Source organism: Triplophysa rosa, linkage group LG23, assembly GCF_024868665.1.
Source record: "Triplophysa rosa linkage group LG23, Trosa_1v2, whole genome shotgun sequence".
Classification (NCBI taxonomy): Eukaryota; Metazoa; Chordata; class Actinopteri; order Cypriniformes; family Nemacheilidae; genus Triplophysa; species Triplophysa rosa.
This window is the reverse complement of record NC_079912.1, coordinates 1,420,161-1,545,258: the sequence shown is the minus strand read 5'-3', so window position 1 is coordinate 1,545,258 and position 125,098 is coordinate 1,420,161. Positions and strand designations below refer to the sequence as shown.

At 41.0% G+C, this 125,098-nt stretch overlaps 2 protein-coding genes and 6 gene segments (V, D, J or C); 2 read left to right on the top strand and 6 right to left on the bottom strand.

Moving 5' to 3' along the window:
• The first annotated feature begins 5,258 nt into the window (after nucleotides 1–5,258).
• LOC130547442 (Ig lambda chain C region-like) lies at nucleotides 5,259–10,519 on the top strand. The segment is given in 3 exon segments: nucleotides 5,259–5,366; nucleotides 9,213–9,264; nucleotides 10,091–10,519. Coding segments are annotated over 3 exon segments (474 nt in total).
• Nucleotides 10,520–11,382: 863 nt separating this feature from the next.
• LOC130547441 (Ig kappa chain V-III region VH-like) lies at nucleotides 11,383–11,849 on the bottom strand. The segment is given in 2 exon segments: nucleotides 11,383–11,705; nucleotides 11,798–11,849. Coding segments are annotated over 2 exon segments (375 nt in total).
• Nucleotides 11,850–14,273: 2,424 nt separating this feature from the next.
• Nucleotides 14,274–37,728, bottom strand: LOC130546731 (Ig kappa chain V-I region S107A-like). The segment is given in 2 exon segments: nucleotides 14,274–14,773; nucleotides 37,673–37,728. Coding segments are annotated over 2 exon segments (393 nt in total).
• LOC130546733 (Ig kappa chain V region K29-213-like) lies at nucleotides 36,114–36,642 on the bottom strand. The segment is given in 2 exon segments: nucleotides 36,114–36,461; nucleotides 36,575–36,642. Coding segments are annotated over 2 exon segments (387 nt in total).
• Nucleotides 37,729–38,121: 393 nt separating the features above from the next.
• Nucleotides 38,122–40,067, top strand: LOC130547440 (Ig lambda chain C region-like). The segment is given in 3 exon segments: nucleotides 38,122–38,145; nucleotides 38,218–38,269; nucleotides 39,628–40,067. Coding segments are annotated over 3 exon segments (390 nt in total).
• Nucleotides 40,068–40,802: 735 nt separating this feature from the next.
• Nucleotides 40,803–41,790, bottom strand: LOC130546739 (Ig kappa chain V region 4135-like). The segment is given in 2 exon segments: nucleotides 40,803–41,615; nucleotides 41,712–41,790. Coding segments are annotated over 2 exon segments (375 nt in total).
• Nucleotides 41,791–42,102: 312 nt separating this feature from the next.
• gfod1 (glucose-fructose oxidoreductase domain containing 1) lies at nucleotides 42,103–66,678 on the bottom strand. Its single transcript, XM_057322125.1, has 2 exons — nucleotides 65,796–66,678; nucleotides 42,103–48,743 (listed from the first exon to the last, which is right to left on the bottom strand). The coding sequence occupies exons 1-2, from the start codon at nucleotides 66,046–66,048 to the stop codon at nucleotides 47,821–47,823; spliced, it is 1,176 nt and encodes a 391-aa protein (XP_057178108.1). The 5' UTR covers nucleotides 66,049–66,678; the 3' UTR covers nucleotides 42,103–47,820.
• Nucleotides 66,679–71,102: 4,424 nt separating this feature from the next.
• On the bottom strand, nucleotides 71,103–117,331 carry slc12a7b (solute carrier family 12 member 7b). Of its 8 annotated transcripts, XR_008961805.1 has the most exons (27): nucleotides 117,038–117,330; nucleotides 93,736–93,830; nucleotides 92,864–92,995; nucleotides 91,746–91,892; nucleotides 90,025–90,079; nucleotides 89,816–89,946; nucleotides 89,493–89,734; nucleotides 88,907–89,118; nucleotides 88,645–88,809; nucleotides 82,691–82,789; nucleotides 82,473–82,530; nucleotides 82,025–82,199; nucleotides 81,820–81,938; nucleotides 81,644–81,742; nucleotides 80,696–80,815; nucleotides 80,520–80,624; nucleotides 79,081–79,249; nucleotides 77,671–77,866; nucleotides 77,432–77,598; nucleotides 77,214–77,345; nucleotides 77,021–77,128; nucleotides 76,373–76,489; nucleotides 75,754–75,929; nucleotides 74,442–74,456; nucleotides 73,550–73,683; nucleotides 71,246–73,408; nucleotides 71,125–71,197 (listed from the first exon to the last, which is right to left on the bottom strand). XR_008961805.1 is itself a non-coding variant. In XM_057322080.1 (26 exons), the coding sequence occupies exons 1-26, from the start codon at nucleotides 117,207–117,209 to the stop codon at nucleotides 73,317–73,319; spliced, it is 3,432 nt and encodes a 1,143-aa protein (XP_057178063.1). In that variant the 5' UTR covers nucleotides 117,210–117,330; the 3' UTR covers nucleotides 71,103–73,316. The 8 variants fall into 8 exon arrangements, 7 of the variants coding, with proteins under 7 accessions (XP_057178063.1, XP_057178066.1, XP_057178069.1 ...); XM_057322080.1 differs by having other exon boundaries at nucleotides 71,103–73,408; XM_057322083.1 differs by lacking the exon at nucleotides 117,038–117,330 and adding an exon at nucleotides 107,993–108,246 and having other exon boundaries at nucleotides 71,103–73,408.
• Between the last annotated feature and the right edge of the window lie 7,767 nt (nucleotides 117,332–125,098).

Genomic DNA, 125,098 nt, shown 5'->3' with positions numbered 1-125,098 from the left:
ATAATCTGCTATAAATCTCATCACCACGATAAGCATTGAGGGGGCCAGAGAATATTACAGTGTCTGACATCATGCTTGCGAGCTCACACACCTCTTTAATGTTATCTTTTGTGATCTCCGATTGACGGAGTCGAACATCATTTGTGCCGACGTGAATAACAATCTTACTGAATTTACGATTAGCCTTAGCCAGCACATTTAAATTTGACTTTATGTCAGGCGCTCTGGCTCCCGGTAAACATTGGACTATGGTGGCTGGTGCCTCTATGTTAACATTCCGAACAATAGAATCACCGATAACTAGGGCACTTTCAGCAGGTTTCTCAGTCGGTGCGTCACTGAGCGGGGCAAACCTGTTCGAGACTGTAATCGGAACGGTTGAGTTATGTTTTGTCCTGCGACAACGCCGACTCACAGTCACGAAGTTTCCCAGCTGCTTCTCTGTCAGCCTAACTATTTCCCTGCATTTATCGCATATAAAACCCTCGCAGCTGACAGAGAAGGCTAAGCTAAACATATGACATGAGGTGCAAGTAACAATAATAGAAATAGAAGCCATAACTCCCCGGATTTCAAGTGCAATTCCAATTTACCAAGATTGCTCGATGAATCGTAGTATACTCGCTTAAAAAGAGAAACAGTTAGCACACAAGACAAACTAGAGGCAATATGATATTCCACAGTGTAAACAGAAAGCAAGCTAACACGCTATTACTATGCTAACGGCGTTAAGTTAACTATCACTTTTGGTTAACTTCCCGGAAGTTACTAGTAACACATGGAGCTGCGACTAAACAGACCAACTGAGGTAAACTTCTAACCCATTTAAAGACGAAAGTTATTTAATAAAAAAATGAAAGAAATAAAGCATTTAAAGAGAAAACATAACTTCCTGGATCTATCTGAAGGCTCCATGAATCACGTGACGCTCCAGCATTTTGGACTTCTGTTGGCAGAACTCTCTCTCTCAATGGCTCTGGCACTGCGCCGCTGACATCATGTGGAAGGCGTCCAGCGAAGTGGCCGTCCGGTGTCATGAGGTATCGAGTCCCCCCTCGAATTCGGTCCCCTTTAGGGCCCCGAGTGATACTATTGGCTGAAAGAACATCTATTTGGGTACTCTTTTAGCGCCTGGTTGCAATTCTTACAAAATTACATTACGATACATGTCACTAGAACTTTGCTAAAATTACCATTGACGTCTTTTACATTAAGTGCATGCTATGCTAGTATGTATTTGAGGCTATAGGTACTGAAATCAAACAAATCTCGTTCTTACTGTTTTAGTTAGCTTACGTATCAACTAGCATAGCATAGAACTAAGTGGTTAGTGTTGTGGCGAATCGGCCTTCCATCGCAGAAAGAAATCTCAGAGACAAGGGTTCCAGATGCCAAGAGTTTAAACTTTATTTGCCCAGGCAAGCAAAGTGAGACACTCAGAGTTCATCTGAAGATGTCCCATGAATACATATCTGACTGCATCTTTTATACATTATTCCCAAGTTGTTATCACAGTTTAAACCAATCATGTTTCACCTGACATCATCTTCTACCAATCACAGTTCTCATGATATCACCTTTTTCTTTGTCCATCTCCTTTCTGCATTGCTACCATTATATCCTAACCAAGCCCCCGCCCGCATGTCAGGCTCTCTATATTAGTATTTAACCATGGCAAAACCCTTTTAAGGTTCTTAAAAATAAGTTGTATACATCTTCTCTTACGTAAGTCCATGTATACCACCATATTTGTCTTTTATTACCAATGAGCTCATGGTTAGGTACAGATCATGCAACCCAAAAAGGTAATATTGTCCTTAGCAACAATACTAAACACACCAGTGTCTGTGACAATGTTCTCAACATGTGTGTGCTGTACGTGCTGTTATGCCTATGCTCAATGGTATTGCTGGTTAAGCAACCCATGAGGTTCACAGCCTTTTGTTATATTAAAAGTTATATCAAAAGAAGCACATGGATATCAAAAATGTATTAAATGTATTATTTTATATAGGAACCTTAATACTGTAATAGAAAAATAAATAATGTAATAGAAAACCATAGAAAGTGAATAGTGTAATAGAAAAACCACCATATTAGCTAGCGCTTGCGAAAAAAAGTTAGCCGTAGCACTTACCGAACATTCACAAAAATGTGAATTTTTGTACCAGTCGGGGTCCTAAAGGGGACCGAATTCGAGGGGGGACTCGATACCTCATGACACCTCTCACATATGACGTTTTTTCCAATACCTAGAAGGAAAATGAAAATTGAGTTAGATGTGGCGTTCATATATCAGCTTCACAGCAGGAGAAGAAGGGGTGTTTTCTCTCGCATTGCACTTCTTCTACAGCCATGCAGATGGCAAACTTTTACAGAATATGAATGACTAGTTTCATAAGTGATGGTACACTAAAAAATAGTAAAACTAAATATTAAGAATGTGACAGATGAGCTCTCATGATAAATAAATATCTCTCATATTGTTGGTTATAATCAAACTGCATGAGATGCATATATTTATAACGGTGGAGAGTGGAGACACTGCCAGTTCGATGAAACTTGTTTAACTGGTTGATAAATGACCAGTAGTGGGTCTGGAATGTCTCTTATTCCACGTAACCTGTTCCTGAAGGGCCTGATCGATGAAGAATCCAGAGATGACATCTCACACTAAACTCTCAAAGACAGCACCAGAGTCTGAAAATAAATCTATCTGACCCATTTGGAGTAATCCATCCATCCATCCATCCATCATCCATCCATCCATCCATCCATCCATCCATCCATCTATCGACAGGACAGGGGAAGCAGTCAAGAATATGAATAAAGGAAAGGAGGTCTGAGGTTTCACTGAGTTCGTTGGGTGGGCATCCTCTGTGTTTGGGGGATAAATTATTATAGAAATACATACAGTAGCATACTTACCTTCCCTTGACATTATCAGAGAGACATCTCATGAGTTGTGTGTCCCACTCACATCACATCCATTATCCTTGGTGAAAGATGCCCTTTGTATGGTTCCCAATGCGACACATCGTCAATTGTGCACCCCTCATTATCATTTCTCTTTGAAATCTGAAGTGTGTATGAAATCATTCAACAGAAACATCTTAATGCTATACACATTATCTGACCAGAATGAACTAACATACAGTTCCCTTTCTGTCGGTCTCTCGACGTTGTGTCGAACCGACAGATGGGGTTCGTCCTTGAGAACCTATCAGCTTCTGACTAGTTTAGAAAACTCAACTCAGCTTTATTTATATAGAGCTTTTTACAATTTGCATTGTTACAAAGCAGCTGTACATGAGACATATTGACTATAAGCAAAACAATTAAAGTTGTATCTGTAAAAACAAGAAAAAAGGTGAAAACACAGAAGACAGACATACCCACATACAAAACACTCCACACACACAATATGCACATGTACTAACACACATAGACACACACACGGACAAGCACGCACACACACACACACACGTACACACACCCGTTGGGTTTCCATGTTTTATGGGGACATTCCATAGACACAATGGTTTGTATACTGTACAAACTGTATATCATATTCCCTATCCCTAATCCACCCCCTAAACCTAACAATCACACAAAACTTTCTGCTCTTTTAGATTTTCAAAAAAGTTAATTCTGTATGATTTATAAGCTTGTTTCCTCATGGGGACAAAAAAATGTCCCCACAAGGACAAGGATTTTGGATATTGCCATCTTTGTGGGGACATTTTGTCCCCGTACCGTAGGGTTTACCCTACCCACAGACAAGTACGCACACACACAGACACGCGCACACACACACAGACATGCACACACACACACAGACATGCACACACACAGACATGCACGCACACACACAGACACGCACGCACACACACGCACGCACGCACAGTGAGAGCACACATTTAAGATAAAGGAGAGAGAAGCACAGGTCAAATATAACAGACTATAAATTCCTATATGCAATATTAGTATATTAGTATTAATATAAGTAAAACTTTAAAATTCTAAATTCTGGCCAATGGAATTGGCGAATAAAATCTGCTGCATTCATTCACCTTTTGTTCTTTGGAGCTTTCGCTCATGACTAACAATCTTCGAGACTACAAGATCTCTACTACACTGCCGGATTCTTACGACGTGGTGCAGTGGACTGTCCCTTCCTGCAGCGACTTCCCCTGGGCGTCTCGGCGGTTCCAGAGGTGTTCGAGATTCTAAAAGAGCTAATTTTCTCCAGCGTGGCATGTCCCGCTGTTCTCGTGGGTGCGATACCCTCATCGAGGAGTGGGGCGGACACGATGTCTGCCTCAAGTGTTTGGGTCTCCAGCACGCTGAGGCTGCCTTCGTGGACACATCTTGCCCGCACTGCGGGCGGATGGCGATCCAGACATTGCGGTCACGGGTGGCTGTCTTCTTTCGAGAAGCAGCCACCACCTCGCTTGCTTCCCAGGCCGTGACGAAAGTGGCTAAGACCCTACCGTCCACCAAGGCGAGCAGCGAGGGTGATATGGGGGCTATTGCGAGCGTAAATCCATCAGCCAAGCGCTCACGGACCGCTCGCACCCCGTCTCGCTCATCTGACCGTTCCCTAGAAGGCGGATACACACCGTCTGAATCCTCAGTCACGCATTCGGAAATGGTGCGTGATGATGATGAGATGTCGATCGCAGCATCGGAGGGCGATTTGCTGGCATCCGATCCCGACTATTCCTTGCAGCTCCCTCCCACGGGGGGGTCGAGCTCAGGAAGAAGCAGATATAGAGATGTCAACTATGCTGTCCCGGGCCGCCGTGAGCATTGGGCTGCAGTGCACCGCACCGCCTCTTCCTCAATGCTCGCGGCTGAACACATGGTACCTGGGCTCTGGGCGCGGCTTGGAGTCGCGCTCAGAATCCCGGTTCCATTCTTCCCGGAAGTGCATGAGGAACTGAGTAAGACCTGGAAAGCCCTTTTTTGCTCGTTCACGTCAAACCAGTTCCATCGCCCTTTCTTCCCTCGATGGTGGGGCAGCTAGAGGCTATGTTGACGTGCCCCAGGTGGAACGTGCAGTCGCGGTGCACCTGTGCCCGCAGACGGCGGCCACCTGGAGAGGTCGACCTAGACTCCCGTCCAAGGCGTGTAGGGCTTCGGCATCTCTGGTGTCGAAAGCCTACACTGCTGTGGGCCAAGCTGCCTCCTCTCTCCACGCCATGGCCATCCTGCAGGTCCACCAGGCCAAGGCGTTGAAAGAGCTCCACGAGGGTATGGCCGACGGAGTGTTGATGCAGGAACTCCGCACCGCCACCGACCTCGCCCTACGTGCGACCAATGTGACCGCGCGGGCCTTGGGTCAGGCGATGTCCACACTCGTGGTCCAGGAGAGGCATCTCTGGCTCAACCTGGGGCAGATGAGTGATGCCGAGAAAGTTCGCTTTCTCGACGCACCCATCGCGCAAGGTGGGGCTGTTCGGCAACACTGTCGAGGACTTTTCACAACAGTTCTCGACAGTGAAGAAGCAGACAGAGGCGATCAGCCATATTCTACCCCGCCACGCATCGGCCGCCTACAGGCCATCGAGATCCCGTGCGGCGTCTGCTCCCCAACAGCCCTGGCCCTCTCCGGCGCTCCCTAACCAGGCGGCCCCCCGGAAGAGGACATCGAAGAGGAGACCGCCACCCCGTCAGCAACCGTCGCAGATGAAGCGACCCTGACGGGAAGACCCCACGGAGATTAACATCATCGGGCCCGACCCCAGCCATTACATCGCTTATCAGTCGATCCGGGATGGTTCCTGCCCCGTCTCAACATCAGCTAGGTCCCAACGGGGAAACAATCCATCTCGGCTACGCGATCCAGTTAGCCAGACAACCGCCCAAGTTTCGGGGCATCCTCTCAACCTCAGTCAGAGGCGAGGATGCTCCCGTGCTTCGGGCCGAGGTCGCCACCCTTCTAGCGAAGGAAGCGATCAAGCTCGTCCCTCTAGCCGAGATGTTCAACGGGTTTTACAGCCTGTACTTCATCATCCCCAAAAAGGACGGGGGTTGCGCCCTATTCTAGATCTGCGTACCCTGAACAGGCACCTGCACAAGCTGCCGTTCAGGATGCTCACGCAGAAGCACATCCTGGCGTCTATCAGGTGTCAAGATTAGTTCATGGCAATCGACCTGAAGGACGCTTACTTTCATGTCTCGATTCTCCCTCGTCATCGCCCGTTCCTACGGTTCGCTTTCGAGGGTCAGGCATATCAGTACAGAGTCCTCCCTTTCGGTCTGTCCCTGTCCCCACGAGTCTTCACGAAGATCGTGGAAGCCGCCCTCACTCCCCTCAGGGAGAGAGGTGTGCAGGTACTAAACTATCTCGGTGACTGGCTCATCTTGGCACACATCTTGGAGATCTGTTATGTACACACAGGGACCTAGTGCTTCAGCATCTAGATTGATTGGGACTACAGGTCAACCGAGAAAAGAGCAATTTCATGAAATTATTATTTTATATATGATTTGATTTTACTGGTGATCCAAAACACAGAAAGAAACTTAGTGTTAGAAAGGAACCTGAAATGTTACACTACGTATTACGTGAAGTCATGAACGCGCATCGCAGAACAGAGCAAGGCAAGCATTTGTGTTTATAAAGCATATACATTTTTATGTTTTTTAGAAAATGACGTTTCACTAGATAAGACCTTTATTCATCGTCTGGTATCGTTTAAAGCCCTTTGAAGCTGCACTGAAACTGTAATTTTGACCTCCAACCGTTTGGAGTCCATTGAAGTCCACTATATGGAGAAAAATCCTGGAATGCTTTCATCAAAAACCTTAATTTCTTTTCGAAGATTGTGTTTTATTAACTTGATTTATTTAAGTAAATTGAACGAGCATCTAATGTTATTTTGATCTACTTGATTGAAACATGTTATTTTAAAATGTAAACATTTAGCTAAGCCAAAGCATAACTGTTTTAAATCCGTTTAACACAGTGCGGTTGTGTTTGAACTAGGGCTGTCAACGTTAACGCGTTAACGCATGCGATTAATTTTTTCAAATTAACGCGTGAAAAATATTTAACGCAATTAACGCAGCATCCGTTTGTTTTGACATCCTTTGTCTAGCGTTACATTATGTAATCACGCTCTTATTTGTGTACAGGCTTTTAAACTACTTAAGCGCGATTTGAAACAGTTGCTTTGACATGTTCAATGAAGATAGACAGCTTCTAAGTGGGACGCGGCAAAACGCAACGCGAGGTCCAGTCTGGTGTAAACAGTCACGGGCTGAAGGCTGCGTCGGTGAATCTCTGTCAAACAGCGCATCCGTGTTAATTTCTCTTTCGTGCTTGAATGGATAAAACCACACAAGATTATGTCAGAAAGCCCGTTTTGTCTAGCATTTTCTTAAGCACAGACGTCAAAGTGTAAAATAAAATCTTAAATGAATGCAAAGAGTTGTGAAAATGGGAGTGCAGTGACGGTCAGATCTGCGTACTGAGACAGCTCTTAAAGGGGCCACGTTCTTAAACGTGCTGCTGTGACTCCTGTCACTAATGTTAATCAAAGAACAAAATAAAAGAAGAAATCAATGTGATTTTGTAGCTTTAACGAGAATTCTTCTGCATTTAATTTATAATTTAGCATTAAAGACTGTAAAGTGTTTGAGACCTTCCGTCTGTATATTTCCTACATGATAGCTCTCAATTATACTGTTGAATGGCTATAATTAATGTTAAAATAATCAATTTAATAGAGACATCAGTTACAGTACTAATATCAAAATGTTTTCTTTCATTCATATAATGACGCCGTTAAAGAAATATGTTGTTTCTACATCAATTTGAAGATTAAATGTGAAATTATGAAAATGTAAAAGTATATTTTAAAATATAATTGTTATGTGCGATTAATCGTGATTAATCACAGAAAAAATGTGTGATTAATCTGATTATTTTTTAAATTGATTGACAGCACTTTGAACATAATTTTCACTTTATTTAACAATTCATTTTGTTTTAACACCATTGTATTAGGCTACGTTTTGAGGGTATACATCTTGACCAATATGTGTTGAAATTGATATATTACTATCAGAGCTGGGTAGTAACCGATTACTTGTAATCTGGATTATGTAATTAGATAATCTTGTAGTTGAATTACATTACATTTTAAAATACTCGTAATTAGAGTACAGTTACTATTTTATTGTTACAGATTACATTACATAGATACATACTACTTTTTTATTTTTTGGTAAGCCTACCACTTTAACTGTTAAAACAACCAACCAGCCCACGATCTAAATTATGTAGACAAAAGTTTATGTCTTAGAATATAATCTTATTGTCAGATTGCTGTCTGAATCCTTTTTGTTTTGACCATCACTGCATGAATATTACACCCATGTGCATTGATTTGGTATCTACACTTGACATCTACACTGTAAAGCCTTTTTCTAATCTTTAACCATTTTTATTGTAACTACATGTGCTGTTGTATTGCAGTCATTCAGTATAAAGGCCTTTGACCAACTTCTAGTACTTCATGTATTTTTATAATTTAATTTAATATAATTTTAATGTTTTAAAATTTAACAAGAAAATTGTTTATCTTAAGAAAAGGTTAAGATAAAACAGACACTTGTAAACAAATGTAATCCAAATCTAATCAAAAAGTAGTCAGATTACGTTGCAAGAAATGTGTAATCTAAGGGATCATGTCACTGATTTACAAATTTTGCCATGTAGTTTGTGATCAGTAACTGATTAAAAATCCCAAGTAATCTACCCAGCTCTGATTACTATACGTGTTCCATGTTTTTTCTCTATCCATTCTCTCGTCTTATTTTAAATGTAATTAATTTCTTGGCCCTTCCTGAACAGTACACAGATATCAGATTTGCTAATAAAAATATTTGTTGTGCATTCATCAGTGATTTGATATTGTGTTTCTTACTAAATGTTGATTTTGAACTTTTTGTGAAAAGAGGCAGAATTTCAATACTGCTTTATTTATGTTTGTTTGCTGCTCTACTCTCTCAGTCTTCATGATTACAAGACAAACATAAACTGGGTAAAACATTTTTTTGTTATTTTTCAAAAATGTGTTTGTGTAAATAAAACAAAGCTGTATTAGGCCTATGCATGAATGTCTGTTGTGTATAAATGTGTGTTGTTCTAGAGACAGTTAGTGAAGCGCTCAGAGGTTTTTGTCCAGCTGCTCTATTAGTTTCTATCACTGTGGTACACGTTCGGCGGCGGCACCAGACTGGATGTTGGCAGTAAGTACAAAATTATATCAAAATGTTCTTGCTGTTGCTTTTTCATACACATTCATACTTAGTATCATTTGTAATTGTAATTTTTTCATTTATTTATTTTTTATTTCGCAGTTGCAGCGCATTGAATATTTGAATGTAGAGATTATTTTGTTTACTGCTTGCTGTTGTGCTCTAAATGCGACGTTTGATGTGCTCAAAAATGTCAAGGTATATTGGGCACACGTTTTAATATAATGTAAAGTCTTAAACCTCCACGTCTCGATATTAAAATAATTATCATGCAGAGTTTTAGAAAAAAAGTTTGAACTACAGGAATCACATATTCATGCCAAAAGTGTTTTATCGCTAGTAGGTTTGGATTATGTTGAATGCTGATGGGGAAATATATTTTTCATTTTAACTTTGGTAGTTTCTAAATCTTTATTTTTGTGTTTATGAATTTGTTTTGAGTATGTTTTTATAACAATTACAAAAAACAACAATTAGCGATTTGTAATGATTATGAAGACTCGTGCATGATTTCACCAGTGGTGCCATTATTTTATCCGACATGCCACAGTTAAACAAAAATATTATGTAGAAACTATGGTGAATGTAAACATTATATAGAAAGTGTAAAGTAGAATTAAAAGCCTTAAAGTCTGCACCAACACAGTCTTGATCCTAAGTGAATTTTTGCATGTATTCAGTTTTTTTTCTTGTAATTTACTGATTTTTAAAAATACTAGATTAAACCGGCAAAACAATATTTATTAAACGTGGTTGTTTATATTTCATTTGGCAATACAACTCTTCTTTTTTTTGCCCTGTGTTCTCTGTATATCAGGTGTAACTCGTCCTACAGTTACGGTCCTGCCGGCGTCCAGTGAAGAGATTTCCAGTAAGCAGACAGCAACACTGATGTGTGTGGTCAGCAAGGGCTTCCCTTCAGACTGGAGCTTGAGCTGGAAGGTGGATGGGAACAGCAGGTCTCAGGAGAACAGCGCTGGACTCCTGCAGAAGGACGGTCTGTACAGCTGGAGCAGCAGTCTGACTCTCTCTGAACACGACTGGATCAAGAGCGTCTCAGTGAGCTGTGAGGCCACACGAGGAGACCAGACAGTCACTGGACAAGTGAAGAGAGATCAGTGTTCTCCATAGATCCTCTGTCTTCTGCTCTTCTTCTCATTCATGTCTCACAACAGTGAGTTTCTATTCATATGTGCTTCATTCATTCACTGATGAGTATCTTTTGCTAAAATTCAATAAAAGAAAAATAAGATTTGATTGTGTCAATTCATTCTGTCTCTTTTCATTTTGATCGTGTCTTGGGTCATTTGTCACTTCAGGGTTTCAATTCACATTTATAAAAAGAAACGTCAGTCAATGAAGCATGAACACACCTGCAGATAAACTGACACGAGACCAAACCAGCAGTAACCTCCTACATACAGTATGATAGTCTGTAATGAATGAAAATAATTTAAAAATAGAAATAAGAACAGATATACAGTGAAAGAGAACAAATCAAATGTATAGAATATGTTGTGAGTGTGTTGTGTAGTTGTTGTGTGTTATTGTGTTGATTGTATTAGAGGAACATCAAACATCTGCTGTGTTATGAGAGGAACAGAATCTCTCACCCTGATGATGCAAATCTGAGTTTCAGTTTCACTGTTTCTCACTTTATTCTCTCATCTGAGACGCTTCAGTTTGACTGATGGATGAGACGTGAGCTTTCTTCATATTCATCACTTCACAATCACTCTTATCTCAGCACTCAGATTCATTTATTGAATGTTTATGAAAGTTTTTTATTCTACTCTTATCGTATCAACTAAAGCTTATTTAGCATTGAGAAAGATGCCTAAAAATGCACATATTGTCATTTAGTAACTGGTTTACATCCAACAAAAATGTGGATGTTCTTTACAATCTTCTGAAGTCATGAGCAGCTGTGAGTGATTCTGTCTGTTTGTTTCTCAAACACATTTATCATCAAGTTTAGAATGAGTGAAATAATGACAGAATTTATATTTTTAAGTGAATGAATGCTTTAAAATGAAAAGCGTGCGTGCGTGTGTGTGTGCGTGCGTGTCTCAGGTGTCTGACTGATGGAGGTTTTTGTACGACTCTTTATCACTGTGTCAACACATAGCTACCACTGATGCTGTGTCTACTCATACAGTAATAATGTCCTGCATCTTCACTCTTGACTCCACTGATGCTCAGAGTGAAATCTGTACCATATTCTTCTCCATCTCCACTGAATCGATCTGGAGTGTCACCATAACGATCATTTACTCCAGTAATGAGGAGTTTAGGAGCTTCTCCAGGTTTCTGCTGATACCAAGATAAACCCCAGCTATCTATTCCAGGATTAGTTGTACACTTTATATTTACATTTTGACCCTCAGAAACAGGTTCAGCTTTACTCTGAGTTACAGTAACTCCTCTGGATTCTGTTGAGAAGAAAACAGATTGACTTAAAAATAACATTAAAAGTAACAAATAATGACTCAACAAATAAACATTAAAGATTAAATTCTGTTACCTTGAATAAAAACAGCAAGAATGCACATGAAGGTGATGATGAAGAGATTCATTTTGTGTGTTTGTTGTGTGTTTTGTGTTGTAAAGTGAGAAACTTAGAGACAGTTAAACACACTGAAGCACTGAAGCATGAGCTGATCATGCAAAACACTCCACGTCATTTACAAAACCTCCTACTAAACTTATAAAGTCCACACTGTGATGAAGAGTCTTTTCAATACAAACATAAACAAACAAGCGTTAATTTTCTTCAGGGGTGGAGTGAAGAAAATTATCATTACAAATATAAACATCAGATTGATTATTTTACTCTTACTGAATAAACTGAAATTCATCATTGAGAATCTGTTATAAGTTGAATGAATAAAACAGCACAGATGAGAGACTGAGATCATAAAGGTTTACAGTAATGATGAGATTCATGAGATGAACTCAAACACTGGGTTTCAAGCACACAAAGAGTCTGTATTCTCTCTCTCTCTCTCTCTCTCTCTCTCTCTCTCTCTCTCTCTCTCTCTCTCTCTCTCTCTCTCTCTCTCTCTCTCTCTCTCTCTCTCTCTCTCTCTCTCTCTCTCTCTCTCTCTCTCTCTCTCTCTCTCTCTCTCTCTCTCTCTCTCTCTCTCTCTCTCTCTCTCTCTCTCTCTCTCTCTCTCTCTCTCTCTCTCTCTCTCTCTCTCTCTCTCTCTCTCTCTCTCTCTCTCTGTGTGTGATCTTCACCTCTCATCAGTCTACAACCACATCAGCTCATGTTGCTGTAAGATTCAATAACTGATTTATTGACAGTACATTGTGTTGAATTGCTCATTTTCAGCTTCATCATCTAAATTCTTTGATAAAGTTTGCACAATAAAATGATAATGAGGTGGTTTAATCATTGGAAAGCTGCATTTACTGATGAATCTTAAATAAATCTCTTGTGATTAACATCATCAAAACACCAAAGCAGTGCGTGTGTGAGGTTTTTGTTTGACTCTTTATCACGATGTCAACACTCCACCACTGTGAAAACTCTGACATAATAATGTCCTGAACTCCACTGAGAGCTGAACCAGATCTGTCACTGCTGGTTCTTGTGTAACAACAAAACACATCTCTGCTGGTTTTACACTTCAGAGTGACCGTCTCTCCTACTGTAACAGGTTTCACTGATGGAGTCTGAATCACTGTGATCTCAGCTTGACAATCTGTAACTGATACAAACATCCATCACACTTACAACATCTACATTCAACTTATGACTGAATGACAATCATCACATGAAGTGATATGATGGAGTTTAGTGAGTAGAATGAAAATGATGTACCTTGAATAAAGATGATTAGTGTCCAGATGAAGATGTATGAGCTCATGGTGATTTCTGCTTGTGTGTTGAACAGATGTTCACATCACAGAGCCGTCCACACTTTAACAGCACAAACCTGTCAACATTTCCTCTCTTTATTCAAAATCACTTCCTCTAGAGACACATCACACCACATCTCAATCATCAATCACTTCAATATGTTATCAATATAAACATCAAGCGTAGTGTCAGTTCTGGCAGGTCATGTGAGTCTAGCTTGCATCAGCCAATCACATCAGGTGCAGCTAATCAAAGTTGTCCAATAGTCATACAACACACACTAGACTGCGTCCTATTTAAGTTGCCTTTCTTTGCTCTTCATCAGCTGCTTAATTGTGCCGCACAAAAAACCCACCTCCATTCCCAACTTCTCCATATCTGCCTGTCTCTGTCAGATCATTTTCATTTTATTCTGTTACTCATCATGAACTGTTCTGGTTCCCCAGGTGGGGTACATGTATTGCTGCGCTCCCGCCCAGTTTGCCCAGAACAGTTTCATTCAGCAAACCTTAAATATTGCTTTTGTTGAAATATTTGATGACAGTGGTCCTGACAGAAATACAGTTTAAACAGGATATCCTTGTATTTGGTTATTTAATTTGACTTTTACTTGTTTTATATGTTTTTATGTGAAGAGAAACTACAGATATGATGAACAGCTCACTTCACTGATCTATATTAATAAATTGTCAGGTATATGAATTTAAGCTCAGATTCCACCAATAAGCATCTCAGCAAAGAACTGCATTGAACTTCTAAAGAAACAAAATGTACTCCACAGACTTCTGTGTACACAACAACAACAACAACAACAATAACAATAACAACCAGAGATTTAATAGAAAAGGGATATTTCACCCAAAAATGAAAATTCTGTCATCATTTACTCACCTTCGAGTTGTTCCAAATGTAGAACAGCAAACAGTTCTGGGTCAGTTTTGTCTACCGTTGTCATTTGTCCTACTATGGGAGTCAATGGGGTCCAACAACTGTTTGGTTAAAAGCCTTCGTCCAAATATATTTCTCTGTGTTCAACCAAACAAATAAAGTTATACAGGTTTGGAACAACTCAAGAGTGAGTCATTAATGACAGAATCTTTCATTTTGGGTGAAGTATCCCTATAAGAGGAACATTTTTTTCGCCTAAATTTAAAATCTAAATTGCAAAATTCTAAAAAGTGTAAAATAATAATTCAAATAATAAGATTTATATTTCCCAATACGGTGTGTGTGTGTGTGTCAGGTGTATCTTTGTCAGTCTGACTGATGGAGGTTTTTGTACGAGACTTTATCACTGTGTGAACACATAGTCACCCACACAATCATTGTCTTCATCTACTGAGCAGTGAAAACTCACACAGTAATAATGTCCTGCATCTTCAGCCTGAACTCCACTGATGCTCAGAGTGAAATCTGTACCACCAGATGTTCCATCTCCACTGAATCGATCTGGAGTGTCACCATAACGACTATCTACTGCAGTAATGAGGAGTTTAGGAGCTTCTCCAGGTTTCTGCTGATACCAAGATAAACCCAAGCTATATATTCCAGGATTAGTTGTACACTTTATATTTACATTTTGACCCTCAGAAACAGGTTCAGCTTTACTCTGAGTTACAGTAACTCCTCTGGATTCTGTTGAGAAGAAAACAGATTGACTTAAAAATTACATTAAAAGTAACAAATAATGACTCAACAAATAAACATTAAAGATTAAATTCTGTTACCTTGAATAAAAACAGCAAGAATTCACATGAAGGTGATGATGAAGAGATTCATTTTGTGTGTTTGTTGTGTGTTTTGTGTTGTAAAGTGAGAAACTCAGAGACAGTTAAACACACTGAAGCACTGAAGCATGAGCTGATCATGCAAAACACTCCACGTCATTTACAGAAAACTCCTACTAACATGAAATAAACATCTCAGACATGATGATCGAGACTCTTAGATGGTTTAGGAGGTGATCAGGAGTCTTTTAACATATTGAAACTGCTGTAAACTTGTTTAAAGGGATACTTCACCCAAAAATGAAAATTCTGTCATCATTTACTCACCTTCGAGTTGTTCCAAATCTGTAGAAATTATTTATTTGTTCAGATTCTGATGAATAAAGAGAAAGATATTTGGAAGAATGCTTATAACCAAACAGACCTTGTCCCCCATTGACTCCCATGTAGGAAAAATTACTTTTATTTTTTTTGTTCCGTTGAAAACGTCTTGGTTACGGATGTAACGTCTTGGTTACGGATGTAACCTCAGTTCCCTGATGGAGGGAACGAGACGTTGTGTCGAACCGACAGATTGGGTTTGACTTGAGAACCTATCATCTTCTGACTAGATTAGAAAAGGCCAATGAAATTGGCAAATTAAATTTGCATGCTGGACTCCGCCCCCAGATATCCGGGTATAAAAGGGAGACGGCATGCTGCATTCATTCACCTTTTGGGCTGAGGGGCCTGAGAGCCTCTCTCGACTGCTGCAGCGGGCGGCACGCATTGTGGCATGAAGGACACAATGTCTCGTTCCCTCCATCAGGGAACAGAGGTTACATCCGTAACCAAGAGGTTCCCTTTCTGTCGGTCTCTCGACATTGTGTCGAACCGACAGATGGGGTTCCTATGGAAAATGCCACGGCGCTGTGCCGCGTCACAATCTCTAGCGAAGCGACGGTGACTGGCCTGAGCGTGTCAGACATGAGCGCTAGGGCAAAATTGTAACCTTCCAGTGGATAGGTAGGGGGTCCCAGAGCTTTTGGAAGGTGGGGAGCCCCTGCCACCGGCCGTCACAGGAAGCCTTGTTTCTTTAACAGCGAGTAGCCGCCCAGTACCGTAAGGGCCACTGGGGAAGCGCTATTTCCTCACTGAGCCAACGCGCTACAGAGACCACTTCCTACCATGGGGAGGAGTTTAGTGAAGACACCAACACGGTCTCGCCGGTAGGGGAGAACTCATGGGAGGAATGTGTGGACTAAAGGAAGTGCTGCAAGGTGGAGGTCCACCTAGGGAAGGTCATGGGTTACCAAGGTGGGAACCAGTCATGAGGATACATCAGACGGAACCACCCTGCTGGGGGGGGGTTGCTACCTCTGGAGCACTAGGTTCGGTTAGAGCTATACGCTAGACAACTCAGCTGAGCCCGGCCTAAGGGGGCAGGGCTGCTCTGCCCAGCCCACCCGCAGGAGGTGCTTAGTGATGGATGGAATGCCTATTCTACCCTAGTGGGGGAATAACGTGAGTCTCTGGGCCCGAATTCTAGGCAATCCGTGGACACGGAAATGCTTGTAGGTCTCCTACCCTCTTGATGGGGGCAAGCGCCACCAGGAGAGCCGTCTTCGTTGTAAGGTGAGAAAGAGCGGCATCCCAAGGGCTCGAAGGGGGGCCTCTGGAGGCCCGCCAGGACCACATCAAGGTCCCAAGAGGGTACGAAGCGCGGATAAGGCGGATTGCAATCAGCCTTCTCACGCCCCTTAGGAATCTACTGACCAGGTTGTGCTGTCCCAGAGACTTACCTGTAGGAAGGACAGCACGTTCCCGATCAAGCAACTCCGCGGGTCTTCTCCTTGAGAAGAGCACCAGGACGAGAAAAGGCGCCACTTAAGACATACAGCCGCCTAGTGGCAGGGGCCCTGGTCTGAGTGATGGTTCAAGCACTGCCGGGGGTAGGACACACAGGATCTCCTCGTCCCATCCAGGAGCCAGACATGGAGGTCCCAGAGGTCTGGTCTCAGATGCCACAACGTGCCCTTCCACTGAGAAAAGCAGGCCCGGCCAGTGTGGCGCAACTAGTAGCACTTGATGCTCCTCTTCCCTGACCTTGCACAAAACCTGTGCAATGTGTCTCACTGGGGGGAAGGCGTACTTCCGCTTATCCCGCGGCCAGCTGTGCGCTAGGGCATCCGTGTCGAGGGGGACCTCGGACAGGGAGTACCATAGCAGGCAATGGGTGGTGTCCAGGGAGGCGAACAGATCTACCTGTGCCTGCCCGAACTGCACCCAAATGAGCTGGACTGCACAGTGGTGGAGTCGCCACTCTCCGCGAGGCGTCGACTGACGAGAGAGCGCGTCGGCTGTTTGGTTCAGGTCGCCCAGATGTGTGTGGCTTGCAGGGACTTCGTCTCCTGATGACTCCACCGGTGGAGGCGTCGGGCGAGTTGTGTTGACTGCCGTGAGCGAATGCCACCCTGGTGATTGATATACGCCACGGCAGTTGTGCTGTCCGACCAGACTAGTACGTGCTTGTCCTGCACGACAGGTTGCCTCTTCAGTGCAAAGTAGCACACTCAACAACTCTAGGCAGTTGATATGCCATCGCAGGTGGGGGCCCGTCCATCGCCCCGACACTGCGTGCCAGTTGCACACGGCACGACACTGCATGCCAGTTGCACACAGTTGCGCATGGCACCCCAACCCTGCACGGAGGCGTCTGTCGTCACCACGACGCGCCTTGCACCTGCCAAGGGGGACCTCCGTCCGCAGAAAGGTCATTGAAGACCAAGGGGTTAGGGTGCGTTGGGAGAGAGGCGTGATGCCATACGCCTGCTGCCGGTGTGCCACGCTCTCCATGGAACGCGACTCTGTAGCCAGTGCTGGAGCGATCTCATGTGCATCAACCCGAGGGGAATGACCCCCGCAGAGGACGCCATGTCCCAGGAGCCTCTGAAATAGTTTCAGGGGGACCGCTGACTGCCGCTTTAAAAGGTTCAAGCAGTTCAGCACTGACTGTGCACGCTCGGTAGTCCGTCGCGTTGTCTTAGAGACAGAGTCGAGTTCCATACCGAGAAAAAATATGCTCTGCACAGGGGAGATCTTGCAGCTTGGCCCGCGGCAGTGTAAGCCTTCGACACCAGGGATGCCGAAAACTTACACGCCTTGGATGGGAGTCTAGGTCGACATCTCCAGATGGCCGCTGTCTGCAGACACAGGTGCACCTCGACTGCACCCTCGACCTGGGGCACATCAACGTAGCCTCTAGCTGCCCCACCATCGAGGGAAGTAAGAGCGACGGAACTAGTTTGATGTGTACGCACCGAGAAGGGGCGTTCCAGGTCTTACTGAGTTCCTCATGCACTTCCGGGAAATACGGCACCGGGGGCGGGCGCGGCTTGGAGCCGCGCACAGACCCGAGGTACCAGGTATCCAGACGCGAGTGCTGGGGGAGAGGCAGTGCGGTGCACTGCAGCTCAATGCTCATGGCGGCCCGGGAAAACATGGCTGACATTTCGACGTCCGCTTCTTCCTGGGCTCGACCTCCCGAGGGAGGGAGTTCCGAGGAATCTACGGGGTCGGATGCCAGTAAGTCACCCTCTGATGCTGCAAGGGACATCTCATCATCATCACGCACTGTTTCCGAATACGTGGCTAAGGAACGAGACAGGGTGGAACCATCTCTTGGGGAACGGTCAGACGAGCGAGATGGGGTGCGAACGTGCGGGCAGGACGCAGTGCGGGCAGGACGTATCCACGAAGGCTGCCTCAGCGTGCTGGAGACCCAAGCACTTGAGGCAGACATCTATGGGATCAGAATTGTTGCAATATCCTGAATAAATAAACTATGATCCGCAAATAAATATAGAGTTTCACAAACATTTTTTAAATCCACATATGCACAAAAAGCGAACCATAAATATATGTTAGACGTTCCACAAAAAGAAATGGAATTCACAAATAAATACAATGAGATTTGCAAATAAAATATATTTACAAATTTATTTCAATGGCATTTATTTGTAGATCACTTTCTGCACATTTGTGGATCGCTTTCTGCACATTCGTGGATAACTTTCTGTGCATTTGTGAATCGCTGCACGCATTTGTGGATCAGTGCACGCATTTGTGGATGGCTCTCTGTGCATTTGTGGATTTTGAAACATTTCTAACGTCAAAACGCGCACACAATCCACAAATAGGTGGACTCCGCCCACTATCTACGCAAGCCAATCGGGTAACTTCCGCTTTCGTTGTCCAATAGGGCACGTTCTAACTTCAGCCAATCACGTTTTGTTCTGCACTAAGATTCAGGGAGCTAACATGGCGGCTAGTGGCGGTCTAAAATGCGTGATATACTAAGAAATGTGAATGGCCTCTTCTTTATACTACTCAGTAATGATTGTTTGTGTTTATATGCATTGTCCGTATGTTAGTAACAAACGACTGAAATGTTTATGACTTGATAACAGCGTGCACGGACTGGGGTGGACAATCCCGGTGACTGGGGACTGATTTGGTCTGCTGCAAGCCAGCCGTTTTATTGTCTTTATGTACCAAAGTGATAAATTCCGATTTTGGCATTCGATAAAATATAATCTGTTTCCCCGTTATACTGCATGTTAGCTGCAGCTAGTTCACGCCGCACACTCAGCGTGGTGTGGAGTTTCAAGGTGCGCAGCGTTTGCATTGCATACTACCAGTATAACGATGGCAGAATTAACGTGGGGGAGATCATCAGCACTGTGAATTTCTATGTCATTCATAATTCAAAATAAAACGTAATTTAATCAGTCATCTCTGCTTATCCCAATCCTGAATCATCTCTGCTGCTGTGGTTAAACAGTTCTGTATACTGTCTTAACTCTTGCCACAACAAAGGATGCCGATCCTTTGACTATGATCTTGTGCACACAATATATTCTCAAATTCACACAGCAACCCCAAAAGTAAACGATGTAGGCCTAGTAAAATTTGTGTTTTCGAACCTTACCATAGTAAATATTGGTATACAACTGCAGCTAATCAATTTACTGTAGTTAATAAAAAGGGTTGTGGCAGTGCTCTTATATAGCGTGTTATACGATATACGTCTCCATTTTTCCTGGTGCTAAATAAATCAATATTGTTGGGTTATAATTATGTATATATTGCTGCCTTTTAAATGACACATAGGACATCTTTAAAATACTGTTTATCTCATTTATTTATTGGCAAATAAAAAACAACGGGGGCAATAAGAACGCAAGGGAGGCAACACAACTTTTCTCTTCGATGAAAAAAGTATGAAGCAAAATATGAAATTGCCAAATAAAAATGAATTGAAGCTAATTGTACAAATTAATGGGTTCTCCATACAAATGCACAAAAGGCACTGGATATTACATGGCATTTCAGTAAAGCCCTTTTCATACAGAGATCCCGGAAAATATGCGGAAGATGTGTCCCGGGATGACGGGATCGGTTGATTTTGGTTCACATTGCCAGTGATTTTCTGGAACCTGTGCGTGCGTTCACACACATCCTAAAGACATGTGACGTGTAATGTACTGTAATGTAGTTGGGAACGTAGCGCTGCCACAGTGAAGGAATTTTCCTTGCAGTGATATTGGCTTTTTTATAGTTCAATAGCGCGGTTATATTATAACCGCATTCCTTCTATATTTAGTGCCAAATAGGCCTAAAAAAGCTCCTAAATGGGGTTAGCATATATTGTTGGTTTTTAAATGATAAAGATATAAATTTAAAACAAAATAAGTACTTTTTATGTAGTCTATTTATTGGTAAATGCAGAACACTGAAGAATGAGACGCAAGAACGAAGGTATAGCCCAAACAGCTGAAGTTAAATATAAGAAAATATGAACATATGAAAACAAAAGCAAATTGTTTGGGCTTGTTGGTGCAAATTTACAGAACCTCAATAAAAATGATAACAGAACAATGCGCAGTTTTAATAAAAAATGTGTCAGTAGCCTGTTTTTACTAGGCTACTTTAACTGCAATACAAAAGGCAATTATTTTGTTTTACATGTTTTTGTTTAGAAAAAACAAGCATGCTCAGGTAGGGTCAAATCAGTCTGTTAATAAAAAATCGCTCCTCCACGTCGTGTACATCAAGAGACGTACAAGACTTGTTTTGAAGGTTGCTAAGCGATCTAGTTTATTAAAGTTCTCTACCATTGTAACTTTGTGTTGATCGATGAAGTCATTTAAAACTTGCTGCATTTAGAGGCGACATATTCTCTCTCAATTTCAGTTTACATGCTCGGGACACATACAAACACTCGAGACCTCCGAAGACTACAGTGGATATTTCGGACTGTTGAGCGAATCACTGGTACTACCCTTCCACTGCAAGAACTGTACTCATCCAGAGTGAGCGAGTAAAGGGGCTTGCAAAATCTCTCTGGACCCCTCACACCCAGCACACTTTCTCTTTGAACTGCTGCCGTCTGGTCGGTGCTACAGAGCACTGAGCCCCAAAACAGCCAAATAAAGTTTCTTCCCTCAGGTCATCTACCCCATGAACAGCTGAACAGTTATGTTCTCCACACTGTTCAATAAATATGTCCAATACTAAAGTACTCACTTATACTCATATTTATTTATTATACATATGTTACTGATTTAATATATCATACAGCTATCCCATTCCCTTACACAACTTGTATAAAGCACCTTATAACTTGTATATATGTAGCACATGCATACAATATAGCATCCGCTGCTCTTTTGACATATCTTGTTTTTTTTCATATGTGTGTTGTCTATTACATATTTATTTTTTTATATTTTGTTACCTGTGTCTCGTCACTTGTCACTTTCAACTGTATGTGCACTGGCAGCTTCTGTCACTATAAGACAAATTCCGGTAACGCTTTAGATTACGGCCCGCAATGTACCGCATAATTAAACAGGATTTACAGCGTAAGTAATTGTAACAATAATGTACCTCTACAGTACATATCTGTAGATAAAGCGGAACAATATGTAAAATTTGGGGAATAAAGGGGTAAGAGTTGGGAAAATTAAAAAAATATTTATGAGGGAACTGCATGCCATATTAACTCAAAATATCAACATTGATTTTGTACGTTACACATTAAAACTCATTAAAATAACTCATAATAACTCATAATTAAAAGAAATGATTTGTGACCAACAATCCTAAAATCAATCAAATAAAAATTAATCCTAAAGTCAAAACTCAAAAGTCACATTTACAGTTGACAGACTGCGTGCTTCATTCTTGCTGTCACATAATTTCCCCTTATTTCGTGTTTGCTATAATAATGAAATAAGAACCTCGTACTTAATTAATATCCAAAGTAGCTTATTTATGGGTACATTGCGATTACAAAAATGTAGTGTGTGTTCACGCTAAGACTGATGTATAGCAAACTGCAGGTCATGCATACCATGTAATATTAAAATAGTTACCCCTTAGTTTTAAAATACTTAAAGTATAAAGGGTTTTTTTTAATTTTCTGACTTCTTCCCCAAACTTTGCATATTGTTCCCCTTTACCTACAGATATGTACTGTAGACGTACATTATTGTTACAATTAGTTACACTGTAAATTCTGTTTAACTATGCAGTACGTTGCGGGCCGTAATCTAAAGCGTTACCCAAATTCCTCGTGCGTAGCGCACATTTGGGCAATAAAGCTCCTTCTAATTCTGATGTATGTTCTTTGCGTTATTATGGGAAACTTTATATGAGCTGTTCATATGATAGTAAATGTATTATACTACTACAGTATTTCTGTGTGGGGAATTGTGGACAGAATTGTCCCACATGGTCATCTTGCAATATAGCCTACTTACGCTGCTACCACTATAAAGACAACGCTTACTATTGTTAATGTTATGGGTAGTGTTTCTTACAGTGATCATTTTTGTAATGGCAAAGAGTTAGACAGTAGCCTACACAGAACAGTTTAGCCACAGCAGCAGAGATCATTCAGGAATGGGATAAGCAGAGATGACTGATTAAATTACGTTTTATTTTGAATTATGAATGACATAGAAATTCACAGTGCTGATGATTTCCCCCACGTTAATTCTGCCATCGTTATACTGGTAGTAGCCTACACCTACAGCTGCTGTGCGCATTGCAATGCAAATGCTGCGCACCTTGAAACTCCACGCCACGCTGAGTGTGCGGCGCGAACTAGCTGCTTACCCATGCAGTATCGGGGAAACAGATTATATTTTATCGAATGCCATAATCGGAATTTATCACTTTGGTACATAAAGACAATAAAACGGCTGGCTTGCAGCAGACCAAATCAGTCCCCAGTCACCGGGATTGTCCACCCCAGTCCGTGCACGCTGTTATCAAGTCATAAACATTTCAGTCGTTTGTTATTAACATACGGACAATGCATAGAAACACAAGCAATCATTACTGAGTAGTATAAAGAAGAGGCCATTCACATTTCTTAGTATATCACGCATTTTAGACCGCCACTAGCCGCCATGTTATCTCCCTGAATCTTAGTGCAGAACAAAACGTGATTGGCTGAAGTTAGAACGTGCCCTATTGGACAACGAAAGCGGAAGTTACCCGATTGGCTTGCGTAGATAGTGGGCGGAGTCCACCTATTTGTGGATTGTGTGCGCGTTTTGACGTTAGAAATGTTTCAAAATCCACAAATGCACAGAGAGCCATCCACAAATGCGTGCACTGATCCACAAATGCGTGCAGCGATTCACAAATGCACAGAAAGCGATCCACGAATGTGCAGAAAGCGATCCACAAATGTGCAGAAAGTGATCTACAAATAAATGCCATTGAAATAAATTTGTAAATATATTTTATTTGCAAATCTCATTGTATTTATTTGTGAATTCCATTTCTTTTTGTGGAACGTCTAACATATATTTATGGTTCGCTTTTTGTGCATATGTGGATTTAAAAAATGTTTGTGAAACTCTCTATATTTATTTGCGGATCATAGTTTATTTATTCAGAATATTGCAACAATTCTGATCCCATAGACATCGTGTCTGTCCCCCTCCTCGATGAGTGTGTTGCACCCACGAGAACAGCGGGACATGGTTACCTTGCAACCTTGCACTGGTTACCTATAAAGCATCGCGTTAACTTTAAAATCTTGCTTATTACCTATAAAGCCCTACATGGTTTAGCTCCTCAGTACTTGAGTGAACTCCTCTTGTATTACAGTCCTTCACTTACATTACGCTCTCAGGCGTCCTGTCAGTTGGTAATACCTAGAATTTCAAAATCAAGTGCAGGTGGTAGACCTTTTCCTATCTAGCGCCTAAACTTTGGAATAGTCTTCCCTGCACTGTCCGGGAGGCAGACACACTCTGTCAGTTTAAATCTAGACTAAAGATGCATCTTTTTAATCTTGTATACACTAGACTTCCATAATATAAATCTTCTGAGGGTTTAGGCTGCATTAGTTAGATCAACCGGAACCAAAAACACAACTGATGTTCTTGTTGCATCAAAGAGTGCAGAACAGTACTCTACTCTCAGCCAGTCTTGTCTCATTGTTCCAAGGTTACCACAGCGAGCAGGATGCAGTTCATGGCCTGACCTGATGGTAGAGTGGAGACCTGACAAGAGCTGAGATGATATTGCATACTGTTTTGCATCTGCCTGGCCGGGGGGGCTGCTTTAGAATTAGAATTTTAAAGTTTTACTTAATTAATATTGCATATAGGAATTCATAGTCTGTTATATTTGACCTGTGCTTCTCTCTCCTTTATCTTAAATGTGTGCTCTCACTGTGCGTGTGTGTGTGTGTGTGCGTGTGCGTGTGCGTGCGTGCATGCGTGCGTGCGTGTCTTTGTGTGTGCGCGTACTTGTCTGTGTACGTGTGTGTGTGTGTGCGTGCGCATCCGTGTGTGTGTTTCTGTGTGTATGTGTGTTTGTACGTGTACATATTGTGTGTGTGGAGTGTTTTGTATGTGGGTATGTCTGTCTTCTTTGTTTTCACCTTTTTCTTGTTTTTGCAGGTACAACTTTAATTGTTTTGCTTATAGTCAATATGTCTTATGTACAGCGGCTTTGTAACGATGAAAATTGTAAAAAGCGCTATATAAATAAAGTTGAGTTGAGAGTTGAGTTGAGACATGCCGCGCTGGAGAAATTAGCTCTTTTAGAGAAAATCTCGAACACTTCTGGAACTGCCGACACGCCCAGGGGAAGTCGCTGCAGGAAGGGACAGCCCGCTGCACCACGTCGTAAGATTCCAGCAGATTCAGAAGATCAGCATAGATCACTGTAGAGATCATAAGATCGAAGGCACCGCAGAACAAAAGGTGAATGAATGCAGCACGCAGTCCCTTTTATACCCGGATATCCGGGGCGGAGTCCGGCATGCAAATTTAATTCGCCAATTTCATTGGCCTTTTCAAAATAGTCAGAAGATGATTGGTTCTCAAGTCAAACCCCATCTGTCGGTTCGACACAACGTCGAGAGACCGACAGAAAGGGAACAAAAGAAGATATTTTGAAGAATGTAGGACTGCAAACAGTTCTGGGGCAATTTTGACTACCGTTGTCATTTTTCCTACTATGGGAGTCAATGAGGGGCAAAATCTGTCTGGTTATAAGCATTCTTCCAAATATCTTTCTCTGTGTTCATCAGAACAAAGACATTTATACAGATTTGGAACAACTCGAAGCTGAGTAAATGATGACAGAATGTTTGGGTTAAGTATCCCTTTAATTAGACAAACAGTCTACAACAACTGTCACACAAACATTGAGCTTCATCATGTAACTTCACACCAGGGGCGTAGCACAGAATCTCAGGCGCTGTGCAAAGGCAATGTGTGGGGCCCCTCCACGTTATCTAGCAAATATATATAAGTAAATTGTTATTTCCCTTTCTGTCGGTCTCTCGACGTTGTGTCGAGCCGACAGATGGGGTTCGTCCCTGAGAACCAATCGCTTCCGACTTCTTAGAAAAGGCCAATGAAATTGGCGAATGAAATTTGCATGCCGGACTCCGCCCCCGGATATCCGGGTATAAAAGGGAGACGGCGTGCATCATTCATTCACCTTTTGTTCTTCGGAGCCTTCGCTCGTGATCAACAGACTTCGCTACAAGATAGCAACTACAAGACTGCCGGCTCTACAACGTGATGCAGCGGACTGTCCCTTCTTGCGGCGACTTCCCCTGGGCGTCTCAGTGGTTCCAGAAGTGTTCGAGTTTTTTCTCTAAAAGAGCAAATTTCTCCAGCGTGGCTTGTCCGGCTGTTCTCGTGGGTGCAACACACTCATCGAGGAGGGGGACGGACATGAATTCTGCTTCCAGTACGCTGGGGCAGACCTTGTGGATACGTCCTGCCCGCACTGCGGGCGGTTGACAATTCAGACGTTGCGTCACGGGTGGCTGTGTTCCCACGGGGCTCAGCCACCACCTCGTCTGCTTCCCGTTCCGTGACGGCAGGACTACGGCCCTGCCGCCCGCTACGGCGAGCAGCGAGGGTGATATGAGGATTACTGTGAGTGCTAATCCGTCAGCCACCGGCTCGCGGACCGTTCGCACCTCGCCTTGCTCATCTGACCGTTCCCCATGAGACGGTCCCACTGTCTCGTTCCTCAACCACGTATTCGGAAACGGTGTGTGATGATGAGAGGTCTGTTGCGGCATCGGAAGGTGACTTACTGGCATCTGACGCCGACGATTCCTCGGAGCTCCCTCCCTCGGGGGGTCGAGCCCAGGATGAAGCGGACGTCGAAATGTCAGCCATGCTTTCCCGGGCCGCCGGAATTGGGTTGCAGTGCACCGCACTGCCTCTCCCAATGCTCGCGGCTGGATACATGGTACCTCGGGTTTGAGAGCGGCTCCAAGCCGTACTCGCCCCCAGTGCCGTGTTTCCCCGGAAGTGCATGAGGAACTTAGTACGACTTGGAACGCCCCCTTCGGCGCGTGCACGTCAACTAGTTCCATCACCCTTTCTTCCCTCGATGGTGGGTCAGTTAGAGGATACGTCGATGTCCCCCTGGGGCTCGACCTAGACTCCCATCCAAAGCACGTAGGCATTTCGGCATCCAAGATGTCGAGAGCTTACTCTGCTGCGGGCCAAGCTGTCCCCTCTCTCCACGCTATGGCCATCCTGCAGGTCCATCAGGCCAAGGCGTTGAGAGAGCTCCACGAGGGTAAGACCGACCCAGCGCTTATGCAGGAACTCGGCGCCGTCACCGACCTCGCTCTACGGGCGACTAACGTGACCGTGCGGGCCCTGGGTCGGGCGATGTCCACACATGTGGTCCAGGAGAGACACCTCTGGCTGAACCTTGCACAGATGGGTAATGCGAGAAAGTCCGCTTTCTCGACGCACCCATCTCGCAAGGGGGGGCTGTTTGGTGATACTGCCGAGCCACAGTTCTCGACAGTAAAGGGGCAGACAAAGGATATCAAGCATATCCTCCCCCGCCGCGACTCGGCCGCCCTCTGGCCATCGAGATCCCGTGCACCCTCTGCTTCCCAGCAGCCCTGGTCCTCTTCGACACTCCGGCTCCGGTGCCCCCACTCAGGCGGCCCCCCGGAAGACGTTGAAGAGGAGACCACCACCCCATCAGCAGCTGCGGCGGAAGCCATAGCGGCCCTCATTGGAAGACCCCAGGGAGATCGAGAACACCTTTTGGGCCCGACCCCAGCCATTCCATTGGTCGATCCGGGACGGTTCCTGCCCCGTCCCAACAACCCACTTCTAAAGGTTCTTCTCTCTCTCTGGGTGTTTATCACAGCCGCTCTCACCCTCTACACGACGGTGTTAGGAAACTCGACGTTGCGTCATGGCGAGACCCAGTGTCGAGTATATTCAGCAGCCTAAGCACTCTCAATCGACGGTGCGTTCTGCTACATCATCGTCTGGATATTATCACAGCTGCTCTCACCCTCTACACGACGGTGTTCGGCAACTCGACGTTGCGGCGAGACCCAATGTCGAGGATAATCATTAGCCTAAGCACTCTCAATCGACGGTGCGTTGTGCAACATCATCGCCAGGCAGGTCAAAACTGCAGAGCCGATCTCCTCTCCGGGGGCCCCCCACGGTGAGGGATCTGCACTGCCAGCCATCGAACCACCCCCCAGGAGGTCGATGAAGCAGAACGTACCCCTAGCCTACCTGTCTCGGTCCCTGGGAGCCTGACAAGAGCTTCCCAAACCGTCACGGTGACTACGGGATACGATCCGTCTCGGCTACGCAGTCACTCCCCAGATGCCCGCCCAAATTTCGTGGCATCCTCTCAACGTCAGTCAGAGGCAAGGATGCTCCCGTGCTTCGGGACGAGGTCGCCACCCCTCTGGAGAGGAAGCGATCGTGCTCGTCCCTCTAGCCGAGATGTTCAACGGGTTTTACAGCCCGTACTTCATCGTCCCCAAAAAGGGGGTTGCTAGATCTGCGTACCTTGAACAGGCATCTACTCAAGCTTCCGTTCAGGATGCTCACGCAGAAGCGCATCCTGGCATCTATCAGATGTCAAGATTGGTTCATGGCAATCGACCTGAAGGACGCTTACTTTCATGTCTCGATTCTCCCTCGTCATCGCCCGTTCCTAAGGTTCGCTTTCGAGGGCCGGGCATATTAGTACAGAGTCCTCCCTTTCGGTCTGTCCCTGTCCCCACGAGTCTTCACGAAAATCGTGGAAGCCGCCCTCACTCCCCCCAGGGAGAGAGGTGTGCGGGTACTAAACTATCTCGACGACTGGCTCATTTGACACACTCGCGAGATCTGTTATGTACACACAGGGACCTAGTGCTTCGGCACCTAGATCGATTGGGACTACAGGTCAACTGAGAAAAGAGCAAGCTCTCTCCTGTGCAGAGCAACCTCTTTCTTGGTATGGAACTCAACTCTGTCACCATGACAGCGCAGCTGACCACAGAACGCGCCCAGTCGGTGTTGAACTGCCTGGAACATTTCAAGCAGTCAGCGGTTCCCCTGAAACAATTTCAGAGGCTCCTGGGACACAAGGCATCCTCGGCAGCGGTGATACCCCTCGTGTTGATGCACATGAGATCACCTCCAACTCTGGCTACAGAGTCGAGTTCCCTGGAGAGCGTGGCACACCGGCAGCAGGTGGATGGTGATTACGCCTCTCTGCCGACACACCCTAACCCCTTGGTCTTCCATGACCTTCCTTCGAACAGGGGTCCCCCTGGGGCAGGTTACGAGGCATGTCGTGGTGACGACGGATGCCTCCCTGCAGGGTTGGGGTGCAGTGTGCAACGGGCACGCAGTGTCTGGGCTTTGGACGGGCCCCCGCCTGCGCTGGCATATCAATTGCCTAGAGTTGTGGACCGTGCTACTCGCACTGAAGAGGCTACATCCTCTCGTGCAGGGCAAGCACGTGCTGGTCCGGGTGGACAGCACTACTGCAGTAGCGTATATCAATCACCAGGGTGGCGTTCGCTCACTGCAGTTAACACGACTCGCCCGACGCCTCCTCCTGTGGAGTCAGCAGGTGACCCGCTCCCTGCGTGCCACGTATATCCCAGGCGACCTGAACCAGACAGCCTATGCGCTCTCTCTTCAGTCGACACCTCGCGGAGAGTGGCGACTCCACCCCCGCGCAGTCCAGCTCATTTGGGTGCAGTTCGGGCAGGCCCAGGTAGACCTGCTCGCCTCCCTCGAAACCACCCATTGCCCGCTTTGGTACTCGCTGACCGAGGGACCCCTCGGCACGGATGCCCTAGGGCACAGCTGGCCGTGGAACAAGCGGAAGTACGCCTTCCCCCCAGTGAGCCTCATTGCACAGACCCTGTGCAAGGTCAGGGAAGAGGAGCATCAAGTGTACTAGTTGCGCCATACTGGCTCAACCAGACTTGGTTCTCGGAGCTAATGCTCTTGACGACAGCTCCCCACTGGCCGATTCCCCTGACGAAGGACCTGCTTTCCCAGGGGAAGGGCACGTTATGGCATCCCAGGCCAGACCTCTGGAACCCCCATGTCTGGCCCCTGGACGGGACGAGGAGATCCTGAGTGGCCTACCCCCTGCGGCGGTTAAGACCACTACTCAGGCTAGTGCCCTGGCCACTAGGCGACTATACGCCTATAAGTGGTGCCTCTTCTCATCCTGGTGCTCTTCTCGAAGAGAAGACCCGCGGACTTGCTCGATCGGGAACGTGCTTTCCTTCCAGAGACTCGAGAGTAATCTCTGCCCTTCCACACTGAACGTGTATGTAGCCGCTATTGCCGCTCATCACGACCCAGTTGCTGGTAGTCTCTAGGACAGCACAACCTGATCATTTGGTTCCTAAGGGGCGCGGGAAGGCTACCACCTCACCCACACTCCGTACCCTCTTACGACCTTGATGCAGTCCTGGAGCCCCTCGGAGATGCCGCTCTTTCTCACCTCACGATGAAGACGGCTCTCGGGAGGGCGCTCAAGAGGGTAGCGGACCTACAAGCATTCTCCGCGTCCACAGATTGCCTAGAACTCGGGCCCGGTCATTCTCACGCTATCTTGAGACCCCGGCTCGGCTACGTGCCCAAAGTTCCCACCACTCCCCCGAGACATCAGGTGGTGAACTTACAAGCGCTCCCCACCGGGGAGGAAGACCCAACCCCATCCGTGTTGTGTCCAGTACGCACATTGCGCATCTGCTTGGACCGCACGCAGAGCCGCAGGAGCTCTGAGCAGCTCTTTGTCTGTTTTGGAGATCAGCAGGGAGGGCTGTCTCAAACAGAGATTGGCGCACTGGATCATGGATGCCGTCACTACGGCGTACCTGTCCTAAGATCGCCTGCGCCCACTGGGTGAGAGCTCTCTCCACACGGAGTATAGCCTACTCGTGGGCTCTGGCTCGAGGGCCTCTCTGGCAGACATCTGCAGAGCTGCGGGTTGGGCTACACCATCACCTTCGCGAGGTCCTACAACCTCCGCGTAAGACCGGTATCAGCTCGAGTCTTGCAGGGCATCAGGCAAGACCGGCAGCCGGTAGGGTGTACACCTATGACAGTACCTCCCCCCCCTTTCTTCTAGGGGGGTCGGCGTACTAAACTAGCCTCCCTTCTTCCCCCACTGGGTGAAGAACAGGCACTCCATCCATCACTAAGCAAGCACCTCCTGCGGGCGGGCTGGGCAGAGCAGCCCTGCCCCTTAGGCCGGGTACCAACTGAGTTATCCACAACATAGCTCTAACCGGACCTAGTGCTACCAGACGTTGCAACCCCCCAGCAGGGCGGTTCCGTCTGATGTATCCTCATGCTGGTTCCCATCTTGGTAACCCATGACCTTCCCTAGGTGGACCTCCACCTCGCGGTTAACTCCTTCAGTCCGCACATTCTTCCCATGAGCTCTCCCCTAACGGTGAGACCATGTTGGTATCTCCACTAAACTCCTCCCTGCGGTAGGAAGTGGTCTCTGTAGCGCATCCCCCACTTGAGGAAGTAGCGCTTACCCAGTGGCCTTACGGTACCGGGCGGCTTCTCGCTGTTAGAGAAACAAGGCCGCCGCCTGTGAGGCCGAAGGCAGGGGCCTTCCCACCTTTCAAGAAAGCTCTGGGACCCCCTACCTACCCACTGGTAGGTTACAATTTCGCGGTAGCTTCACTAGAGATTGTGACAGGGCACAGTGTTGTGGCGTTTTCCATAGGAACCCCATCTGTCGGCTCGACACAACGTCGAGAGACCGACAGAAAGGGAACGTCTTGGTTACGGATGTAACCTCAGTTCCCTGATGGAGGGAACGAGACGTTGTGTCCTTCTTGCCACAACACGTGCTGTCCACTGCAGCAGTCGTGAGAGGTCTCAGGCTCCTCAGAACTAAGGTGAATGAAGAGGCACGCCGTCTCCCTTTTATACCCGGATATCCGGGGGCGGAGTCCGGCATGCAAATTTCATTCGCCAATTTCATTGGCCTTTTCTAAGAAGTCGGAAGCGATTGGTTCTCAGGGACGAACCCCATCTGTCGGCTCGACGTCTCGTTCCCTCCATCAGGGAACTGAGGTTACATCCGTAACCAAGACGATTTATTTATAATACAGCACAGAATCTCATTTCTGTATGAATTGTGATATACTTAAATATTAATAGATCACCTCAGTCCCCCCTTAAACATGAATTGACAGTTGAACTATATCTAATTTGAATTGTGTTTCATTAATAACACATTTAACTATTGAACAGTAAAATAAATAATGTATTTAATGTTACCCACAGTCATGTGTGTAGTGTAAGAATAGGCTAGTACTGCATAAATGGTGTAATAATGCCACTTCATGACTGTAACTGAGACTGACAATTAATATTTCTTAAAAAGTTTAATGCCAAGTCGAGAATGTCAAGAAAAAATGGCTCCCCCTTATCAATTTTTATTAAAAATAAACATATTTTTATTACTTACATATTTATTGACATTTTTAACTTTCAATTAAAGTAATAACATGCCAATGTTTATATATTATTAGAATATGTCAAGAGAACTGCCTTAACGTCATACATATCCAAAGTTGACCTCAATATGCAGATAAAAACAAAAAGCGTGAGATATTTGTCTCTTCATGCGCTCCGTAGTCCGGTGTACATTGTTTTCAAGTGATTGTTTTAAAGGGCCGCTAATCCAGGTGTTTTCTGCAATGTAAAAATAGTCAGTGATATCCCCAGAATGTGTCTGTAAAGTTTCATCTTAAAATACACCACATATCTTTCATTACAATATGTTGAACATGGTCATTTGTGGCTGCAATGGAAACACTCGGTTTTTGTGTGTGTCTCTTTAAATGCAAATTAGCTTCCGCTCCCCTCCCCGTATGCAAAATAGGAGGTAGAGCGCTTATACATGTGCTTTGGATGACATCAAGACAAGCAATATGGCGGAAAGCACAATTACGTCTGTAAAGCCCTGTCCAACCAAAACCATACACTAACTGCAATAAAAATCACCTTAATGCCTTGTTCATGAATACGAATTAAATGGAAAAGACAAAAACATAGATAGAACAACATATTCTGACCACTTGCTGTATGAAATGAAGGCCATTGATGATTAATCATGTGCATGCATATTACTAACAGACTTAACACGGATATAGGCATAAACATGCATTCAGAGTACTTGTATCCCAGATAGCACAATCCATCTGGTTTACGTCTATTTGACGTCTGCATTTACATCTGCAAGACATCTTAAATACATAGTTTGCTCATCTGCAATACGTCTCGGAGACGTTTGAACGTCTGTAATACGTCTGCTAAAGATCTGGAGATCTGCTGTTTAAAAACATCTGCTAAACATCTTAGAAAGAGCTGTTTTACATCCATTCTATATCATAAACATCTTACAGACATCTTCTAGATGTCTATATGACATCTGACAGCAGACATCTCCGAGACGTATTGCAGATGAGCAAACGATGTATTGTAGATGTCTTGCAGATGTAAATGCAGACGTCAAATAGACGTAAACCAGATGTATGTGTGCTATCAGGGATATGACAGTCACGTATGTAAAGATCAGCAACCAGGTGTTATTACATTGTGAGTAGCAATTTCTGCGTAACCTCATTGTCTTACAAATGCGAACTCTGTTTCTATCCGCTCTTAGTATTGTTGCACTTAGGACATACGAGAAAACACTGAACTCACGAGAAAGACACTGCTATAACTTTCTTTCGTTGTAATGAATAAGCTTTACAGAAATTATGTCAGTCACAAGTCTTCTGAACCGATGGGTGCGATGCGTTTTACAACTAATGTTACGACATAACACCTGTCTTTGGACCAATGCAAAGTCTCAGGTTTAGCCGCGAACATGTAAACAACAGCCGCTAACACGCTAAACACATTATTTAAGAAAGGCGATTTAAAAACGATGTGTAAAACTTACTTCTTCCAGAGATGAAGCTTGATCGCGAACAGCCGGTACTGATCCATTTTTGGATCAAAATACACGCGGATCCATTTTTGGCTGTTGCATGTGTGCTGTGCTCTGTGAGGCATTAACCGAGACGTCTGCAGAAGCTTCTCAAAATTAGCGTAGAACAGAGAAGTTGCACAGACTGCATAGGCGCACAATTGTAAAATAAAAATAATCATAATTTCAGGAACTTCAAGGCCCCGCACATGCCAAGGCCCTATGTACTCATGCACCCTTTTCCCCCCACTAGTGACACCCCTGCTTCACACCAGCAGCTAAAGCTTTCGCGATTTCTTAATGATTTTTGGATCTTTTTCTCTTATATTATTAACATAAATGAAATGCCACATTCAGGAATAATAATGAACTGTTAGTGTGTTTGCATTACATGTGAAAAGAAATCATCGCTGTGAATAAAACAGCACAGATAAGCAGTGTTGGGTAAGTTACTCTGAAAAAGCAATTAATTGCTATTTACTAATTACACATTCGATAATGTAGTTAGATTACTGTACAAGTTACTCTCTTCAAAAAGTATTTAATTACTTATTACTAATTACTTTCTATATCCTACATCAACCTTGATGAGTTAAGTGATTCAAGGCTAGACATGAAACGGCTCTTTTAATTCATTCAAATAAATAATATAAAACTACATAAAGTATTATTATTAATTACAAATGTGAGAATTATACATTAAAGCACGGATTTTGAAGTTAGACTTTGAATTTTGATGTCAATTCCTCTTCTGCACACACACATATTACACAAAGTATTTACTTTAATTACATGAGAAGTAATTGTAATTAAATTACAGAAAAAATAAGAGTAATCCCTTACTTTACTTTTTCAAGGGAATAATTTTAAATTACAGTAACTAATTACTTAGTAACTAGTTACACCCAACACTGCAGATAAGAGACTGAGTTCTTAAATGTTAACAGTATAATGATGAGATTCATGAGATGAACTCAAACATAACATCTGCACCTGTGGAGGCACATGTGACAGCAGTTTGTGATGAGAAGCATCAGGTCAGATGTGAAGATCATCAGGTTTCACTCTGAGAGTGTCTGTCTGACTGACTGATGGAGGTTTTTGTACGACTCTTTATCACTGTGTGAACACAAGGCTACCACTGATGTCATGAAAACTCATACAGTAATAATGTCCTGCATCTTCAGCCTGAACTCCACTGATGCTCAGAATGAAATCTGTGTTTGATCCACTGGATCCCAAACTGTCCATTCGGTTCAGGTGAAATATTACAGAATCCTAACATGTTTAGGTTGGATGCATGTTAAATAAATGTTTGTTTTTGTAAAAAGATTGAATTGAGTTTAATTCAAGTGTTAGTGATCAGTTTAGACACTTGTTTAGATTTCAATAGTCTTTAAATATTGTATTTTGATATGCGAAGTATACATAAATATTGATCTGTAAATGATTCTGTAACGAGCAAGGCGGGACGAGAGCCGTGAGGGAACGATCCTGGTCCCGCATCTCTCACGGAGGAGATCGGAAGCATAAAAGGACGAGCGACAGGAGGTTACGATGAGAGAGGACCAGGCCTGGACATTGTGTTTTATTTATGTTTGTGTGGCCGGCAGTCGACCGTGAGGTAGCTGCCGGCCCTTTATTTTCGTTTTGTATTGTTTGTTTATTTTATTAAAAGTTGTTGAATGTTCGCCGGTTCCCGCCTCCTTCCTTCCCTACTTTGAACTGTGTTACAGATTCATAACTCATTATGTAAGATTTAAGTGATGGAAGCTGACAGAAGTGAATTTTCCACACTTTTTAAAATTATTCTTTTTTTAATAAGCTTTTGTTGAAGTATGAATTGTCAGCGTGTCACTTGGGGTCAGTATAAACTCATCAATGCTAGATAAAACAGTGGAGACAGAGCTGAGAGGATCAGGGTCACACCCATCCAGATGCAAATGTGATTTTCACATGTACTGCTTGTTTGGTTTAATGCTGTGAACCAGAACAGTTTCACTTCTACTCGATGAAAATGGTATGAAGTTTCAAAAGATTTCCAGAGATTTTTCTCTGAACTGACAGCAGCAGGATTGGTTTTATCTTCTTTCTTTATGAGGAATTATAATCACACAAAGAGTCAGATATACAAATATAAACCCCTCATTGTTTCTCTTTGAAATCTGAAGTGTGTATGAAATCATTCAACAGAAACATCTCAAAGCGATACACAATATCTGACCAGAATGAACCTACGTGTAGATTTCTTGAATTATTGAGATGAACAGTTTCTTTTCAAAAGTCATCAGATAACCACAAAGTGTCTAATAAAAATACTGATGTGCGTTTAGGATCACTCTTATGTAGCATATTTGTTGTGTGTATGTATTATGAATGTATGTGTGTGAGTTGTGTCAGTCTGACTGATGGAGGTTTTTGTACGACTCTTTATCACTGTGTCAACACATTGCTACCACTGATGCTGTGAAAACTCTGACAGTAATAATGTCCTGCATCTTCACTCTTGACTCCACTGATGCTCAGAGTGAAATCTGTGTTTGATCCACTGCCACTGAATCTAGATGGAGTATTTGTGTGTAACTCATTTGCTTTTATAATCAGGAGTTTAGGAGCTTCTCCAGGTTTCTGCTGATACCAGGACAGAGGCTGATAACCCCAACCCTGATAGACTTCAGGACTGGTTTTACAGGTGATGGTAACTGTGTCTCCTGGATGAACAGATTTCACTGCAGGTGTTTGAATGACTGTCACGTCACCTCTGGATTCTACATAAAGACGAAGAATATTAGTGAGGTGATTTCATTTTATTCTAGAGTCAATGATATTTAACACAGAGGATCAGTAAAGCAGAATAAGTGTAAGGTTCATTTGTTCTCACCTCTGAAACAGAAGACAGATAACATCCAGATGAAGACGCTGATGAAGGTCATGTTGAGTTTAGATGAATAATGAAGTTCTTAATCATTCCAGTTAAAACTCCCAAGAGTTATAAAAACTCCCCGATTACTGAAGCGTGTGCTTCTAATGCAAAGTTTCTTCATGTAAATGATCAGATCTGCTCGGCTAAATTAAGCAGTCTGTAGTCTTCAAATTATTCACTATAATGTTTCAGCCTTGATTGAAATGTTTTAATGTGAAAACGATTTATTTGTCTGAAGTTTTTCTGGTCATGTAATGATAGTTAGGAGAGAAATGATAGTGGGAATGAAAACATGTGCAATCTTTATTTCATTTGGATGAGAACATAAAATATTTGAATGAAATACATTTCTGTGACTTTCGATTTGAATATTATTGTGTGTTAAATATTGTCGCTGTCTGACTAAAATCTTGTGTTCTTCATGATTATTTTTTCATCATTAATATTGCTCACCCTATATGTTTGTCTGTGGGTTTTGCAAATGTTTAATCAATAAAAGCAGATGTCAACTTTTCAACACAGTGTTAAAGTCTTTAAAATTAAAGATTTTTGTGAATACAATGTTTTAGTCTGACAGCGATGATGTTGATCACTGATGTGATGTGTGTGTGTCAGTGTCAGTCTGACTGATGGAGGTTTTTGTACGACTCTTTATCACTGTGTGAACACATAGCTATCACTGATGTCATGAACACTCATACAGTAATAATGTCCTGCATCTTCACTCTTGACTCCACTGATGCTCAGAGTGAAATCTGTACCACCCTGTGCTCCATTTCCACTGAATCGATCTGGAGTGTTATCATAATGATCATTTACTCCAGTAATGAGGAGTTTAGGAGCTTCTCCAGGTTTCTGCTGATACCAAGATAAACCCCAGCTATATATTCCAGGATTAGTTGTACACTTTATATTTACATTTTGACCCTCAGAAACAGGTTCATCTTTACTCTGAGTTACAGTAACTCCTCTGGATTCTGTTGAGAAGAAAATTATGTTTACTCAAGTTTAAAAGAGTCAAAGACTTTCAACAGAACAAACTTTCACTTCTGTTACCTGGAATAAAAACTCCCAGAATCCAAATGAAGATGGTGAAGGAATTCATTTGTTTGTTTGTGTGTTTTGTAGGATGAAAACACAACTCTGTTACAGTAAAGTGTTTGAGACAGACAGTTATAAACACTCTGAGCACTGAAGCGCGTGCTGATCATGCAAAGTGTCTCTCTGTGGAAACACAACACACACCAGACATCACAACAAAGAGATTTTGAATTACTTTAATAACTTTTATAAGAACATTATACAGTCTGGATTAGTGTGAGAGAATATTTAAGATATTTGGATATCAGGAGTTTTTATGATGTCTGGATTTTGTGTTCAACATGTAGAAGTTCAGAATGTTTCAACACTCAACATTCAGTAAATGGGTTTTAAGTTTTTGTGTCTTTAAATGAACTTTTATTGTGCTACACATGTTTACAGTTCTTTAGAAGTCTGTAAATGTCATGTCTATATTGTATAAATATCTGGTGTGATATGATGTGTGTTGTTGTAGAGTGACAGTGAAGCGTTCAGAGGTTTTCGTCCAGCTGCTCTATTAGTTTCTATCACTGTGGTGGACGTTCGGAGGCGGCACCAGACTGGATGTTTGCAGTGAGTACAAAATCATATTAAAACTTTCTTACTGTTGATTTTCAACATTTAATTACATGTAGCATTCAATTTATATTCTTCACTTTAAAAGTGATGTGTTGAGAAATGGCTGGAATACACTTTTGCTCAGATTTTTGCCCAGATTTTCAGTCTGGAGTTTTGCGCCAGTCTGCAGATTTGATCATGTATTGTTTTCTATGCAAACGTTCAAAAAGTCTGCAAGTGTATAATGTCTAGTTCAGATTCTAAAAGTCTTGTAGTGTATTCCAGCCTTAAGTCATGTTAACAGATTGTTCCATCACTTCAACTTATCAAAATAATTTACCCAATATTAACTTCATTTTAGAGAAATTCAACTAGATTAGGTTTGAGTCAGCCTATGAAGCCGATTTGATTTAACTGAAAAATAACATTTAAAAACGAACTTGTTGAATTTTGTTACAGTGTATTTATGTATTCAGTCATGGAGCATTAAATGTTTGACAGCTTTTGTTGCTTGCCAGTGCTTATAAGAATCAAATTGAAGAGATCAAATCAACACCTCGGGATAGGATATGAATAATTGGCAAACATGTATAAAAGGTCGAAATAAAATGAATATTTGTTATAATTTCTCAAGAGGAAGATGAAACATGTTAGGCTATATTTTGAGGGAAAGGGTCATTATTTCCAGGTATATGGAGAATAAATTTAAAGCAAAGATCAAAACACATTGTTGACTCGTGTTTAGGATATTAAGACATCTTTGAAATAACGCGTTCTTGTGGAAGACGATAACAAACCTTTCGCTCATCTGGGTATCATTGAGCCACACACTCTTCAAATAGGAGACGGAGACATCTTGTTGTGAACAATACCCCGAATCAATTCAGCACTTTATTTACACTAAACATTAAACTCAATGGATAACTAAAACGATGTTTCAGCAAAGCATTGACACATCGCTAAGAAAAACAAATTCTCAGATTTATAAATTGCCATTGTTGTTGTTTGACATCTTGTTCTTTGACTCATTATACGGACATCCAGACTACGCTTTTGTGCGATACATGTGGGCATTCGATGTGTTTCACACTTGACACTAAAATGGCAACTCCTAACCACGAGACGAAACGGCGTTAAAAAGCGCATATCGCAGCTTGACAGGGACACACAAGCAGTGATTAAATTTGGCACAGAAACTCTCTTACCAACCCATATATGATCCTCTATAAGGGACTAAAATTAAACAGACCGGTCATTCAAACACCACTGAGAATGCAGTATGTTTATAATAGTAATATTGTTTTTATTTCTGTTGAATATGACCGTGAAACACTTCATCTGTGAACTCTGACCCGTGTTCTCTGCATCTACAGATCCAGTTAAACCAACAGTGAGTGTTCTGCTGGTGTCCAGGGAAGAGATTTCCAGTAAGCAGACAGCAACACTGATGTGTGTGGTCAGCAAGGGCTTCCCTTCAGACTGGAGCTTGAGCTGGAAGGTGGATGGGAACAGCAGGTCTCAGGAGAACAGCGCTGGACTCCTGCAGAAGGACGGTCTGTACAGCTGGAGCAGCAGTCTGACTCTCTCTGAACACGACTGGATCAAGAGCGTCTCAGTGAGCTGTGAGGCCACACGAGGAGACCAGACAGTCACTGGACAAGTGAAGAGAGATCAGTGTTCTCCATAGATCCTCTGTCTTCTGCTCTCTTCTTCTCATTCATGTCTCACAACAGTTGCTTTCTATTCATATGTGCTTCATTCATTCACTGATGAGTTTCTTTTGCTAAAATTCAATAAAAGAGATATAAAACTTTATTTTGTTGGTTTCTTTTATCTCGTTTAATTTGGAAAATGTGTGGATTCTGAAAAACGAGGATTCGTATAAGATGAAGTGTGTTCTTTGTCTCCCACTCACCAAGGAAATATCTGCCTATCTTGACTCTTAACAATTTTGAAATCAGCTTCTGCTGAAGTTAAACCAGAGATTTTACAACCTTGAGTAGCATGTTGCATATTAGAATAGACATGTCTTGTAGTTTGATAAAACTGCAAGAGTTAAATACAATTAAATACAATCAGTTCTAAAGCATGTGTTGGGTCATTTGTGCTTCACGGTTTCAATTCTATAAAAATAAACGTCAGTCAATGACGCATGAACACACCTGCAGATAAACTGACACGAGACCAAACCGGCAGTAACCTCCTACATACAGTATGATAGTCTGTAATGAATGAAAATAATTTAAAAATAGAAATAAGAACAGATATACAGTGAAAGAGAACAAATCAAATGTATAGAATATGTTGTGAGTGTGTTGTGTGTTATTGTGTTGATTGTATTAGGGGAACATCAAACATCTGCTCTGTTGTGAGAGGAACAGAATCTCTCACCCTGATGATGCAAATCTGAGTTTCAGTTTCACTGTTTCTCACTTTATTCTCTCATCTGAGACGCTTCAGTTTGACTGATGGATGAGACGTGAGCTTTCTTCATATTCATCACTTCACAATCACTCTTATCTCAGCACTCAGATTCATTTATTGAATGTTTATGAAAGATCAAAATAAAAAAAGTTTTTTATTCTACTCTTATCGTATCAGCTAAAGCTTATTTAGTGTTGAGAAAGATGCCTAAAAATGCACATATTGACATTTAGTAACTGTTTTACATCCGACAAAAAACTCAGTGGATGTTCTTTAAAATCTTCTGAAGTCATGAGCAGCTGTGTGTGATTCTGTCTGTTTGTTTCTCAAACACATTTATCATCAAGTTTAGAATGAGTGAGGTAATGACAGAATTAATATTTTTAAGTGAATGAATGCTTTCAAATGAAAAGCAAGAAATCTCCAAAATTCTGTGTACTGCCCGACATTCATTGAAAAAAACAATCATTGAAAGCCTAAATAATCTAAATCTATTATAATATAATAATTTAAATTTGGACAAACACAATTTATTAATAAGATAAATCTTCCTCACTGATGTGTGTGTGTGTCAGTGTGTGTCTGACTGATGGAGGTTTTTGTACGACTCTTTATCACTGTGTGAACACATAGCTACCACTGATGCGGTGTCTACTCATACAGTAATAATGTCCTGCATCTTCAGTCTTGACTCCACTGATGCTCAGAGTGAAATCTGTACCACCATGTGCTCCATTTCCCCTGAATCGATCTGGAGTGTCACCATAACGACTATCTACTCCAGTAATGAGGAGTTTAGGAGCTTCTCCAGGTTTCTGCTGATACCAAGATAAACCCCAGCCATCTATTCCAGGATTAGTTGTACACTTTATATTTACATTTTGACCCTCAGAAACAGGTTCAGCTTTACTCTGAGTTACAGTAACTCCTCTGGATTCTGTTGAGAAGAAAACAGATTGACTTAAAAAATAACATTAAACGTTACGTCAAATAATTACTCAACAAATAAACATTAAAGATTAAATTCGGTTACCTTGAATAAAAACAGCAAGAATCCACATGAAGGTGATGATGAAGAGATTCATTTTGTGTGTTTGTTGTGTGTTTTGTGTTGTAAAGTGAGAAACTCAGAGACAGTTAAACACACTGAAGCGCTGAAGCATGAGCTGATCATGCAAAACACTCCACGTCATTTACAGAAAACTCCTACGCAACTTATCCAGACGGTGATGAGGAGACTTCACTCTTTAAAAAATATGGATCTTAATTTATTCTTTAAAATAGAAGCAAACTGCCAACTTTCATTTGTAAATAAAGAATCAGTCTTCATGAGTTTCTTCACCACACCTGCATTTGTATTAAACTCACTGAATCAATGATGATTCTGACATCTTCTGCCGTCTCACAGAGCTTTACTTTGACAGGTGGATTGTAAGGTGCTGTTGTCTGTGAACCAGAAAGCAAGAATAATGAAAATGATTCATTATTATCAAGAACTTCTCATCACATTTCTTTGTCACTCAATGAATGAAATGGGACATTAAAAAGCTGTTGTAAGTTGAATGAATGCAGTGTGTTTGCACTAGAGGTCAGTATACAGCAGATAAATTCATCACATCATGTTGGTAGATGGGCTGAAACACATTACACAGATATTACGATACATTACAGTTCAGAGAAACATCATTTGAGACGATATACAGGCTGTGAAAACAAACAAACAGATAGAGAATACTTCAAGGACTTGAATATGAATGTATTTAATAGAAAGCACAGCATCAGATACTATAAACCATCTCAGAGATTTTCTGGGAAACATTTCCTCACACGTGTTGTGTCATGTGCATTCGCATCAGTGAGAACAGATATGACACAGAGGAACACTGACAGCTGTTCCCAGAACAGCCCGGTATTGAGTCTCAGTTTACATCAAACAGAGTCACGGGGTCAGTTCTGACATCCATCATACAGCAGACGAAGAAAATATCAAATCTGATGCTGCTAGTGTACAGTACATACTACTGGACCGATAAATACGTCCATCACTCCAAAATATATACAAGAGTCCATGCGTCCACAATATACATATAATACAATAAATATCATGAAAAACATCCATAAAGCATTCACAATACAGCACTGATGGGCAACATCTGCAAACTAAACACGTGTTTGCTCTCTCATCGCTGGACTACAGGATTATATTTACTTATATCTATTGGGATAAAAACATACTGCATTCAAATTAAAGCATCATTTATTCACACAGAATTTACTAAAATAATTGAACTTACATTAGATATAGACAGGACTGTTGGGGGGGGGGAGATGTGTTGGTCATGAGGGGTTTTATTTTCTCGTCCGGCTACAACATACCAACAAAGTTACCATAGTTACACACCAGACAATACAAATAACTAAACTGGGACATTCTCTACAGGTGTTTAAACCTTCCTTACATCATTTATTCATTATGAGTTCATTGTGAAATTGAGATTTATAACCTGTATTTGTGTGCAGATGGTCACATACAGAACGACAGAGATCAGGAGTGGTCGGTGTTTAATGTTTAAGATGGGCGGGTTTGGCACTGTGGTTGCTAGGATACAGGCTGAGGTTCAAAAGCAGGTCCCCCTCTTGAAAAGCTGATGTGACAGGGTCTATTATTCAATAACAGGCATCTGTCTTCAAGTTGACAAGAAATGGTGATGGGAGTAAGATAAAAGGGTCACATTCACCCTAAAATAAAAAAGACAAACTATTTGTATTTTGAATGAAGTAACTGAACTTGTCTATTGCTTTAAGGCAATGATGTAAACTATCCACTATCAAAACAATGCATTTATAAATCAGCATAAAGTAAAAGCAGCAGAAGAAATACTGATGTTTCTGTACTTTATACATGTAAAAAAATACAAGTTATCAAAAAAATCATTCTTTACATGACATTAAGGACCACGAGATGATTTCTCTGTATAGTAGGCAAATAAGAAGTGCTGAAACATCGTCCAAAAAAATAATTTCATTATGCTAAAAATCTCTCAACAGCCCCAAAATGCTTTATTTTCTTTTTGCAAAGCATATATTTTTATTTCAATGATTTGAGGAGAAAATATGACCCAGACATTCGGTGAATTTCTGTGACTTAGTAAATAATTATGTTTAAAAGCATTTCTTAAGAGTTTTAATTGATTAAACTTTCATCAAAGTTTAAAGTGAAAGTTTACGTCTCAGCAAATCCGCAGCATCAAACATTCTATCAAGACATTTGTTTTTAATATCGTAATTCTTCTTACAAACATGTGTGTTTGCACACGCTGCCCAACAGCTCGCATACATGAACAAGAACAGTCATTTCCATTTATAACATATTTTCAAGTTTTATGTTTGATATTGAAATTAGTTTGTTCAGATACAGGCAAGTTAAACATCAGCAGTTGAGTTTGTCCATGTTAAATCAGTGACGACACGTCTCAAAATCCACCAAAGCTTCCTCTTCACATCTGGAAGTTTACAAAACATTACAAAGATCCCTAAACATCCTTCATTCAGTCAGTAACACCATAAAATCATCCCAAAATCTAAATACAGAAATTAAAAAATGAAATTTTAACAAAAGATTTGAAATATTTGATTTTGGGATGACACCCACAGGAGAGTCATTCACTCTGACAAATTAATTCACAGACTGCTTATGAGAGATATAAAAACAAAAAACCTGACGCAAGCTACCGGATGTCATTTCGGGGAATCATTGGAAATATCAGAATCTGCCACAATAAAATAAATATAATATGACACACTTCAAAATATTAACTCAATTATTCTAAAAATGTTTTACTCTCCTTGTACATGCATCTCAAACCTTTCTGAGGGAATCAGGACAGTTCTGCTGTTCTCTTTGTGACATCACTTCCTGAAGAAGCGTAACATTTAACAGCATCTATTTCCCGTTTCACAAAACAAACACTTCCTGATGCGATATGAAACATTCAAGAGAATAATAAATACATCCATACACTGCATACGGCATGTTTACAGTAATGTACAGCAGGTGTTTTTATAAGCAGCACAAAAAAATACTTGAACAAAATATACAGCCATGACAAAAAAATAATAAACATATCAAGTAATAATTCTCTAAAGTCTTTTGTCATAAAGCTGCTGAAGAGCCGTCATGACACAGTGAGCAGATCCACAGTGATTCTAAAGGCATGAACGACAGCAGATGTTACTAAACTGATTTCAGTCAACATTTGCAGCCGGATGGAGCTCAGAAAACATCTTGTTTAGGACATTTACAGAATATGACTTGCAGGTCAGTTATCGCCATTTTTATTAACATATTTGTCGATGCACAAATACCAAAATATTTCAGGACTGAATTTAAAATCCTGTTCTTCCATGTGTCATATTTTCAGAATGACACCACACATATTCACATGACAGTCCTTTAGCGTGTGAAATATATGTTTCACAATAAATCTGCATGAAATAGGGTTGTGGCTAGAAGGGATACAGCTACGGTCGGAAGTGATGCAAAATCTCGCCATAAATGTACAAAAAGTTACATTAGCTAACGCCTTCACCTACCCCAATCCTAAACCTAACCTTACAATAATAAACAAATAGTAATTAACTGTTGTCAGTGAGACAAAAATGATGCGGTATTGAAGTGCGCATGCCCAGTCAGGGCTCGACATTAACGCTTGTCCGGGACAAGTGAGAGAGAATTTTACTTGCCCGACCGGACAAGTAACTTGGAAAAGAAAAACAGTGCGACATATATATATATAGAATAATAAGAATGTGTGCATTAGACCGAGCTGCGTGATTGTGTGAAGTCCGTTTGTCGTGGTTGTGCTTGTTTGTGTGTGACAATAATCAATAGCGCACCTCAATGCGGAGCTGAATCCTGTTATTTAAATGTCATCTGGCTGTTCTGCGTGTCTGAGTGAATTACGTGCACAGTTTAACATTCAACACGAGTGATGGTCGAGGATTTATCTGCGTCTGCACTGTATGAGGATGTGAACACATGAACTTCATCTCCAGAGTTGCTCTGAGAGTTTATTTTACTATCGTTTTACTGTTTGAGTGAAGCTATCTGCAAACAAGCGTCTTCCCGAAGACCCGTCAAAATAAAAGTCCCCTTAAATTGAACACTCAAGACAAAAAAATACAGTAGTGTACTATAGTATTTGTTATTGAAAACTGAAGTGCCCTTGTAGTAAATTAATAAACACTGTATACTACAGTAAAGTTCAAAAACAATATAGTAAGAATTTTTACTGCAGTTTCCTATAGTAAATACTATAGTAGGCCTATACTACAGTAATTTATGTGGACAAATATACCACTATTGTATAGTAAAAAAGGAAAAGCACAGAATTTAGAAATATTAAAACAAATTTAGGTAATCTAAAAATGATATGGCCCTAATTTATCCATCTGTATGTAACATTAATGTCTTTTGTCAGTCATCTGCCTAATCATAATGAACTACACTTGGACATTTCTGCCTGTGCTACCAAACTTTAAACCTCTCTAGCACCAGTGCTATTGCAAAAAAAGATAACTTATAATAATTCCTGCTTGCCTTTGTTTTATAGCAGTCACGGAGAGTAGGCCTATAACCAAATTCAGGCAGCCAAAGCGGACACTAGTTAAAATGCTTAAAATCAAACTTGACCAATCTCAATCCGAAACAATTATATTGATTATATTATATTATAATTCAAATGAAATATCATTTTTTATCTTTGGACAAGTAATTTTTGTACTCGGACAAGTGAATGACAAATTTACTTGTCCGAAGGGCAACCACATGACAATGCTTAATGTCAAGCCCTGCCAGTGGATGTAGCTGTATCCCTTCCAGCCACAAGCATGAAATAGCCCTCGAGGAAGAACAACGTTCTGAAACAGTCGAAAACAGCAGTTCATATCTGCTGGACTGACAACCAAACCAAAGGGAAATCATTAAAACTGCAAAAAATAAATGGCTTTAAGCATGTCATGCATGAATATGATGGGATACACTTGCTGTCTCCAATGTCTTTTACTGAAAATGTTAAAAGCTGACTACATAAACAACATCAAATAAACACATCAGCATCAGAGTCAATCACGATCTTACCGTCTCTCTATCGCCATCTGTGCTTGAAAAATAAAACTGCAGACTACTTTATGTAGTTTTATATGTACTTGCTCAATATCTGATTTTTGTTTAATTTTATTCTCCCAAAATCTTACGGTTTGCATCTTTAATGTTTGATTCAAAGGGGATATTTGTTTGTCTTTGCACGATAATGCAAAACAATGTTGGTATTCTGTTCAGTTGAATGTAAAATCTGGGTCCTAAAACAAAACCATTTGAAAAGCAACCGGTCTAAGGTGGATTAGACAGAGCTCACGTGATACTGGTCTACATCATCCAATCTTTTTCCAATGACTATAAAACTACAGTACACTTACACCTGTAATAAACAAAATGACTTATTGCAGCACATACCGCAGCTATACAGTTTGAACGATACTGAAGCGATATTCTTGTGTTTCGTCTACCTCGTACTACACAAAACAGCAGTTTCTTAAGAGTGTCATTGCAGATTTCATGCATGTTATCGGTCGACTGCTGGAGTTCATGTGAATACATTAAACGCTCGACATGCTAACACAAGCGCACGAGAGCAGAGCTCAAGACGAACATTGTGTGGCATTAAACCGAACCCACACTGAACAGCACAACTTATTTAGCATGTTAGCATGCTGCTCTGTGAATAGAAATGTCACGGGAACGAAGACCTTGTGTTACGCCAAAGTTTGATGTTGTGTTGCTTTTCACAGGCAGATTATTGCATAAGCTAAGAGGCCTAGCAGCCACACAATGCACTTTTGTAACCAGACAAACACACGCTACAAAAACACTCAGATGAAGTCCACGCGACAAGAAAAGGCGCATGGCTTCACTGTCATCAGGTGTGTGGATGTTGGGTATCAGTCTTTCCAGCTTGTGTATCCAACAAAACTAACGTTTGCAGTTGTAATCCATTTGAGTGACTGACTTTCACCTCTTTATATGTACACAAAATGTGCAACTTTACTAGCGCTTTGCATTTCTCTAGATCCAGTGAGGTGCATTAGCAGTACAGCGACATCCTGCTGCGCCGCATGGCCTCGCTGATCAGGTAGGCGGGGCTCACCTCCGGTTCCTCCGTCATCACCACGATGTTCTGCCACTCCCCACACTGGTTGGACTTTTTAATAGTGTCCACCACACAAAGAGCGTACAGACAATCCTCAAAGGTGGCGGCCATCGTAAGTGGCCGACCGTCCCACGTGCGCCGGTCATCCTGATCCTGGAAGGCCTGCCGTATCGCCTGAACCATGCAGATGGTGCCGGTGAGGTACGGAGACGGGATGTCTTGGAACGCCTTGTCCGGTAAAGATGCGTTTCCCACGGGTGTGTCGTCCTTTAGCAAGAGCTCCTGCCCACTCTCACCGTCGTTCTTTTGACCGTACAAGTCTGTCCCGGACACCGTCAGCCTACCGGCTGTTCCCACGACCACCACCTCCTGTCTGAACTCACCCGGGACGTTAAAGTTGAGCGTGACGGTGCAGCAGGCGCCTCCGTCCAACACCATCTGAAAGGTGCAGAAGTCGTCACTGGTGATCTGCCGGATGCCTCGGATGTGGTCCGTCTGCTTGACGAAAGTCTTGAGGAAGCCGTGAACTTTGGCCGCTCGTCGGCCGGTCACAAACGTCAGCAGGTCGATGATGTAGCTGCCCACCGAGTGAAGGCCTCCTCCGCCCATCAGGTCGTCACAGCTCCAGTTGTATTTCTTGCCGAGAAGGCTGCCGGCGTGCACCTGCGCCTCGCACACCAACAGCTCCCCCGCGTAACCTTCTTCCAACAGCTCCTTCATGCGGACGAAGGCAGGAAGGAAGCGCAGCACGTTACCCATGATGCTGAGCAGTTTAGGGTAGTACTGCGCTGCTGACATCATGCGGAAGGCATCCAGTGGTGTGGCCGTCCGGTCACATATGACGTTTTTTCCAATACCTAGAAGGAAAATGAAAGAGTTAGATGTGGCGTTCATATATCAGCTTATTTTCCACCATGACAAAGACGAGATTACAGACATCTGTCAGCAGAGGAAAGACATGGTTCATTTTTTAACAGGTCACAGCAGGAGAAGAAGGGATGTTTTCTCTTTCATTGCACTTCTTCCACAGCCCTGCAGATGGCAAACTTTTACAGAATATGAATGACTAATTTCATAAGTGATGGTACACTGAAAAATAATAAAACAGAAATATTAAGAATGTGACAGATGAGCTCTCATGATAAATAAATATCTCTCATATTGTTGGTTATCATCAAACTGCATGAGATGCATATATTTATAATGGTGGAGAGTGGAGACACTGCCAGTTCGATGAAACTGGTTTAACTGGTTGATAAATGACCAGTAGTGGGTCTGGAATGTCTCTAATTCCACAAAGCCTGTTCCTGAAGGGCCTGATCGATGAAGGATCCAGAGATGACATCTCACACACACACTAAACTCTCAAAGACAGCACCAGAGTCTGAAAATAAATCTATCTGACCCATTTGGAGTAAATTATGTGTTGCAGTAGAGATAACATTTTCAGTGCAAGACAAACATCTTCAGTGTTTAACTAGTGTTCATAATGTCTAGAATGAAACACACTTATACAAATATACGATAACTACGGTTCTCAAACTGTGGTACACGTTCTACTAGTGGTACTTGAAGAGACCCTGGTGGTGCGTGACACGACAGAAAATGTAAAACTCTACAGACGTGCTCAAATGTGTTGGTACCCTTACAGTCAGTGGCGTAACTTTGTTTTGAAAAGTGGTGGGGACAAAGACGACACAAACATACTTTAATAAATTGTTTCTGTAAGAACTCGTTGGGAATATTCATGGACGTCACAAGCGCGAAACATGTAGGTGACTCCTCCAGAAAACAGTATAAAAACCGCGCCGCTTTATCGACGGCTTCAGTGGTGTAACGTTAGTGTGAAAGACACATGACAAATAATATTGACACTGCGATGAAGCAGGTTCGGATCCGCTGATCTCACTATTCTAAATTTGCACATATCAGATCTGCTTCCATTTGTTTTTAAACTATATCATGTTTTCATCAATATATAATTTAAAGCATGTTGTGCTTTATTATATGTAAGGATGGCTGTTGCCGTACGTAAATAAACGTATTAATTCGTGATAAAATAAAAACTACTGAAACGAATGTGTGTTTTCCCCATGTTAAAAATTTGGTGTTTGACACAGATGACCTGTCGGTGGGTCAAGGATTGAGAGTTTGACAACCCCCTGCTAATCAGGACAAACATTCAAGTATACAGGGGAAACAGATGGAAAATAATATCTTTAAAAAAATCTTATTTTCACTAATTACTAAGGGCATTGCCTGATAGGCTACAAATAAACAACAAACTTTCTAAATTTTGTTTTGAACTCATGAAACTACAAAGTTGTGACTTTTTCCATTTATTGGAGTTTTCTATCAAGTATCAAAATGTAATTAATCTTGCAATAGGCGATAGCAACCGCATGTCGAGAACAATAAGGACGAATATATAGCACCAAAGTGCAATTAAGCGCAAAATGTTTGGTACATGTATGACTTGAACAGCCATTTTCAAATATTTTCATCATTTTATTAAAAATAAATACCTTTACAATCTGATATGTGATAGGGAAAAGTTCAGCAAACTGCAGTCGCGAACCCACGACGACATGAAGGAGGTAACACTTGCTTTACGCTCTACGCCACCGGAGCAATTAAGCTTTGTGCGCCTTTATTACATTTTGTCTATTCCAATCTGAAACTGATGGGTGGAGTTAGTATAAATAGCCTCCGCTTACAAAGCGGGCTACTTGCACGGTAAATAGACGCTCCGTATTTTTTATTTCTTACAATAAGTGGTGGGGACAAAATTAACTTGACCCACCCATCCACCCGCAAATTACGCCTATGCTTACAGCTCATTGAAATAATGCTTCATTCCTCCTGAAGAGTGATGAAATTAAAAGCTATTGTATCATGTATACTTGCATGCCTTTGGTATGTCATAGAATAAAGCAATGAAGCTGTGGAAGAGATTAATTATTGCTTATTCTACAAAGATATTCTAAAATGGCCTGGACACATTTGTTGGTACCCCTTAGAAAAGATCAAACATAATTGAATTATAGTGATATTTCAAACTAATTGGTTTCTTTAATTAGTATCACACATGTATCCAATCTTGTAATCAGTCATTCAAGCTATTTAAACAGAGAAAAGTAGTCACTGTGAATGTTTGGTATCATTGTGTGCACCACACTAAACATGGACCAGAGAAAGCATAGGATAGAGTTGTCTGAGGAGCTCAGAAAGAAAATAATAGACAAGCATGGTAAAGGTAAAAGCTACAAGACCATCTCCAAGCAGCTCGATGTTCCTGTGACAACAGTTGAGAATATTATTAAGAAGTTTGAGGTCCGTGGAATTGTAGCCAACCTCCCTGGGTGCGGCCACAAGAGGAAAATCCACCCCAGATTGAACAGAAGGATAGTGAGAATGGTAGAAAAAGAACCAAGGAGAACTGCCAAAGAGATACAAGCTGAACTCCAAGGTGAAGGTACGTCCGTTTCTGATTGCACCAGCCGTCGCTTTTTGAGCATGGAAGAAGACCCAGGAGGACTCCACTTTTGAAAGAAAAACATAAAAAAGCCAGACTGGAATTTGCTAAAATTCTTATTGACAAGCCACAATCCTTCTGGGAGAATGTCCTTTGGACAGATGAGTCAAAACTGGAGCTTTTTGGCAAGTCACATCAGCTCTATGTTCACAGAGGACAAAATCAAGCTTTGAAAGAAGTGAACACCAGACCTACAGTGACACATGGAGGAGGCTCGGTTGTGTTTCGGAGTTGCTTTGCTGCATCTGGCACAGGGTGCCTTGAATCTGTGCAGGCCACAATGAAATCTCAAGACTATCAAGGCATTCTGGAGCGAAACGTACTGCCCAGTGTCTCAGTCGCAGGTCATGGGTCCTCAAACAGGACAATGACCCAAAACACACAGCTAAAATCACCCAAGAATGGATAGGAACAAAACACTGGACTGTTCTGAAGAGTCCTGATCTGAATCCTATGGAACATCTATGGAAAGAGCTGAAACTTGCAGTCTGGAGAAGACACCCATCAAACCTGAGACCGCTGGAGCAGTCTGCTCAGGAAGAGTGGGCCAAACTACCTTTTAACATGTGCAGAAGTCTCATTGAGAGCTACAGGAAACCTTTGCTTGCAGTGATTGCCTCTAAAGGTTGTGCAACAAAATATTAGGTTAGGGGTCCCATCATTTTTGTCCATGACATTTTCATTTGTTTTATTATTTGCAATATTATGTTGAATTAAAAAGTCTGATTTCTATTAAATATGGAATAAACTATGGTAAAAATTGGGCATTCTTCATTTTTTGTGGAGGGAGTAATTTACATTTTGTGTTTTAAATACAATTTCAAATGTTTAATACATGATTGATAAATACGGAATACATCTCAGCCTATGTGCAATTTTAATATAGTTGTGTATGAATGATTGTTTATTTATCATTGGTCGATGTAGCTCAGGCATGTGACGGGCAGCTCAAACACAGAGCGGGAGCAGACAGACGCTTGTGATCTCACTCTCTCTTCCGACGAGCTGCGTGTAAATTGCGTTTCTTATGTATTTATGCAATTGAACAACTGTTTAAATCTGTTGTTATTGCTGTAAAGCGCTAATTCAACACGCGTCTGCATCTACTCGAGGTTAAATCAATGAAGCGCGTGTTGCGATGTATTTTGACAAGAGCCACTGCAGTAAAGTGTGAGTCTCTGTTTGTTATATACAGCTGTTCTCTTGATGTTTACGTAAACGTATATTTTATTTATGTATCTTCTGTGTTAAATATTCTTTCCACATTGTTTATCTTTAATATAAGTTTGTAGTGTTTCTGCAAGTCCCCACAAAGTTAGTAAATACCCCATAAGAAAACTGTTACTGAACACTACAGAAAAATGTTTTGTGTTCACTATTACTGCTGACTAACTAGAAAAACATGGAAAAAACATGTTCTTTAGTTTAAAAACAGCTGGTAAATAAAAAAATGTTTGTATTAGATTAGAATTTGAGGACGGGGTGTAAAGATAAAGATTCACAGCTCTACTAGTCTATTAATTTGAGTCTTTATTCGTATGATTGTCTGTGGTGGTCATTAGGTGGAACTTGATCTGAAAAGTTTGAGCATAACTCAAACATATTACTATAACAAATATGCACAAATTCCTCCTCCAGAATGTTCATTTGATAAGCCATTGTCACAGAATCAAGGAAGAGTAACGCCCAACTAACAACACAATCATTTAGAGACCTCCAACCATAACAATACATAGAGAGAGAGAGAGAGCGAGCGAGAGAGCGAGAGAGAGAGAGCGAGAGAGAGAGCGAGAGAGAGAGAGAGCGAGAGAGCTCATTAGTGTGTGAGGATAGCAAGGCTTTGCATTTTCTCTCTCTCTGGGGATTTGAACGGTACTACTAATGCACATTATACTCGCACAGACACACAACACATCCTTTACAATGTTAAATTTACAGGTTTTTGTACAGAGATTTGTACAATTTCTTTAAATAGTGAACTAAACAAGACTGCATGAGCTGGGTTTCTGCATCTTCATATATAATGATCTCTCTCTCAATAATTGATGTTTGAGCAAAGTCAATACTGCACATCATACTGTGTATTTTTAATGGTGTTTGCATGCAATCATTTCTAAAAAAAAATCCTGCACTCTTATACTTCAGATGTGAAAGAGATGCGATGAGAGAACAGAGTCAAATCTGAACATCAGAAATTCAGAATATCACAAAGATTTGGGTCAGGACTCTTGATTCACGCTCAGACCAGTAAACAACACCCTAGCATCCACCAGCAACCAGTGCAACCCGTAGCAACCATTGCTGTAAAAACACAACACCTTAGAGCAACCATAGAGCAACATACTGCCAACAACTAAAAACAAACATATTTATTCAACCCAAAAAGGAATTATTTATATTAACAAAGATTACATCATTAAACAGTAGCTATCGTTTACTTTAACCTTTGAAATTAAATGGAAATGAATTTGAAGACAATTGCGTGGTTATTTTTAAAGTGACAACGAGCAACTTTTTGACCTTAAAATAATTTCTCTAAAATTATTTTAGTGGTAGGGCAACTTTTAACTTGACGAATTTTACTGCCGTTGCTACCTGAGCAGCCTCCTATCGGCTGAAATTGCACTTGTAACTTTGGTGTTCGGGTCGGTACAAGCCCCGCCTATCCCCTGCTTTACGGCATACGTCACGTTTTACTCGTAGCCTGGGAGAAGTTAGCCAACAGCAGAGCTAACAGTAAGACGAAACTATCCAAAACATCACCATGGCAGAGCCAGCAAAAAACCAATGAGCGTTTTGTCGGAGGAAGCAAAGAAAAGAAAGTGAGAGAGTGATCGGACACGAGGCCGGTCACGAAGCAATATCGGACGGGCTTACACTCGGTGGCGCGAGCAGCAAGAGGCAACGGGTTGCAAAAGGGATGCAGACCTAGCGGTCCTGCTCCTGGATTTGTAAGTGTTATTTGTACATTTTTTGTTACGGTCCTGTACCTTTGAACGTATTTGTTATTAGTCTGTGTCATTGGCGCAACACCGGTTCACACTTTATAAGCGTAAGGTAGCTGAGAGATAATATATGGTTGCCGGTGTCGATAGCTAGCATGTTGTTGTGTCTCGTCATGAATGTGTGTAGTGCTTGTAAATAAAGACTAAACAACCACACTAAACGTGTTGTGGTAAAAAGTAGCAGATTATTTTGTTCAGACCAGTAAACCACGTGAATGTTGAACAGTTCAATCGTTGATTAGGCTAATGTTGTCGTTATATATATGTACATGCTATGCGCTGTTTTCATACCGAGTTGACTGTAGTTATTACATATATTACACAAAACACAACGTCTGGTCGCGATTGTGTTTAGTGACTTCCGATATAATAACAAAAGAAAAGTACTATAGGTTACAAAACACATTCAAGTCCATGCGTTGTGTTTCGGGTAAATACAAATGTTCCATGTAGCTAGCACGCTCTGTGCTAACTTCTAACAATCAGCTGCTACCCCCAAGTCTACTTTGAGGTTGTAGTATAGCCCTGTAGTACAGCCCATAGTGTTGGCACCCGTGTGGTATGCAATGAAGATGAAACGCTGATTTCAAAAACAGTACAGTTACATATACAGTTTATGAATAACATAATAAAACATATTTTTTGGCCAAAGTTACCAGAATAAGTTGGTAACCTTGCTTCGAACACGTAGAGTTGACTACTTACGATACATAAATCTTTGTGCTGATATACGAAGAACATATGGTAACACAGACTACTTTACCTGATCGGTGGACATAGTTTGAACGACGTATCTGGGTCCGTCGGCTTAGTAAACAAACTCACGTGTATTGAGCTGCCAGCGGGAAATCTTTGCAACAGTTTTTACGACACTGCATACAGACAATTCCGCTTATCAACCACGTGGGGCAACAGTGAGCAAAGGTTGCCCGTTGCCGCTTTAAGGAGGTAAGACCTAAATCATTGTTTGAAATGAACATTTAAGGAAATCAATTAAACTGATAAATAAACAGATTAAATGTGATTAGAAAAACAGGCTGTCATAAAGGTAAAATATTGTCCCTAAAAATAAATTTCAGCAGGTCAATACTGGCTCTTAATAAAATAAGCTGCTTATCAAGTTAACAAATGTAAATATTGCTTGCTGCAGAGATGTGAACGAGTCAGGTATGACTGAGAATTCTGTGTATCACTGAATAATAAACCTTTGACATTCATTCATTCATTCACATCAGACACAATGTAAGAGCATCACATCAAGACGTCTGTTCTGACAGCCAGTGAAAAGCCATTACTGAGATTGAATTATAAATCACTGGAGAGACTGTACACCAACGCACACACACGCGCACACACACACACGTTCACACGGTTCAGCTTGTATTCCATTCTATGTGGTTAGTGAGACACAGTCTGGTTTGTTTTCCTCGTGACACACAACACAATGAACTGAATCTATCTTCATATACCAGAAATAAACAAAGGCGGGAAGTCACACCACAAAAAAATCATGATATCCATCTGTCATGTTATCAAGCACAATACTCCACACACAGGCCAGAACAAACATCAGCTGAACTAAAACCTCACAACAACAACAACAATACCACAATAAATACACGGTTTACCTGCTCATTCCTTTATATGAGTTTATAGACACAAACAACACACAGAGGTTTGTAAATCTGTATGAGAGTCTTTCGTCAGTGGAACACAAGAGAAGATATTTTGAGAAATGTCTCAGTGGTTTTGTGATCATACAATGAAAGTCAACGGGGTTCAGTGTTGTTTGATTATCAACATTCTTCAAAATATCTTCTTTTGTGTTCTGAAAAGAAAGAAACTCATACAGAGTTGAAATGACATGAGAATGAAGAAATGATGATAGAATTCTCATTTTCAGTTAAACTACCCCTTTAAATCTTTGGAACTATTTGCTATTGAGAATCAATGCTGAGCAGAGAACACAACAGAGCAGAGAGATGTGGACGTTTCTGCTGACTGAAGCTCCGAGTCGCTCAACATCCGAGAGTCTGTTTCCATCACTACACAACACAGAAACCACACACATTTACACACATCACAACTATGTCATTTAATATTCATCTTAGTAAAACAACACGCTTATTATATACTGCAATAAAACACACGCCAGACGTACAGAGAGACTGCGCAGATATATTCATAAATCACACAAATTCAGCGTTCCTTTGTTATCCTCTATCATGAAAATGCACAGATGGTGGGCGGACACGATTAACTGCGTGTGCATTCACTCTGAACCGTCCCGTTCCAATTCATCCACCATTATACGTGTCAAAACAATCAATTATGTCAAAGACGTTTTAGGGGAATTTGATGAATGTGACTCCATCATTCTGACACCTAAATGTGATGTTTTGTTATTGATAGGAACCATGTCTTATAATAACCAAGCAATAGTTGAGACACATAGATCTAATATTCATCTCATCTTCAATCAAGTAGATGATGAAGTTTACATATACTGTAGATTCAATAGATGAATTTTCTCTTGGTGCAGCTCTGGTACAGATAATTATTCATTAATCATACATCATGTGTGTTTTCATGCAAACCTTCATCTTATCTCTGGTCAAAGGTCACTGTGAGCCTGAATGCTGTCTTTAGATTGGCAGGTCCAAACTTTATTGCAAAGTGCCTAAACATTCAAAACTCTGGGGTGAGGGAGTGTGTTTTAGGTCTGGACTAAATAAGTCATACACCTTTTGTCATCATTTTCAAGTTTTTTATCTAGTTTGGAATATTCTTTGTTGGGTACAACAGCACACGGTAGATTTTAGACATGTCTGGAAAGTTTGTACAAGACTTCTTTTCAGGGAACTAAACTCCCGGTCCCAGTCTGCTGACAATGGTGAAATAACATATAACCTGTTTACAAGAAAGACCTGGAAGAGCACATATCCCACAATGCAAACTGCTTCATATTTATTAACTGGAATAGTTGTATAGAGTCGAAAAAAGCTAAATCAAAACATTTACTCCCAAGAAATCAAATAAACACGTGAATTGATTTGAATTTCTACACTATAAAGAGGTGTTGTCATTTTTATGTATTAATTCTTCTACTCTGAAGGGGTTGCACGAACGCAGACCTTTTAATATTATAGGCTATTTTTGTACTTGTTCCCCATTTAATAAAACATGAAAGAAACGGAATAAATAAAAATGTTTCTCATATTGGCTGCTGTGTCACTGAGGTGCTGCGTTTGTAAGTCCGCTATGATAAAGCGTCTGCTGCACGAAGGCCTGTCCACACCCGGACCGATAATCGTTTAACGCCTCGTAACTAAACGAAGGGTGCCAATGTGAGTGTGACGCCGGCGTGCAAAACAGCAGGCGTAAAAGCGTCGTTTTTTTTAAACGCCTCGGGATCTTTTTTGTTTGTTTGACGCGCCACGTTAAAAACTGGCTGACCAATGAGATTGGCCCTTTTGTTCACGTGCCTGGAGCTGCTGAAGTTACAGTAAAACACGACTTGGTGGCACTCAAGCACAAAACGGTCTTGCCGAGCACACATTGACGAAGAGGAAGCAAGATGAATTCTTCTTCTGTGTGACAAGCGAGTGTCAGAAGCATAAAGTTACGCAGCGCCACCTTGTGTTCCCGGGGCATTTATGTTTTTCATTAAGCGTCATCTATGTCAGGGAGTGAATTTGTATGTCACTCGGCTCATCGCTAGTGAAAATTGTTTGGGTATGAATGCCGAAAAACGTCAGGAAAAATGCTGGCGATAAGCGAGTGAGATTAGCGTCCCGGTGTGTACGACCTTTTAGGCTAATAAATATATTGACGTTGTTCTAAAGTCATAGGCCGTCACAAACAAACTCAACACATTTTTCTGTTGTTTCATCTATTAGTGCACATGACCCTTTCAGTTGACTTGTTGTAAATGTCAGGGAAGTTTGGTCTGTACACACGTTTTATCACATAATAGTCGACCTCAAAAAATCTAAGGTCGTTCAACCCCTACTCTGAACCCACAAATATTTGGTACACATTTAAAGAGTACATATTACGATCATGTAAATTACATGTCATGCAGTGTGTAATGTTGCTGTGTGTGAATGTAAGCAGTCTGCCAAGTTGTAAAGCCGAAGGTGAATGAATAAAGTTATTAGCTTGGAAAAAAGGGAGTCGACTCTGAATCACGCAAACGATTCGTGGCCTAATCCGATTTGCGAACCGCCGCGGATTTACGTCACTACATATAGTCCCCGCCTACGATTGCTAGAACTGCCTGCGAAAACTTCACTCTTCTCCCCCAAACACTGTAGCTCGTGAGCCTTGTTCGCGGTAGACCAATCACAGCAGACTAGACCATCTGACCAGTCAGATCAGAGTAGGCTGACAGAAAGGAGGGGATTAGACGGATGATTCGCAGAACCAATCATTTGAGAGTCAGTCAAGAAGTAAGGTAAGAATAACTGCCTATTATAACAAAATAATAGTGTTTTTACACATTGTATGTATGTAAACTTGTTGTTGGACACTCCATAAACCAAAATAGGACTTCAAGGAATATTTACTCTTTAAAACAAATTGTTTAAAATACAGGTTACACATACAAGCAAAAGAAACTAAACCCTAACAAACTCAAGGCAGTGCAATAATGATTTTTCGAATGAATGAAACTTATTGAAACGTATTATTATTTTACATAAAACAAACTAAAAAGTGCAACGCCCATATACGGTCAGTGTGAGAACAGGAAGGATGTTATCAGACGTTGTGGGGTGAATGAGGTTTGACCGTCTTGCCATATTAAGACAATGAAAGCAAAACAAGACTTGACTCACTGCCTGCAGATTGCATTAGCATCACCGAACACTTCCTGTCTCCCATTTCCTGTGACATCATCACGCACTCATACCATGCACCACTCCTCAAACGCTACTCTCAGAGAACAGGATGTAGTAGTCACAGACCACAGGAAGTGAGAATGCACTTGGCTTTTCTAACGAAGTAAGAATAAGAATAAAAATACTCAACTCTTTCAGCACCTATGCTGTATGACACTCATGTTATTAGCATGATTAAACAGTCCTATCAACTATTACATTATCATCTCATAAAGCCGCCTAAAACAGATGAGAATCACATGAAGATGAAAGCAGAAGCATCCACAGATGCGGTGTAACTCAGGAATGCTCACTTGTCAATGTTTGGAGACATCAGACTGAAAGAGCTCCGCCAAGCGATTCATTTGAGCCAACAAAGAGAATTTCACAGAACCTCTGAGACTCTCTCTCTCTCTCTCTCTCTCAGAAGCCATTAGCATGTAAATAGTGATTTGGAAGGTTTAGCGTGGTGTCCGAGGGACTCCCTGAACAAGTGCTGGCATTCAGGGGCCGTATAGAAACAGAAGCATCACTCAGTCTCCGGGGTCCCTCAGAAGGGGTGTAAGCTCTGGTTTTCAAACATTCAACCGCAGCGTGAAGGTCTCTGCCCTTTTAAAGCCAACGACATTGACATTGACTGATTTACATTACGGTGTGTTTAGTTCGAAACACAACTCTCTTTGTGTTACGTATGTTTATGCATTTTACTGTTGATTCTACTGTCAGTACTGTCTGTGTGTTTATGTATAGATCTATCGCTTATGTATATTGCACGCTGTATTATTTATATATAATGTATACCGTTGTAAAGTGTATTGTGTATTATATTTGTACAAATTGGAAAAAATGTGTTGTTCTTAAATGTGCAATGTCCAGAACAATCACCTAAGCTTTATAAACATCATTTACCTGCAGTGACAATAAAAGTTGAGTTCTAAAACCTAAGCAAATGCATTTCATGTACATTAATTTCCTGTCCTCTAAAATAACAGAAAAGCATAACAAAACAAATATTTAGACTCTTCTCTTTTATTTAACAGTCACTGTATGGTGCACATCTATATTACAGCATGTCTAAGTTTGGATAGAACAACAACAAAAATATCTAAACTTAGTCATGTGCCCACAGTGGTTCACTAATAAACTGCTCTATTCTTGGCTGCCCCCTTCATTAGTTTGCGCAGATGAGATGAGCGAGAGTGTGTGTGTGTGTCGGTGGACTGAGGCCTGTTTTCCACCTGAAACCTCGCTGTACCGCTGACTCACAACTGCAAGAATCAACCGCATGAGAGGTGTGAATCGTGAATCACAACTGAAGCACACAATGAAGCTCTATTATCAGTTTCCACAGCATCCCAGACATTCACCACTGTTGGTGGTTGCCGGGGTATTGATAGATGGTTGCTGAGGGGTTCTGAGTGCGTACATACCACAGGTCAAAAGTCACCAAGACTAAGGCTTAGTCCACACGTACACGGTATTTTTGTAAACGCAGTTTTTCCTTCTTCGTTTAAAAAAAACGCGTCCACACGAAAACGCCTCCACGCGCTATAAAGCACTGTCAAAAGCATGCCAAACCAACAGGTGGCGATATAACCCTAACCATGAAGCAGTGTTGGCCAATCAGAAGCCTTGAATCTGTCGTCAAACAAAGGAGATAGCGCCACGCATTCCAACATCATACGCCATATCTCCGGTATCTAAAAAGTTTCTCCAGTTTATAAAAATCTTCACCTTGGCAGGAGTTTTCAAAAAAGTTTGGTTTCAGTGACCGAGTACTGCGTTTGCGTTTGGACGAACGGCCAAATCAGGTTTTGAAAATACCTGTGTTCGTGTGGATATTTTGCTGCCTATACAGGTGCTGGTCATATAATTAGAATATCATCAAAAAGTTGATTTATTTCACTAATTCCATTCAAAAAGTGAAACTTGTATATTATATTCATTCATTACACACAGACTGATATATTTCAAATGTTTATTTCTTTTAATTTGATGATTATAACTGACAACTAATGAAAATCCCAAATTCAGTATCTCAGAAAATTAGAATATTACTTAAGACCAATACAAAGAAAGGATTTTTAGAAATCTTGGCCAACTGAAAAGTATGAACATGAAAAGTATGAGCATGTACAGCACTCAATACTTAGTTGGGGCTCCTTTTGCCTGAATTACTGCAGCAATGCGGCGTGGCATGGAGTCGATCAGTCTGTGGCACTGCTCAGGTGTTATGAGAGCCCAGGTTGCTCTGATAGTGGCCTTCAGCTCTTCTGCATTGTTGGGTCTGGCATATCGCATCTTCCTCTTCACAATACCCCATAGATTTTCTATGGGGTTAAGGTCAGGCGAGTTTGCTGGCCAATTAAGAACAGGGATACCATGGTCCTTAAACCAGGTACTGGTAGCTTTGGCACTGTGTGCAGGTGCCAAGTCCTGTTGGAAAATGAAATCTGCATCTCCATAAAGTTGGTCAGCAGCAGGAAGCATCAGAAGCGTCTCGCCTGGGCTAAAGACAAAAAGGACTGGACTGCTGCTGAGTGGTCCAAAGTTATGTTCTCTGATGAAAGTAAATTTTGCATTTCCTTTGGAAATCAGGGTCCCAGAGTCTGGAGGAAGAGAGGAGAGGCACAGAATCCACGTTGCTTGAGGTCCAGTGTAAAGTTTCCACAGTCAGTGATGGTTTGGGGTGCCATGTCATCTGCTGGTGTTGGTCCACTGTGTTTTCTGAGGTCCAAGGTCAACGCAGCCGTATACCAGGAAGTTTTAGAGCACTTCATGCTTCCTGCTGCTGACCAACTTTATGGAGATGCAGATTTCATTTTCCAACAGGACTTGGCACCTGCACACAGTGCCAAAGCTACCAGTACCTGGTTTAAGGACCATGGTATCCCTGTTCTTAATTGGCCAGCAAACTCGCCTGACCTTAACCCCATAGAAAATCTATGGGGTATTGTGAAGAGGAAGATGCGATATGCCAGACCCAACAATGCAGAAGAGCTGAAGGCCACTATCAGAGCAACCTGGGCTCTCATAACACCTGAGCAGTGCCACAGACTGATCCACTCCATGCCACGCCGCATTGCTGCAGTAATTCAGGCAAAAGGAGCCCCAACTAAGTATTGAGTGCTGTACATGCTCATACTTTTCATGTTCATACTTTTCAGTTGGCCAAGATTTCTAAAAATCCTTTCTTTGTATTGGTCTTAAGTAATATTCTAATTTTCTGAGATACTGAATTTGGGATTTTCATTAGTTGTCAGTTATAATCATCAAATTAAAAGAAATAAACATTTGAAATATATCAGTCTGTGTGTAATGAATGAATATAATATACAAGTTTCACTTTTTGAATGGAATTAGTGAAATAAATCAACTTTTTGATGATATTCTAATTATATGACCAGCACCTGTATATATCAAGAAAATTGTCTATGAAATTAGATGCAGAAGTCAGCGTCAAAAAAAACAAAAGCCTTTACACTTAACATCGGTCTGAGACTGAGAAACAAAAAAAAAAAAAACTCATTTAATGGATTCAAAATTGTGATCCCTAAAGTTTGCATCTCTATCGCCATCTCTGTTCAAAATGCAATCTTGCAGATTATTTTACGCATTTGTGGGTTAAAGTAAAATCTAAAATTTTCTGTGAAATCGACAGCTCACATTATAAATGTGCTAGTAACTTGGTATTAGCACCTATTGTATTATTGCTTCTGTATGACATATCGCTTTATTGCTCCCTGAACTCTCTGTAAGTCGCTTTGGATAAAAGCGTCTGCTAAATGACTAAATGTAAATTTCATAAATTCACCACTGTGAATCGGTTTTTGATGTATTTCATTACAACAATCCACTAGCTGTACATAAAAGAAACTGCTTAAGGTTTGAATAAGACAAACTCCTTAAGAACAATTCCAAGAATGACAACAGAGATCCAGTCGCTCAAATGCAGTCCAGCAGGACAAACAGGAACATCATACTGTGACCGCACGTGTCACATGGATCTGCAATCATGACTTTAAACACACTTCTGTCACTACGGCCAGTCTCATTAGATCTGATCAGAGATCACCACAAACTCACATTCCAGCTCCGGGCAGCTCATTATCTCTACCAACACGCCATACTAAGTACACAGACAAACTGTGATGTGATAACAGCCGCCCGGCACCTTCAGATGAGGAAGAGAAATGACACTTTCATTTCTACAAGTGCCTCATGATTTCCACTGAGAAAGAGAAATCGCAGATCTCTTCACCCAAAAATTTAAATTCTGCCATGAATGACTCACTCTCTAGTTGTTCCAAACACGTATACATTTCTTTGTTTGATTGTACACAGAGAAAGTTATTTGGGCGGATGCTTGTAACCAAACAGTTCTTGGACCCCATTGACTACCATAGTAGAAAAAACGACATTGGTAGTCAAAAGTGCCCCAGAACTGTTTGCTGTCCTACATTCTTCGAAATATCTTCTTTTGTGTTCAACAGAACAAAATAAAGTCATTTTTCCTACAATGGTAGTCAATGGGGTCCAAGAACTGTTTGGTTATAAGCATATTCGCAATTTCTTTAGTCTCATATATTTCTCCCGAGAAAGCAAGGCAAAAACCTCACAAAAGTCTTCATCAGTTGCAGAAGATATCTAATCAAGGTCTCAAAAATAATTTGCATCTTAAATGTACATGTGTACTTAAAGCCAAAGACTAACAACAGTCTTTTACCACGTTTATTGACATTTTACAACTCGAGCAATGTAAACTTTGGTCTGTTTAACATATTCAGTTACAGATTCAATAACATTCCCCAAGAACAATCTCGTTTAGTCTCGTTTTACAAGAAGGTGTTAAAAATACAAGGCAAACATGTTGTGATATCATCAGAGGCGTGTGGAAACTCGTGTGACGTGTGTGTTTCGACGCCCCACACACAAACGAGAACATTTACATTTATGGATTCGGCAAACACTTTTGACTCGTAGTGTATTCAAGCTATTTTTCTTTAAACATCACAAAGTGGATGATGCCATTGTCCAAGTAAACTTAACAGTTTAGGAAAATTAAGCTTAATAAAATCGTCCGGCCTCATATGGTTCATGACTTTTTCTTCAATGGAACACAAAAGAAGATATTTTGAGAAATGTCTCAGTGGGTCAATGGGGTTCAGTGTGATCAACGTTCTTCAAAATATCTTCTTTTGTGTTCCACTGAAGAAACTCATACAGGTTTGAAATGACATTAGGCTGATTAAATAATGAATCCATCTTCATTTTCGGGTGGATTGCTACTTTAAAAATATCTGTACTCATAAAGAAAAGCAACATAAGATTGTGATAAATACACTGATGTTATGATTTGGGTCAATAAGTAGTCACCTAGCAACACCCTAGCAACCACCCAGAACTGCTATCAACTGCTTAGCAACACGCTTAAAGGGATACTTCCCCCAAAATGAAAATTCTGTTATCACTTACTCACCCTTAAATTGTTCCAAACCTCCAAACACACAGGAAGAAATTTGGAAGAATGTCAGATCTCACCCACACTTTACTGCCATAGCAGGGAAAATAAATACTATGGGAGTCAATGAGGGGTGAGATTTGACAATCTTCCAGACATCTTCCTGTGTGTTCAACAGAACAAAGACATTTATACAGGTTTGGAACAATCTGAGGGTGAGTAAACGATGACAGAATTTTTTATTCTTGGATGAAGTATCCCTTTGGGGCCACCATTACACGTAACATCATAGAAACACATGGCAAGTAGTCACTTCAGGAAGCTGACAGTAACGTCCTGACAGAGAGGATAATGATCCAGTCACATGATGAGCTTTTTTTAGGATCATGTTCTTGAACCTCTATGGTGAATAATTCTCATACTCACAGGTTATTTCTGACTGTTATTAGACACCTGCATGTGTCAGACTGTGTGTGCGGCTCTACTGACACGACAACAGACCCAGAGACACAAACGAGACAAACCTGAGATGTTTACATTCAGCCTAAAGATTAACCAGATTAGATGAAGGGTGTAGACATGAATCACTGCTTTACTTCGCAGATGTTTCTCCTCAAATTCCATGAAAATGAGTCTGTGAGAGTTTAGGAGTATACAATGTCGACCAAACTTGAGCACAGTTTGAATCTTTTCTCTGGAGAAACGTCTGAGACTCCAGCCAAATCTCGATTTAATCTCTAAAATGTCATTCGCTTCATGTCTCAGCAGGATTGTGTATGATGATGAGGTTGTTTCACCGTGCTGGGCCTCAACCAGCCGCATGTTTTTGGGTTAGTGAATCACGAGAAGATAATGACGCTGCAATAGTGTGCACGCTGATGCACGTCAGTCTGTGTTCTGATGCTGCGCTCGGATCTGAAGCCGCACCTAAAACCTGCAGCTGACAGCAACAAGCCAACACAAGACATGGTGTGTGTGTGTGTGTGTGCGTGTGCGCGTGCGCGTGCGCGTGTGTACGCACAGCTCACCCAATGTCTTGACGGCGATCTGTTTCGTGAGCGGCGGTGGCAGGTTGATACACACCAGGTCCACGTCCTGATGCAGCAGCACGTCATCGATCCGGTTAGTGTAGAAGGGCACGTTCATCTCGCGCGCGAGCTCCTCCGCCTCTTCCTGCGTGCGACCCCACAGCGCTTTCACCGCGAAGCCCTCACTTTTCAGCAGGGGAATGATGACCCGAGCTGTCAGACTGGTACCGAACACACCCACCCCGGGTAACATGTCTGCCACGGCCTAACGGTTACACACCTGACGTCACGCGGGTCACCCTACGGCTACGGGTTCGAACCTCTCGAGGGCGGATCCATCGCATCCCTGATCGAAACACCTCAAGTTGACCCAGAACCCGTCATGCATGCACTGTACGTCTGACCAACGACAGATGAAAATGACTGATTTTATAAATATATTAAAATACGAGCGCATTCACGTCATTATCATCCACCTGCAATGACGCGCGTCTCTAAACGACCCCGGTCTGTAAACACGCGACAATATAAAATCACGCTCACAATATCATTCGTGTCCGCATCACAATCTGTGCGACGCGCGACCTCCGCGTCGCGTCGCCTCAGTTTCATCCAGATGGACGCGAGCGCATTTCTCCTGAGGTAAACCGATGATGTGACGTGTCCGCAGAAGCGCGTTATATATCCTAATGATATTTTCAAAAGGGTCGCTTTGGTGTCTCCGACGAGCGTCGTAGCATCGCGGCACCGCTCGATATCAATATATCGCAATCATCTACTGCGGCCGGTGCAGGAGTTCCGCCCTCCCCGTTAACGCTTTCACGACCGTAGAGCGAAGCGACCAATCGTACTATGGCAACGGCCTGGAACGTGAATTGTAATTACGTATCGTGACGTAGGGTCGATAGCTCTATCTGATTTGCGATGGTAAGTGGGCGCTGGGTCAGCCAGCAAATCATACGTTGGTGAAGGCGTGGCTTTTGAATATTAATTAGAGGACCTCCAATAGGGTTACTTAGCGATGACAGAATGAGGAAATGAATATTTTTGAGGCGAGCCTGTGCTGTAGTAGGATTCGATAGAGCAGCTCGTTTGATCGCAGCAGGTGACTGCAGTGAAAAGACTCTTTATGATAAATAATTCATTATTGGTTTAAAACGTTTTAAATGGAGTGGGTGATAAGTAGAGACACACAAGAGTGAAAAATTAAAGGGAATTATTTTTGTAAAACAAGCTTATATAGAATATTTGAGTGATCTGTTTTTCCTAAGAATAGTTGAACTAACATAAACCCCCTGATGAAAAAATTGATTGTCCTGTGATTTTCATTACAAATATCATTATGATGATCCACCAGCTGTTTACCATTAAACCTGTTAAATCCATTTCAAAGATAACATCCCACATAGAGAACCCATGTTGTGGATCATGTGTTGTGCGTGTGGAGCAGACTGTAAACACACAGGGAAAAGAATCAGATGCTATAACAAATTTGTTCTCTGGGCTAAATGAATCTTTTCCCACAGCGTTCACAAACGATTTTAACACACTTCAGTGTGAATTTTAGTTATGAATGAAACGGGAGGGGGTCTCTCACACATTAAAAATACATCAAACAATGTGAGCCAGTAAAGAAAAGAAGGTTGTGTGTAAATGCCGGGCCGGGTTCACATGATTTGTTCGTGTGTGCTGAAAGCAAATGAACTAAAGAACAAATATTGACTTGATTTATGGTCCTTGACTTCATGCTATCAACAGTCAACACATGGATTTGAATAGAAAATCTTTACATTGGAGACAGTGACATCTGCTGTATAAACTGTGGGAAATGATCAGATTTAGCGCCACCTGCTGTTAGAAAGCTCAAATAAAAGTGTTGTTCATTTAAAATAAAACGATGACTCAAAGGCTCAGATATAATGCAGCACTTTTATTTAAATGACTCAGAGGCGCAATTTTATTTTTGTTTATAACTGTAAAGTGTCATATACTGTGACCACAGGTAAAGTGCTTTTCATACAGGGCAGATCCCAGATCAGTTTTCCCTTTAACAAAACCTGACCTGACACCAGACTCACAGCACTCAACTATCAGACATTTCCCACACACACGGGACACAAGACGTGTATTCCCACCCAATACAAGGTGAGGTTTTTACACAATGTGGGGACTTTCCATACACATGACTGAACTATGACTTTAATACTTTTAAATGGTGTTTTCTATTTCTTAACCCTCACACAAACATTTCTGCATTCTTACATTTTCAAATAAGGATCATTAGCAGTCCCCACAATGTATAATAACGTCTATACACGCACGCACACACACGTGGTCTTTCTCCAAACACGTGGCATTGTGAAATAGTTTTAACTACTCTCATTTCACAACACTAGACGTGGGCCTGTCACACAAATCATCGCGAGGTAGAAGACGTGTGTGATCTGTATGTTTTTCACAACAAACTTGTCTTGGTTTAAATGACTGATGACATCACCATCGTCCTATCTGCACAACTACAGGCAAATGTAGGTCATCTATCACCGATCAAACAAAACCCTTGCTGGACACTATACGGTCAAAAGCATGTGGACATCCAACCACTAGATTTCTAAGGTGATTCCTTTGATTAATCTTGTGTTGTGTATGAGGCATCATCATACTGAACAGAGTTCATAAACTTACAGCAACTGACATGCACAGAACTCTCTAGACATTCACTGTCTGACACAGAAGATTTGTTTTCTCTGACATTAGACCCGATCAAACGTATAAGAAGAGGACGTCCATACGCTTGAGACCATAGAGTGCATATTTACAAGAGAAATAAACAAGTGAGTCAGACAGCTCCTATTACAACTTGAACGATGTAGATAAAGAAGAAATTAACATGTTCAATTTACAGAATAAAAAACAAACGTGTCATAAATTTCACAATATCTCTTAAAGGGCAACACTTACATTCAATAATAGCAGGACAGCATAGAAACTACACCCATAAACAACATCACGTCCTGTAATCTAACCGTATGAAGATACACTCCTGTGTCTATGATGTTACACACACAAAACAGAATGTTGAGGTAAGAGAATACTGCACTGCTCACAGGGGTTTCAGAGAAACTCTCTCGAACATGAGATTTGATTGCATCTGAACCCTGAGGGCATCTGTCAGACCCCAACAGAACTCTGAAGATTTTTAAAACAGACTGTATGTGCACAATATGAGCGCCTCGTGTATTAAAACAGCTCATAGCTGGATGGTGTATCAATTTCTCTGTGCATTTATTTTTGGCACACATCTCCCTGTGAGTTATCAGATGAAGATGAGGATGTTAAGGGTTGATCTACTATTACTTTCATTATGGATACTGATACCTGATACTTCTTACAGACGTTCTTTACTTGCAGGAGGATTTAAAGGTGAATCGATGAAGTGTTGAAGGATTTTACTGCCAATAACAATTCATCTCCATCTAATAATTAAAAAGTGGTAAATGTGGTGTGGGCGGGGTGGGCTACTCCACGCAAGTCAGCTTCATCTCAGTTTTACACTGACAGCTGTTTTTGTTCAATGCTTTACCTCATCGTGCCCGGTTGGGACATGCCAGAACTACAAAACATAATAAAAGGTTTGTATTTTTCTAAAGCTGTGCTACGTTGTCATTATAAACTTGAATCTTATTAATGTGGTTTGCACTTATAATTATGATTCCATGCTAATATTTATTATTGAGTGTACATAGTGTTTATAGATTACCGAGTGTAATTTCTCTAGCTAACATGAAAAATAGACTAAAATGCAAATAAAAGTAATAAGGATTAGATGGCGCTAAAGCCCTAAATACTATCCAACATAAAATTTATACTGGGCTTTATATGGGGTCACCTGCAGAGTTCATGTGTGGGTCACGTGCAGAGATTATGTTGGGTCACCTGATGAGGAGATGTGTTGGGGTCACCTGCAGAGGTGATGTGGGGGACACTTGCAGAGGTCATGTGTGGTCGGGTCACCTGCAGAGGTGATGTCTGGGTCACGTGCAGAGATTATGTTGGGTCACTTACAGAGGTCGTGTTGGGTCACCTGCAGAGGTTGTATAGGGGTCACCTGATGAGGAGATGTGTTGGGGTCACCTGCAGAGGTGATGTGGGGACACCTGCAGAGGTCATGTGTGGTCGGGTCACCTGCTGAGGGGATGTGTTGGGGTCACCTGCAGAGGTCATGTGTGGGTCACCTGCAGAGGTCATGTGTGGTCATGTCACCTGCTGAGGGGATGTGTTGGGGTCACCTGCAGAGATCATGTGTGGGTCACCTGCAGAGGTGATGTGGGGGACAGCTGCAGAGATGATGTGTGGTCGTGTCACCAGCTGAGGGGATGTGTTGGGGTCACCTGCAGAGGTGATGTGTTGGGGTCACCTGTCTGGGTCACATGCAGAAATTATGTTGGGTCACCTGCAGAAGTCGTATAGGGGTCACCTGATGAGGAGATGTGTTGGGGTCACCTGCAGAGGTCATGTGGGGGACACCTGCAGAGGTCATGTGTGGTCGGGTAACCTGCTGAGGTGATGTCTGGGTCACCTGCAGAGGTCGTATAGGGGTCACCTGATGAGAAGATGTGTTGGGGTCAACTGCAGAGGTGATGTCTGGGTCATGTGCAGAGAATATGTTGGGTCACCTGCAGAGGTCGTATAGGGGTTACCTGATGAGATTTGTTGGGGTCACCTGCAGAGGTGATGTTTGGGTCACGTGCAGAGATTATGTTGGGTCACCTGCAGAGGTCGTATAGGGGTCACCTGATGAGGAGATGTGTTGGGGTCACCTGCAGAGGTCATGTGGGGGACACCTGCAGAGGTCATGTGTGGTCGGGTAACCTGCTGAGGTGATGTCTGGGTCACCTGCAGAGGTCGTATAGGGGTCACCTGATGAGAAGATGTGTTGGGGTCAACTGCAGAGGTGATGTCTGGGTCATGTGCAGAGAATATGTTGGGTCACCTGCAGAGGTCGTATAGGGGTTACCTGATGAGATTTGTTGGGGTCACCTGCAGAGGTGATGTTTGGGTCACGTGCAGAGATTATGTTGGGTCACCTGCAGAGGTCGTATAGGGGTCACCTGATGAGGAGATGTGTTGGGGTCACCTGCTGAGGTGATGTTTGGGTCACGTGCAGAGGTCGTATAGGGGTCACCTGATGAGGAGATGTGTTGGGGTCACCTGCTGAGGTGATGTTTGGGTCACGTGCAGAGATTATGTTGGGTCACCTGCAGAGGTCGTATAGGGGTTACCTGATGAGATTTGTTGGGGTCACCTGCAGAGGTGATGTTTGGGTCACGTGCAGAGATTATGTTGGGTCACCTGCAGAGGTCGTATAGGGGTCACCTGATGAGGAGATGTGTTGGGGTCACCTGCTGAGGTGATGTTTGGGTCACGTGCAGAGGTCGTATAGGGGTCACCTGATGAGGAGATGTGTTGGGGTCACCTGCTGAGGTGATGTTTGGGTCACGTGCAGAGATTATGTTGGGTCACCTGCAGAGGTCGTATAGGGGTTACCTGATGAGGAGATATGTTGGGGTCATCTGGAGAGGTGATGTGGGGGACACCTGCAGAGGTCATGTGTGGTCGGGTCACCTGCTGAGGTGATGTGTTGGGGTCACCTGTCTGGGTCACGTGCAGAGATTATGTTGGGTCACCTGCAGAGGTCGTATAGGGGTCACCTGATGATGAGATGTATTGGGTCACCTGCAGAGGTCGTATAGGGGTCACCTGCAGAGGAGATGTGGGGGTCACCTGCAAAGGTCATGTTTGTGGGGTCACCTGCAGAGGTCATCATATTCTATATGCAGATTAATACAGACAGTAAATGTTGTTCCAGCTGATGGGGACAAACACATTTATTGCTGTGAGGATGAGATGATGTTCAGTACTGGTCAATCACACACATGGCAGCTGTGCCCTCGCCTCTTATGATATAATTTTCAAAACAAAACAAACAAAAAAATGTGCAAATCCAGCTGAAATCAAACAGACAAACTGATCTCTGTGATTTCTCTTAAAGCGGCCGTGCAACGGTGTTTCATGCATTCTGAGTTATTTACGATGTTAAACGTGTTGTCATCTCATGCATGGCATGGTCATCTTGTCCGTTTCGTAACAACTTTTCTTAATCCCTTATTGGATAATTCTCTCGGAAAAGCACGCGGCACACTTCAACCAAGGAAGCGGGAGAAAGAGTCACTTTCACTTGCGTGCAGAAGCGAGAGCTCTATGTTCGCGAAGTTCAGCTGTATTTGTTTGTTCACTGCATTTGGGTGATGAATGTTATATAAACGGTGGATATAACGCTGGATTTGGAGATCGTTTGAATCTGATAGATGGAACGGCGGTCCCAGCTATTAAAAGATGCCGGACATGAACCGCATGCGGTAAGTGAAACCGATGTCCCTCCCACATGCGTCATATGTTTTCGGAAATAATCGTACAGCTGTATCTGTCTTTCATAAATGTGATCAAACTAAAGTCTCTACAGATATTTGAAGGGTGCGATACTATTCTGTAAGTACTCAAGATTAACATGAGATATGCAGAAACTGTTGGAGTTACGGCCGCTTTAACACAGTAAATGTTTCATGATAAGACCACAGCATGTGAAATGTGATGGCTTTTATCCTTTTGTTAAACAGTTCAGCTAATATGATACAAAACTATTGCTGTTTTAGGTCAGCGAAGCCTTCATAACATTTCAAGTTATTGCACATTTCATATAATTGGTGAAGATGCTGAATGTGTTACGTTACAGAATATACTCAAAGACTATGAGCCATGTCTTTCACATCTGTTATAGGAATCAGTCATTTTGCAAAAAAAAGAAAAGAAAAGTAGAACACTGCATGGATTATTGAGAATAGATATTGTGGATAAAGAACATCTGGAACCGTATGCAAATAAAAACGTGAGACAGGTTCTTGATGGAGACCTGCCGAGGACATTTTTTGGATAATCATCACACGTGATGAACAGACGAAATGGCTTTTAAAACAATCCTGCGTGTGTGACTCAACACAGCAGCTGTTAAAAACACTGTGAACTGAATTTCAGCCCAATAAAACGAACTTTGCACAATGCGCATACAATCTGCTGGCTTTCGTTTTGTAGCAGAGTCATCGACATCTTCGTAAAACCATCCAGACAGTTTGTGGACATATTGCCACGGGCAGATTTTATACAATGAACAGACATAAAAACCTAGCATAGACTGTACAAACAAACAACAGAAAACAAAAGGAAAGTGAGTCAATGAGCATAAATTAACGCGTCGGTGCGTGGCGTTATGCAGGCTTCTCAACACGCGTGTGCACTGTCTCCGTTTCCACACAAGCTTCACGTTCTCCTCACCAGGGCCAACAAAACATCATCGTCCTCTATTAAACTCACAGCCGGGCGTAATGCCACTATAAAAGCCAGCATTAGGATTTCCACCACGCCCGAAAAAAGAAACCGAAGTACTGCGTTGGGCATCACGTGACTTTATGAATATATGGTGATGACCTCTTGGCCACCTCCACGCACCAACAGGACCCGGTTGAGACCCTCCATCATCACCTCCAGGAACTCCATGTCTGAGACACATCAGTCAAAGATCAACAACATACAAACACTTCACAGTAACGTTCTGTCTATTGGGCACAAACTCATGATTCTGTGCGTTTAAGTTTATGCATTTGACAGACGCGTATATGTGGTTGTGATGTGAAGGATACAGTTCTCATCTCCTTCACTGTTTTTCGGCGGTCCGGGCATGTTGAGGAGCACCAGGTGAGCGTCCTGTGACTTACACACCACCACTTCATTCAGTTTCACAGCGGTGTGCATGCAGCGCACGTTAGACTGCTTTCTGTTTCACAGACACACAAGAAAACACACATTACAACAATTCAATTCAACATTACTGAAGATTTTTCTCTGTATTACTCACTTTTTAGTATTCAACATAACTTTACCATGTGTACACAACTATTGTAATGACATCACTGCTATAAGAGGCTTGACAACTTTTTTATGAAACGCAAGCTTAGTCATGCTCTTTTCTATTTATATTTACAGTTGATAATTAGAGCTTTGTTTTAATTCGAGCATAATTAACATGATCCATTGGTTATAAAATGAAGCATTTATGAAGTTAGTGTGCCGAGACATGCACAGCTTCATTCACACGTGCCTGTAACAAAAGCACAAATAACAAAAACAACTCAATGTAAACTTGTGCTTTTCAGCGCCACCTGCTGCCACTTTGACTGCATTACACACATACACCCTTCAGTGCTTTCATAAACAAGTTTATAAAGAAAATCTAACACAGAATAAACTCACTTAACTATCACTGTGTTATGATAAAATAAAAAATATATTTAAAAAAAAAGTTTTTAATGTTGCACAGCCGGTGAAACGCTCTTGACAGCACAAGCTTTCCTGCGTGAGATGCACATCCATCATGCCATCAGCACACGTACACTGGACAAACACACAAATGTATACAAACACACAAACATATACATGAATAATCCAGCGGGCTAAAGGGTTTACTGGACAGTTACATTTACACAGACACGCACACACAGCGACATGGCTACAATACAGAGAAATGTGACTTACAGACTCTCCCACTCGCTAGAAGGAGAAAAACAAGACAGAACAACAGAGACGAGCTTAGATGCTTCTTCAGACTGACCAACACACAAACATTGTGAACATGAAACACGGAATACTGCAGTATACTTTAGATATTTCTAGATAGTATAGTATTTCATTGCTTTATTATAATAAAATATTCAAGTATACTACAGTATTTACTACAGTGTATTAATTCAGTATATTATCAAAATAGTGTTTTATAAAGTACTGTAATAACCTACAGTATACTACAATTTGCTATAGTAAATATTAAAGTATACTGCAGCATTTTTTCAAGTGGATCCGTTTTATTATAACACTAAACAATATATATATATATATATATATATATATATATATACTGTATATATATATATATATATATTTACAGCCACATAAATAAATGAAGAGACCATTCCCAATTTTCATTTCAAATCATCATTTCTAGATGTATTGTGGTCATTCCAGTCCAGTGTATGTTGAATTTCAACTAAATCAAACATCAGGAGTGACAAAGTCATCCAGCAGCAATGTGAAAGACTGACAGCACGACGAGACGCATGAAAACTGTGATCAAAATAGGTGTTATGACATAAAAAAAGACTTTTTGACCTTTTCCTAAATACATGTAGAAATATGACTGTCGTATTGTTTAAAAGTGAATCTGAACTTGTTTTCTTTGCAGTATTTGAGGTCTGAAAAAATACAGAGGATCCTTTGTGTTATTTCACCTGTTTCTCCAGTTGACATGTTCTCCAAATATATGCAAAAGAAGCAATATTTTTTTTTTAAATTTGGTAAAAAATATTGTTAGTAGTTCACAGAATGAAACAAAAATGATCATTTTACCTCAACACATACCTATAAAAAGGAAATTCAGAAACACTGAAATGGTGCTTTAAAGTAGTCTCTTAATTATTTCCGCGGCTGTATACAGATATATTTCATTTTCAATAAATTCACAATGCAAAAAAATATGAATCAATTGTAAAACACATATATTTTCTTCATGCCGAACATAATTATGGTTTAAAATGTTTTCATGTATGTGTAGTCACATGATATAGACGTGACTGTTAGTGATGATGATATACTCTGTCATATCAACATTATCATCATCACAGCACACACATGCACGCTGTGTCAGCCTCTGGGGTTTCATCTGAACACGCACACTATAATACACATCCCACACAAACTGAATCAAGACTTTGCGAAGTAAAAGTCAGTACTTTCATGCAGAATATTACCATTCAAGAGAACCTCTAATACCATCTACAGTGTGTACACTTACGGTTTCATGTTGAAAAGGTCCCGGACTGCCATGTTTGCAATGGCCTCTCGGTTTCGGTTGCGTTCGGTGAAGTACTTCTCTTTGGTCCAGGTCATTTGGACACGTTCAGGCGTCGCGTCAGCCTTGTCGTTCAACGCCGAGTGAGACGCTGTGTTTCTGTCATGGATGAGCTGGGCCTGCGGTCATCAAACATCAGCAAGAACGCAAATCAATTTTCTTACTTCATTTTAAAAGCACCCCAAGATGGTCAGGTGCACATATATATCAAATGGCTAAAAATACAATTATTAAATACATTTAAAGAACTGCAAAGGTGTCAAAACATCTGGAGGTCGACATGTTAGAGAACATGTCCGGTTAATGTTTTAGTTTGTCTACTGTACATGCAACTCTATTAGTCTGCATGCATGACGAAGCATTCATACACAAATAAACCGCATGGCTGTTAAACTACATCAGATGAAGGAGGGGTCACAGAGGTCACATGACACATGCATGATGGGAGGAGGTTTCTGGAACACACCGGTACAGGTACAGAGCTAAAACATCAGTGTGAAACACAGGAATGACTCTGTACGTGTAGGTGCGAAATTCAGGCCGCTGGTCTTGAGTTCTCTACCTCATCTGGGCTAGCGTCATCTAGCTGGCTGCTCTGGTTATGAACGCCCGAGCTGTGAGCGTCGCTTTGCTTCTTCCGTCGAATGGAGCTACGCGATTCGTCAGTGATGCTTTGAATCTGAGAGGTTTGTCCCCAGTAGCAGCAGAAATAAAAGAGGGACCACATGTCACAAACCCGTAGTGCTGGAGCAGGGGTCCGCGGCCCTTTTACAGTCCTAACAATTCCTCTCATGCTTTCTTTGAAATAAATAATGAGTAATGCCTAAAATCTGAATGATGATGGTTGACTTTAAAACATGAACATTTCTGCTGAATTCACAATCATTTGATTGCAACGGAATTTTCTGTTTTTGTATCAGTATTTTGTATTAATAAAGATGCTGTAGACACACATCATGACTCCAGATGGATTGCAAACATCATCCCCATGAACTTGATGATTTCTTATCAACATTAAAACAACATTATTTTAACTTGAAACTAAATGTTTTGAACGAAATCACGTACATAAAAAAGATGCCCACATGAGCTCCTAAAAACTACACGTGTAAGAGAAACGCTGGTTTAAAACACAGCAGTCACTCATTGAAACGTCATGCCATTCATGTGCAGAGTAACGCAATGAATGTGAATGTAAAGCACGCGTCACCTCTCGTTCTCTCTCCGTCCGCGACAGCTGCATCTGTTTGAGCATCTGGGAGCGCTGCTCCATCACCAGAGTCTTCTCATACGTGAACGCCGAGATGTCACTTTCGTGCTGGACACACAAATGACACATGACCTAACCTGAACGTACAACAAACTCATGACATCGTTACACAACACATGACATCACAGCTCACCATCTCCACCACCTCCACCTCAGCGTTCAGCCGGAGGTGATAGAGGAACATCTGCAGGTCTTTCTTCATCTGGATGCTGTTGTCGTCCATCTGAGCCACCGTGAAGATGCGCATCTTACATTTCCTCCACACCTGCGAGACACCAAATATATTTTTGAAAGTTTGAACTAAACTAAAGTGTGATGATGTCGTCGTGACATCACAGTGATGTCACACACCTTATGCTGCCGCAGCAGGAACGGAAGCAGCATTAACATTCCCCCGTCGTGGACGATCCACCAGACGTCGATGGTTCCCTCGGTGAGCCGCTCTTGGTGAGGAAAACTGTCTATGTTTTTGGCCACCAGCAGGGCCTGATGGGCAGCCGTGGTCTCTCGAACCGTCTCTAATAGAACAAAATGTTCATATTAAAATCCTTTCCGTGATGCAGCCTTTTGTTTTTAGGCGTGATTCGAACCTATGAAGCTCTTCCAAGATTGCGGGTCATTGGACTGTTTCCAGGACGCAGGCCAAGCCATCAGGACGCTGTTGTGTTTCATCCCCCCGAGACCAGCTGATTGGATGAGGTGAGAGATGCCGTCACGCAGGTTGGACGACGCCACGACGTGACAGAAACCTTTGGTCTTCTCGGCCGTCATGGCAGATTTGATGTTCTGTGGTGGTAAATAGAATCAATTTAAACATTCCGTTAATTCACATAATTGAGATTCGAAACTGTAGTTCTCATTGTTGCCACTAGATGTCAGTGTGACTTTAATAACTGCATTGAGCTCATTTATGTCTCGGTGTTTTTGAAGGTGTTGTTGGTATGAAGCAGTGCTCGAATTGGGTCCCCACCATAAGACTTTTTTTTGAAGAAAACTTTTTAAAAAGAATATTTAATATATAGCCTATGCAGCTTCCGCGCATATCTGACTCAAACATGAGAGAGTCGACTGCTCCGTTTGACTGCTCCATTTCGACTGCTCCGTTTCAGAACTCAGAAGTGTAACGGAGGCCTTCTAGTTTGTGAAAGTGTGCATGTGCAAAAAGCAATCTTTGTTAGATCACTCGTCTGTTTCCGACACCTGACAGCGGACCGATTGGCCTCTTCGGAGCTGTTTCGCGTCACATCGGTTGTAAGGAATGCGTCAGGTCAGGTGCAAGTTGAGCAACTCACAGGTATCACACATCAGAGTTCAAAGTCCATATATTATATATATACACATTATATAATGGTTACTTGTCAGCAGTGTTGGGTAAGTTGCTCTGAAAAAGTAATTTATTACTAGTTACTAATTACATATTCAATAGTGTAATTAGATTACTGTACAAATTACTCTCTCCAAAAAGTATTTAGTTACTTATTACTTTCTATATCCTATATCAACCTTGATTAGTTAAGTGATTCAAGGATAGACACGAAACGGCTCTTAATTCATTCAAATAAATAATATAAAACTCCATAAAGTACTCTTATTAACTGACTAAAGTATTACAAATGTGAGAAAGATACATTAATGCGTGCATATACTTTGACTTTTTATGTCAAATTCCGCATGAATTTAATCACATTTGTCATTATTATTTTTACTCAAATAAAAATATCTGAGGGACCCCCCAAGTCTATTTTTTACTTCTTATGGGGGGTCCCTAATGTCCCCCTTCAGTTTGAGCACTGGTATGAAGTACACTACTGTGTGAGTGTTACAACTCAATGACATCAATAGTTTTATGCAAGTGTGACTTGCATAAAAAAAGTTTCTTTTCATTGAAAAATATTTCTAAAGATCGTTTATAATGGATTAAAATAACTTCTTGATCACTTTTCCTCAATTGTAAACGGTTTACAAGTCTTTATGCAGCACGCATCTTGAGTTTTTTTCACCTGTTCTGCTCTTTTGGCCTCCGTCTCTTTGGTCAGGTAAGTTCCCTCCAGCACTGAGCCCACGATGGTCAAACCTTTACCAGCCTTCAGTTGTGTGGTGAAGGACAGAAGACGAGGATGTTTCACAGACAGCTCAGAGTCCAGATTCAACAGAACCAACAGCTGAGGCCTGCAAACACAACAACACAACCTTGACAAGACGGAACCTCAGATTTTCAAAACCTTACACTCTTCAAATCCTCTGGACAAAAGATTACAAAGTTCACTGCAAAAAATGTCATTCTTACCAAGCGGTTTTGTCTTGTTTTTAGCAAAAATATCTAAAACTTCTTAAATCATTATACAATTACTTGACAAGGAAAGTGACCAAAGATATTTAGTCTTGTTTTATGAAAAATAATATACAAATGAAGTACGTTTATGGTAAAAACAAGCTAAAAAAATCTACCAATGGGGTGAGGAAAAATAAAGTTGTATTTAGTTTGAAGTACCTAATTCAAGTTTATTATTCTCACCCCATTGCTTGTTTTTACCATAAACTTACTTCATTCTTATATTTTACATTCTTACATCTAAATATCGTGATTTCTGCATCTTGATTTAAGAATGTTTAGATATTTGTAGTACAAAACAAGAGAAAAACACTTTGTAAGAATGTCATTTTTTGCAGCGTTCATCAGCGTGGATTGCATTAACAAAACAATTGTCACATTTGTTCATTTGTTTAGAGTAACATACATTGAAGAATAAGAGCAGTTCTTTCAGAAAACTAAAGACGGTATATTTTGATGTAATGTTAATGCTTAAAGACTGAAGCTGGGAAAGAGATTCTCCTTTCTAAAATGAAACCGTCAGTGCATTTTTGAGGATTAAAGGATTAAGCACAACAGTGATAGGTGAGATGCTTTCATGTGAATGATGTTAACCCGACTATAAAGTTCAGATCAGGATCTCCATCATCATCATCATCATGTTTTAACTGAGGTTATTCCAGTACACTCACGATCTGTTGATATAAACTCGCACTGAGAAACTGACATGAGACGTGACACAAATACCATCACTGGACACCGATCGTTCACCAAAAATCACATCTGAACTTTAAAGCGCTTTCAGAAGATTTCAAAAGATCCACTACTGATACTCTCTCTGGATGATCCCGCTGGTGAAAGATCGCAGTATATAAAGAGACACACAGAGACGACTAAAGCTAGCGAACGATGATACAAACGTCAACTGGTGGCGAATCTGCAACATATGAATCAAGGCTTTGAATCCCAAGACACATCTTCGTAAAGAAACTTTGGATACAAATGAAATGTAAACTCCATCATGTTTAATTTCGCATCGGGTGAATATATTAGTGTGAATCTTCTGTGTGTCTCTGCGTTTATGAACAATGTTTGTGTATTAAGATCAAACACAGACATGCTCCTCACCTCCAGTTTTTGGTGTGTGGTGGCGCCTCCTCCAGTCGTATGAGAGCATAGCGAGCGGCATTGAGAGACACACCCCGGATCCCATCACCCCATTCCTTCTCCGCCCTGCACGCGCGCACACACTCAGTGAGTGAGATTAAAGCTGATCTGTAATCAGCTTAACAGACAGCTCTTACCCGCGGTACTCGATGTATTTGTAGATGCACCCAGCGATGAGCATGGCCACCAGAGCGTAGTACCAGGACGAGATGAACATCAGAGCCAGACATAAACTCATGCCCAGAAACGACAGAGCCCTGTGAGAACAGCAAGAGTACGCTTTACTGACGCGCAAACCAAAAAAAAGAAAAGGGTTGATTTTGATTTCATGTTGACTTTAAGAGGCTCGTGTCGGAGACACAGATGAGAGGAGATTTCTGAGTCTGTAGCTCAGCGTCTTGTCTCGGGTTTCCTCCGAGACATTCAGGACTCTATAATGAATCCGTTCATTTAAAGTCCCACACAGTTACTCCAGCAACCAGATCAGATGAAATGAGCCGTACATGAGATCAGACTCCATTTGTATTATTAGACTGTCACCTTTACAAATAACAAGGTTGTTTAACCATCTAGTTTTATCTACTAAACAATAAACAGTAACTGTAACAATTTTATACAATTTGTATACAAGATAAGATCTCTTTAATATCTCAACTTTTCCCTTAGACATCAATGAAATTAAATGAAGAGCAAATGGGAATTCTCCCATTTGGGAAGTTTCTCCTAATAAAAGAGTCAGAAATCTGACAAACGTGTCTGTCATTCGAGTTTGAGAAGAGATGTCAACAATGTGTCAAGCTCAGATCTGCCATCAAAAGTCAATATTATTGAAGATCTCAATATGAAACATGTCTCATCGGATTGACTCAAATCCAGATGACTTGACCTCGACAATCTACATTCGTTTACATGCGTTTCAATGATCACACTCTCGTTTGATTCTCTTTGTGAGCAATTTTATAAGACACATCTGAGACGTTAATAAACTAGGAAAGAACCATCCCATTATACTCTGAGATTACACAGTCAAACATTCGAATGGATCATAATGAGAGCAGGACTGGGTTGTATTCTGTATATCTCACCAGTGGTAGTATTTGAAGCGTGGTCTCCAGTTTGGTGTCCTCAACAGCGTCTGCAGAGCACACGCCAGGTTCACAAACAGATAACACATCAGAAAAAACCTAAAGAGAGGGAAGAATCCCATAAACACAGTGTGTTTCACCACGGTGAGTGTAAAACAGCATCACATGAGTCTTACATTGAGAGGATGGGCGCGACGGCATCGAGAGAGGCGATGAGAATCCCGCTCTCACAGATGAGCGCCGTCAGGAGAAGAGCCCAGGTGGGTTCTCCGTTTGCTTTACCGTGACCAAACACCTGAGGAACGGTCACATGACAGTCAGGTTACCATGGTAAAGAGACGTATAACTGAGTGATGCTTAAGTTGACCGTTTAGATCAGACCTCCAGGAAGGGCACTATGCCGTCTCGAGCGATGGCCTGAAGCAGACGGGGGGCGCCGGTGAGACTCTGAAGCCCCGCCCCACAGCAGGAGAAGAATGAACCAATCACGATCACCCACGGCGAAGGCCAAGACAGAGTGCCGATCACCAGGTTCCCTTTAACGGAGTCTCCAAACCTAAGATGATGTGTAGAGTATGAACACAAACAAACACGCACAGCGTTCCAAGTGAGCTTGCTTAGTGTCTACTAAAAATACAGCAATGTGGTTTAAAACAGACATCTTTTGTGTTTACAGATATTCTATAAAGTGTTGGCTAAATCGAGGAAACTGTTGCACAATTTCATCTAAATGGCCTGTAAACGTGTTTTCCACAGAAGCTGAATGTTACGTAAAGTCTATTTTCCTCGGTGTTCATCCAGGTGAAAATGAGAAACAGAGAGCGCTCACTTGTCTCGGAGCACCACACCCTCGATGCAGGCGCCAAACAACACAACACAGGAAAGATCTGAGTTACATGCTCAGGAAAACTTAATCTCATGAAGACATTTTAAAGTTACATAGTTGATGTACTTAAGAAAACTTCATCTGAAATGATTGAATTGGAGTTGCATTAAAAGGTTTGATGGATGTTCAGCAGGAAGGCGTCAGGTCTGGAGGAAGGATACAGATGATGGTGGTTGTTACTATGGCGAGGATGGTTCCTATGGGGATGGAGCGCTGAGCGTCTCTCAGGTCTCCGGACCTGTTTGATCCTGCCATGATACCTGCAGAACACAAGAGGATAGAGTCAGCACATCTGTTTGCTGTCAATGGGATGAATAACTGGATCATTTGGACTTTTAATGCAGGTCTAACCAAGCTTGACAATATACTGTACTACATGGCTTCATATGTATTCAAATAGTTACATTGCATAATACAATTTAGACATTAAAGAGCTATTGTAGTCAGTGTTCGAATTGTGTCAAGGCTCTTGGGGGGTCCCCTAACCAGTCTTCAAAAAAAAAACAGACGGAACAGTACAAGCATCAATCACATGACAGTTTGGAACATTTTAGTAATTTGACCACATTACACGCATAAATGTCCTTAACATGTTGATAATCCATTAAAAGAGATCCACATGAGGGAGAGATTAAAAGACATATTTCTTTGTTTTTTGCAGTGACCATGCTATCGATCTTGCTGTTAATTTTTTTATTTTGCATTATAGCCTAGATTTTTTTTAATAAGATTTTGCCTAGGTTTGATGTCTTTCTTGCTGAGATTTCACTCATTGTAAAATCTCTTAAACTTATTTATAGCAATAAGAATAACAAGTTTTTCAAAATGTAGGATAACATTTTCTTACTAACTGAGATTTTCCTGTCCTCTTATTTTCCTTATTTTTTTCTTGTCCTTTCATTCTTGTTCTTTATATTATTGTAATGCGGTCCTTTTCCTTTTTTTGGAATATTAATAAAAATCATTGGAGCCAGTGAGGGAGAGGACGCGTCACCTCCTGCAGAAACGTATGAGCGTTTTAAACATGATTCAACTCCTGATCATGTAGATCAAGTACAGTATATGAAATAATCCATATGAACCAATGTAGAATAAGAAAAACGAATGTCATTCCTGTCGTCAAAGTCGGAGCTCATGTTTGCAGAAGGGAGCGCAAAATAATCTCTGGGAAATACGAAAGGAACGCACTTATTTACGCAAATATTTAAAATATTTTCACTCCCTTTCCTATTTTTCCACCACCTGTATGTCCCTTTAGTGGCTCAGTACCGCGTCGCATCTGTTTTGACAATGTGAGATAACATCGTACATAAAGAAAGACTTGCGCATCAAAATTATACTAGGCTAACTGTAAAGTTTTAAGATAAACGCTTACAATATGAGAGGATCCGCACGCAGCCAGTGTCTTGCTGCGACATCTCTGAACATGTCTTCATTGAACACTGTGTGGCGCGCTTGAGCATGCATGGATTTTTCAAATAAAAATTACATTTTGTTTCATGAAATTTGTACAAATAATGGACAAAAGTGTTTTGTTTTAGCATGATCATTTGTAAAAAAAATAATTGTGGTTTTAATGAAAAACCAGGGGACCCCCAAGTTCACTATTTTAGACCTTATGAGAGGTCCCTTAAGACAGTGGTTCTCAAACTGGGGGCCGTGGCCCCCTGGGGAGCCTCAAGATGGATCCAGGGGGCCACAGATTTTGTGGCATTTTATGAAATCTAGAATTTTATCATAGATTTTATGCAATCAAACATCAGAAAAATGACACCACCAACCAAAAGAATTGAGGTTCCAGCATTGTATAACTGAATATGTTTTTGGTTTAATTAAAATTCTAAGTTTAAGATTATATGTCTTTATATGGGGGGCCGATTTGTGTGTAAAGACGCTGTACACTCTTTCTACACTCTAAAAAACGTTGGGTTAGAGATATTGGGTTAAAATTGAGCTGCGTGAGCGGTCGACCGGCGCCACTGCTGACAGACGAGAGGTAAGTTAATATTAACAATACTTTAAATAAAAAGTGCGTTTATATATATAAATACACACACATTTTTGTATGCCGTGTTTTTTTCATAGCAAAACAAACGTACATCTCTGTAGACTGTTTTTATAATCTGCATGACTGTCGACGCCAACACTTGCTTTTTATAACCATCCTATTTCAAACGTAGATAAAATTAATTGTTTGGGACGCCCCCTTGTTTTGTCTTTCTTTTTACGAAACTTTTAGGTAAGTCATAAACGTTTGTGGAAATCATATTTTAGATATTTGGCGGCGCTTTCGGGATTTAGGACCCAGCGGAAGCGTCAGGACTCCAACCGCTGCAGCGCCACTCAGTCAAAGGCACCGGAATTCAAATGACGAGTGTGTTCATTTTATTTCATTACATTTATTACCGTTATCATACGTTTAAAGCAAATAGCAGAAAATACATTATTTTGGCGTTCATTGACCACAAAACACGAGGGGGCTTGCCTCAGTGGCATGTTCGTTTTCTAGACTTGCAGCAATGGCCTTCATTGGCAAGCTCTCAATATATTTATCTATCTTTTAGAGATTATATACGAAGGAACTCTTCAAAAGTGGGAGCCTGAAGCCTTAACTGACAAATTTGCAGGTAAGAGATTAATGTCTGAAATTTCCTGTTAGTACAGTCGTGTGAAAAAGGACCAACGTTTCATTTTTTATATTTAAACAAATACGCAATGAAACGTGTACATAATAATAAATTAATATAATCTATCATACAACACGTGAAATGAACACTGTACTAATTTTTACAATTAAAGTCAATAGGAAAAGTGTGACCCCTACAGGTCATCAGGCTAAGATGTAAAGAATTTGTAATGAATTTGTGGTATCAACATGTGCTTGTACTTTTTCCACACGACTGTACATCATTTTTGACAGTACCGTTTTAATGATAAATAATTATTGTAATAATAAAAATAATAATGTGTATGTGTGTATATTTACAAAAGAGAATATCTGTTTATAGGTTATTATTGGCAAAAATAACCCAACAAATTAGTTATTTCATAACCCAACTGATTGGGTGAAACTTGCAAACCAATATATTGGGTTAAAATAACCCAACAAGGGGTCGGTGCTATAGTAACCCATCTATGGGTTATATGTTGGGTTATTTTTAACCCAACTGTTTTTAGTGAGTAAAGTTCACTTCACATTATTTCACTAAAGGTCCTGACACACGCTGATAACACAGTGAACTATGAATCTCAATCGTTCTGTTTACAGAGCGTTCACACGGACCCTGCTGAGCTCAATATTACAACAGATTACAAAAGACGGAGAGAGAAAAACAGGGAGAGAATGTTGTCACGACTGGTGCGTGGAAGAACCCAAATGCAGGCAGGCAGTAAGCGGTTAACAAAAACAAGATTTTATTTTAACAAAAAACAGAAACCAAAACACCCACGATGGGGGACAAACACAACAATCAAAGACGCTAACAAAGACAAAGAAAAACTTCCCACGAGGGGGCAAGACAAAAACCAAAGAACACTAAAAAACAACTAACTTAACTAAACAGGACTAAACGGACAGGACAAGGCAAGGCTGAGACGCGGGGTCAAACGAAACACCAAACATCCATAGAACATCCAAAAGACAATCCACTAGCTCAGGACAAAGAAACAAGAGGGTATTTAAAGGGAAGACAAACGAGGGATAACGAACGAAGGCAGGTGTGGAACATAAAACACTCAGGGAAAGATAACAAGGAAACGAGAGGGGCGGGGCCAATGACGAGACACTGGAGACAAAAGGACAATAATATGTTTCTCTCCACACATAACCAAAAGCTTTGTCATGGCTCTGCTACAGGACCAAGAAAAACATGACTAAATGAAGCAGAGCCATGACAGAAGCCCCCCCTTTAATGAGCACCTCTAGGTGCTCACCAAGGGGTAGACGGACGAGACAAGACCGACTGAGACAGTGACATGAACAGACAAAACATGGAGAACAAAATCAGGGGCAGACAAGACAAAATAACAATGGGATTGGGGTGCGACAATAAAAATAACAAACATGGGAGGGGGGTGGGGCCAAACAAGGGCCCATAGGCAGTCCAAAATGGTTGGGGGGAATAGTCCCAGTCCCCGGCTGCGCTCTAGGGCGCGGAGTCCTGGAGGACTTAGGACAAGTCCTGAGGGGGACAGTCTTTGACCCTGGGAATTTCCCAGGGACCGGCTGGACAGGGCTTGACACCGGCTGGAAGGCCGGCTGGACAGAGCTTGACGCCGGCTGGAAGGCCGGCTGGACAGGGCTTGACGCCGGCTGGAAGGCCAACTGGACAGGGCTGGACGCCGGCTGGACCACCGGGCTGGACGCCGGCCGCACCGGACTGGATTCCGGATGCACCACACCGGACTGGACGCCGGCTGCACCGGACTGGACGCCGGCTGCACCGGACTGGACGCCGGCTGGATCACCGGGCTGGACACATGACTGGACAAAGGACTGGACACAAGACTGGACGCCGGCTGCACCGGACTGGACGTCGGCAGCACTGGCTGGTTTGGAGTCCACGCTGCCCACCGCTGCCTCTTCTTCTTCCGCCGAGCCACCCGGCTTGTGGTCGGGTGATGGAAGGAGGTATAAGGCACGGCCGGCTCCGGCTGGGACTCCTCGGAGGTGGATCCCCAGGACGCTTGCCTCCCCCGCTTGCCAACGAGGCTGGTAGACGGTGGAGAGGCTGCCGAAGATGAGGAGGATGGCGTGGTGATACCCACAACCCCGATCTGCAAGGGACCGTCCTCGGGGATAGCCGCCAGCCCCGTGAGAGGCTCCGCCATGGACATTCCATGGACCGGCGCATCTCTGCTGGCTCGAATGGTTCATCGAGGCAGCTGTTGAATACTACCTTCAACTCTGCCTCGGTGAACCCTGAGTAGCGCGCTGTGGACAGGAAGTCCATGGCGAAGTCTTTCACGGGAGTTCCCCTCTGGCGGAAGCCGAACAGGACGTGAGCCTGGCGGCTCCTGTATGCCTCATCCGACTCCTCCATGCTGCCCGCTGGGTTCAGAGTATGGCTCGTGGATTCTGTCACGACTGGTGCGTGGAAGAACCCAAATGCAGGCAGGCAGTAAGGGGTTAACAAAAACAAGATTTTATTTGAACAAAAAACAGAAACCAAAACACCCACGATGGGGGACAAACACAACAATCAAAGACGCTAACAAAGACAAAAAAAAACTTCCCACGAGGGGGCAAGACAAAAACCAAAGAACACTAAAAAAAACAACTAACTTAACTAAACAGGGCTAAACGGACAGGACAAGGCAAGGCAAGGCAAGGCAAGGCTGAAACGCGGGGTCAAATGAAACACACCAAACATCCATAGAACATCCAAAAGACAATCCACGAGCCCAGGACAAAGAAACAAGAGGGTATTTAAAGGGAAGACAAACGAGGGATAACGAACGAAGGCAGGTGTGGAACATAAAACACTCAGGGAAAGATAACAAGGAAACGAGAGGGGCGGGGCCAATGACGAGACACTGGAGAGAACGCATATTATTGTCAAAAGGACAACAATATGTTTCTCTCCACACATAACCAAAGGCTTTGTCATGGCTCTGCTACAGGACCAAGAAAAACATGACTAAATGAAGCAGAGCCATGACAGAATGTATTTTTATTATATTTCATTTTTTTATATTTATTATATATATACATATATAGCTTATATAAATTGTATGTATTACATTATATAGTATAATTGTTAAAAAAAGTACACTTTTATATTTCAATATTTTGTTATATTTTGCCTGTCAGATTTTTTTTGTTATACTTTTAGGGGCGTTTACACCTTTTATTGGGACAAGACAGTATAGAGCTGACAGGAAAGCGTTGGGAAGAGGAATTCGGCAAAGGACTCTCAAGCTGGGAATCAAACTCGGGTCACCATGAGCGCACTGGTGCTACATATTGGCGCGCTAACCACAGGGCTATTGGCACCGACAGCTAGCATTCTTGTTAAAAAGAAAGAAATAATGATAGAAAGAAAGAAAGAATGATAGAAAGAAAGGAAGGTTGGATGGATGGATAGAAAGAGTGATGTCAAGGATGTTGCTGTACCTGTGACGGAGGGGAAGTAGATCCCCACCAGCAGTGTGAAGAAAGTGGTGATGTCATTGACCACATACGGCATGTAGATGTCCTGTGACCCGTCACTGGCCGTCTCTGCCTCTATGGGTTTCTCCACCAGCATCCCAGCAGGACCGTAACTGCTCCACATGTTCTCTGCACAACACACAACAATCTGCATTCAAACTCCACATGTATTTTCCAGATGTTTCAGTCATATCTGTGTTTGAGACTCAAACGTGACTCGTCCGACCTGAAATGACTCCGCTGGTGAGTCCAGGGATGCCCGGAATCTCTGTGACATTATTGAGAGTGAAGTATTCATTACAGCTGGCGTTGAGCTCCGGCCCTTTACAGAAGAGTGACCAGAGCTTTGTGGTCACCGTCACGTTGTTTATTATGTCTGTTTTCAAGCACTTGTCAAAGTCGTGGTTCTGAAGCGTGCGGTTGCCCAGCAAACAGACTCTGAAAAAGACAAAAGAGACTTTTGAAACATGCATTGAAATCTGAATCGTGGTGATTGAAAAGCTTTCAGCAAACGCTGCTGCGGATGTTGTGGTCCAACAAGAAGCGCTCAAAGCCAAGAAAATCCATCAAGAACTTTGTTTTGTTTAAATCAGCAGTTTTTTAAAACGTGTTAAACAGTGGCTTACAAACGCTCTTCTGAACACTTTCAGAAGCAAAAGAGCGAAACGGCTGAGTAGAATCTAATGTAATTTATTTGAACAAGAAAGACATGTTCTTTTCTTTATTAAAGTAAGCTTTATACGATTTGTTTGGAATAAAGAAAAAAAAACCTTCCAGCAGCTAAAAAGATAAACGTCTTCTCTCTGACTTACGGGAAAACGGGCGGCTCAAAGATGGTTTTGATAACACCGGCGTAGATGGCCAGGATGGAGAGCACCACGCAGGCGAGAAACACCAGAGCCAGTTTATTGACATATTTCACCCCCACAAACACCACCAGAGCCATGAGCGTCAGACAACACGTGCCATAAACACGCATGTTATTCAGCATGGCCTCGGCCTGCAGCTCTTTCACTTCTGTTTTAAAGATGGCAGCGCCGGGCAATATATAAGTCTGTAACACAACAGTCAAACAACGCGTTATAAAAAAACTGACCAATCATGGACATATTCTGATCTAAGACATAACACTCACCAGCAGTATCTCAATCGTACCGAGGATGTACATGGCCCCAGCGAACGTAGTGCCCAGATAGAAACAGAGACCCACCGCACCTCCAAACTCAGGACCCAGAGATCTGGAGATCATGTAGTATGAACCTCCAGCTTGAGACGGAACACACAAGAACATCATCATACTGTAACATAAGTGAACACATTAAACTTCACATGAGAATGATTTACCTGGAACAACACCGTTTGTAGCAATGGCACTCATTGATATGGCTGTTAACATTGTCTGAAAACAAAACATTTATTAGAACAAGTGAATCTTTCATAATCAAAATCAGTATTTTTGAATTACTTTTGAATGAAGTCTTTTTCAAAGTGAAACGGATTACAAGGGCAATCGCAGGGTTTTTTGTTTTCGTGCATCTTTCTGTTTTTATGGTGCATGTAGCATCATATAAAAAGTCTGATTTCTGATATGTTGACTTTAGTAAGGTCAGGGAAATAAAGCTCCAGTAATAGTGTTTTCCTTCTCATTTTCCAGGAAGGTTTGGTATTTGTAAAGGTCAACAGCATCTGTGTGAGTTATGTAAGCCGATGGCTGTGTTTAAGTGTCCTTGAGCTTCACGTCCACAGTAAATCCCTGCGTCTCTTTCTCTGGATGCGAGTCACAGTACATGTAACACTATCAGGCTTAACACTCAAAATAAAGCTCAACTGAGTGATCTTTACTCACCAGACACATTATATTCCTTATTCGGATTAATCAGCCCTCATTTTATTATAACTATTATAACTGTAACACTTTAAAATAAAGGTTTCTTTCTTAAACAGTTCTGCAACATGTTTCAAGAAAATGTTACATTCACAGATTAATAGTATTATTAATCTTATTTGTCAATTAAACAGATTAATTATACATCAATTATTGTATATAAAGGTGAATAATGCATGCATTCAATTTGTACACATGTCAAAAACTTTGATTTGATTTTGCAAAAAATGTTTCATTCACATATAAACAATCAATTTATAACATAAATATTATAAGATATTAGGAATACAATAAAATATTATTATAAATCCATTTGTAATATTATAATATTTATATTGTTTCCTAATTTAGCATCTGCTTAAAGCCTAAATGTAAATGTGTGTAATGTAAATATATTATTTACAATATGTATGCAAGTCATAAAACACTAATACTGCTGCTGTTCTTAATTTGTTCTTTAAATACATATTTACAATAAACAGATACAGATGGTGGTCCAACTTTCCTTTCATAATAACAAAAAAATGCAACTAAACACTGAAATATTATTTCTTGTTGTATATCAATACAGTACTGTGACATAAAATCTGGTGCTGAAATCTCGATTCTCTTCATCTTAAAATAAAAATAAAAGGAACTTTTCAATCTGTGACTGTGACACAGGAATCACAGGAATAACTGATTGACAGCAGGAAGTGAAGGTGGAAGTGAATTAGACGTCTGATCCCACGGTCGGATGTGATTTCTAAATAAGTGCCAGCACTAAACACTGGAGATTACACACACACACACACACACACACACACACACACAAACGTGACTTCAGACCAGAGAAACTTAACCTGAGAACTAATCTTATCCATTTTACACACACGACTATACTGTACAACACACACATCTTTGTACTCGAACTCAAAACTTCCTCCGCTGTTTAAAAAGACCTTTCACTCAAAATAAACCATGAAAAAAGCTTCTTGTGACGTCCCAAACCATTAACACATGACCATATACATTAACACGCCAACATCAGCCAGTCTGTGTTCACAAACTCCACTGAAGATCTGATCTCTGATAATTCCCGTCGGATCCGAACCGTTTCATCATGTGAATTCTTAAAGAGGCAGAAATCATGAAACACCAAACTGAAAGAATGAAAGGACACAAATAACGGGACACTCACACACGAGCAGCACATGGACACAATTATAAACGACTCCAGGATTCCTGCCGTCCCCACAATCCACGTCATTCGCAGGAACAGAATCACTCCCAGGATATTTTGCAGACAGGGCAGGTAAACTCCGATAAACGTCCCCATCTGTGGACTCTGCAGATGAGAGACAAACACCGAAGCATTAGTAAAAACACCACAAAACTGCAATCACAGATTTATTTCAAAAGACGATCATGATATGCTTAAATCACTGAGATAAAAAGTACAAAACATCCATCGAAATAAAAACAAAAGTAGCTTCACACATCCTGAAAACTCTTAGGTGCATACCGCTAGATTCCCGCAGGACTCCAAAACTCCAGAGCTTCAGTAGTGATCGAGTCACTACAAGAGAATCAAATGATGTTCGCTCATAAATACTGTAGCTGAACAAACACTATTTGAGCATCTCAGACCTGATGGAGTAATGAAAGAGCATCGCCTTCTCTCATTGGTCCGTTTCACTCACTGGCCAATCACAGATGGCCGCTGAATGATGAGTAGACATCGGAGACTTGTGGTTGTTGTGGTTACTGTTTGGCACTGGTTTAAGAAAATTCACTTACTGTCAGCAATAACCACAAAAAATATAATGTAGAAGACGTCCTCTGGGCTTACGATAGAAATCTTCTGCATGTACAATGTGTCAATGTTTTCAGAGGGCACTACTTGGGATCCTATTATATTTATATTCATACTAAAACCCACAGAACTTCAGTTCTGATGTCACAGGGGACTTTTAAACATTGACTACCTTGTTTAATGTCTATTGTTTTCTCTGACTGCTGTTATGGAACATTGGCAAAGGTCGTTTCAGATCATAATGAAACATTCCAAAGATTATAACCTGCATTCATTTCCTCTATAGATGGACAACACAAGCCAGAGGAACGTAAAGAACGCAAGAGGTTGTTTTAGATGAAAGTGTGGAGATGTTGTTCACAAGCATCACACAGACAGACAGCTCCACATCACATATGTCTTATATTAAGATACTTCACTACAGCCATTCATGTCTTTATATAACCGCTCCATGCTGCCAAAACGAAATCCTAAGTCTCATGGGTTTGGAATGACCCCGCTACCTTGACAGTTTTCTTCTTGGCACCCTCGTCTTCATCAGCTTCCTCGTGTTCTCTGACGCCCTGCGTGAGGTTCGTGTAGTTGGCCAGTTTGTTGAGGAGCGACGACACCATGGGATTGCTCTCCATCTCCTCCTGAAAGAGTAAAAGGTCATCTGGGTCACCAAAAACAGCAAATAGAAATGTGTTTCACAGCAAAACAACAACATCAAAGGACATAATAACAGTTCAGCCTGAACAAACTTGATACAAACATAGACTCTGTGATGCATAAATGCATTTATGTGTGGTCAGGACAACAGAGTTCAGCCATGCATTAAAAAATAGGTTGAAAAAACAGCAAAAGCAGTTGAGTTTGAGAGCATTTGTGAAAACTCGAAGAATAAATAGAAAAATAGAAAAAAAGGAAAATATATATTAGTAGAAAAGTGTGACCAGGTCATGGATTAGAGTCGTTATAGTTTTGATTTTAGTTTCATTAATATTTTAAAGGGGCTTTTATTTTTAGATTTTTAGTGAATGTTTTAGCAATTTTGGTATGTTTTTGTCATTTTATAATTTATTGGTTTATTTTTTTGTTGCTACATAAGATTAATAAAATTGTATTTTTGTTTTATTTTTGTTTATTATTATAATTGTAGTGCTTTAAACGTTTTGACAATTGTTTGCTTTAGTTAAGTTTTTCCAATAATTTTAAGGTCAATTTTTTTTATTTCAATGAACTCTAACGTTTTCAAACTTTTAATTTTAGTAAACTAAAATAACCTTTGGTAAAACAATAACTGTACCACAATTAAGTGTCATTTTTGTACATATCTAATATCAAATTTTTCTTTCAAAAATGCCATTGCTATTTTAAAAGAAACAGAAAGTACCTCAAAAAGTGCCATGTTTTTCCCATCATAGAGGTTTCCTTTCTCGTCATCTGTGTTATTGATGAAGGGACTGCTTTCCCTCGGGTTTCCAGCACCTACACACAGACAACAAGACACAATGAGAAACACAACCTCCCTTACAAACATCAACCATGGCTTTACTGTAGTAAATGTTGAACGGTTTTATTAGTAGCACAACCACACATTTACGATCATTTCACTGTAGTAGCAATGGTATTTGTAGTAAAACAGTGGTAATACAAACAGTAATCAATCTGCCAAAAAACACGGTTATAAGTACACTTTTACTATAATAAAATGTGGACAAATGTTCTAAGTGAATAGACAGATCGAGCGATGGATAAAGTGATAAAGTGATGGAGGACAGCTGAAGGACACTAAATAAAAAGACAAATGGATGTGCAAGATGTTTATGATTCATTGTTATTTCTGGCTAAATTAGAAGTCTGGTTGTTTCAGATGCAGTTAAGCTACAGTTTCATCAGTCATAGTGATTTTTCTATATTTGGAACAAAGTGGAATCAATATCGTCTCTTTGGTTCATTGGTTAAACCCCAGTGATGTTCAGAGCGGGGTACAGGAGACTCAGATTCAGTCCTGCTAGAAAACCTAAAGCGTATACGGCTTCACATGTGCTTATAATAGATGTTAAATTACAGTGATTTTAAATAAACGCAGCTCCATAAGACCTGCTGTTTATTTCCATATGACATTCCTTATTCACCTCTTCAGTCCTGTAATTTCAGCAGTAAAATTCATGAACTCGTGTTCCAAAAGCATAAACAAAACATTGTTGAATAAAGTCCAAGGGTACATGAGATGGGACATTTTAAAAGGCCGGCAACTGTAAATCAATGCTGTGAGCATTCACATGTGTGCACTAACACGCTCAAACAAACACAGTGACACATTCATCTTTCTTTATGACTCATACATGCTGCTAATAAACCGTAAAGGAGACGTCACAGATTTCACAGATATATAAACACGGATGCCTAGCGGCTTTTTGTTTGGTCGCTATACGCAAGTCGGTTTGTGTCTGCAACTGTAGCTACACACAGTGTTGGGAAAGTTACTCTCAAAAAGTAATTAATTACTAGTTACTAATTACATATTCAATAGTGTAATTAGATTACTGTACAAATTACTCTCTCCAAAAAGTATTGTTACTTATTACTAATTACTTTCTATATCCTACATCATGATGAGTTAAGTGATTCAAGGATAGACATGAAAGGGCTCTTTTAATTCATTCAAATAAATCATATAAAACTACATAAAGTCTTTTTATTAACTGACCAAAGTATTACAAATGTGAGAATAACACATTAAAGCACGGATTTTAAAGTTAGACTTTGAATTTTGATGTCAATTCCACTATTACACACACATATATTACACTAAGTATTTAGTTTAATTACATCAAAAGTAACTGTAATTCAATTACAGAAAAAATAAGAGTAATCCCTTACTTTACTTTTTCAAGGGAAAAGTAATTTAATTACAGTAACTAATTACTTAGTAACTAGTTACACCCAACACTGGCTATACACGTGTAAATATCAAATATTACATGATATTGTGTTGACACAAACATAACACAATACAAGACAAAGGTGTTTGATCACACATTTAAAAAGTGACCAAGTTTAACAACCTGTAATATCAAGAACACTTTTAAAAAGCCACTTTAAATCATCTATTTAAATCTTGGTGTTTGTACAACCAGAGTTGTGTCATCTTAAAAAACTCAACGGTTCTTATTCTCTTTTATTTTGGGTGTCGACAGCAATGAACACGATGTGCTAGTGCGTTCAAATATGACATCTACAAATATATATCTATCAAGCTTTGCACTTAAAAACCTTTTTGACACCAAACTGAGACACAAGCTGTGTATAACAGCCTTCAGCAGCGCAAAGCAAACATTTCCAGTACTAGAGTTTCAATCTGTTGAAGAGTTACAAGTCAGCCAAACCTGAACTACATCAACTTTTGCAGCTAAAATCACATATTACTCCAATATTGCACAATATTACACAACCAACAACAGTCAGTGGGTTAAGAAGTCATGAGATGAGGATGGAGACAAAACACTCATGAGACAATCCCCCAGAAACAAGAAATATATTCCGATAAAGCAAATTCAAGCATCCCTCTGTAAAAGAGAACTCATGTCGACATACACTGATTTGGTTTCAGTAAAGAATCTTTATAGACCCGCTCATGAAAGTCTGGACATTTCAAAAGGGAAATAAGACTTTATAGAATATCATTGACATGTACATGTGTGAGATGGTGATACAGTACAGTGAAGTCTCCTGAGACGTGATCCACTTTCATGTACACGGGACAGAAAATGACCTGAATTACAGCGCTGCTTATATCACACTCGCATCATTTAACTGTTCAACGCAAAGCGTTGACTTTGAGAGGCGAGCTAATGAATGCACCACTGAATATTTGGCTACAGGTCATTTTCACACTCTGAAAATATGTGCAGCCGTGCCATTATTTGATCTGACAGAACAGGCATTTCATTTATCACTGACCAAAACACACATCACAACATCCAGCAATAACAAACACATGCTGTGCTTTATCTCGACAGTGTGAAAACAATGCAGGAAAGAGAAAAGTTTACGATCAGTCTGTTTCAATGACATCAGGAGCAGACGGCTATGACAGCACCAGCCAAACTTCTCTACAAGACCAGAGTTCATCCAATAAGCAGTGGCACTGCATGTCCTTGACCTTTCCATGTATAAACTCCAGCCAGTGTTTACAAACGGTCTAATCGTAGACATCATGTCAAGATCAAACAAAGCTATAATCTCACCAATGACTGCTAACTGTCAAGCTGAACCAGACGCCACACTAATGCTTTAATACTAGTGTCACAATCAGTGGTTCTCAAACTTTTTCGTTGTAAGGCCCCCTTTGTGTAGAGTGCATTGCTTTGCAGCCCCCCAAATAAAGACTTATAATCTTAAATTTAACATTTTTATTTAAACAAAAACATATTCGGTTATACAATGCTGAAACATCAATTCTTTTGTCTGGTGGTCTTATTTTTCTGATGTTTGATTGCATAAAATATATGATCAATTTCTATATTTCATAAAATGCCACAAAATCTGTGGCCCCCTGTATCCATCTCGGGGGCCCCCAGTTTGAGAACTATTGTTTTAAAGGGATTCATCTCTTTTAAATGACAATATTAAAATTATGTACAGACAAAAATCTATAGATAGACGTGTGATGAGAAATCATGTTCTCAAACTGGACCGGACCCCAGACAATATGAACATACCAGAAAAACACTCTACTATAGTAAATACCAAAGTATACTAAACTGTAGTATAATATAGCATAACGTCGCTGTCCTTCTGAAACCTCGGATGTCCAAATTCGCTTTTTTTCAGGAAATGGGAAATACACTGCACTTTTTAAATGATCAAATGCTGTGTCGTCAAAGTTGACAAGCACTTTTTAATACGTTTTATTGGTTAAATATGTGCGCAAAACCCAGTGACAAACATGAAGGGTGACTAACAATAATGATTTATACTTGTTATACTTATTACTACACTTTAGACGTATTCTACAGTATTCTGCTATGTTAACTGTGGTGAACTGATTGTTGTATTGTAGTATACTTTCATATTTACTATAGTAAGGTTCAAAAAGACTACTGCATAAATTTTACTACAGATTACAAAAGTATCCGAAATCCTAAAAAGTATCCTATAGTTGGTTTTGGCAATTAAAAGGAAAGTAACTTAAATAAACATCCAATATTTCTGGACCTGACAGACAGAAATGTGCAGGTGCTTAAAACACACTTTACTATTCACACATCAGATAAGGGACTTTATCAGCCATTTCCTTTCTAGGAAAATAAACCATTCCATGTTGAAAACCTGAGAGTGAAAGGTTTTAAATGAACGCTTCAGGTAGGGCATTAATAGGTATGTACTGTCTCTATGGTAATAAATGGACACATACTCTATTTATATCAGTTAATCTCTCTCTCTCTCTCTGATCTGTAAACTGACTACAGTAGCTGTGTTTTACCACGACAAGAGACGGAGGCAGAGAGAGTCACTTCAATCCCTTTATCCAACAACGGATGTCAAGAAATTAAAAGATCCAAAGTCAGACAAAGCAAATAAGGCCCGACATGAGCAAATGCAGCACAGCTGCTCGCAGCCCTCAAAACTTCACAAGAGGTCAGATCAGAACATTTATTTTATGTTTGCGTTCCATCTAGAATATTACTTTTACACTAACAATCTTAAAATGCCAAACCATCTCATCCCAGCTGTTCCATAATGTCTGACAAAATGTGCCGTTCATGTTGATGATGATGAAACAACTGGTTCCAGTCTTTTAAACATCACTTGCAGTGTGTGGAACTCAGGTTACATAACAGAAAGAAAAACACAGATGAGATCTCAATTATTTCTAGACATCAATGAGATTAAATGAAGAGCAAATGGAAACTTTTCCTATGTCTCTGATATTTCTCATGAGATAAAAAACTGAGCTCAGATTTGTTAAATCTGCAATCCAAAGTCAGTATTATTGAAGACCTCAAACATTTCTCATCAAATTTACTCAAGTCCAGATTATTTGACCCCTACAATCTACATTCATTTACACCTCCAGACTCTTCGTGTGTTTTAACAATTACGCTCTCATTTGTTTCTCTTTTCACCTCTCCTGAAATAACATCAGAGACTAAGATGATACTTAAATGAAACTCCAATCTCCCACAGCTATGAAAGAGCAAATAACATCTGAGCAATAACATTCTCCTCCAGGTGAGAACATTACAGTTGCAAAGTATTGAATTTCAGCCACCTGTGAAGTTCCAGAAAGTTTTAGAAGCGTACAAAAGCCAAACAATTAAAACGGCAAAATAAAGTTCCATCAAGGCATCTAATAAAAAACAACACTCTCCCTGTAGCCACCGTAAAATCAAAAACCACAAATCCAGGACACCCAGCATCCCTCCAGACCCTTACCCTGTGGACGGGAGTTTGTCCCCGGCTCCATGCTGATGGAGAGAGAGAGGATGAGACGCTCGACGGGGGTCTCCCCTGGTACCTGAGGTAGAGACGACACTACGCTAGCGTGCGCTCTGACGATCAGCGTCTGTGACAGTGCCAATGAAACGACACACAGACGTCAGTCCCTGAGCGCTTGATCCCTACATTAAACCACTCACCGCACGAGGGGGAGGAGAGAGAGAGAGAGAGAGAGAGAGACATATTAATGTGTTTGAATGGACTGATGAAGACAATGAGATAAAGCCGAGACACAATCACATACAAATGAGAGAAACACCAAAACAGTCGGAATGATGATAAATATTTTGTGCGATTATGAAAATCTGTTGTTTTTTAGGATTTTACATTGGACATCAAGTCTGTTTCCAAACACAAGTACACTGTAATTGTAATTTATTAGCTGTAATTGACCAATCACAATGAAGCTCCACGCAGCTGTATTATCGTGAACTGGTTGGGCAAAAATGCTTCGTGCGATGGCAAGTTTACTGCACAAAATGAAGATTTACAACATCTCGAAGTGCATGATTTCTGTATTTCTACTCTGATCGTTGATGTATTGACTATTGATAGTTTAGTGTCTCTTCACTAGCACGTGAACCGGACAGTAATCACTTAACCAGATTAACCAAATCCTGTCCATTTATAATACATACGTAGCAGAACCGGAAGAACAGCCCACGCGGGACAAAAAAAATCAATACTGGCCAACAATGTATACCAATGTACCAATACATGTATCAGATGTGTCATAAGAAATTGAACCTACAGTTTTTGTTTAAAGCGATATTTCAGAGGCAAAACAAAATGTCCCCATGTTTTACTTTTACTCAATGCATCCTGACTGAATAAGAGTTTTTTCTTGAAGAATAATGCAGTCAGAATTGTAATACCATGTATCATTTTTCTTCCAAGCGGTAGAATGGGAGTGAATGGGCGTCGACTTTTTGAAGCTCCAAAAGGTGCATCCATCAATCAAAGAACTGCTCGACGCGGTTCCGTGGTCTTAACAAAGGTCTTCTGAAGTGAATCGATGCGTTTGTTTAAGAGAAATATCCATATTGACAGCGCTATTAACGTTAATGTCTAGCTTCCTCAGCTGCGTGTGAACATGAGGCTTGTTTTTTTGTCAAATGACGTGACGAAAGCTCCCGCACAGAGGAGACGGTATCCTATCGAAACAAAACGAAACATGCTGCATTCGTCACTAGTGTTGCTTTCATCAACGAAAATTATGACTAAATATCGTTGTCAACGAACCTTTACCACGTGACGAAAACGAGACGAGACGCAACATAAATGCTGGTTGTGTGACGATGACTATAATTAAATGTATAATGCAATATTGTTGACGAATAAAAACGAGACTAAATGTGGTTTACAAAATAAAAAACTATGCTAAAATGTCTCTTAATTTTCGTTGACCAAAACGAGACGAGACGAAATGTTATAACCTTATTTCGTCTCGTTTAGTTGCGTTATCATAGGCGTAATTTGCGGGTGGATGGGTGGGACATGTCCCCACCACTTATTGGAAGAAATAAAAGATACGGAGCGTCTATTTGCCGTGCAAAAAACGTCTGCATTAATGTACTGCATTCTGTATGCTACTACAGGGCACTGAGGTCAGTCACTCTTTTCCTGTTGGTTCTTTGCAATGCTGACAAATATGACCTTCCAGTTGACTTGCGAAATCACTTCCATTTGTTTTATTAATAAAGGATATTGGAAGGACAATCAGTCTGGGTAATTACAAATACTTTGATTTTAATAGTCACAGCAAGAAATAGATTTGTATAGGAAAAAAGATGCATCGAGAATCGTTTTATCAACGCATCGCAGCCCTCTGAATCACAATCGAATCACATTGTGACGTGCCTAGAGATTCCCACCCCTACCGATGGCCGTAAATTCAAATCAGAGTGTCTTCCGTGTCTGGAATGGATGTATTCTTGAGTTTATAAGGTAACAATAATATAATAAGATAACCTTGTTTGAAATGGGTTTGGCTAAAAGAAAATTTTGGTTTCGTCTATACATATAGTCCTTATACTATACTGACTGGGTTAAATAGAATTGCATTACTAAAAAGAGACTAAATTACAATTTTCATTGACTAAAACTAGTAAATGTCATCAGTTTTCGTCAACTAAAATTAGACGAAAATAGTCATGGATAATTCTGACTAAAATAAGATTAAAATGCTCAGACTTTTAGTCGACTGAAACTTGACTAGACTAAAAAGAACATGAACGTGACCAAAAATAATAAAAACTAAAATGACAGCTTGACACAAAGACTAGACTAAAACTCAAATTAAAACAGGCCGCCAAAAACAACACTATTCGTCACCGGAACCTGCCTGCCTCATTTGCCGAAAAAACAAGCCTCAGGTTCACGCGCAGACGAGGGATAACGGAAACTAGACATTATCGTTAATAGCGCTGGGATATTTCTCTCAAGCAAACGCAGATATTCACTTCAGAAGACCTTTGTTATGACCATAGAGCCGTGTCGAGCAGTTCTTTGATGGATGCACTTTTTGGAACTCAAAAAATTGCCCCCCATTCACTCCCATTCTACCCCTTGGAAGAAAAACGATACGTGGAATTATAACTTCAAGAAGTCATATTCAATCAGAATGCCTTGTGGGTGAGTAAAACATGGGGACATTTTGTTTTGCCTCTGAAATATCCCTTTAAACCCACACCCCTAAAAAATGTTAAGTAATAAAGTCTGACACAAATCTGTATATAAACTTTTATATTTCTTAATATTTTTGTATTTCTTAATCTTGTTTAGTAGTACAATTAATATCTAAAACGTTTGAAAAACAATATGACTGGGGACACGGGACCAGAAAAAAAACAGCCACCTTGTAAAAGGGTTAGGAATTTCTGTGACACACTGATGTGATTTCTGAAGAGAACGCTGGGAAAATGCAGGCCAGGCAATGGTCATCATCATGGGGATTTAGCCCGAGGACAAGCGCTGGGAGTTCGATCAGTCTAACAATCATTATTTCTATCCGTTACAAGCTCTCTGTCACTCTCACTTCCTCTGACCGAGCAGAAAAACAAGGATGCATGTAATTTAATGCAAAGTCTACATAATACAAATCAGCCACAGTCTCATAGAAAGGCTTTATGAACCTTCTTAGTAAATTAACAGACAGCATCAACCAGGGTTCAATGAAAGCCAAAACAACAACATAAGTGTCTCATTATAAACAAAAGAGTTTCACCAGCAGAGGGGGCCGGTGAGTCAATGACATCTGCTATACATCATCTAAAGTACTCAGTATTTAAGTAGTACACTACACAGGAATTCCTAATAGACTCAAAAAATGCTGCGTTGTTTCCAACCCAGCGTTGGGTCAAAAAGGGACGAACCCGACTGTTGGGTTAAATTAACCCAGAAAATCGCTCAATTTGACCCAACAATGGGTTAAAACAACCCAGCACGAACACAACCGTTGTGTTCGTCCACTTTTAAAGCAGCGCTGGGTTGAAAATAACCTGCATGTTTTTAAATGTAAAGCTTGCATGCTCCATACTACAAAAATAAAACCTCTCAACCAAGCATATAAATCGAAATGCAAGACTTGCAGAAAGTGAGTTTTCTTTTCTTTCCGATCATTCAGGAGCAGGTAAGAGAGTTTTTAATTGAGTCCAGAAGCAGCTGTTTCTCATGGTGTGAATTATGTGCGTCAGCCAGACCTATAAAACGCTTTTCATCTTGATGTAATGGGAGCGGTGAATCAGCACAGCGGGACTAACAAGAAGATTAAAACACAGAGGCTACTGACAGAGAATGAGAAAATTACCAAGAACAACATCAACATTCCATCGAGTGATTTACTGACTTGAGAACTTCAACCGGTGTAACTAGTTACTAAGTTATTAGTTACTGTAATTAAATTACTTTTCCTTTGGAAAAAGTAAAGTAAGGGATTACTCAAATTTTTCCGGTAATTTAATTACAGTTACTTCTGATGTAATTAAACTAAATACTTAGTGTAATATATGTGTGTGTAATAGTGGAATTGACATCAAAATTCAAAGTCTAACTTTAAAATCCGTACTTTAATGTATTATTCTAACATTTGTAATACTTTGGTCAGTTAATAAAAAGACTTTATGTAGTTTTATATGATTTATTTGAATTAATTAAAAGAGCCGTTTCAAGTCTATCCTTGAATCACTTAACTAATCAAGGTTGATGTAGGATATAGAAAGTAATTAGTAATAAGTAATTAAATACTTTTCGGAGAGAGTATTTGTACAGTAATCTAATTACATGGTTGAATATGTAATTAGTAACTTGTAATTAATTACTTTTCAGAGTAACTTGCCCAACACTGACTTCAACTCTAGCGCTCAGTTTCTAGGGAGTTCAGGCTTAAATTGACATACGTGTTCACAAAAATGCAGTAAATCTCAGCACGACCGGCCATGACCAGGACTAAGATGCACTTTATATAAAAGAATACACTTAACTTTACACAACACTGATGCTTTCTGAGTGCAGTAAAGTACAAACAATAGATCAATAAACCAGTTCTATTATTAAACAACTACTAATATGTCTGAGTGTGATAATATCAATTATTAATGGATCCACAAGCTGCACAATCACTCATGCCAAAGATTTGGGGTTTCTTTACAATTTGTGCACCAGACATAAATAATACAAGTCATGTGCAGTGTTAAGCACCACTCACATCATCTTCATAAACGTGACACTGGACGACAAAACCAGTCTTAAGTAGTACAGGAACATTTTTAGAAACAGCCAAAAATACAATGTATGGGTCAAAATGATTGATTTTTCTTTTATGTCAAAAATCATTAGGATATTAAATAAAGATCGTGTTCCATGAAGATATTTTGTAAATTTCCTACCGTAAATATATCAAAACTTTATTTTTGTGAGTAATATGCTATGCTAAGGACTTCGTTTGGACAACTTTAAAGGCGATTTTCTTAATATTTTGATTTTTTTGCACCCTCAGATTCCAGATTTTCCAGAATAGTTGTATCTCGGACAAATATTGTCCTACCCTAACAAACCAAACATCAATGGAAAGCTTATTTATTCAGCTTTCACGTGATGTATAAATATTCACACTTGTAATCTGGTTTGCTTGTTTGTTTTTGTTTTTTGGTAAGGCTCAAGAAAAGAAAACATTCAGTAAGCTACCTCACAAAACATTCATCATAAAGCTGACCAATCAATGTTGTGATATCCTTACGCTCAGGAGAAAATGTATAATTGTTTTGTTCCGGAGCAAGAGAATCAAACTTGAAACTGTAAAACACACAACAGAGCACATTGTAACCACACCAAGATGATTAACCCATTAACAGATTTGGGTCGGTACAGACAGAAGACTTCATTAAATGACCCTTGAGCAGAAACAGAGGTCAAATTCAACATGTCTTTCTTATAGGTTTATTGTGCGCCGTTATCAAACAACGCAAGTCATTCCAGCATCTCAATGCAATGTTTGACTGTTTCTTTGAGCGGATTCAAGAGAAAGAACAGCAGAAAAAGAGAAAGTGGTGTTAAGGGATGTGGAGTCGTCAGGTCACTGTGCCAGAATGAAAGGCTAACACACACAGCGTCTTATCAGCCGTAGCACATGTTGGGCCGAGCAGAGGACACAGCCGTGACAGGAAACAGGAAGTTTAATGTATGAAGAGTGACAACAGATGAAAGAGCTCCACATCAAATCTCCTGTACGCGTTCCATTTACTTTAAGAATACATTCATCTTTGCTGTTTGGCCATGTGAACAGGGTGTGCAGCTGAAGTCGCCACACGGGTGTATTCCTACATGTTTCACACCTGGTTGAGGTTACAGGGAACGGGGGAGTGAACAACATTTCTGTGACATGATGAGGAGGTGTATGGATCTATTAATGTCGTAATGAAGCCAGAAAACAAAACTCACCACAGAAAATCAAGCAGGACAACAGACTTAAGAACTACAAGAATCATGCCACCAACAATGATATTGAATATCAACAGGGTCATTTCTGCTCTAATTTCACAAAACCGTTTTATTCTATTTCATTTAGAAAACCTGCAGGATTCAAATAATAATATGATAAGTGATCAGGATGTTTGCCATATTAATGTCTGATTTAAAACAGATTTTGAATATGTGTCGAGCGCCTGACAATGCAAGCACATGCTAATTATTAAAATCCTTACATTGTCGATAGTGTCTGTCACAATCCATCTGCTCTATTAAATAACAAGTGCTTATTGTTTCTTTCAAAGGTAAGAATCTTATTTATGCACAAATAAAGATGAAACATCTATAATTGGTACATCGCATTACTTCAGGTTTATACGATTCAAGGTATCCAGTGTACGATTTAACAATGTATCTTTCTAAATATAATTATTTCCTCAAACAGCAAACTCTGTCTTATTCAATTTCTATCTGACTAACAAAAATTTCTTAGAAAGCAAGAATTCACAGAGCGGTTTGTCCATTCTTTTCATCGCAGACGGTATTGGGCTGCTTGATCATGGGAAAAATGATAACCAACTTTTAATCACGGTTAATAAACACGATTATTTTGTCAGTTCAGAACTTTTGTTTTTAATTTCACTTCAGCATGTTTATAAGGCCTATACTTTACAGCCAATGAATAATCTGCTGCCATTGAACTTCTTCAACACCGTTTCGGTGTCATTTAAACACTCCACCACAAAAATGAACATTTTGTGACCTTCGGAATGAAACTTTGCTTCCATTTTTGATTTCTTGTTCTTTGTTTATAAATCATTGGTCACCCTTCATGTTTGTCTTTGGGTTTTGCAAAAAAGTATAAAAATAGTAGAAATGCAGTGAAAAATGTTGTGTTTTGCATCTCCTGTAAAGTGGCAGTTTAAAAGATACCAGCTTTGCCATGATTTCCCGACCTTATCAGGAGTTTTGTGCTTGCTTTTAAAACATTAATATCACAACAATTATGCTCAATTAATTGTGGGAAGCATAAATCGTTATCACGATTAAAATACGATTAATCGTGCAGCACTAACAGACGGTCATGGATTAGTAACAGGGAGGACATGTGTAAAAACGAAGAACGCTTCATCTGACTATGAGAAACTGACCTTTGGATAGAAAAGACAAGACGACATTCTCTTCCACTGCCCAAAACTCACATTTAGATACAAAACATCTGGATCGTAAAATATAAAGGGGTTTTAAAGATACAGTGTTTCATTTTTGTGCCATTTAAAGCAGAAAGCAAAAATAGACTGGTGTCTGGTAACATTTTTGGAGAACATGCCAATAACAAAAACTGTACAAACATCCATAATCAAGAAGTTTTTGAGGGGATAAAATGAAAATTCACTGTTGTGAAGTCATAAAAAACAATCTTTTAGTGACTCTCAGACTGTCGTGCTTTGTGTAAATACTGAAATCACTTAAAAGTGGACGTTTTTAATAAACTTCACTCCCGCTGCTGAATCAGCAAAAAGGTCTACGGAAAGCATGAACCGAAGTTTTCTCAAACCTGTTTGTCTGCTACAGAGCCAATATCAGTTCAGATGCCAACTTGGCCACAGGGATTGTTTTCTACTGCATTGCCATCACCATTTTTTCTTCGATTTGCATGCAATTCTGAACAGAGCGTTTCAATCAAACTTTATTTACTGATGAACTCTACAATCCAAACAAAAGTCCACGCAAGTGTGTTTATTCAGTTCGACTCTAACGAGAGCTAAAAGCTTTGAGCACATACAGCAGATGCCGAGACGGTTTACAGTTACCCTGTTATTCAATTTCAGCTCGTCTTTTTCATGGGTGGAGCTGTGGAATAATTGAATACAGCTGTCAGACTCAGCGCTTTATGCCAGTAATATGTAATCAGGCAGAAACTCAAGCAGTATAAGACCTTTTCTTATCTTTAAGGAGGCTTTTGTGGTAATGGTTTGGACGGCAGTTTCCCAGCAACCTTTTGGCCTGAAATCCGTTTTATTTGGACATCACCGACTGCGTTCTGTAAAGTACAGAACGAAATAACTAAAACAAACTACTCCTTTCCTAAGATTTGGATGAATTTCAAGGGTGGGGTCTCAACTCCCACCATAGGGAACCAACAGGAAGGCAGAAACAGGACGGATCAATAGCATTGACTGGAATCTGAATCGCCCTACACCTCGCTGGAGAGACCGGGCAGAAAAACAGCCATTGCACAACTTACAGCTTACATAACCTTTTCTGTTTTCTGTTCCTATACAGGTTTCTGTCAAATTTGGGCCGTAATTGCAAACCATGGAAAAAATTAGCAGGAGAAAAGAGAACGGCTGAAGCGTTAGAGAAGAACTACAACATTGAGAAATGTTGCTTGGAGAAGTTCATTAGTAGATGAACTCAACGACCTGTTATCACTACACTGCATACTACACTAGATCTGACTCATATTGTCTATTATATTTGCCATATGTCTTTCTTCTAAACTGCCTCACGTACAGTACAGTTAAAACACTGTATAACAGCAGATTCCCAAAAATGATGAGTTGTTAAAAATGGACAAATCCAACTGTTGGTTTAAATGAACCTAGAAAATGTCCATAAAATTTAAACCAACTACAAGAGGGATTTCAAATGGTAAATTCAACATATGAAATGTAAGAGGTACAAAAAGACGTTTAAGTGACGCTGTTAAAACGTCTGTCTGATGGAGCTAATGAAATTCGTCAGATAAAACATAAATATTTCATTTAATGCCTGGCTCAGTTGGCAGAGGAAAACAACAATGAGGAGTTAAACCGCATTATAATGTTAAACCACATTATAAGTATCACAGATGCGATAGACAACTACTGACTGCGTTGAGTTTTTCCATTGATGAAGTCCAAAAATGTGTCAAATAACCGACATGTGAAATGCAAACAGAAGCGAAGAACTAACTGAAAACACTCCCATGTGAGTTTGTCTTCATGCTTCGATCGCACGTGTGTGAAAAGAGAAAAGAATGAGAGGGCGTGTTCACGCCGTGCAGACAGAAAGAGAGATAAAGACAAACTACAGATTGGTTCGGTTAACCCGAGGCAGAACACTACACATCCAGCTGGATTGTTTGGACACACACACCAGATTCCCAAATATACCCTGAGGACACCGCAGCTCACCTACGGCTTCTTCATCCTCCTCCTTCAGAACGTTGTTTTCATCCGTGTCTTCCTGAGCGGACTTTCTACCATCATCTACTGGAACCACAGTGAAGCTGGTGGGCATTTTCTCACCACGCGCCTCAGAGCGAGACCCGTTCTTATCTCTGTCTGTCTCGCCCTCCCGCCGTGGCTTGTTCGAGTTGAGGTTCGAAGTTCTCAGCCGCGCTGATATCTCTCAGACACCGGCTTGCACATGTGACCAGCCCTGCTCCAAATAAGGAGGCAGCACTCCACCGCCCCTGTGGGCCGGCCTCAGCCTCCTCCTCCTCCTCCTCCTCTCGCCCGGGGCTGCATGATCCTCCACAGACACAACAAGACACCAGATAAAGGAAGCTATTTATTAAGAAACTTCCAGTGACTCGCTTAAAGCCTGTTTCAGAATATCTTAAATTAGAAACGTAATAGTTAGTGTAGAATACACGTAATCCTTCTTTTGTTTCTACAACAAAACAAATTTCAAGCAAGAAAAACAGTCAATATGGACCCATCATAAAGGGAATGTATTCACAGTATTCATCCTCATGTTGTTTAAAACTCGCGTGAGTTTCTTTTTTCTGTGTAACACAAAAAGACAAAATGTTAGAGCCAGACAGTCTCAGTCACCATTTACTTCTTTTTTAGATAAGGAAAGTGAATGGTGACTGAGATTAACAATCTGTGAGTAAACTGTTCCTTGTTTTTTTCTCTTATTGAGAGTAAAGTATTATTGCACTTTAATGCAATAAAGTTTTACAAAAAGAACCACGTTACAAAAGAACCACCGTGTTTACGTTTCAAGAAGTCAACCCATCAATGGCTTCCTGACGCAAACAATTGAACTTGAATATTTTAGCATGAAGCTTGCAGTAACAGTGGCAATAAACAGGTTTGACATCTGACACGCCTGTAATTGCACTCGCTCATGTACAAAACGCAAAAACAAGACATACAGCAAGAATAGGGCAGGCTTTTATCAAAGCCGTCCAACAGCACCACTCTGTAGTTACAGACGGCTCATTTATTGAAGGAATGCACATTCAGATCAACAATGAGACGTGACATAAGATCTTCCCGAGTAACACGTGTCTGTGATTGTTGCGTTACATGCGGTTCAATGACATGCCTGCGCTGGCAGCGTGAACGTTCTAGGTTCACATGCGTGCCGTTCAGGATCTGTGGCTTACGAAATGTTCGGATTTTCCTCCTTTCACACTGGAATTCAGACATTCCTCATGCTACGCAACAAATGGAGGTTTTTCTTTTCCAGGGAACACCTGTAGCAGTCTTTTTGTGCATCATGTCTTTTCAGAAAAGGAACAATTTGTTCTCTGTAACTTTACGTGTCATCTGTTCTTTATAAAGAAATGTCTTAACAATGTTTCAAACTATGTTCAAATTTGCTCAAAGACACAAAAATATGCAATCAACACCAACGATCTTCAAATTCCAAATATCTGAAGAGCATTTAGGATTAACCCAATTTACAATCAATGGTGTTAATGATAATCTTATCTGAAAGCATTTTAAGGCATCGGCTGGCTCTGTCAATATGGCATGTGAAGCGGGATGCATCAATCCAGATATGACAACAACCATAGATAAACATATCACCTAATAGCTCAAGGACACATGTACTAATTTAATAGGTTATGAACCCCAAAATAAAATTAAAATAGATGTTTTGCTCTGTAGATATAACTTATTAGGATTTTTATTGATCTGCCACAAAATGTGAAATATTTACTTCATTTCAGTTAGATGAGTTTAATAGGTTTTAAAGCCACAGAACATCAGCAGATAAGACGTTTGTGTTGTTATCAGTAATGTTTATTCCACATTTCTCATGGTCAACATGACATGCGGAACATTCAGTCAACCAAAGAGAAGCAGGAGGCAGCAGGTTTATCTGAAAGTGCTCTCGTGAGGTAACACACACAAAGGATGCACTTGTGTCCTGCCGTTCTGGGAGTCGAGCACTTGAGATTCAATTACACCGCAGTGCTCTGAGCAGACAGACCTCTGAACACCCCCCACACCCCCCGCTGGAGGACTCACCGGTCAAACCCATCAGGTCAGAGAGATAAAAATAACACAAACTGAGAAGTGAGCCAAAAACACAGGGATTACACGGATGCGGTGTTCTTTCAGCCATTATTGCTCAAAATAACACTCAAAAATGTTTAACAGCAAACAAAATTGATAGCCCTTTAAAAGCAGCAAAGAGTTCAGTTTAAGCAATAGCCCATAGAAAAGATGCATTGATTATTTACTACCCATAATAACACTCCAAATCGGCATTTAAATCTGCATTAAAAGAAAAGAAACTCTCGTATGGCCTCAGAACATTTATGCATTTGACAGACATGTTTATCCAAAGCATTCTATACATTTTTAGTATGCGTTTGCTTTTTAATGACATGAAAGCGAGTAAAAATTACAGAATATTCCTTTAGTAATAGTCAAGTTTTGTGTACCTACTGCTGCTCCATGTAAGCTGCAGATGCTTGACTGAACACATTACAGCCCAAAGGTGAAAGATGTCTGTTCTGTTATCTGCATAAGACACAAGGAATTTCCAATTATGAAGGACTTTGCTTGTTGTTCTTATATACGGTATGTCCATCTTTTCTGATCCGAAAAGGTCCAAACAAAACCAGCCAGCTGAGGCTTAACCCTACATGCAAACTGAGCAAAAAGAAAAAGTTAATCGTCTGTCATCATGTTAGTCCAGCCTGATCTCACACATAAAAACGCAGTTAGTCCGAGAATTAAAAATGCTGGAGCAGAGCTTCCCTTTCCTTGCATAAAATTATTTGAATATTGTAATATTAAAAAGTTGAACTGCAGGATTTCACTCTGTCATCAGACATGACATCACGTATATCTGCATACAGATGTACTGTAACTAGGATAACTGTCATTATATGGTTTGTGTGGTTCTATAAGCATATGATGGACTGTCAACACACACCACAGAGCCCTGCAACACCGATCCAGAGCAATCAACCAAACGACATTATTCTTAAAAGTTATGGCCATGAAGAAATGTAAACGTGAATTTTTATGCCTTAAGATATAAACACAAAATAATTCCCATAAGTGTCCATGATCATTTAACACCAAAATGCCCAAAGGCGTTCCCAGTTCCAGCTTCCTCCAAATGAAAACAAAAACCAAAACCAGCCCAAAAACCGATCACACTGTAGACTTCCAACTGTGTTCATATATACAGCTCAGCCTTTTGTTTCCTGCACTTTGAAAAGCTTGGTGATGCCTCAAACAATTAACACATAATGCAAAAATGAAAAAAATCACACATCACAATACAAACATAATGGCACAAGAGGTCTTAGAGGGGTCATGACCACATTTGGAAACACAACATATACACTAGACAGCACTCTGCTGCCACCTTATGATGGCCTCCGGTAAAACAAGCTGGACTCATCTCACATGTTCGAAATCAATTCTATATGAAATTCTGTCCTTGTTCCTCGACATGACAGTTTATTACGATTGAGTATTTTCTACCCACCATGCTACAGTAACAACACTGTGGAGTGAGACTACAAAGTGGACACGAACACTCATTTCCTGGCATCATGACATCATGCTGAATCAACTTTCCACTCGCTGATGTGTTTTTACACAAAGATTCTTTAGACCTGCAGTAATATTTCCACAGGAAGCTATACAGAACAAAACAGACTCGTTTGTTCCGGTTATTCTAGACACATTTAATCAGACTGGGAATGTCTGTTGGGGAGCTCATATTTAACACACGTTTATAAACGGACAGGAGAAATCTCACAAAGGGTCGCATGACACCAGAGGAATTTACAACAAGCCATACAGCTCACATAAAATAATTACTGAAAACTACATCCCAGTCAACACAGATGGACACTGACATTCATTTTGCAGCTTTAAGCAGGTGATGAAGGATCTCAAATATCACAGCAGATGCTCAGATCAGCTGTCCGTCATTCATGACAGGATCAGGTGACCCTTTTGTGCTTTTCTACAGCTAAAGATGCACAGCTCAAATGAAACATCTCCAAAAGTTTTGTCTGATCCTGGTGACTGCGAGATGTTTCTTGCGATGGTACGCTGGGGAAAAGCTGAAGGTCAAACAGCCCAACAGTGCCAACGTCTAAAGCTTATCTCCATTATTGTAAAGCTTTAGATTTAATAATCGCAGTCAACAGACATGACTCACAAATCTGTTCTTAGCATGGACACAAAGTCTTTGGCTATGTTCCAAAACGTAGTGATCTCCCTACATAGTCATCTTCCTTCTAAGGCAACATCTTACCAGTCACAGAACATCACAAGTGAAATGCACTCAATCAACACACTATCCTTGTATTCGCAAAAAAGACAGCAAGTCATATGGGTTTGGGAACATCATGAGGGCGACTGAATCAGTTTTGGTTGAACTACCCCTTCAAGAAGGTGACTTGCAGCGGATGGTGCTTCTCGAGTTTCTACAAATACAAATGAAGAAACAATGCCAAGCTGATCTTGACAGCAAAAGTTTATTTAGCAATGTAATGCACCACCTGTTCCTTTCAATGCCTCGGTGATATTTGAGAGATGGAACGTGCTGACATGAAAGAGTCATGAGCCAAGAGCACGCTGTTCTTTATCACGGGTTTCACGAGTCTGGAAACTCCCCACAATGGACAAAAAGAGGAACCAGAATTGATTCTTAGTTTCGATCTGTCATCCAAGGGCCTAATCGGGTATCTCCAAACTAGAGGTGAAGAGACTCAAAACACACTCAGAGGTGAAGAGATAGAGACAGTACATCCGTTCCAAAACACACTGAATTTACCTCATCTCATAGTCAAAAACGTTTCAACACTGACAGCAACAAAAATCACTGAGGTTACACAATCACTGGACTGTTTTTGACTAGATAAATGTGAAAAGATACAAAATTACAGAATATCATGAATATCAAATATTGTTTAAAATTATGATGTCATCAATAACATTTTCAAGTGACAGATCAGAACCGTAGCCAGCCTTGTGGAAGGGGGGTTCATTTTCTCAAAACGTGAGCCTTTTTGTCGTTTCCCCCAACATTTATTATTTAATTTTGAGGGTTAAATACTTGTATTCTCGAACTCCACTATTTATGTGAAGGCCCCACTCTCCACACAAACGGTCAAATGTGTAATCGGAGGACCACTACGAATCCAGCTGCTCTTTACAAATACTCAGAAGAACTCCTTGTTCTTTATTAAGGGATACTTTCAGGTGTTAATTAATAAATTAACTAACAAACATGTAGTTGACCTGGGCAGTTTTAACAAATGAATCCTCATGACTCCAGTATTAGCTAAGGTTAGCCCTTTCATGGCCGTAGCCAGGGTTTGAAAATGAGTGAGGTCTGTGGTGGGGTGTCAATAATTATACCTAATATTACCAATAAATGCTATAAATCATACAACTTTAATAAATACAAAGAAGACTAAAGTTAACAAATGATAAACGTATACCTATAAACAGGGCTTGATACTGTGGCTAGTGGTTTTCCAAAATGACTAACAGCTCCTTTCTTACCTGCTTCCAGCGGGTCTCACACCAGTGTTTGTCTGGAATGGGAGACGAGCGCTGTAACGAGGAAGCTATCTGTCACTAGAGCAATCCTGGAAGTCACGGAGTCTGGTTTACTTGCACAGTTCTCTCTCGCTGGTCTCGGTTGCACTAATAGCCACCCAGCATTTTCACTGTCAACAATTTTGTTTTGGGGAAATGATTTTATATGACTAAAGTTGACAATGGCATCCAGTGAGATCATGCGTCGAAAAACATGCCCAAAATAAAAACAAAAATGTTCCCGTACGTTGTTGAAAAATAAATGCCTGTACGATATGTGATGTGAAAATGTAGAAGAGTTAGTTTGGCGAAAGGTGGATTCGAACTTGGTTGATAGCGTCAAAACTAAAATTACTTGTCACACGTCCTACTCACTGCGCCACTGCAACTGCTGATAAAAGCTGTCGTTTTTGTACTCACATTTTTTTGTGCTTCCGACGTCCATGGTGTTAATTATTGGTAGTTGTTTAAAAGGATACATTTTCATTACAAAAATTCACAAAAATACTGACTTAATTCTGGAACTTTGACAGTGAGGGGTGGGTCGTTCGAACCCCCCCTGGCTACGGGCCTGCAGATGTGGAGACACTGGAGTGAATGATGAATTAGTCCCCAAAAAGAATCAACAATCTGTTATATAGGATTGGCTTGTTTAAACAAAAACCATAATAATAATCCATGGTTTTGGTTTACTTGCCAAATTACATCAATGTGCATATGCAAAAACTAATTCTGCAAATACAAAAATCTGTCACTAAAATAAATGAATGAAAGCAAACTGCAGGCAGTATACTAAGTGTCACAATAATTTTGCTTCTTTTGGAACAGCTTTTGGCTCTTTTTGCCTCATTATAATACTGCCTATGTAAGCAGTTCACTAGAGTTTGAAAGAGCGCTTGTGTAAACAAAGCAACCATCTGAACACAAGCACTGGGAGAAATTTATGATGCCAATTAGAGCAATAAAGTCACAAACAACTCCTTGACTTTAAAATGATCATCGCCCAAAGGCAAACAAACCGGATGATGTCCATCTCATTCACATGCGAGGAGAGGAAAATAGTTGCAGTAAACTGGAAACGCTGTTGCACAAGAACAGCTCGTCACTGTTGTTATGAACATGCAGACAAACAGGCAACACAAATATACGTGTTAAGGACGTGGTTGTCGAGTCAGCTGTTAACAGTATCCTGATGAAGAAATGCCCTAAATAAAAATTCCCTCTTCTCGGTTTCACACTCTCAGACCCTCATTGAAGACCACCCTCCAACACACGGCCTCCATCAGAGCACAGCATAGCACATGTCAAAACAGAGGTCACACGTCCACATTCATCCAACCAAGACCTTCACATCTACTGAGTTATTTGTTGACATCATGAACTCGTTCATACGACCCTACAGAGTAGATAGTAATAAAGCTCATATCACCTCACCAGAAACATGTGTGGCGTGAGAAAATGAACACTTTCAAGAATACCTCCCCCACGGGGTTTTGCTAAATCAGCACTGAAGCCTGAGAAAATAGATCATGATCAAGAGCAGTGTCATATGGCCTACAAAACCATTTAGTGTACTCTAATACGTCATTCCAAACCTGTATGACTTTCTTCTGTTTTGATGAATGTTCATAACCAAATAACACTGAACCCCACTGACTTCCATTGAACACAAACCCAGACATTTCTCAAAATATCTTCTTTTGTGATTCACAGAAGAACGAGTCAGGTTTGAGGGTGAATAAATAATTCATTTGTATTTTTGCGTGAACTACCCTTTTCCAGACAAACTGTATTTATATTACTATTTAAGATACAGTGTGCGATCTACATTTAACTTCCAAAACAATTAAAGCAATTTTTCATTTTATAAGTAAACCTTAAACAAAGCTCAGGGTTCATCAATATTTCTCAGTATTAATGAATAAGACCACAGTATTGTTCTGGGCTATGAGAGCATTGCCACATATGAATAGTGATGTCCTTTGCCCATAGTGAGTGTGTAACCCAATCCAACGCTTGCCATACCCAACGCTCACTGGCCCAACCATCTGGAAGATGACTCCCATTTGCACTTTTCCAACAGCGGGGCGTTTCACACGCTAACGGATGACACTGATGTTTCAACAGATCTCATAAACAACTCTATGCCATCAGACTACATTGAAAACCTAGTAAAACCCATTAGAAAAATATCTTTATTAACACTAAAAATAACTTTTAAAACAAGATGTTGAGCTTCGATTTTTTTACTGTATTAAATTACCTGAAGTAAGTGCTAACTCCTGATCATCTTAAGACCTTCATAAGTTTAACAGGAGATCATCTCTCACAATTACACTACTAAAGACTTCTTTACAGACTATATGAGCAGCTAATGTAGACACTTAAGAAACTTCGGTTTTAAGAGCGCTTCGATAACGGCAATGCTAAATTTAATGAGGGGCACATTAAAGCTTTCATATCTATCAAAGATAAAACATGACACCGGTTATTACAACCCTAAAAAGACTTAATTTGGTTAGACTTTTCCTTTCATCCACATGTAGCGCGTAGACTTCATTACTTTATATTACTCAAATTCAGACATTTTAAATAAAGACCTTCACATACGAACGTGCATCCAATCCATTATTCTTTGTGTGAGTGTTTTCAGATGCAGTCTATTAGATGTCTAACCCTGGAAACAAACAGATGTGTCATGGTAAATAATGAAGACAGCTGAGCATGGAGACCCATGAGAGTCCAGTCACACAAACCCCTAAAATTATATCTGTAAAACAAAACGAGCTTCATGTCCCATTAAACACTGTACTCTCATTGAGTCTGTGTGAAGACAATTAGACTAAACATTACAAAATCATGCGCTTGATTTGTCCATAAAGTGAACTTTAAAGTTTAATTTTAAACATCCTTACTGCATATTTGACTCACAGGAGGAAAAACATTTCAAGCTAGTTGAAAAACACAATGTAAAATATGAATTAATACAATTTAACTGAACGCCACAATAAGCCATCAAACAATATTCGTGTTCATTTGAAAACAGTCTGTCGATATTTTCCTGTCAGAAAACATGTAAATCAGCTCGTATATTAAAGGAGAGAAGAAAATTGACCTGAGAGAATTAAACCCCCTCAGAGAGATTGAGCGCGTCAAAACAAACCGCCTGAATAAATAACGCAAAACTCGATTAACTTCATGATTTAAACGCGCAGACTATTTTGTATGTTTCCTACCTAACTGGTCAGATCAAACAAATTTTGCTTCACTTTCTTACACCGTGTTTACATTGACTAACTAGCGCGCGCGTCCTTCATTTACATTGGGCTCGTGCTGGTTTTGAGCGCTATAATGAAGACTCGACGCTGTCAGTCGCGTGTCTTCCTGGTAATTTAGCGTCGAGGCGACGCGTCTCACCGAATCTGTTGGGCTCTCTGCTGTACTGGAGGATGGGCACTGATCCCCGCCGTTCGTCTTCACCGGCACCGGCGTCCAAAAAAACGGAATCTCCGTCCACTCTGTCTTCACCTGCGCGCGCGTCGCCGCGGTCCACCGGCACGACCATAAATCTCTCGCTCATGTCGGTCATCCGTGGGTCGGACCTGTCCGGTGTTTCTGAAACTTCAGGGATCAGACGCCTTACACCCGTGATTCATTGCCGGTAATCCGTTAGTTTATGTGAGTGTGTGCGCGCGCGTGTGAGGCGCGTCCATGTACTGTAGAGCGCACCACGCTCATTGGCTGACACCTAAAGAGGCTTCATATAAATACATACAGGTAAATACTATATATCCTGTACACTAGAGAAGACACAATGAAATGGTTGCAGTGAAATATATCAGCTCTATTTTAATCTTATTTCTTCCATCTATCATCTATCTAAAACCCAATTTACGTTGTCCCAGAAATGCTTTGCTAATTCTTGAAAGTCTGTTTTAAGCTATTAGTGTTGTATAGGGTTAATCATTTGACTTCTGTAAACAGTTAGGCCTATTGTTGAATTGACCTGTTGTTTAATGAAAAGATGTTATTTATTAGTTTTATCGAATTCACACACAGTCATTTCCACATGGGCCCGTGGCTTCATTAACACACTTAACACACACGTTTTCTTTTTGTGTGTTGTTTTTTCTCTCATAGATACTGATGAGTAACAGATATAAGATTTTATAAAACCTATTCACACACAATATTAAAATAGTTGCATTGGATGAATGATACTGGCTCAGATGTGTGAATCGCACACTCACGGACACATGATTTTCACAATGTCACCTCATGCATGTAATGAATTGATCTGTGTGTGATGTTAATGAAAATCGCTGCGAACAGTTATCTCATCTCAGTCTTGAATGTTTGGCCGGTCTCATTAAACGCAGCAGCTTCATCTCGTTGTGAGTCATGCAGAGCTGCGCATCAGGAGTGACAATTCAGTTTTCTCTTCACTGGAATCACGTGAGATACATTGTGAGATTACTGTATGTTAACATTTACTTTTTTTATTGTTTTGTATTTTTAAGTGTTCTTACAATTTGTTACAAGTTTGTTTATTTTCAGTCTCCAGCAAATCTCTAAGGCTTTTGTCTCAGCTGCTGTGGGTTATTTTAAGAGATGGACAAAGTGGTACGGGATGCTTCACATGCCGCCATTGACCGAACACAAACACACATGGGGGCTGAGATTATGCCTGTCTGGTTCTGACACAAAATGAACCTCACTAATATAAATATAAGATTCAGCCTACCTTTACGCAGTGATTTCTTTTGGTTTAAATTCTCTATAGGTTGCAAAACATTTTGCTTTTGTTTGTAACATGTCTTCTAACATTGATAGAGAAACTGTTTCTATCTGACTGTCATTTTGAAACAGTGAGATCACAACAGCAATGCACTAAATCAATAAATACATGAGGCCCAAAAATGTCATGAATGATAAAAATATAGCAAATATACTTCTCAAATCAGAAATGTGTAGTTTTCTTATATAACCTCCAGGTGGCAGTGTTTAATAATACAACAGTGTGGTACAGTGACACATGTACAACATTTTCAGTCTAATATCCCTGTGGAGGCTTTTATTTATATAGCTTATGGTAAACTATTGTAGCTTGTTTAATAGTATTTTTTTATGAAATACAAACCACAATTGATCTTATGACAGATTTTTGACAGTTAATGTAGTTAAATAATAGAGACCTTAAATTAGAAATAAAACTAAATGATAGTAAAAAGGAGTTATTTTAAATCACAAGTGAAATAAATCATTACATTAAATAATAAAGATTACATAGCTGTATTATTACATTTAAGGACACATTTTACAAGAAGCAGTTAAAATAGTGGCCCAGCTAGTGATGGGAGAAACTAAGCTTTTCGAAGCTTTTGTAATGGGTAGAAGATATAGGGACTACAAATGAGAAAACAAATCTGGATATCTTTGATTTTCAAAATTATAGACCCATTACTAAGGTGCCTTTTCTGCTGAAAGTTCTGGAAAAAGTGGTCTTAAACCAACTTACTCCGTATTTATTATCCAACAATATTTTGGACCCCTTTCAGTCTGGTTTTAAGGCCAAGCATTGTACCGAGACTGCCCTCCTAAGAGTGACAAATGATATCCTACTATCAATTGACTCCGGTAAATGTGTAGCACTTATGTTGTTGGATCTAAGCGCTGCTTTTGATACCGTGGACCATTGCATTTTGTTAAACAGATTAAAACATGAGGTTGGTATACGTGATGCTGCATTAGTATGGTTTGAGTCTTATCTTTCAAACAGGAGCATATCTGTTGAAATTGGAGAATTTTCTTCATCTCCAACGCCGATTACATGTGGGGTACCACAGGGTTCAATTTTGGGTCCAGTCTTATTTTCTCTTTATATGCTCCCCTTACGTTTGATTTTTGAGTGTCATAAGGTCTCTTATCACATACAGTATATGCAGATGATACCCAGTTTTATTTGCCATTAGACTCTGGCAGTGATTCTGTCCCTTCATTGCTAGCCTGCTTAAAGGATATTAAAGAATGGATGGATGTAAATTTTCTCCAGCTGAATGATAAAAAGTCTGAGGTCATCCTCTTTGGCTCAAAAGCCCTTATTGATAATTACAGTACTCTCCTGGGGTCCCTTCAGACAAATAACCACCCATATGTAAAAAACTTGGGGTTATCTTTGATTGCCACTTGAAGTGTGATAAACAAGTAAACTCTGTGGTCAGAGCTAGTTTCTTCCAACTAAAGCAGTTGCGAAAGTTAAAATCTTTCCTTTCTTTCAGTGACTTAGAGACAGTTATTCATGCATTTATCTCCTCAAGGCTTGATTACTGCAATGGCTTGTATGCTGGAATTAATCAGTCATCACTCTCGTGACTTCAATTGGTACAAAATGCTGCAGCTCGATTTTTGACTGGGACAAAAAAGCATGACCATATTTCGCACATTAGAGCCTCCCTCCACTGGCTTCCGGTGAAGCAAAGAATTGATTTTAAGGTCTTAACGTTTGTTTTTAAAGCTTTACATGGACTTGCTCCTTCTTATATATCAGAACTTCTGAATCTTTATTCACCTCAAAGATCTCTCAGATCCTCAGACCAGCTATTGTTGAACGTCCCTAAATCACGTTTGAAATCTATGGGTATCAGGTCTTTTTCAGTCTATGCTCCTAAACTCTGGAATACGCTACCAGTAACGATCAGAGCCTCTACTACATTAACTGGTTTTAAAACATCTATTAAGACATTCCTCTTTTCTCATGCTTATTTACAGTATAAGTAGTTTTATTTTTGTATTTGTACTAGGGGTTGTAGTTTGTGTTTTAGCATTTCTTTCTATGAAATATCATGCAATGTATGTTGTATTCCTGTTTTTAGTTTAACTACTGACTGGACATGACTTGTTCTTTTTATGTATGTTGTTGCTATTGTTATGTGAAGCACTTTTTAAGCACTTTTTTTTAAGGCACTATACAAATAAACTTGACCTTGACCTTGACCATTATATGGACTACAAATCCCACAGGTCATATTGTTATAAAAGGAAGTCCAATTCTAGGGGCTTCCTCTTTGCGGCACCATGTGGTGTGGGAACTTAAGGATGTGTAAGAGCTGATGAAAACAACACCAGTTGATTAAGGTAAATATGAATTACTATACACCCACCATCCATTCAAGTCACTGATTAACCCTTAAAAAAGTATGACTGCTCCCAAAGGATTTTATCTGACATCAATTTGGTAACATCCAATTGAAAACTCAAGAGAGCTTACTCAGCAAATTTAGGACCTTATTGTTGAAAGATATAAATCGGGAGAGGGCTACAAAAAAATCCATGACATTGAATCAATGAGCAATCAACAAAGTGAGGAATAAAGACCACAACAGTTACAAACGGGTAAGGACGACTGCCAAAGAATTGCAACAATTTCTGGCAAATACTGGTTGCTCTTTACACGTGACAACAATCTCCCCAATTCGTCATATGTCTGGGCTATGGGGGTGTAACAACACTCACAAGAACGAGAACAGGTAATTTCACAAAACAAGAGGTTTATTCAGAATATCTTGGGAAAGTCCATAGGTGCCTAAACACCGGAAAATCTTCAACAAGAGAAAGAAAACACGAACAGTCTTATCCTTAGGTAGCTCGTAACTGTAGAGCTGGTTGCCGAGGAAGAATCCCAGAGAGAAATTTGATACGAAAATCCTTAGAGTCCACGAAACAAGTGTCCCAAGAACGCGAGGTATGTCACATTGAGACCGGATGACTGTGAGCCTGGAGGTGAGATATTTATGTTTGCAGGCTGATGAGAAACAGGTGTTGTTAATTAGAATTTGGGTGACTTGGAACGGGTGCGTGAAACTGGAAATCTGGTGTCTGAGGGAGATGTGGTTGGTGGGTTCGTGACATTACCCCCTCCTCCACGGGCGTCTCCTGACGCACTCCACTGACGACGAGGACGGCCACGACCTCGTGAGGCTGGACGATCAGGGTGTAGACGGTGGAAGTCAGATAACAGGGTTGGGTCTAGTACGTCACGGTGATCAACCCATGATCTCTCCTCTGGACCATACCCCTCCCAGTCGATCAGGTATTGTAGCCGACCGTCTCGTCGCCGGGAGTCTAGAATTTGGTTGACGATGTAGATGGAACCTCCGGGGTAGATCTCTGGAGGAGGGATTGCTTCAGGTTCTGTGGAAGGAGGAAGAACAGGGTCAGTGTATGGTTTTAACAGTGAGACGTGGAAGGATGGTGAGATACGGTATCGGGCGGGTAGTTGGAGCTCATAGGTTACATCATTGATTTGTCTCACAATAGTAAATGGTCCAATATAGCGAGGGCTCAATTTCTTGCTAGGCAGACGGAGACGGATATTACGGGTAGAGAGCCAAACTCGATCCCCTGGATGGTAGGTGGGGTTGTCCTGTCGACGAGTATCAGCTTTTTTCTTATGCCTTTGTCTGGCTCTTTGCAGATGAATGTGGGCAGAATCCCAGACTCTCTTACTCTCTCGAAACCAGGCATCCACGGCCGGAACTTCTGACGAGTCTTCTGTCCAAGGGAACAGTGGTGGTTGGAAGCCGAGCACGCACTGGAATGGTGTAAGACCCGTGGCCTCCTGGTGGAGTGAATTCTGGGCGTATTCGGCCCAAGGCAGATACTGACTCCAGCGGTCCTGATGGTCATGACAGTAGGCACGCAGATAACGTCCAATCTCTTGGATCTTGCGTTCTGTTTGGCCGTTGGTCTGAGGGTGGTAGCCAGAGGAGAGGCTAATAGATACTCCTAGCAGTCTGAAGAAGGCTTTCCACACATGTGAGGTGAACTGGGAACCTCTGTCGGAGACTATGTCCTCTGGCAACCCAAAGTTGCGGAATACCTGATGAAACAAAGCTTCGGCGGTCTCCAGGGCTGTGGGCAAACCCTTCAAAGGAATAAGTTTACATGCCTTCGAGAACCGGTCGACGACTACTAGGATCGTGGTAAAACCTTTGGAGCTGGGTAGGTCTGTGGCAAAGTCAATGCCTATGTGTGACCATGGTCTTCGTGGTATCGAGAGCGGCATTAGCTTACCCTCTGGGAGGTGACGCGGTGTGGTGGACATCGCACAAATTGCACATCCCTTGATGTAGTGGTGAACATCCTGGTGCATGTGCGGCCACCAGTATTTACCTTGAAGCAGGGAGATAGTTCGTTGACGACCTGGATGACCAGATCCCGGGGACGTGTGTACAGAGTTCAGGAGGGTGAGTCGGAGAGAGGTGGGCACATACACCCTTCCCTCCGGACCTCCTGGTGGAGCAGGTTCCTTTAGGGTAGCTTGGTGGATCTCGTCATCCAAGGCCCATAGGATAGGACATACGAATACAGCTGGAGGAAGGACGGGCTCAGGGACTTCCGTGGGCGGATCGGGTGAGTGAATTCTGGATAGGGCGTCGGCCTTGGTGTTCTTAAATCCTGGTCTGTACGTGAGGGTAAAGTTGAAACGGGTGAAAAATAATGACCAGCGAGCTTGTCTTGGGTTTAAACGTTTGGCCTCTCTTAGGTATTGTAGGTTCTTATGATCGGTGATGACCTTGAAGGGGTGTCTGGCTCCCTCCAACCAGTGCCGCCATTCTTCTAGTGCTAATTTTATGGCAAGCAGTTCACGGTTACCAATATCATAATTCTGTTCTGCCGTGGATAACTTCTTGGAGTAATAGGCACAGGGATGGAGTGCAGGTGGTTCTCCCCTATATTGCGACAGAATCGCTCCTACCCCCACCATGGAGGCGTCCACCTCCACCACAAACGGAAGGTCGGGGTCTGGATGGGTAAGTGTGGGAGCAACACAGAAGGCCTCTTTCAGAGAATGGAACGCTTTGATTGCCGCGGGGTTCCAGGTGAGTTTACTGGGTTTCTTCTTAAGTAAGGATGTGAGAGGTGCTGCGATTTGGCTGTACTGAGCGATGAAACGGCGGCAGAAATTTGCAAAACCGAGGAACTGTTGGAGCTGTTTGAGGGTCTGAGGTTGTGGCCAGTTGCGAACTGCCTCTACTTTTCCTATGTCCATGCACACCCCTTGTGGTGTGATGACATAGCCCAGGAAATGCACAGATGTTAGATGGAACTCACACTTCTCCTTCTTTAAGTAGAGGTGATACTTGCGGAGGCGTTGGAGTACTTGCCGAACATGATGTTGGTGAGTCTCGAGATCCGGGGAGTATATAAGGAAGTCATCTATGTATATTATTAAGAACTTGTGTAGCATATCCCGGAAGATCTCGTTCATGCAATTCTGGAACACGGAAGGGCTGTTGGCTAAACCATAAGGCATGACGTAGTATTCATAGTGACCAGTAGGAGTAATGAAGGCCGTCTTCCATTCGTCACCTTTCTGGATTCGGATCAGGTTGTAGGCACTTCTAAGGTCTAGTTTGGAGAATATTTTAGCTCCTCGAAGCTCCTCTAAGGCGGCGGGTACCAGGGGAAGGGGATAGGCGAATTTTACGGTTTGCGAGTTGAGATGGCGATAATCGATACAGGGTCGAAGTCCTCCATCCTTCTTACCTATGAAAAAGAAACTGGATGCGGCTGGTGAGGTCGAAGGGCGAATAAACCCCTGTGAGAGAGCTTCTGAGATGTACTCCTCCATAGCTCGCGTCTCCGGGATTGAGAGGGGGTATATACGACCTTTGGGCAGTGAGGCTCCAGGTAGCAGATTGATTGCACAATCCCATGGCCGATGGGGAGGTAGTTTGGTAGCTGCAGACTTACTGAACACGTCCTGGAACTCCCAATAGATAGGTGGAAGCTCCACAGATATCGAGGAGGGAGGACTTTCCAATGTAGTAGATCCCAGGAGGGTGAACCCTTCCTGCTATGTCCCGTGGCAATGATTCGAGCAATAGTCACTCCACTGTTGGATGTCGCTCGTTCCCCATGCAATCACCGGCTGATGTTGAGCTAACCACGGACGTCCCAGGACAATATCCACGGTGGCAGCCTCTAACACTAGAAAGCATTTCTCCTCTTCATGATTATGCGGCAGTCGTAGTTTTAGTGGAGGAGTACAGGAAGTTACCAGGCCCTGGGCTAGCGGTTCCCCTTGAATATTGATGATTTGGTAGGTCGTACGACTTTTGAGACTGGGGATACCATGGAGCTTGAGCATACGAGAGGAGATAAAGTTGCCTGAGGATCCTGAATCCAGGAGAATCTTGACTGGAACAGATTTTTGAGCAAGAATCAACAATCCATCATTATGCGGAATATTCATGGCTATATTGTGTATATGTATGGAACTCACCGCAGATTTTGGAGGATGTACAGGGCAGGTGCTGACGACATGTCCTTGACCACCACAATATATACACAGGTTGAACCGTTTACGTCTGTCCTTCTCCGCTCGTGAAAGATGGTACCTGTCTGTCTGCATAGGTTCAGGTGTGGGGAACATCGGATCTGACACTGCGCGGAAGGCGGGTTGAAACTCTAGCT

Bases quoted from the DNA above. Each gene is read 5' to 3' on its own strand.
- slc12a7b (XM_057322080.1), bottom strand. From the start codon at position 117,209: ATGACCGACATGAGCGAGAGATTTATGGTCGTGCCGGTGGACCGCGGC. The intron at 90,080-91,745 runs GTGAGTGTCCCG...TTTTGTTTTCAG, and splicing joins TGTCCATGTGCTGCTCGTGT to ACAATGTTAACAGCCATATC. The intron at 89,119-89,492 runs GTAAGTCAGAGA...TGTCTTTTTCAG, and splicing joins TTTGAGCCGCCCGTTTTCCC to AGTCTGTTTGCTGGGCAACC.
- gfod1 (XM_057322125.1), bottom strand. From the start codon at position 66,048: ATGTTACCCGGGGTGGGTGTGTTCGGTACCAGTCTGACAGCTCGGGTC. The intron at 48,744-65,795 runs GTGAGCTGTGCG...TTTTCCTTCTAG, and splicing joins GATCGCCGTCAAGACATTGG to GTATTGGAAAAAACGTCATA.